General features: G+C 36.9%; 1 protein-coding gene across 3 annotated transcripts; it reads right to left on the minus strand.

Annotated features, from left to right (window-relative positions):
* Positions 1-21,744: 21,744 nt before the first annotated feature.
* Positions 21,745-85,226, minus strand: EDEM3 (ER degradation enhancing alpha-mannosidase like protein 3). 3 transcript variants are annotated; one of them, XM_001375647.4, is made up of 20 exons: positions 85,054-85,226; positions 80,573-80,618; positions 69,381-69,481; positions 67,923-67,962; positions 63,286-63,398; positions 61,961-62,114; positions 53,676-53,810; positions 51,159-51,264; positions 49,761-49,858; positions 47,312-47,437; positions 44,969-45,052; positions 42,627-42,710; positions 42,159-42,283; positions 39,464-39,629; positions 39,117-39,271; positions 38,144-38,297; positions 36,371-36,565; positions 31,759-31,924; positions 28,197-28,382; positions 21,745-25,703 (listed from the first exon to the last, which is right to left on the minus strand). In XM_001375647.4, exons 1-20 carry the CDS (start codon positions 85,224-85,226, stop codon positions 25,297-25,299), a joined length of 2,814 nt encoding a protein of 937 aa, XP_001375684.1. In that variant the 3' UTR covers positions 21,745-25,296. The 3 variants fall into 3 exon arrangements, with proteins under 3 accessions (XP_001375684.1, XP_007481018.1, XP_056671625.1); XM_007480956.3 differs by having other exon boundaries at positions 38,144-38,300; XM_056815647.1 differs by lacking the exons at positions 80,573-80,618; positions 85,054-85,226 and adding an exon at positions 71,481-71,718 and having other exon boundaries at positions 38,144-38,300.
* Positions 85,227-102,942: the final 17,716 nt, after the last annotated feature.

The following is a 102,942-nucleotide window of genomic DNA, read 5'->3' on the forward strand; positions in this document are numbered from 1 at the left end:
ACTAGATCAGTATCTTTGTCAAGAAATTCCCAAATGAACTCGAATACACTACTGGTAGAATTGTGAATTGATCCAACCATTCTGGAGGGCAATTTGGAATTATGCCCGAAGGGTTTTAAAAGACCGCCTTCCCTTTGATCCAGCCATAGCACTGCTGGGTTTGTACCCCCAAAGATAAAATAAAGAAAAAGTCTTGTACAAGCATATTGGAAAATGAAGGGATGCCCTTCATTTTGGGGAATGGCTAAACAAATTGTGGTATATGGTGGTGATGGAATACTATTGTACTAAAAGGAATAATAAACTGGAGGAATTCCATGTGAACTGGAGTGACCTCCAGGAATTGATGCAGAGAGAAAGGAGAACAACCAGGAGAACACTGTACACAGAGATGGATACACTGTGGCACAATCAAATGTAATGGACTTCTTTACCAGCAGTAATATAATGATCCAGGGCAATCAAGAGGAACTTATGAGAAAAAATGTTATCCATATCCAGAGAAAGAACTGTGGGAGCAGAAATGCAGAAGAAAAACAACTGCTTGATCATGTGGTTCGATGGGGATATGATAGGGTTTTGATGTTAAAAGATCACTCTATGACAAATATGAATAACATGGAAATAGGTTTTGAACACTGATACATGTTTAACCCAGTGAAATTGCTTGTCAGCTCTGGGAGGGGGGAGGGAAGAGGGGAGGGAAAGAATTTGAATCATGTAACCATGTAAAAATATCTTAAATAAATAAAATTTTTTAAATCCCCAAATGGACATTAATGTGTTGTTGGTAGAGTTGTAAACTGATCCAACCATTTTGGAGGGCAATTTGAAACTTTGCCCAAAAAGCCATACCTTTGAGCTGCTGTGTCTGTATCCCAAAGAGATAATTTTTAAATGGAGAAAATACCTACTTGCCCAAAAATATTTATCGCTGCTCTTTTTGTGAAGGAATGAGAAATTGAGGGGATGTCCATCAATTGGGGAATGGCTGAACAAACTGTGGTACATGTTGATGATGGAATACTATTGTGCTATAAGAAATAAACAAGATGATTTTAGAAAAAGCTGGAAAGATCTACATGAACTGATACAGAGAAAAATAAGTAGAACCAGGAGGACATTGTACACAGCAACAACAAAATTGTACAATGATCAACTGTGAAAACTTGGCTCCTCTCAGCAATGCAATGACCTAGGACAATTCTGAAGGACTTTATGATGAGAAATGATATCCACCTCCAGAGAAAGAACTGTTAAGAGTTGTGTGAATAGGGGGAAACTGAGTGACCCAGTGGATTAAGAGCCAGGCCTAGAGATGGGAGGTCCTAGGTTCAAATTTGGCCTTAGACACTTCCTAGCTTTGTGATTCTGGGCAAGTCACTTAACCTACATTACCTAACTCATCACTTTTCTGCCTTGGAACCAATACATAGTATTGATTCTAAGACGGGAGATAAGGGTTGTTTGTTTTTTTTAAGAGTTGTATGAATGCATATGAAAGCATACTAAAATCAGTGTATTTATGATTCTATTTGGGGGATTTGGTTTTATATAATTATTTTCTTGCAACAATGACCAACATGAAAGGGTTTTGCCTGATAATATTTGTATGGTCCAAATCAAATTTCTTACCATTTCTGAGAGGGAGGAGAAAAAAAAAGGGGGAGATGGCTTTGATCTTCTAATTTTGGGAAACGTGTTGACTATAATTAAATGTAATTGGAAAAAATATATTTTAATTAAAAAAAAAAGAAATCCCCAAATGAGGTCAGGAAGAGTCAGATATGACTGAAAAATGACTGAACAAATTAGACCAAAGTAAACTGAAACCAAAAAGGAGACGGCTCACAGTCACACTAGACTAATAAGTTACTACTACATTAATTTGAACTATTAAAAAAAACATGGCATATTCCAAAAAGCTTAGCACGGTTTCATGCTTGGCTTTTTGGGTGCCCTGTATAATAATAAAGATTAAGCAGCAGAAGTCTGGTTGAACATACACAATCAAATTCCCTTTTTTTAGGCTGTCACAAATATTTCACATGTCACTAGAGAATTATAAATTGTGCTCCATTTGCAGATTGGGTTCCTAAACACTTGTGATTTTCCCAAGGTCATAAACACATGAAGTGTTGGTATAGAGCTAGAACTCCCATGTCCTGGTTCCTCTTTCAATTTCTTTCCTCTCTGCTCCTCTGCACAAATTATTTAAGGACCATACCATTGGTAGAAACCTCAGTTCTCATCTTCTCCAACTGCTTATTTCCAGTAGTGAGAATACCATCAAGGGACACACTTCCATTCCACTGACTGCCTATAGGATGCTACTTCTCTGCCAAGAACTACCAGAACTTGTGAAATGAACCCATTTCCCAAGCCTTTGTGGCATATCTACCAGCTTGATGCTTCATTTCCTTCCCAACTATGCTTCTGATTTTCTAGACTTCAACAAAATTTCTTAGCTGCAGCCTCACCCTGGAACTTCCCTCCGTGCCTGAGACCTCCTCATGCTGGGACATTCATCTACCCTTGTAGCCCTCTCACCCTAGACAGTGATGACAAACCTTTTAGAGACTGAGTGCCCAAAATTCAACCTTCACACTGCACATGAGCTTCCCCCTTACACCAGTAAGGGAAGGGAGGAAGCACTCCCATTGGGCTTCTGGGTAGAAGGGTGAGTGAAGTGAGAAATATCCTTAGTCATGTGTGGAGAGGGGGAAGGGGCAGCTCCCTCCAGCATGCCTGCCATAGGTTCACCAACACAGCCCTAGAACATCTCTCCATTATGTTGGCTCTTTTCTCCCAGTGGCAAATTCCTCCCAGTGCCTCCATTTTGGGGAAGGATCTGGTCAACTCTCCCTTCCCCTCTCAGCTGGACATCTGACTTTCTGGACTTCAGTACTATGTGTCCCACCCTACTCCCCACTTGCAGTGCACCCCTTCTTTTCAGCTCCTTTTTGCCTTTGCCTTTCCCCATTAGAATGTAAGCTCTTTGAGGGCAAGAACTAGTTTTCTTTTTTGCTTGTATTTGTAGCTCCAGTGCTCAGTAGAGCCTGGCACATAGCAAGTACTTGATAAATGTTGGCAGCCTGCCTTGAACCCTAGACTAGGATTCTGAGTCACCTGGGCTAAGCCCAAGAATTGTATATTAAAAAATAGTCTGGTAACCTTTAACAGCTGCGATAGGCAGAATCACACATTCCTGTGTACTTCTGGTGTCCTTTATCACATCCCAGCCTGGAGGGAAAGTGATGCAATTTATGGGCTTGATTTTGTATTGAGGGGAGGCTCTCAAACAACATTTTGATATTTAAACAACTTCCAAATTGCACGTCATTAAATGTCTTTCCTCTTCTCTTCTTCTTTTTGCATTTTCAGCCACAGTATGGAGCAATTGACCTGTGCAGGGAATCCCATACTCTGTTTTGTGAGATGGGAAGATCTTGGTCTCCTTTCCAGAAAAAGCAAGAAAAGAACACAGTTGAGAGAGCAGCTCTCTGGGGCTTCAGGAAAAGTGGTTCCAGAGAGATTGTCTTAGTCACAGACTGCGGTGGGAAACACTGAGACTGTAAAACCGTTGGATTGGGTCATTCTGTGGGGAGCTGAGAGGGAGAGACAGAAATAGAGACAGAGACAGGCAGAGAGAGACGAGGAGAACTAAGAAATGTTTTCAATTCCAACTTACAGTATAATTTCACCATCTGCTGGAGAAAATATTCAAGATGATCCACAGTCAGGTTTCTATACCTTATATTGCTCCCTAACACTGTTCTGCCTTTAGCTACCTTACGAAGCTTCCTAGCAGGTGAATTCTTTGAAATCTGTTATTTCAGAAAGAGTGATTTAATACTACCTCCCAACCCTCCCGTATGCTTTTTCCCCAGTGTTGTTTTCTGTTTCTGGTTTTAAAATAATAAGAATAAAATAACAGCAGGATTGCTCCAAATTTAAAAGACTTCTTTCCTCTTCAGATTAGGATGATTTCATGAGGGATGAGGGGAAAGGGAATAAGCATTTCAATAGGTTCTACTACAAGCCAGGCACTGTGCCAAATACCTTATCCATATTACATCATTTTATCCTCACAACAACCCTGCAAAGTAGGTGCTATTATTATCCCTATTTTATTAACTAGGAGATTGAAACAAAAAGAGGTTAAGTGACTTGCCCAAGTTACATAGCTTGCAAATGTCCCAGTCAAATTTGAAGTTGGGTCTTCTCTGTATTCTAGACATCAAGCCACCAGTTTCCTCCAGCTTGGTGTTTCAGTATTTGACTGAAATTATAATAGAAGCACCGTTCATTCTATCTTCCCATTTTTCCTTTGGTTCTATAGACAGTGCATTCTTGGGCGTGACTTCTAAAGTGAATTATTAACCAGAATTCCATCCCTAGAGAGTTGTGACCCAAACCGTTTATCTGGAGTTCATCTGTACATTTGAAGTCATACATGCAAAAGCAAACAGACAGGCTAACTGACCTTTGAGTTTTCTGCCAAAGTTCTGATTCAAGGCTTGGGCATATAAGAAACCAGGTCTTAAAAACTGATCTCACACATTAAAAAGAGATGATGTTAGGTGGACTAGGTGTGGTGACCTTAGAAGAAGAGTCTAAGATACACCGTGGCACAATTGAATGTAGTGGACTTCTCTAGTAGCAGAAATGCAACAATCCAAGACAATCCAGAGGAACTTGTGAGAAAGAACACTATCCACATCCAGAGGAAGAACTGTGGGAATAGAAACACAGAAGAAAAACAACTGCTTGATCACATGGTTCGATGGGGATATGACTGGGGATGTAGACTCTAAATGATCACTCTAGTGCAATTATTAATAATGTGGAAATAGATCTTGGTCAATGAGTCGTGTAAAACCCAGTGGAATTGTGCCTAGGCTACAGGAGGGTTGGGGAGGGGAAGGAAAGAGTATGAATCCTGTAACCATGGGAAAATATTCTAAATTAATTAATTAAATAAAATTTTTCAAATAAGAAAAAAAGAAGAGTCTAAACAAGTTGTGGCATATGATTGTGATGGAATACTAGTTGTTTTAAGAAATGTGGAATGCTATAATATGAACAAGCAATTTTCAGATGAAGAAATCAAAGCTGTCAATAAACATATGAAAAAATGTTCTAAATCACTCTTGTTTAGAGAAATACAAATTAAAACAATGCCATGGTGCCACCTCACACCTATCAGATTGGCCAATATGAAAATAAAGGTAATTAATAAATGTTGGAGGGAATGTGGCAAAATTGGGATGCTAATGCATTGTGGGTGGAGTTGTGAACTGATTCAACCATTCTAGAGAACAATTTGGAACTATGCTCAAAGGGCTGTAAAACTGTGCATATCCTTCGACCCAGTAATATTACTGCCACTAAGTATGTATCTCAAAGAGATAAGAAAAAAAGGGAAAATGACCTACTGGTACAAAAATATTTATAGCAGCTTTTTTTGTGGTGGAATGAGAAATTGAGGGGATGTCCATCCATTGGGGAATGGCTGAACAAATTGTGGTACATGATGGTGATGGAATACTATTGTGCTATAAGGAATGATAAGCAGGATGATTTCAGAAAAAAATGGAAAGACCTATGTGAACTGATGCAGAGCAAAATAAGCAGAACCAGGAGAAAATATTGTACAGAGTAACTGCAATATTGTACGATGACCATCTGTGAAAACTTGGCTACTCTCAACAATTTGGGACAATCCTGACTTATGATGGGGAATGCTATCCACCTCCAGAGAAAGAACTTTTGGAGCTGTCTTTCCCATCAGTGTATCTTTGGTTTCATTTGGGGGTGTGGGTTATAATTGAGTTTGCTCTTACAACAATGACCAAAAGGGAAGTGTGTTTTGCATGACAATAAAAATAAAAATTTTCTAATTTTTTTTTAAATAAAAAGGAAGTGTGGAGCAGGAGAATTTTTAAAAAAAATGGAAAGATTTACATGAAATTATAAGGAACTAAAGGAACAGAACCAAGAGAATATTACATATAGCCACAGAAATATTATTTGAAGAATGACTTATGTATTTCCACCTCCAGAGAAAGAACTGATAAATAGAAAAAACTGACATAGTTTCATATATCCATATTCTTTCTGTTAAACAATGCCTTCTCTAATGCACAGAGAGGAGAGGAGGGAGACATCAGGTAATTTCAATGTAACAAACTAGTTGATTTTTATTTTTTTAAGGAAGAAGAGGTCCACCATATCTACTGAGCTTTTGAGCAGGACCAATAAACAAGAAGTTGAACAAACAGCAAATAGAGAAGTGGTCCTATGGGACAAGCCCCCTATCCAGATAATTCTCAGATCTAGAGATCCAGCCTTGATCTCTCTCCCAGGTTCCCATTCAGCACCACCGATTGCCTGTTGGATGTCCCAGAAACAAATTCATTCTCTTTCTAAACCCATCCCTTCTCTAAACTTCCCAGTCGCTCTGAAAGGCACAAATGTATTTCTAGTCCCCCAGATGCCCAGCCTTGGTGTCATCCTCAGTCCCCTCCTCTTACCCTGCCTATCTGGTCAGTTGCCATGTAGTATGGTTTCCATCTCTATAGCATCTCCCACTCCCATAAGTACGACCTTCTTCACTTTCTCATACAGATTTTTTTTTTAATTACTTTCTCTCTTAACAACTACTCTAAAATAGAAGGGCAAGGTTTAGGCAAAACTGGTTCACTGACTTGCCCAAGGTCACACCGTTAGGAAGGTTCTGAGGTCAAATTTGAACTCAGGACTTCCTGTCTCTGGGTCTGGCTCTCTCTCTCCCCTGAGCCACCCAGTTGTATTTTTATCCGGGTTCTTGTGAGAACTTAGTCCCTCCCTATCCCTATCCATCTTCTACAAGTTGCCAAAGTCATTAGCGGGGTGGCGGGGAGGAAGAAGAGATTGTGACTGTGACATGACCACGTCTTGCTCCAGACAGAGTTTCCTATGTGCATGGCTAGATGGCTGTTTGGGGTGTGGCAACGAACCAGAGAAATAAAGAACACGCCCTGCTGACAGGGACGGCCTGAGAGGTTTTACGACCTATTCACTGGGGGTTCCCCAAAGAGAGAGGGGCTGTGGGCAGGCTAAGTCGGGTGGAGTGGAAAGATATGGAAAGCCAAGCAGAGCCTCCGGGGGAGGGGCAAACAGCCCTGTTCCCAGCCTGAGGGTCAGAGAGAAAGAAAAGCACCACATGATGGCTGCCGAGGGCAATGCTTCCAGTGAGCTAGAGAAGTTCCCTTATTAGTTCGGTAACTGACTCGACCTGTTCGGATGCCGCTTCCAAGACATTGCTTTACATTTTATACCAGCATTTGGGGTACGGAGGCAACTTGCAGCTTGGGGGTTGGGGGAAGAGCGAAGAGGGGAGGGAGAGACAGAGAGACAGAAAGGCACAGAATGACAGAGAAACAGAGAGATAAAGACGGATAAGAGACAGAGACAGAAAGCGGGACAGAGAAATAGAGAGACAAAGACAGAGACACAGAGAGAGATACACCGAGACCGAGAAACAGAGGAAAACAGAAAAACACAGAGAGAGAGGCAGAGACAGAGACAGAGACAAAGACAAAGACAAAGACAGAGAGAAAAAGACAGACAGATGGACACTCAGAAAGAGAAACAGACTGAGAGACAGAGAGCTGGACAGAAAAACAGAGAGACAAAGACAGAGAGAGACACAGAGAGGGACAAAGACACAGAGACAGAGATAGAGATACAGAGAAACATAGACAGAAACAGACACAGAGAGACAGATGGACTGAGAAACAGAGAGAGAAAGACAAAAAGAAACAAAGAGACAGAGAGACAAAGACAGAGACACAGAGAGAAAGAGATGGACAGAGAAACAGAGACAAAGACAGAGACCCAGAAACAGAGACAGAGAAACAGACAGAAACAGAGGCATGACACACAGAGACAGAGAGATGGACAGAGAAACAAAGACAGAGAAAGACAGAAATAGAAACAAAGAGACAGACAGAAACACAGAGGCAGAGGCAGAAACACAGAAAGAGAAACAGAAAGACAGACAGAAACACACAGAGAAAGAAATATAGAAACAGAGAGATGAACAGAGAAACACTGAGAGGGAAGGGAGAGGGGGAGAGAGAGAGAGAGAGAGAGAGAGAGAGAGAGAGAGAGAGAGAGAGAGAGAGAGAGAGAGAGAGAGAGAGAGAGAGAGAGAGAGAGAGAGAGAGAGAGAGAGAGAGAGAGAGAGAGAGACAGAGACAGAGACAGAGACAGAGAGAGACAGAGAGAGAGACAGAGAGAGACAGAGAGAGAGACAGAGAGAGAGAGAGAGAGACAGAGAGAGAGAGCAGACAGGCAGAGAGAGAGACAGACAGAGACAGAGACAGACAGAGACAGAGACAGAGAGAAAGAGACAGAGAGAGAGAGAGAGACAGAGACAGCAGACAGGCAGAGAGAGACAGAGAGAGAGAGAGAGAGAGAGAGAGAGACAGAGAGAGAGAGAGAGAGAGAGAGAGAGAGAGAGAGAGACAGAGAGAGAGAGAGAGAGAGAGAGAGAGAGAGAGAGAGAGAGAGAGAGAGAGAAAATCAGGGCCAGTCAGATAAATTTATGAAAAAGGTGATGTTTGTCTTTGCTGTCCCCAGAAGAGGGAGGAAAAGGTGCCTCAGGCAAGGTTTGAAAAACATCCTCCCAGCCCAGAGTAGACTTTGAGCTTTCATTGTTAATGTTTTCAATCTGAAATGACATAATAATATCTTCAAGTTATGGAGAATAGCATTTTCTGGCATTCAAAGTATGTACGTTCATAGAAATAATGGTAGTAAGAACTGACATAGATGGATATATTAAATGCACATTTTATTATTATCACATATATAAAGTACATATTATTTCAGTTGAACCTCACAACACTGTGTGGTGTTCAGTACTCCGAAGCATTGTTATTCCATTTTACATATGGGGAAACAGGCTCAGATAGGTCAAATGACTTGCCTCTGTTCACTGTTATAGTGGGATTTGTTAGGGGAAAAAACAAGAAGGAAACATATAAAATTCAGGTTTATTTTTGGGAAGGTTGAGAGGGAAAGAAGGGTAAAAGGATAAGGAAAAATTATTCTAATTAATCCCCAAACCTAATTCCTATAAACCTATCTTAAACCTAATTTATCTAAGATAAAAACAGTTAAGTTTCCCCAACACAAATCTCACAAACGGAGTGCAATCTATGAGTCAGGATCTTCATAAGAAACTGTCCAAAGCAGGTCCAGTAGAGAAGTGGGTCTTTAGTCCTCTGTCCAGCTGCCAGCAGCCAGTCCAAGCAGAATCCCTCTCTCTTAATCTGGTATCACCCAAAAGGCCAGAAACCTGGTAGACAGATGGAAAAAAAACTTCCAATCTCCAAACCTTCTTCAGGAGAGAGTTTTTCTTCACTTGGAACCTTGGAATCTTCACCCAGATCTTGACCCAGGCTCCCATGGGACTCTCCATCACATGTCCCTGTCAATCATTTGGAAGTTCTTGCAAAGCTCTTTTGCATTCTTCCTTTTCCTATTACATCACCCAGCTGAACTCAGGTCACCCTAATCTCAAATTCAACAATGGAGCCTTCCTTTAGAGAACGTGGGTGCTTTCCACAAAAGGAAAACCTGTCACTGAGACTAGCTTAAGTGAGAAGCCTCCAACACTTAGCCCAGCAGGTCCTCAGACAAAAAAAAGAAAAATCATCAATTACCAGGCTTGTAGTCAATCATTAAACAAGCATATATTCAGTACCTACTATGTGCCAAGCACTATCCTAGGCGCTAGGATTGAAAAGAAAAATCAAACTGTTCCTGCCCTCAGTTTAAATTCTATTAAGAGACAACATGTACACCTACAAGTATATCCAAAATATATATAAAACCAAGTAAATTTCTTGGCAGGGATGACACCAGCAACTTGGAAGTCAAGAAAGGCTTCATGTAAAAGTCTTGAGCTTTTACTTGGGCTGAACTTTGAAGGAAACAAGGGATCGAGGTAGAGTTGAAGAGAGAGTACGTGTAGGATAGACAAGGCAAAAGCACTGAGATCAGAGATGGAACATTGTGTATAAGCAACAGCAAGAAGGCAAATTTGGTCATGTATAAATTGGATAATGTATAATAAAGCCAGAAATATCATTTGGAGTCACACTGTAGAGGGCATCAAATGCCAAACAGAAGTTGTCTTCCTCTCACTTGAGGTCTTTCACAATATTTAAAATGTTCAGAAATGACTAGCTCTTTTTTTAAACCCTTACCTTCCATTTTAGAATTAATACTGTGTATTGGTTCTAAGGCAGAAGAGCAGTAAGAGCACAACAATGGCGGTTAAGAGACTTGCCCAGACTCACAATAAGAAGTGTCCAAGGCCAGCTTTGAACCTAGGACTTCTAGTCTCTAGGCCTGGCTCTCAATTCACTAAGCCACCTAGTTGCCCAAATGACTGGCTCTTTTAAGAATTATTACTTGCAAGGAAAGATGTCAAGCAAATAAAAGGGAAGCTTATTTGTGAGTGGAGAAAGAAGTCAAGAGAATTTGGACTCTCTTCCTTAGGGGATGTGGAAGGAAATTCTTGGTTCTCTTTGTCTATTCTGAGTTTACACTTGTTAAAAGGGAATCCTTTATTCTCTTTGCCTAGTTGGAGTTTACACTTTGGTTAACAATAACTTAAGTACCCCTACTTAGTATCTCACTATATTATGAAGACTGGATTAACTCTCCTTTGTCTACCTTTTGATTGAATCAACACAAACTTGAATGAGGTGGAGGAGCTCATAAATCACTTATGAATTCACACCCTCAGAAAATCAATCAGCCAGGAAACCGTGAACCCTTTTGATGAGAATTCAACCTCCAGAAGGGGAGAAGTGGATCCCACAGACACTTCCCCCCCCCCTCCCCCGGGCAGTGCTTGGGCAACTTGGAACTGTGATTGGAATTTGTGAAGAGGGAAGGACATTAAGCCACTATAAAAGGCTCTGAATTTCTGGGACTGGAGAGTTCAACTTCAAAAAGGAAGTCAGCTTCAAGAAGAAGGTCCACTCAAGGAAAAAATTTGGCCTCAGGAGTCACCTTCAGCTCCAATCATTATCTTGACCTGCCTCTTGGAGGGAACTTGAGTGAGTGGATAGCTGACTTTCCCTTCCTGTCTTCTGGAGAGAGTTTAATTCCAGTCAAGGGTCAACAAGTCCTAGCTGAGTTGAGCGCCAGAACAATATTTAGATAGGCTAATGTTTTCTCTACCCTTTTGTATTTCTCTACTTTCACCCTTTCCACCTCTTTTGTAAATAAAAGCTATTAAAGGTCATTTTGACTTTGAACTATTATAATACTTTGAATTGGCAACCACCATTATTATTTATAATTTTCATATATTTTAGCCAAACCATTATAATTTAATTCCAACAGGGAGGATGTAGGAGTAGTTGAAATGTTCCCACTAAGACTGAAGAGAAAAGAGATCTAGAGATTTTAACAATTACCTGGTTAGTTGTTGTCCTTCACACTTGAAGATGACCAAAAGGATAACACTGGTGATGTCTTTTGACTTGTACACAAATTGTTATTTAAGTGAGGCAGAGCTGGACAAAGAGGTCAACCTCATTCTCCCTTTCAGGGTCATCAAAGTCCAGTGGAAAGACAAAGTTAAGATGAGTGGTGATGACTTGGAATGTGGTAGATAACCTTGGCCTTGTCAACATCTATTCAAGCTCTAAGCTCTAAGTGCTTAATGCCTGATTCTACCACCCTCATAGTCATTATGACAAATTGTTCTCATTCCCCCTTTCTGCTGGGAGAAGTGTTCACATGGTTGGGGTAGACATCCCAATACTCCCTAACTCATCAATGAGTTTGAGGCCTGTTGGTTACCTTTAACCTGCTTTAATCCACCTGTAAAACAGTTTACCAGGATGTCACTGCTGTACATGCTACATCTTCTTAGAGCCACAGATGAGAATTGGGTGGCAGGTGGCCAGCAAAGAGAGAAAGTAATCCTGAAAAGAGCTCCACAAGCCCTCACACCAGAGGTCTTCCCTGAACACCCTGTACATCCCAATAGTTACCTATTATCAAAATATATAATAATAATATGATAATAAATAATAATTACCTATAGACTAGGTGGCAAGGAACATCGAAATAGTGCAGTGGATAGAGCTCCTCTTCTTTATATCAACCCTGGTCTCAAATACATACTAGCTATGTGACTCTGGGCAAGTTATTTAACCCTCTTTGCCTCGATTTCTTCTCTGTAAAATCAGGCGGAGAAGGAAATGGCAAATCCCTCCAATGTTTTTGCCAAGAAAAGCCCAAATGAGGTCATACAGAGTTGGCCACAACTGAAAACAACTGAACAGCAAGCAACAAATAGTCTAGAATATAAGCTATGGAAGTCACAAGGTAAGAAAAATATAAGAAAAGCAGATTATTATTTGGATATAAAAGAGCTGCTCATGACTAAGTTAAAGGTAGAATATCCAATTAGAAGTTTATTAGAAATACCCAATAAGAAGCTTAGAATTATGTTCTAGGAAGCATTTAGTACTACTATACTTGTTAATAAAATGGCTATTGACATTGATTTTGTTGGCAGTTGGCCAAATTGTGGTATACAAATGTAATGTAATGCTATTATGCCATGACATGAAGAATATAAATAATTCAAATTTGGGAAGATTGGAATGAACTTTTCTGTAGAGTGAAGTAATCAGGACACCATACAAAAGAATGATAATGGTATAAACAAAAAACCTCCACTGATTTTCTAATCCCAGATTAGGGAATGACTAAGGACAAATGTTGGTTTTGTTGAACAAGAATTTGAGGTTGGAAAAAAAATAAACTTGAAGCCTGCAGGCTCTACTTAGCTGGCTGGAGATATGGAGGCAAGGCTTTCCTTTTGCGGGGGATTCATAACTAAGGCTGAAAAATTAAATCATAGTGATAATACGTTTATAACCTAGGGAATTGCTTGTTGGCTCCAGGAGTGGGGAGGGAAGAGGGGGGCAAAGAACATGAATCATGTAACCATGGAAAAATACTTTAAAAAAATAAATAAACAGAAAAAAAAGAAAATTAACTCACATACTCTTATGAGGAGGAAAGAAACAAGAGTTTTCCCATGGTCCAACAATAAGTATTTGAGAGTCTTGCATTTCTGGAAGAACAGAAGCTTAAGCTTTTGAACCCTAAACTACAAGAGAGCTAGAAATCATTCTTATAGGGAAAAGACAGCACCTCATCTGAGAATTCCAGCTAAAGTCAGTAGCTGGACACAAGTTGAAATTCAACCTTAGCCCCAGAGAAACTTCATTTGGCAGTAACTAAGCTCAGTTACATGATACCAGCAAGAAGGAACTCCCAGCAGACCCACGTGCCTGGCAGAGAAAGCATGTCCAGCAAGATTAGGAGTGGCCCCATACGGCATGAGGCAATCCCATCACCAAAATTCATGGGAAACCATATAGTGCTGGGGGAATGAGTTGCCCTTTTGCATGTATGCCTTGGTTATATGCATTCAACAAATGTGTGCCCCTCTTGTTCTCTATGTGTGGCCATTCTTTCTCTGGATGGTGTGTGGATTTGTGAGATAGGATGCCCCAGAGTGATGGTGGAGTTGGGGAAGAATGATCCATTGCTACATTTCTTATCATGCTATTTCATTAAATGCCTTTGTTCTAACTAATCATGTCCTCTGGACACTGGTTGGGGCTTCTGAGCTATGAGTTTGGGGGTTTGTTTGGTTTGGTTGGTTTTTGGTGGGCCAAAGTTGATTGATTTCAATACATTCAAACCAATAGAGTTTGTTGAACTTAGACTAACCTGTCTCAGGGCTCTACCTAGGAGAAGTTATTATCCCCAAACCTCTATCAACTGGCAACTGTGAGCTAAGTACTACAAGTATTTTCTCCTCTTTTACAGATTGGAAAAATGTATACTCAAGGACCTTAGGTCAGTCACATGGCCAAGGGTCAGAAGCAGAATTTAAACCCAGGGATTGAATGAGAACAATTTAAGCACTTAAACCCAGTTTTCTTTCCACTACAACTTGCTATATAAAATCCCACACTAGGGAGGAGATAGATCCATTTACAGATCAAAACTTTATTGGAATGTTCAGTTCTTTCTGACCACTGAAGTTTAGTTAGGACTTTGATGAACATTCAGAAGAAGGGGACCAAGTTGAAGAGACTCAACTGCATGCTATATAAAGACTGGTTAAAAGAACTGCATGTTTAACTTGGAGAGAGAAAGGGAAGGTGGAGAGAGAAGGACAATGGCTACCTTTGAGAAGTCCTCTGGAAGGGCTGATATGAAGAAAGGGTTTAGATTTGTTTTGTTTTTCTAGAGAGCAGAACCAGGAATATTGGCTGGAAGTTGTATTATAGCAGATTTAGGCTTCCTGGAAGGAAATAGTACTCTTTAAACATGGGTTCATCCTCCCCTAAAGTCTCCAATCAAAAGCTTAAAGATCACTTCTCAGGTATGTTGTAGAGATTCTTACTTTGGTGTGGGTTAGGTTATTCCTTCCAATTCTGAGATTCTGGGTTTTTTACTAGAATGGGCTTTTAATTTTTTTTTAATTATTTATTTTTAAATATTTTTCCATGCTTCCATGATTCATTTTCTTTCCCTTCCCTCCCCATTTCCAGAGTCAACAAGCAATTCCACTGGGTTGTACGAATGTTATCACTTGATACTGTGGACAAGAGAGAGATACAACATATCGCAAAGACTGGATTTTGCAGTGAAATCTCATGCAAGACAGAGATAGAACTTTGGCTGCCAAGGGGGGATGGGAGTGGAATCTCCAGCTAAGAAAAGCAAAGGAACAGTTAGGATATATACTCTTTTTCCTTCTGAACTGAGGAGGAAAAGAGAAAATCTCACTGTTCATATCCAGCTACAAATTCTTTGTTGGTCTTAAGAGATACAGATTAACCAACTTTATAGTTGATGGATAGAGATTTTTTCTCTTTGGGGAAGGCAAGAGCCTATTCATTAGAAGATTTCCTTCAAAAGCTATATCTCTGTTTCAAGAAAAATACATCAACCTGACTCCACAAAGATCCTAAAGTCTTCTGGGACTTGGTCCCTAGACCTGAGCTTCAACCTATTGAAGAAACTTTTGATGGAAAATAGATTAGGGATTTCCTGTTTCCCTCTTCCCTAACCAACCATTCCAGACCTATCAGCTAATAAATAGATCTTTTAACTTACTGAGGAACCAGACATCTTCTTCAGTGTACTAAGGGGATCATAGATAACAATCAGCCAAAGAAGAAAATAGTAACAGAGATTGAGGGGGATTTCCTCTTACCCTTCAGCTCTGGGTATAGATTAACTTCAACTTCTCTGAGACAGCTCTGCCTGGGAGGGAAGTGGTGTTTTCTCTTTATCTGTTCCCTCCCTCTCAGTTACCTGTCAAACTGTCTCCTGATCCCCTGCTAGTACAATACCTATTTCCATATTATAGAATGGGCTTTTTAACTTGAGGTCTCTGGTCCCCCAAGGAATACATGAATAGATTGTAAGGGGGTTAATAAACTTGGATAAGAAAAAAATGTATGTTGTTTTCATCAGCCTCTAACTGAAAACTAGCATTTCCTTCTAATATGAATTTTAAAAGTTAAAAAAACTTCTGAAAAGTTTATTGGGTTCACCAGACTTTCAGAAAGATCCATCACATACACACACACACACACACACACACACACACACACACACACACACACACAGAGAAATATTAAGAATTCCAGGACTAGATGACCTAAGGGCAGAAAAGATTTTCTCTCTGACATCCTGATTCTGTCATATGGGTGTGTAGTTAGGTATCCTAAGAAAGTAGAGGCAACTAAATGCTAGAGGCTTGACCTGGAATCAGAAGACCTGAAGTCATATTCAACTGCCTTACTAGTTATGTGGCCCTGGAAAAGTCACAACATCTGCTTGCCTCAGTTTACCCATTTGTAAAAATGGGGGTAACAATAGCACTTGTCTTGATGAAACAAGATATTTGTAAAATATTTTAAAAACCCAAAGTGTTCTATAAAACCTAGCTATTATTATTATTGTTATCAAAACAAATGTTCCCTGTGTAGGCCCCAGGGATTCCAATTTCATCAAAGGAACTATAATCTAATACATCTGAGAGAATTATGTTGATCAAAAGGACAGGTTTCCTATTGGCTTGTTAGGGAAAAACATTTTTTCATTTACATAGTACTCTGTGGCCAAAGATGCTCTCAAGGAGTCTTTGCCTCTAACCTCCTCTCTACATCCACACTGGACAATCATCAAATGAAATGATATTGCTTTATTTGTTTTTGTCTTATTTGCTGACATGGTACCATTTTATCAGGAAAGGTACCTTTATGACTCTCTCTCTCTCTCTCTCTCTCCCCCTCTCCCTCCCTCTCGCTCTCTTTCTCTCTTTCCCCTCACACAACCCCAGGCTGTTTAAAATTATTAAACTACTAATTTTAGGTTTTGGTTTTGGTTTGCTAGTGTCTGGCAAGAAGATTTAGGAGAAAAAGGAAATGCTTGTTAGCTTTTAAAAAAGAAAATTGTAAAAAAATTAATTTTTAATGAAAAATTGAATGATGGGGTCAGAGATTTCCTATGAAAACGGCATTTTGCAGTCTGCCTCTGCAGGTGCTGGGATTGCTGCTGGGTTCCAGCACTCAGGGCTGCATGCATCTTGTCCTCTGGCAGATTCCTCAAAGCACATGCCTTATAGACCATCATCTCCATCACTGCATTAAGAAGAGGGCAACAGGCGATATTGAGCTTTTCCACTTGGCAGGTCTAGGTTTAGGGTGTTAACTATGCTGAGGGACAGAGACAGGTGGCCTGATGCCATAGAATTTTGCTATTAATGCTTTTGCTCTGGGAAGGCAGGTTTCAATCTGTAACTATTCACAGATAAGGCCAAACCATGGAAATGGACCCAAGAGCTCCTTTGCTTCTTATTGCTCTCTGGAGGGCTGGTTTGGGAAAGATCATCATTCTCAACTTTTTCCTTCTGTTAGAAGACTACAGTTAGCACCTCCCACAGAGACTGTGACTGCTCTTTCTGCTACAAAAGGGTCTGATCATTAAAGAAGAGGCTCTTGATATTAGAACCCAACTAATAAATCTGGGGAGATTCTGGATCACTTGGTCTCTACTCTTCCTGCACATCTGGATGGGAACCTGGCAAGGCTATTGTGAAAAAACTATACCCAGACTCTAAATGAACACTCTAATGCAAATACCAACAACATGGAAATGGGTTTGAATCAAGAACACATGTGATACCCAGTGGAATTGCACGTGAGCTATGGGAGAGAGGGGGGGAGGGAAGAAAAGAAAATGATCTTTGTTTCCAATGAATAATGTTTGGAAATGACCAAATAAAAATTTAAAAAATAAAATAAAAATAAGGAAGATAAAAAACAAAACTATACTCAGCATGGGTGAAGAGCCCATTCTCTGGAGAGAGAGGTAGGATAGGGCAGGATGTACCTGAGGAGATGGAGAGGAAACATTTGGGCTTTTGTTCTTTTTAAAAGCTTCCCAGTCAACTCTCTTCATAGAAGTTCATTGATATTCATTGGTTAAGTGGATCTGATGCTCTAGTGACTAAATCTAACACTGAAGGGAGCCTAGCAGGTGGGGTTGGAGCCAATAGCATTAGAGAAGACACACTCCATCCCAAGATCCTCCGGAGACCCCTAGGAACCTGCAGGGCTCTGGGTCACCCCCAAGAATGGACTTCCTACAAAATCATGACACTTTATAGTCTAAAGAGCTGAGTTCTAGTCCTAATTCTTTTTTTTTTTAAACCCTTACCTTCAGTCTTGGAGTCAATACTGTGTATTGGCTCTAGTCCTAATTCTTGCCACTTACTGGCTTTCAGGCCTTAAGGAAGTTACTTTTCCTCTTTTATCTTTGGAATGAATGTTTACCCTAACTACCTCACTTGATTGTCATGAGGCTCTAATGAATGAGACAATGAACAGGAAAAGTGCTTCCTAAATATAAATTCAAAAAGTGTCAGTAAATATAAACTACTAGAGAAAATCAGTGAGCTTCTTAATTATCTCACAGTGAATTTTAGCCAAGGAATTTCCATTTTTAAAGGAAATGGGCTGGCCTCGGACACTTCCCAGCTATATGACCCTGGGCAAGTCACTTAACTCCCACTCCCTAGCCCTTCCTGCTCTTCTGCCTTAGAACCAATACACAGTATTGATTCTAAGAGAGAAGGTAAGAGTTTTTAAAAAATGAAATGGGACAAAATCAATGTAACTAGGGAAAACAGGGAAGGGCCTGGACATTTAACAGACATAACAGACATTTGCATTAAATGTCTGTTAAAGGTATAAAGAGAGTGAATATAAAACTATAAGACCAAGAGCCACTCTCCACAGGATAAATGGACAAAGGATATGAATAAACAATTCCCCAAAGACCTGCAAACCTTTTAATGCCCCAAGAGGTTGCTTCAATCACTGATAATAAGAGAAAAGCAAATAAGATGAACTCTGAAGTTTCACTTGACACCTAGCAAATTGGCAAAGGTGACAAAATACAGGAATAATCGATAGTCGAAGGAAGGGCTGGGGGAAGGCAGGCACACACAAATCTATTTTGGGTCGAACTGTGAAGTAGTGCATCCATTCAGGAAAACGATTTGGAATTATACTTAAAAAGTAACTAACATGTACCTGCCCTCTAACTCAGAAGTCTCTCTGTTGGACATACATTCCAAGGATGTCCAAAAAGAAAAGTCTCATTTGCACCAGAATATTTATCGCAAAATGTTTGTGGTAGCAAAGTGGATGCCTATGGAAGGGGGATGGCGAGGAATGACTAAATATAGTGTAGGATATGAATGAAGAATTCAAAAAAGCATTGACTTCTATGAACTGAAACAGTGAATTAAGCAGATCCAAGAAAAATGCTCTAAACAATGGCTCTGAATAGTGTAAAAGAAAAAACCAGGTTTGGCCCAAATGACAGAAGGTGAGAAAATTCACCTCTCCCTTCCTTGTAAGACATAAGAGGGATGTGGGGCATTTCATAGGTTAATTGATGGGTTGATTAATTCTGCTGAATCATTTTTTGCTCCTCTCTTTTTATATTTTTTGTTACAAGGATGATTTGTTGGGTAGGGGGAAAGGGAGGGATACAATCAGAAACAAAATATAAAACCAAAAGGAAAGAGAAGTTTTAAACGAAAATAAATTTCATATTGCTTAATTTTTTAAAGATTTAAATAACAGTAGAGGACAAGGCTTCCTCTTTTGCTTTCCTCCCACCTGGAAATCTTCTGCCATTTTGTTGTTCGCTAGATGTGACTCAAGTTAAAATAACCAGATTAGGATTTAAGTACTTTGATGAATCTGTGATCCCATGAACGCAGACACTTCCCCCAGTGGTACAGAATGCCCCCCCACCATCCATGCCCAACCAGTTCATACTGCTCTATTTCACATTCTTCCAAAAATCTTCCACATGATGGCAGTTGGATATAGATATACAGATCACTAGAAGGGCACCTAGGTTCATTTCTCTCTTCAGACATTTACTGTGTGATCCTGGGCAAGTCATTTAACCTGTCTGCCTCAGTTTCTTTAATTGCAAAACAAAAATATCACCTACCTCCTAAGATTTTTGATTCAAATTATATATCTATAAAGTACAGCACAGTGTCTGGCACATAGTAGGCACTTAATTTTCCCTTCCATTTGAACCCTGTTAGTACTCTCCACTTTGTATAGATATTAAGCCTGTAGACCTTACCATTACCCTTCACTCCCCACTACATGACTATCCACTTATTTTCTGGATAATTCATCTCCTCGGGTCACATCCAGTTGCACTGACTCCTTTGCCCAATTCTTCATGAGGAATATGTTGTATCCTATTTTTGCCCATTGTGTGCTTTGAATTAATGGAGTATATTTCAGACCTGCATGAAAGCATGTAAGTGGAAGATAATATGCTGAATTTGAAAGAAAACTGGAAGTCATTTACTTATAAAATGATTGAACTCACTTTGAGATGACCTCAAAGGAGCTCAGGAGTCATTTAGTCCAACAGGACTACATCTTTTTCTCCAGATTCGGCATGCCATCTTCTGAGCCCATCTGGTACTTCTTTCAAAGCTCCACTTAGGCACCATCAACTCCATAAAAGCTGCTCTGTTCTACCTTACTGTGTTCTCTCTCCTCCAATGTTCCTCAAGCACTTTGGTTCTCTTCTTTGGCCACATCACAATTTATCTAGGTAGACATGGCCACTTTAAATTCCTCAAGAACAGGGATGCATGGTGGGTGTTGGCTTCCCTTTTGGCACACTTGGCCCCCAGTCTAGTGTGTTGTACATATTGGAAAAACATACAGATTAAGGATTGAATTTGTGATCTCATAGGATTATAGGACTTGAGAGTTGGAAGGAGTTGGAAGTTGGGGACTCCCTGGTTCAATCTATACATGAAGGAATCACCAGTATAGCATCCCCCAAAGTAGCCAGCTAGTTGCTGTTTGAAGACCCCCAAGAATAAAGAACCACCACCTCAGACCAGCAGGCAGATCTTCCAGCAGTCTATATCGATAAGTCCAGGTAATGAAGGCCTGCACCATCAGTGCCCGTGTCAGAGGAGAAAAGGGGATGCATTTTTGCAAAGATGTTGCATATGGTGAAAATGTTTCAAAGGGAAAATCAACAGGGCATTCAGTAGCCCTTTGTTGGTGTCTCCCAAATTATCTCTTTCCCAACTTCTGAAAACATGAACATTTTGGGTGGATGACTTATTTTGTTAATTTTTCATAGTTAAACTTCCCTTCTACAGGAGATATTTTTATGAAGGGACAAGGACTGGGTGATCAGATTGGCAATGGGGGATGAGAGATAGTGAGGAACTGGGGAGCAATCTAAAGACCTCTACAGTAAGAGGGAAAGTAGGAGAGGGTAGAGAGTTTAGAAGGAAAAGGATCTAGCAAACGAGACTGAGAAGGAACAGCCAAATGGACAAGAGGCCCAAAGAAAATGGGGTTCTGAAAAACTAAAGAGGGTATCAAGGTGAAGAGGGGGATTGATAGTGTTGAAGGCTACGAAGAGATCAAGGAGAATAGGGCCTGGGAAAAGGCCACTGGAGTTGGCACCAGTTGTAGACTGCCTTCTCAAGGTGAGCCACAAGGGGAGTCAGAGGGGGCAATAGAGATAGAAGGTCAGGTGAGGGGTTTTTTAGGTTGGGGGAGCACAGGCATGTTTATAGAAGCATGCTGGGATGAAAACCAAGGGTCCATACCAGAAACATTTGTTAGATTTTCAAAAGAAACAGAATAACAAAGAACAGTGGAGTTAGGATACCGCAATTCTAGTCCTGGTTTTGTTACTAACTGTGTGATCCAGTGTGATCCAAGTCCTGGACTTAATCAGATAACACCTGATTTTTATTAACTACAGTGACAGCATTCTTCTGAAATCATAGACGTTATAGTAAAAACAGCCAAAGGGTGACCACTCTGAGAACTACAGTGCTAGGTGTCTAACCATATACTTAGCTGAGGTGGTAGAAATGCTTTTTTTGACTCTATATTTGGAGCTTAATTAACTCCACAGGAAGTTGTTTGAACTAATAAAGGAAATCGGATAGGAACAGCAGGAAAACCTCAAGCCAGTAGCAAATATATGGCAATTTTCTGCAAATGATACAAGATAATACCAAAAATTCAAAGGAAAGCTTGATTAGAATATTTACATATTTTATTAAATCTTTACAATCGGCAATTATAATCAAATACACAATTATATATACAAGGATTATATACATTTCTGCCCAGACTTTTACATCACAGTACACAGTTTTCCTTAGAAATATGGTATACATTTATCACCAAACAGTAAAATCCAACAGTAGTGTTACAGCACCTGTTAGTACAGACATCTTTTTTCATAAATTACATTTATAAGAAAATATACGGCTGTAAATTGGGCTTTTAAAAATGTCTTTTATAAAATCTGAACATACAATATTTCATTCACAGAATGTTTTTTTTTCTATGTTCTGACTGAAGCCTTGTGCATAAAACAAACTATTGGAATATTTACTAGGTTTATCATCCACCCCCACCCCCTAAATTATGAACAACATTTGACTAATGCTGAGCTTTCTGCTGAGTTGGACTTCATTGGGTTTGGCAGGAGAAAAAATGTCAATTGTAAAACAGTTACAAAATGATAAATAAAAGTAGACAATAAATATCTTTACGAGAATAAGAATTGACTGAAGTTAGAGAGTAATTTTAAAACTCTCCCATTTGAACTGATCCAATATTGTAAAGAAAATGTTACAATGATCGGTTCTGAGATAAGAACCAAATTGTCATTGGGAGCCTATTAAACATATATACCCAGCAAACCCTTCACTCAACCACATCTGATATATTACAATTCTTTTACACTTGGAAGCTTCAAGGAAAATATCCTGAAGATCGGTGCTAATGGTTCAGAGAACAGTTGTGAGCAGGCTAAGACTCTAGTTGTTTCCTTTCTCTTAGGTAAACGTTAGCTTTTGAAACTTGAAGATACCTGAATAAAACCCTCCCCTTTCATTTCCTGCCCTTTTCCTTCCCGTCTAACTTTAAATTTCAGGTTAAATCCTTGATTCCAGGTTTGTAAACATTGTGCAAATTCGGATTCCTGGTCAAACTACTTTTATGGCTCTGGTGATCACTTCAGCTCACTCTCCAGGCAGTCAACATTTAACTGAGGTAGACCAGATGTTTCTAAATTCAGGATTTTTAAAAAAAGTCTCCCAAATCCAGAGGAAACAATTAATATATACGAGTATGACCCCCAAACCTTACTTGATACTGCTAGGGTTTCTTCTTACTGAAATAAAAGACTACTTAGTGGCAGTATGTTGAATTTATTTAAATCCTAATGCTGGTAAATTATAGGCAATGACACAAGTGGGCTCCGGGAGGTGAACACTACCTTACTATCCTAGGGAAAAGTTTAAAGGTTGTCCTTGTTTCCAGGAGTCGGCCTAATCTGTCATGGTTTTTATTTGCTTTTAAATGACTCAAATCCCTAAGCCAGTGTACAAGTTCTTTCCAAGACTTTAAGTACAAGAAAGAGGTCCCCCTGGTGGCCGCCTTGGCTCCAGGCTCAGCCATGAAGCCCCATCACTCCTCGCTCACTGGCTTTGACTTTATTTTGTAAATCATTTACTTTGTTTTTCTAACTTGGAAAGCATAGACTCAGGAAGTAATGGCTCTAAGGTACAAAAATGAAAGCAATGCATATAAGGCTCCCATAACCAAAGTCTGGAAGACCAACTCCTCCCCCTCACCAAGTCCCAGCCCTGAAATCAAGGCAAGTCAAGTATTATTAAGCTTCAGCTAGTTTGGCAGTTTGGAAATCAATATTGACAGAGCACTTAGCCATCCTCCATTCTTCTGTGGTATGAAGCTTTAGCTTTGCATACCATACTTCACATGCAGAAAGACTACGGGGAAAAGCCTATTTTGGAGTAAGACTTAATTCAAGGCCAACCAAGATCTTATTTGCTAAAAATTTCTCTTTAAAGTAAATTCACATTAGATTCCATTTGCTCCTGCCTCAATTATGTTTACATAGAATTTTTTAAAAGCAATTACTTCCCCCATTACAAAAGAATACACCATTTATCTGGAATCTAAGTCACGCTGTACATGAATATACATAACTACAATGCCATACAGCTATTCCGATTAACAGCTGCGTATACCGTTAAAAGTTCACCAGTACCACAAAACTGTACATAAAGAAAGTCGTTTTGCCAAATGATAAAAGGCAGGTGCTGGGGGTGGGGTGGGGGTGGGAGTGTTGCAAGCCTTTCTCGTAAGCTTTTAGATTGATTCATAAATGTTTGGAAAAGAGTACAAAATGAAGCCATGATCTGCTGCTAAACAAGATGTCTACAGAAATCAAAAGTTAATTAACCAAACACTTAAAACTTGTTAAATGTAGACAGTATTAGATTGCCACAAAATAAAGTTTTCTCATTAAGCTACATGTTAGTTGCTATTGTATGAGTTTCTTCATAAATGACCACAGATAAATTTTCTGGTACCCACTCAAGGGAATATTTATAAGAAAAACATGATTCAACAGAAAAGGTGAATAGCCCTAATTGCAACTTTAGAAAGAAAAGCCTTCAAAAGAAAAAAAATACCAGTTATCCCTGGATTTATATATCACCACCATAGTTTTATCATGGCTCTAATAAGCTGGACAAATGGAACAAAATGGATTCAGTTGTTGGTGATACTGGCCTTATGGCTCAAATTGCATACTAAAAGTGTGAGATATTTATTATAAGGCTGATGATGTTTAGAGGTAACATCTTCAAGAGGAAATGAACTGAAAAAAAAAAAGACTTGTGGTCTAGTCTACAACAGAGAACAACACTAACATTCTAGTGTTACTGAGTAGTTATAGCTTTATAAGGTTTTTACCATGGCGGGCCCCAAAGGAAGTTTGTATTGCAAAACTGTATAATTTTTTTGGCCCTGTTTCCCAAGAGTATTAAGCAACCATTTTCCACAACACATTATAATGACCTTTTTTGCCTGGTCCCACTGATCAGCTTCCATGCAGAGAAATTCTCTGAGAAAGCACATTAGCTTCACCTTTGGTTTGTGTAAAAAGGGCAAGGTTAAGAAAAACCCAAATCACCTTGTTCATTTGTCAATAAAAGAAAAAAATGGATATAATGAGCAAAAATGTTCTTACTATAAACATATTTGCTTTGTAATGAACTACCAATTGTAGTGGTATACGTAAGGCAGCACAATCCTGAATGCTCACAGCACTTACCTGCCTTTGCTTTCAAAAGGCAACCTGATCTTGACCTCCCAAAGCTCTAGTGTCAGGAAGTGATGAGGGCTATTACACTAACCGAATGCATTCACGCTTCTCCCCTTCAGTGGCTGGGTCAACCCAATGCCCAGGAATGCCCATTACTTATTCCAAAATGAGAGATAGGCTATCACTGTGTTGCAAAGCTGCCATGTTTGGAAGGGAAAATAAACTCCCATTCTTTCTAATGGGAAAATGTTTTTAAACAAGGCCAATCCTAACATAGCATGCACTGGATTTCTAGGATCTTTAAATAATCCAGTCAGAACCTGGTTGCTCATCACCATATTTAACAACGCCCACAAGAGAGCCTTCCTCTGCATTAGGGTCTACCTTAACCAAAGTTCACTTTTTTTTCCTTTTTAAATACCCACCAGGAGATGTTTTTGTGAGTCATAGTTCATCCTTTTCCATCATTTCAAATGCTTCTATATCTTCATTCCAGTCTGCTAATATGGATTCCATAGGCTGGACTTTATTGTCCCAGCTTACATTAGGGCTAGACTCTTCCTCAGTTTTTGATTGTTCTTGAGGCTGGTTATCTAATTCTGTACATTCACTGTCATGGATTGTAGTCTCATGGTTTTCAGTAGGACAGGAATCTTCTTTGGAAGACAAAATGCTAGCACTGTCCACATCAGCAGGAGATACTGATTCTGGTTGAGAGATGGGAGAACTTTCTTCCACAGACTCCTGATTGACCACACTGAGGTCCTGAGAATCTGCTGTAGTCTTTTCCGATTTTTGATTCTCAGAATCGTTTTCAGAAGACTTTTGTTCCATGTTGTCTACTTCAAGATCTTTAAAAGAATGAAAAACAAGCTTCATGAGACTTACAAAGTACAAAATAATAATACTACTTTACACTGAACAACCCCTCAAAAGCGTACTAATTTTTCCTGTGCTAAAATTTTTTAAAAAGCCAAAAGGGCTCAGAATTGACTCAGGTCAACTCTGATACAAATTAATTAATAATGGAATCATTAAAACATTTCATATTTTCTAGCTAAGTTCACATCAAAAATTCATTACTTATAAAACTAAACAGGTCAACTAATGGATTAAAAAAGTTTTTTATGTTGATATTAGCAAAAAACCAGAAGGTAAAAAAACTGGTAAAAACATACAACACTCAACCCCATCCCCTCCAATAAGAAAATTTTGTCAAAACACTGCAACTAAGAGACCTAGATTATTAAGAAAATCTCAGAAAAAGAAAACAGTCACATTTATGACACTTGTGATGTGATTTTTTTTTAGTTAAAATTTCCATTATAATCCAGGTTTAATGAAATAATATTTAGGAAAGTTTAAGATCTCATAACTTTACTTTAAAGAGAAATAAAAGTGAGTATTTTTGAAGGGTCTTCTACATTCAAGAAAGGAAAGAGAAAAATCTATCCCTCGTAAGGCAGTTAACAGTATTATTATTGTTTGCTACATGGATAAATATTGAGCTATAATTATACTATACACTGCTGCTGATTCAATTTTGCAAATGTAGGTTCTAAAAAGGAAAGTAATACTTTAAAATAAAGATTTTCAGGAACAAAGTAATCTTAAGACTTAAAAAGCTATTTTACTATATAGGGAAGTATTGCTTCTTCCTGTTAATAAATAGATGTGCTCACATTAATCCTGAGACTATGAACACACTACACAGTCAATTCCAACAAAGATTCGTTACCAATCTTTCCCAAATCTGAAATCAGCATAACCTTTTGAAAAATCTATCAAATTGTAATGCTTAAAAAAAATTAACGTTCGTACATAAAAAATAAAATAGCATATACATTAGTGACTATTACACGGAAAGAGATTGATGAGAATATTAGTTGTATGTCGTTTTCATCTAGAAGCATATGTTGTTGGATAAGTAAAGTGTTGTTCCCAAATAAGGATGGAAAGTGACTGAAGTATACATAGCCAGATGTTATTATGGCATTTTAAGAATTTAAGTATTCAACTTGCATATGCGAACTTGAGGCTCATTCATTCATGATACTTACTGCTATCAAAAATGTAGTTTGGAAGCATTTTACCTTTAAATATCGTTGCTGAAATCCCAAGGGTAGCAGAAAGGGGAAGGGGAGAAAGAAAATGCATTAACTAGTCATAAGCAAGAATTAATTCACCTAAGTTTGAAGCGAATGAGTGAATGAAAAAAGGGGATAGATCCAAGTGATCCAAGATGTAAATCATTATCCTCTTATTAGCTTAGAAAACCACAGTCATGTTCATTCACTGTTATATATTAACTCTTGGACAATATCTGAATTGAAAAATCATTTAAGATTTCAACAGAAACAAATTTCTGACTAAGCCATGGCCAGATCACCATAGAGAATCTAGTTTAAGAAGGTCTCACCTGAAAAAACTACTCCATTTAAAAGCTCCATATGGGTATCTATCAAAGACTCTGGAGCAAAGGAACAATCACAGAAGTTGATAAATTATAATTCTTGGCTGGCTACAAGGAAGGGCAATAATCCCATTGGCCTCATGCTAAATCATCTTATTCCAAGAGCTATCTATACCAGTATCACAACAAATGCCCTGCCCACTTTTCCTGGATTTCCCCCTCTTATGGAAATGAGCAAACATTAGGGATGACATCAAATGATATTAAGATTTTTAATTTACAAAGCACTTTTATCTTCAGTGTTTTAAGATTTTTTAAAATGACTTTAGACTAAAATAAAGAGCTAAATATTCTCGGTGGCATTAAAGTATGCTTTGTTTTGGATTTTAGACAAACTATTTGTAGCTGCAGCCGTGTTCTTAAAGATTACTCTCGAGCCAAAGTTTAGCAACAGGGTGAGTGCTATGTTTCTATTATGAGAATCTATGATAATCATTTGATAAAATGGAGTCTTGTGAGAAGGAACAACTATCATACTGACTATCTAAAATTCATCCTGCTGGCAGAAAATTAAAGCACAAAAGAAGTCTGAATGAGAAGTAGATTCAGTAAAACTGGCCAAGGAGTATTCAAATGACTTTATTTCCCTGTGTTTACATCATAGTATCCCTCTTTTATGAGCACATATATATCAAAATATGAGACTAAAATAAAGCACTGATGAAGACTATAATTTATGTAATATCCCAAAAAAATCCAGTTAAAAAAACAGAAGGCAAAAAATCATATTTCATCTTATTTCAAGCACCAAGATATGAATACAGTTCTTAAAAATCTTAAAAATTGTATTCTGTAAAGAAAAATACTGCAACTTACTTTGTAATCAGAGTTAGAGTAGATCTGGATAATAAACTAATGATTTTTCCCTTACCTCGATCTTTTGCTTTATCAGAGAGAAGCACTTCTACCTCCTCATATTCCTTTATTGCATCCAAGATAATATTTCCTTCTTTGTTGAATAAGAATAGCATGGGGATTGTAATGTCATCTGTATTCTTTCCATCACCAGCCATCTGGAAAAGAGGGGCAGTATCGCTACTGCTCCCCTCATTGTCATCTATCCAACGATAAATACAGTAAACTTGAAACCACTTTTCCATGAGCATATTCCCACCATGACTTTTTGTCCTTTAATCTTGTATACACACCTGAATCATGCCGTTATGTCATAAAACATCATAACTGTTATCTTTAAATTGTCTGGGCACCAAGGTTCACTGACTTTCAATTTATTTTTTTCTGGTTTCCACTTTCATAAAGGACCGAGTAAAATGTTTCTGCTCCCCTCTACACAACCGTCAAAAGACTGACTGATAGTTTGATCACCATTTTAGAGAAAGGACAAGAGGGAAAAATCCAATGGCTGATTTTCACATTTCTCATAGCTGTCCTTCGAAGCCATCTACAACTTATTTTTCCCACATTCTAACTCCCCTGGACAACAGAAATACTCTGAAGCTAGGACACAAAAATGCTTTTCATTTCTTTCCTAACTCCTTGTAACAACTAATAAAGGATTACAGAGAACAAGTATGAAATGAAATAAACAATGAAACAAATGTTTTAGGATTAACTGTAACATAAAAGGGAAAACTTTGCTAAGTTTTAAAGTTTTTCTTAGGCAATGAAAGCAATTCTTTAAAAGAAATACTAGTATAAATACTTGATATTTGATAAGTCAGAATTAAGCAGTTTCATTTACATTGAATGTGTAAAATAAGCAAGAAATTAAATTCTCTGATGAAAATAGCTTCAGTGAGGAATAAACAAAGGGAAAAGAACATCAGATTAGGAATCAAGAAACCCAGAACGGAAAGACAGATCTGCAACTTTGTGTACCCTTGAAGTCAATTAAGTTGAGTCTCCCTCATCTTAAAAATGAGGGGATTGACCCAGAAGAACTCTAAGAGCTTTCCTTGTTCTCAGGGGCTATCACAATGAATAAGGAAGGTGGAACAAGCCAATATATGAAATTTCGAGGGAATACTTAGTAAACTAACTCACTTTTCCCACCCTTGAAATGAAGTCTTCAAATTTAATTCTGAAAAAAAAAATCCATTCATCCCGATTATGGATTTTTTAGTAAAGAAATGGATTTAAATGCTTTGTACATTTTTTTTTTAAGTTTGAATATGTACAAGAATGGCAATATTGAGAGTGGAAAGAAAGCAAATACTCTGTGAAAAATCAGACTTGTTAAAAACTAAGGACCATGATTGCTGAACCACTAAAAGGACTCTCTGAAGGACAATGGAAAATGAGAGAAATGCAAGTGTCTGCATTTTTTTTTTAAATGAAGAGAATGGATTTTGCAGAATTTGCCAGCTCTAGGTCAATGAACCTGACTCAGACTCCTGGGGCAAGTGAACACCAGAAAAGGTCAAAGTGATTCCAGAAACCCTCACAGCTTCATCTGAAATAGGGGGTTAACTGACTTCACTTTCTTTCCTGACCAGGTCACTGGACAGGGAAATCAGGGGATATATCAGATAGATATGGACTCAATCCCTCCTGTTATTCTTATAAATAGGACAAAAATCCAGAAGCATAGCTGGATATATATGGAAATGGTAAAATGGACTTGACTGAATCAAAAAGCAGTCAATTATCACCTACTCTCAATTAGAAGGAAGCTTTTAGTGGGGTGCCTCAGGGATCCGACAAAAATCCAGAAGCATAGCTGGATATATATGGAAATGGTAAAATGGACTTGACTGAATCAAAAAGCAGTCAATTATCACCTACTCTCAATTAGAAGGAAGCTTTTAGTGGGGTGCCTCAGGGATCTGTCCCAATCCTATCCTGTGAATACTTTTCATCAGTAACTTGGATAGGTATAAACATGGTCTGCTTATCAAATTTGCAGGTGCCTAGAAGAGACAGTTGACATGTTGGGAAGCAAAATCAGAAAGGCAGCAAGGAAAAGCTAGATCATTACTCTTTGAACTTGCTTTAGAGGGGATTCTTGTAAGATCCTATTCATGTACTCCTGCCTGCTATTCAAAGATGCCAACTGGGCTAACTGGATCCATTAAAATTGATGTTAGATAACTTGGCTTGGGCTCACAACACTGTAGAGCAACACTCTTGTTCTTCTGATTCTTCCTTGCACTTCTCCAAGTGGCTGTTTATCTGCTGTTCTTCCCTCCTTGAGCCACTTTCCCTTCCCTCTCTGCACATACTGAGACAATAGATTCCGTAGCTTTCCCTCTTTCTTTCCTAGTTTTTACTTCAAAATCTATCTACGTTATTCCATTTTCTGCCAAAGCCAGTCCCTCCCCTTTTATACATTGGCCCAACCTCCCTTCTCTTACAGAAGCTTGTTTCTTTCATCATTTTTCCACCCTTCAAACATCCAACCTCTTTTTAATGTCTGGGATCTTTCCTAGGCACATTCCTAGAGTCCCTCAATCCTTAAAAGCACAGTACTTAACCCTACTATCCCCTCAAACTATTGCTAAAAATATCTCTTCTCTTTTACAGAAAACTTACAACCCAGCCCCTCAAATGAAAACTTTTTTCCTGCTTACCAAACTTCAGGCATTCCCTCCCTACTCTTAAGTCTTTATGAGGACTAATTATGTGAAATTATTTAGGGGACTTGGATCCCATGCACCCTAGTGTCAAGACATAGGTGTCACAGTCACATGGCATGTCTAACATCCAGACTCCCTGGTTCCCCCCATCAGGGTAGGTGTCCCAAGATCAATGTGCCAGAGCCAATGCAACATTGCCACAAAGGGAGGAATGTGTAGGTTTTAAAACAAGTTCAGGAAGTGGAGACAGGCTTTCTCCTTATGGTTGTATCTGGCTTCCTGGGCTGGTGTTTTTCTCTCTGCTCCTGATCTCATTTGCCCATCTCTAGCAAGTAGCGGCCTGAGTCAACTAAATGAAGAATCAGATCTATCCCTAAAATCAGAAAGGCCAAGATCTCTCTTTCTACCTCTATCAATCTCTTTCTCTTTACTAATAAATGCTTATAAATCTGGTAATAAGCCTCCAGATTAATTTTATTTATAACATTATAAGGGCCCCTACAATCTGATTTGAACCTACATTTCCAGACTTAGTTCACACTACTCCTCTGGAAGCATTCTAGGTTCTTGGCTTTCTGGCTATTTCCAGAATGCAGTATCCCACAACCTTCCTATTATGGTGCTTAAGAATACTGAAGGTACCTGGACATAAAAAATATTCATTGTCAAAATGTTTGAAGATGTGCATTTCCCTTAATGACTGCTGCCTATTAAGAAAACAGCTGAGATATTTGTTCTAATGGACTACCAAGAGAAATTCCACTATAAAATCAACTTACAAAAAAAGGGGAAATTCAATTTACAGGCATGAAATTTTATTAAGGTTCGTAAGGGAAAAAAATTATTTAAAATTATGTACTTGACTATCTAGCAAAGTAATAGGGAAAAATTGCTTACCAATAACAATGCCACCAATTGCTCCAGCTTTTTGGATATTCCGAGCCTTTTCAGCAAACATGCACTGGCCTCTCTGCATCAAAGCAATTTTCCCCATTACTACTTCAGGGTTAGTAATCTCTGAACAGCCATTGTATGGTTTACTGCTTGCAACAAATCCTCTTGTCTATTGAAATATACAATGATTAGAAATAGAGTTAGAAACCAGAATTTTGATTCTCCAAACTAATCAAGAGTAATCATTAATACAATATTTGAGACTTCAAGAAAAGGATTTAATAAGAACTCATTTCATTTGCATATGTCATATCATATTTGCACATTTTAATCTAATTTTTGTTTCAAACATTTTGAACTACATTTTGTCATAAGGCCAAACTAGAAAAGATCTGGCTGTTTCAGGATACTTATTCCTATTACTTAATTGGTCTGAAAAACTGCCATCAATTCAGCATCTACTACATTACCCTATGCAGATTAGGTGTTCAACTGGAGTTTCTCCAGAAGAAGGCAACCATCTAACAAGAACTTTAAAAGTATATCATGAGAAAGGATACCTAAAAAGGCATTAGGATATTTAGCTTTGAAGATGAAATTATGGTGAGAGATATATTAGCTTGTCTTCAAATTTTTGAAAGCTACAATGTGGAAAAAAATGTTTTTTGTTGCTCTAGTAATGAGAACTAGAACTAAGATTAATATAAATTTAGTTGAAATTCTGCAGACTGAAATCAGTTTGTTTAATAAAAATTTAAAAATCTGTATTCTACCAAAAACACATGTTCCAAAGAAGATGGGCCTTGAGAAATTTTCAACTAGTTTTTAAGAAAACCAAAGTCAAACTCTAACTTAACTAGGAATGATTATTTTTTAAATATCTTATAAAGTCAAAGAATGTCAAATTCTTATTTTATAGAAGAAAAAAATGAAGACCAGCTAGCTACTTTGTATCAGCACAGTTAACACTTATTCCTGGTCTTTTGGTGCTCTCCATATATTTATCTTTAATAGTATCCCCACATACCGTCCCCCTCCCAACAAACCTACTGACTGTAATGCCTTTAATATACAGACAATATAAATGAAAGGCAAATAGTGTTCTATTAGCTATGTTGGACTACAGAAATAAAAGATGCTTTTATGGTAAGGATCCATTACGAATTCAAAAGACAAACAAAACATAATTCTGCAAACAGTTTGCTTTTTAGAAGTTAGCCTTTATAGGGCACTTGACTTCTTGTCACAAAATCCACTTTTCCTTTTTTTTTAAACCCTTACTATCGGGGTTAAATGACTTGTCTAGGATCACCCAGCTAGGAAATGTATGAAGTCACATTTGAACCCAGGACCTCCTGTCTCTAGGCCTGGCTCTCAATCCAATGAGCCACCCAGCTGCCCCCTTTTGCCTTAAATTTAAACAAGGTGATTTTCACAGCCCCAGATTCTTCCAAGTATTAAGACCTTTCACATCATGCAATTTATTTCCTACCTAATGCAAAAATCCATTCTGTGAAAATCAGTTCATTTGACATCTACTAAGTACCTTCTATGTAAATGGCTTGGTTCTAGGTTTACGCCAGTAACTATGCCAAGGATATATAGAAACTCTTTCCTACACAGAATACCAGAATAGTAGATAAAAGTGCTAGGCTGGGAGTCAAGATGATATGGGTTCAACTACAACTTCCTGGGATCTAGGAGGCCATGACCTAGTTTCTCAATAGATAATCTCCATATCCTTCATGCAACTTACTGATTAGTTACTAATAGAGATTTTTAAAAATTAAGTAACTTGCTCAGCATCATCTTACTGCTGGTGTAAACCTTAAAATTTCTTATACTTATAAATGTTGGAAATTTCACCATTGGGAAATTTCATACTTGAAAAATTTCCTATTGATAGTGGGTCTTGGCTATTGGAATGTGAACCCCATTGGCATGGGAGGTTCCTCCTCCTCCCTTCTTAAGATTACTTTAGGACAGAAACCTTTTGCTGAACAATGGAAAGGACTTTGACCTATGCTTAAGCATAGAACAGGAATTTCTTTGAGTCATGATTGATTTTAGAACTGATACAATGGAGATACTTGGAACGACAGAACCAAGTCTTGGAAATTGCAATCTCCACCCTACTCGGTCCTAACAGGATATAGGAAGGGCTGCAGCATAGATCAAAATTTAATTATTCCAATCTCTACCCTACTCAGGGTAACAGGATTTAGGAAGGGCTGTAGCAAAAGATCAAGATTTAATTATTTGAGAATATGACCTTCAACAGACATGTGCAAAGCCACAGACCTCTGGGCGGTCCTGGGTTAAGCTAGAGCCACCATTGGCACAGGGAAGACATGGACAGTGATTGGTAGATGTGAGAACTGAGGGGAGGGAACTTGGATGGTTTCCTTAAAGATAGAGGGGTCTGAGGACTGAGGGGTGGTTGGAGAGTTTTGGCTCTGAGTGGTTGGAGAGGTGCTCTGAGAAGCTTGCTCTGAAGGAAGCTGAAGGTGGGGGCCTCTGAGACTGTTTCTCCATTTTGGTCACGTGAGTAATAGGGACTGATCTCTTTTCTTTGCCCCAGCTATCTAAGGGCTTGGGCCTTTTGGCCCAGCCTAAACAGAAGGGGTATTTAAGCCCTATTCCCTTCTCTCCCCTTTCTCTCTCCCTCTCTCTATCTCTAATTCCTTTTTTTCCTCCTGTTTGTAATTAAACTCTATAAAAGGTTGACGGCTGACTTAAATGAATATATATCAGTCTTTTAAAGTGATTTCCTTGTCACACTGGTAAGGGTTAGAGAAAGAACCTGAACCCAGATCTTCTCAACTCTAAGCCTAGGTATCTATCAACTATATAAAAAATACAACAGGTTTGATAAATGGTTTTCAAAGCTCTGTTTAACTACCTAAGAGGCAGGGAACAGAAGAAACGGTACAGAATTTAGAGACAGAGCATCTTATCTTGGATTCTAACACAGACTTGTGCCTGACATTAGGCAATTTTTCCCACTTCAATAGGTTTCAATATTCCTCACCTTTCAAATGAAATGATGGATAAGATAGCTTCAAAGGTGTCTTCTTACCCTAATTCTAGAATCCTATAACCTACAACAGTGATTAGTTCATTACTTGATTGTGTGATTTACTTCTGAACCTTCACCATATCTAAAAGATTCTGAAGATCCTTTATAAAAAAGATTTTAACAAACTGAAATGATCAGCTTTAAGTCCCGAACTTAAGATCCAAAAAAGTAACTGCAAAGAAAGGGCATGTGGTTTAAGCATAGTACGTGCAATAATGGCTATGAGGTTATGGTTAATTAAATATCTGACATAAGCTTAATAAAATGTGGCTGCCAAAAAAGCAAACATAATCTTGACCTTCATGACTAGAAGGATGTTTTCACTGGTGAGATTAATATGTGGTAATGTGGGTGTCTGGTACAGGGTCACTAATGGCTACATTAGCCATATATTAACCTGATTCCATTCTTTGGAGTAACAGCACATTTGGAATCAGACACTTTATTACAGATGCCATATTTTAAGAACACTGGAATACATACAGAAGAAGACATCCAGAATAGTGAAGGAATTCCAAGCTATATCATGGTTAATGACTGAAGAAATTAAGGACATTGTTAGCATAAGAGAAAAAAAAAAACTCCTGAGGTGAGTTAGGAGAGAGGGAAGAGAGAAGAACATAACAGCTATTTTCCCATATCTGAAAGTTATTGCATATAAGAAAGATTTGTCTTTGTGTGGCTTCAGTAATAAACCAAAGGCAGAACTGAAGTTAATGCTTATTAAAGCAAGTATATATATGAAGAGAAATGAACAATTAACACATAAAGTACACCAAAGACACCTAAAATAAATAGATCATGCCTTTTTTCTTTATCTCTTTCACTGACAGGTGAAGCAGGCACTTCCCAGAGTAGGCACTGATAAATGTCTGCTGAACAAATAAATGATTTCAGCTGTTCAAAATGGAATGGGATGACTTGTTATATAATGAATTTGATGTTAACAGAAGTACTCATGAAAAACAGATAACTATGTTTCAGCATCACTGTAGAAGATTACATTATCTGATTCCTAAAAATTTTGTTGTTTGATCATTCTGCATATTTCATTAAATAAGTTTCTTTTAAAAACAATTACCTTTAGACAACCATAATTGTAGCAAACTTTTTGAATGTTACTATAACTTTATATAATCCCAAAAGCCTACCAAACCCAGGCACTTCATTCTTTAGAATATTAGGTACACCTTACCCACACCCCTCCCATAAGATTATTGGAGATCAAAGACTACTGACATTTACATATATCATCCAACAAAGAAGTTCAAACGCCTGAAATATAAGGATTTCTAACTTGGAAAGGCAGAACATTAAATTTTACGTAATTAATAATAAAAATTACACTGGTGATTTTTAAAAATTTAGCTTCCTCAGATTTAATTTTTCTTAGTATAGCATGCTCAAATTTGGGTTTATTAATATTTAATATTTCTGATAAATCAAAACTATTTTTAGAGAACAGACAAGTTGGGTTATATTTGAACAATCCTAAAGCATAAGATAGGCAAGAACATACACATGGCATACACATACCCCTGATTTGTGTTTGGACAGGTCCATTCCAAACTGTGCTGGCCCCGCGGTCAATACCACCCTTCCAAAAAATGGGTGGGAGACGATCTGAACAGCTCGGGGGGGCAACTGTTGTTCTTTCTGTTGCTGACTAGACAACTCAATCATCTCTTGCATAAATCGCAAACCATCTTCAGCATCAAGTGAGCTTGCAGCCTAAAATGGAAATCAAACATCTCTATTTGTCCCTCCATAAAATATCTTCATTTTTTTGTTGCTGATGAGTTACTTTTTAATAATTAACTCTATACTTCTTTCTACCTACTCCAAACATAAATGTATAGCCTCCCTAGTATTAAGAATTTTAAAAAAAATGCTTCTAGATATTGTATTTTCTAAAGTCTGACCAATCTCATTTTCTGGCAGTAGATATCAATAATGCCCAAAGGGATGCAGAATTCACTTCTGAATCACTCTTTATTAGTGACTGAGCATAATGATTTTCACAGGATCTTCTTTTTCTACTACTCTACTGATTATCCTAGTAGGGAGAAATATGAGCCATAAATGGAAGTCACGAAGAAGAAAACTTCGATATAAAATTAAAATGTCCTAAAATGAGGGTTATACTTTAAAAAAAAAAGCCTCCCAAAGGGAGTAAGAGGGGTAGAAAGTTACCCCTCTCCAGGTCTTCAGGCAAATTCAGGATGATCTTGTTAGAGATACTGGAATATATTGTTCAGGTACTAGTTGGATTAAATGGCCTCTGAAGTACTTTCCAACTCAGATTCTGTAAATGCTTCCCTTTAAGAATGAATCCACTAGGGGGCAGCTGGGTAGCTCAGTGGATTGAGAGCCAGGCCTAGAGATGGGAGGTCCTAGGTTCAAATCTGGCCTCAGACACTTCCCAGCTGTGTGACCCTGGGCAAGTCACTTGACCCCCATTGCCTAGCCCTTACCACTCTTCTGCCTTGGAGCCAATACACAGTATTGACTCCAAGACGGAAGGTAAGGGTTTTTAAAAAAAAAATTTAAAAAAAAAAGAATGAATCCACTAGGATAGTTAGGTGGTGGTTCACTGGATAGAGACAGACTTAGAAATGAGAGGTCCTGGCCTCAGATACTTCCTAGTTGTGTAACCCTGGGAAAGTCATTTAATCCTCACTGCCTAGCCCTTGCTGTTCTTCTGCCTTGGAACCAATACTTAGTAAAGGTTTAAAAAAAAAAAGGATGAATCCACTGTCTTCCCACATGAATCTTCTTTCCCAAGCTGACCCCCATAAAAAAGAAATACTCTAAATGCATAGTTTATTCAGATTAAACATATTAATAATGTAAATACTATAATTCAGTGGTTCACTTAAAAAATTCCTTATAAATGCAAACAGTTCTTTAATATAAAACACATTACTGAAAATATTTTAATTGATAAAATTAATGTAATTTTACAAAATAGGTATGACAGGTGAGCAGAAAATGCATGAAGAAGTTAATATTTCTGAAAATGTTGCAGTTAGATTAGTTGCTTTTTGTATATTGAATAATTTTTTTAAAACAAATTTTTAAAATGAAAAGTACAACATATTAATAAGCCAAATAATCACTCTGGGTCCCATTTTCTTAAATTTTCAAAGGAGACTGGATCAAGATTCTAATCCATTATATAAAATTTCATGATTCAAATTGAAGTTTTTAGGATTCCAAATATTTTATTTTAATTAATGCTAATAGGATACCCCCATCCCCAAAAAAAGGTATGGAAAAAAGTATATAAATAAAATAGCAGAGTCTCACCTGAATTGCATGTTGGACCAATTGCACTCTTCCATCTTTGAGATGAATCAAACTAACTCCCATCTTTTTTAAGATTTCCAAATGCTCAGGATTACTGGCCATGAAATCTCTGGCTCTCAGTGGGGGCTTAGGTCCACTTCCAAAACTCTCCTCTCTGCTAAGAACACAACAAATCAGTATTATAATTACCTATTAAAAATAATGAAAGGCAAACAATATGACCAAGAGCTCAATTCCCACATATATTTTCCTCTATATAGCTATAGCAGAACTTTTAAAATGAATAGTCTTGCTACTTGATTATTTACATGCCCAAGTTCTTTTATTAGCAAAATTGTTGGAAGGGACTAAATGAGTTGCCCAGTTTTTGTGTAGGGGATCTGATTTTTTTTTCTTTTCCTTCTAATTAGTAATAAGTATTCTCAGATTAAAATTGACAGGAATGGGCATAAAAAGATAGCTTCTTCCTCAGTTCTCAACAATTCTATTGTATTACAAAGCAAAACTGTTTAAAGTTGCTATGATTTCTTCAGTCCTATTTTGAAATATAAACTATGTGCATTTAGCTTCTTCCACAAAACTTTAAACTTGAAATCAAAGGTCTTGCCTTATTGATCTCTGCATCTCTCTGTTCCTAGAAAGCCATCCATAAATATTTCTTGAGTTGGTGAATGGACTTGACAAACTATCTTGCATGAAAGAGAGCTATGGAAAGTACAGTTCCATATTACTCAATAGCTCATAGTATTAGTTTTCCAATTAAAAATGAAAGCACCAACAAAAAGTTGCCTTCCATATATGCCTACAATAAATAAAATTTTTATATCACAAACAGAAATAGTTATCACAACTGTATATTTCCCATCAAGCCATTGTCATGCTGTTTTTCCTAAGTCCCCTACTAGTCATGACCAGCTCCTTTAATTATTCAAATTTTATACTAATTACTTAAATGAAAAACTATCCATCTTACACTCTGACAACACCTCTAGGACAGCTTTTATCCACCACATTTTTCAAGGGTTCACGAATACTCTGAGCATACATTGGATCATTTGGGAAGAGAATCTGAGTATTTGGACATGTCCAATCAAAGTTACTGTCATCCAGTTCTGTATATTCTGTTGTCTGTAAGAAAAAATATATGAAAAGAAAAGAAATTAATCAATTCATCATCACTTCCTAAGATAAAACTTTTAAAGAAACTCAAGTACCCTCAGACTATATCTAAGTGAGAAAAGAATAACCCCATTGAAGAGTTCTCCTTTTGGCTACAAGTACAAATGACAATAAAATATTTCATTCAGAAAGATAACTCACTGTGTTTTTCTTAGAGACTGTTTGATTTGTAGTAGAAAGCCAAAGAGGTAACAGATGGGCTTCTGTTGTAAAAATGTAATCTTCTATGTCAAAAATAATATCTTCCTTATCAGCAAACAGTAGGTAAAGATATTTAAACATTTCAGCCAAGAAGAAAGAGTCCATTCTAAAAATATCAAAGAGAAAATTTGAAAACCTCCAAATTTACTATCCTTACTATCCAATGCAAAGTCACTTTTTAACCACATATAACCCAATTTAAAAGTTCCAAGGGAATTCTTAAATAATTCTAATAATCCCACTGCTACATTCTTATCTCTACTTTGGTTTTTGTTTTTAGAACCTTACCTTCTGTCTTAGAATTGATACTAAGTATCCATTCCAACACAGAGGAGTAGTAAAGGCTAGGCAGTTGAGGTTAAATGATTTGCCCAGGGTTACACAGCTAGGAAGTGTCTAAGGCCAGATTTGTACTCATCAGCCCTGAACTCTACTCACTGAGCCCCCCGTCTGCCCTTCCAAATGAATCACAATGTGCCAAAGATGAGAGAAGATCAACTAGGACTCTCCTAGTCCAACTAAAGAGCTCAGGGCTAAGATTCAAATGCCTCCACTTTATCATGTCTACCAGATGGTAGACTGGTTAGTCACCCTATCTTTAGTCTCAGTGTACTCATGGCAAAGCAGAGATAATCTGACTTCTGCTAACTTGTCCATAGGATTACTTCCTCTGCAAATAACACCACTTATGTATACAGAACAACTAATAAAATATTCAACTCTTATTTCGAATGTCAGAAGAATATGCTGGTGGGTCAAAAATAAAACTGGGATAAAATTATAGTAAAACTTCATAAGGGAATAAGCTATTCCATAAAGGGAACAGCAACAAATTTCACTAACTTCTTAAAAAGGGGCAGTGTAATGTAAAGGGGAAAAAAGTTCTAGATTTGGAATCAGATGGCCAGAATTCCAAATCCCAGCTCTGACACATATTTGTGTTACTATAAGCAAGTCACTTGAATTTTCTAAGCCTCAAGTTCCTCATTTGTGAACTATCTAGATATTTCACAGTTGCTATGAGGAAAATGGCTTGGGAAAACTTAAAAGTATATTATACAAATGTAAATTAATAATAATGGTTTGATGGATTAAATAACAAATTATCCAAAGTATTCTTTTCAGTCTTGGGTACCATGTTTCATAAGCCATACTATAACCAGAAGGATGCCCAGGGTAGAGAGAGTTTGGTGAACTAAAAACATTCAGTTTGAAGGTGGAAAAAAATGAGGGAAACAACAGCAGCTCTCTTCAACTCTTTGTACAGCTGTTAAATGGAAAAGGGAACAGATTTATTCTGTTACTACTGGAGGAAAGTGTTTCCTAATAATTAGAGCAATCTAATAGTCAAGTGGATTTCCCTTAAAGAAGAGATCTTCCCATTCCTTAGAGCATCTGAACAAGAGCTAAATGAACACCTGCCAGGTTAGCTGTTAATGGATTCCTGAATAAGGTCCCAAGGTAGAGGAGATGACTTTTATTTAGCACTCCTCTCAAATCCAAATCATATGGCTCAATTATATCATCCTTTAAACAATTCCAGCATTGCTTCAATAGAATGTCTTGAGGGCAGTGGCCCTCCATATGCTCAGAATCCAGCACAGTGTCCAAGACCCAGAATAAATGTTGATTCAGTATGAGTGAAATGATGTACTCAAGGCCTGCTGAGCTACTATGGGTTGTTAGCCTCTTTAATTTATGACCTCAGGCTGTACTGCTGCTCTCATTCCTGCCTGGTTTGCCTCAATGTCAGGCTATAAACTCATTTTGTGCTGCTTTCTATGTACATGCCTCTGGTAGCCTTTTCTTATCCTCTTTACACTGCAAAATTAGATCCTCAGGCTTATAGATTTGTGCCTAAAAGAGTTCCAAAGTAAAGGCTTCTTCAGGGAGAGAATAATATACATCTCATGACCTTCAGTGTGCTGCTCAACAGTTTTTTTAACAGGCTAATTTTTGGCTTTTCAATTGTATTCTGACTACCCAAGTGAATTTTCATATATGAAACACTGCTGCAGAATTAGAATCTGAATTTAAGCACCAATGGCACTCAAGGCAAGTCACCTATCCAGGCCTGTTTCTCAATTTATCCCAATTCAAGATGATAATATTCATACTCTCTACCTCACAAATATGTTGTGAAAACAAAAACAAACACTTAGCAAACCTCAAATAGGTTAGCTATGTTAGCTATCATTACCACATATGAGTTTACCAAAATACATTTTTCCTCATTAAATGGCATTCCATTAGTGTCTAACAGAACAAAACTTCTCAGTAATGCTTTTTTCCCTTCTAACTAGCACTTATAGCTAAGTAGAAGGTGTTGAAACATAAAAGTTGTTTATCCTGCAATAAACTCATTGCTCTGAAAAACTGCCCAAATTCAAGTAATTTCTAAACAAGTATTTTGTTTCTAATCAGTAAAAGAATAGAATACATTCATTTCTAATACTCATTTTATAAGATTTAAACATTATTAAATTGTTTAAAACAGTATAAGACTGGTTTACAAATTATTTCCTCCAGCAAATTTTACTAATATGGTGGATTTATTTGAAGAGTAATGCAAGTTTTTTTTTTTAAGTTGTATAAACATAAACTTGAGGAAAAGTGAATACTAAGAGCATTTTACCTATCTTCATGACTTCCAGTACGAACATCCTTCATGGCAGCAAACCCACAAGGCACTCTAGCATACTTATTTAAATTTTCAATGAGTGTTTTCCCTACTTCAAGGTAATAAGGATCACCTGTAGCCTATTAAAAAGAAAAAAGAAAGATGAATAAAATATCCACATATTCACATTACATAGATTCTATTTCTAAAAATAAGTTAGAGAGAGGCTCAGTCAAACACATAAAGTTTACTACATTTCTTAAATTGTAAAACTAAATTATTCTCCTTTATACTATGGATGTATGGACAGAAAGAGGATGTCAACTATGATATCACTTAATAACATGTTAAATAGTTGCTACTGTGACACATTCAACAATTATATATTCGATAAGGATCTTGAAAATTCAACTGTTACTTTCAAATGACAAAACATACAGGAAGAAATGAGGACATGGAGGGAAAAGAAAAAAACTATCTTACTTTATATAAGAAGTAGGTACTTTCTGCAAATTCTGGCCGTAAGGGATGCTGAGCCCAGTGTACTCTGAAATCTGTAGTAAAAGCCTAAACAAAATGTTGAAATACCAGATAAAATTTAGATGTAGAAACTCACAATAAAAATAGCAAACAAAAGGTTTTGGAATAGCAGAAAATGCTACAGATGACACACAGTATTCAGCTAAAAAACATATGCATTATGTATTAAAAAAGGAAATAAACATTTCCTTTCAAAAAACTTGATCTTAACCAATTTAAATTTATAAGAATAAGATAAATGGTTAAAGATATATAAATAAGCTATTTTCAAAGGAAAAAAATCAGTCAACAGCTATATAAAAAATGTTCTAAATCACTAATTGCAAAACATAAATTAAAGCAACTATGAGGTTCTACCTCATATTGATCAGACTGGCAAAGACGACAAATATTGGAGGGGATGCAGGAAAGCAGATCCATGAGTGCACTGTTAGTAGAGCTGTGAATTGATATAATCCTACTGAAAGGCAAATCAGAACCATGTCCAAACTAATCTGTATATATACCGTTTGACCATGCTACCCTCTACTGGGCTTATACACCAAAGAGATAAAAGAGGAAAAAGGACTTGTTATGTATACAGAAATATTTACAAGTCTTTTGGTGATAGAAACTAGAAATCAAGGCAATATTCCAAATTGGGAAATGTCTAAATGAATTGTGACATGAATGTAATATTATTATGCTTTAAGAATTAAGGCAGTTTCAGAGGAATCCAGGGAGACCTCTATGAAATGATGCAGAGTAAAAAGGATCTCCTTGCTCACATAAGACATTTCATTCTCCTGACTTTGAGCAGTGTGAGTGAGATGTCTGTCCTCTTGACAGTGGTTGTTATTCCTTAGCTTAGGTGTTTTTAAAAATTCTTTTTAAATCAACACTTTGACATGAAGTAAGTATAGTTTTTGTTATCTTTGCTGTAGAATATTTGTTGCCTTTTGTTAATTAGTGAAAATAATAAAAGCTTGAAAGTGTGAGACTTCAAAAAAATCAAAAGCACCAGCTGCCTCCCATCTCCCTTATCTCCATGTCCCAGTATCCTTCAATTCTCAACTAAAGGCACACCTTTTACGAAAAGTCTTTCCCAGGCCTCCTTACTCTTAATGTCTTGCCCCTGAGACTCTCTAGCTGTCCTGTTTGTATATCCATGGTGTCTCTTCTATTCATTTGTGAGGTTCCTAAGAACAATTGGGTTTTTTCCCTTTCTTTATATCCTTGCCACTTGGCACATAAAAATCACTTAATAAATGTGCCTAAATGAACTAGGAGACCAATTCACATATACTCCAAGGGTCTCTGGAACTCTAATCAATAAAGTAATATTGAAGTCCAGAAGAAATAAGATACCACTTGACTCCTGTCAGAGAGGTGATGAATTTGAAATGTAATGAGACACATTTTCAGACATAGCCAACATAGTAATTTGTTTTGCCAGACTATCCATCTATTGTACTGAGGTCTTTATGTTAATATTTTTAAAACTTTTAATAAGGAGTAGTAATGGGTAGAATAGATTAGTAAAAGAAAAAAAATACGTATAGACAATTCTCTGGAAGTAAGAGGCACATAAAGGGAAATTTAAGAATTTAAAAACAAAGCACATCAATAGAATTTAATACTTTTTGCAACCAAAAAACAAATAAATAAAAGAAATATTTTTTGCCTTCACTGATTGTCATCAAACTTTTTATCAAGGGTTATATTCCCACAGATTTACATGAAATTCCAAAGAAAAAGTTACTTAAAATCTGTTCCACATAGGAACAGAGAAAATGGTAGGAATATCACAATGAAACCAATATCCTTTTAAGTTTCCCATAATTGAGAGTTTTGCACTCATAAGGATTAAAAAAAATCTAAGCTTTCACAAATATAGTGAATGAACAGCTTAAGTGCGTTGGAGAATCCCCTCTAAGCAGCTAATGAAATAGTTTCAAGACAACTCATATACATTTTTGAAATTTTGAATTCTACCTTTTATCAGAAGCTAAAAGGTGCTATCAGAAATTAGTTTGGTGGTAGCTTTAACCTAATCTACCACCAAGATCTAAGTAAACCTAGATACCTGAGAAGTCTGCTAAAATTTATAAAAATACTATGTGAAAAACCAATGGTTTCTCTCATCCAGAGGAATCCACCTATCAATAATGCATATTTGTGATTATGAAAAAGTGAAAAATACAAATTTAAATAGAAAAAGAATTATCTATATTTTCCCAAAACACCATGTTTGTTTGTTTTTTAATTAAGCAACTTATTATAATCTTTATTATTTTTTTACTTACCTCTGGAAGAAAATTGTGCTTTTTTATCACCTGATATAACATTTCATGAGTTTCAATAGCAGGTCTAATGTCCCCCTTTAAAACCTAGAATCGTGAAACAAAAATTAAACTAAATATGTAAATCATTTGGAGTTTTGTTTGTTTGTTTTTTTTAAACCCTTATCTTCCATCTTGGAATCATTACGGGGTATTGGTTCCAAGGCAGAAGAGTGGTAAGGGTTAGGCAATGGGAGTTAAGTGACTTGCCCAGGGTCACACAGCTAAGAAGTGTCTGAGGTCATATTTGAACCCAGGACCTCCCATTTCTGGGTCTGACTCTCAATCCACTGAGCTACCCAGCTGCCCCCTAGTTTGTTTTTAAAAAAAAACCTCTTACTTTCTGTCTTAGAATCAATACTATGTACTGGTTCTAAGGCAAAAGAATAGTAAAGACTAGGCAATGGATGTCAAGTAACATTTTAGTCCAGGACACAGCTAGGATGACCAAATTTGAACTCAGAACCTCCTGTCTCTGGGCCTGGCTCTCTATCCACTGGGCCTCCTAGCTGTCCCCTACCTAAATTATTTGTCATCAGTTTTATGCAGAACCGCAATTTTAAAAAAATGTAAATATGACCTTTTTTGCTCCTAGGCAGCTCCTAAACTATTTGCCCTTGTTTGTCACTTGATTTGATTCAGGCAGAGCTGTTGTTATCCTTGTCAGAGAAGATTTCAGACTACACCATTTACTTGATGATGATCTGTTCCAGATACCAGTAGAAATCAGCAACTAGCTAAAGGATGTATCCACCTAAAAGTCTCATGATCTAAAGTGGTCAGGTTAGTTCAGCTGCTTTAACAACAAGGTCATGTATTCAATCCCCTCAGGAGACAGTAGGACATAATAGAAAACTATATATCCACATAATACTGGATATGAAGAATCAGAAGACCTGGATTTGAAATACAGCTTACTGACTGGAAATTTGAGCAAATCATTTCATCTCTTTAATAAGATTGTTAAAATGATTCCTAAGTCTCTTTCAGTTCTAAATACTATGTTCATATAAAACCAAATCTGGTCTCCTGACACCTTCCTCCTTCCACCTTTCTTTCAATGGCATCATCATTCTCTCAACTCATTCATGAATAAAAACTTTTTTCTTCATCACCAAATCCAATAATTAAATATTGTCTATTCTTCCTTGAAAATTTCTCAAATCTGTCATATTTCTCCTTCATTCCTATTGGTAACATTCCAGGCCAACTCTACAGTATTCACCTCCTTAGAAGCCATAACTACTGAAGATCTGGCAAAAGAAATAACATTCCCAACCACAAAGTCCTTGGCATCATTACATGGTTTGACATCAAAACTGATATAAGGATACTAGAGAACATGAATTTGCCTCGATGCTGCATCCTAAGAACCAATGGGTCTTTCCCTTTAATTTGCAGTAGAAATTTCCTATATGTGTTTTCTCTATCTATTAGAATGTGAGCTCCTTGAGAACAGGAATATCCTGGTTTTTCTTATATTCCCAGGGCCTAGCACAGTTCTTTGCATATAGCAAGTATTGAATAAATGCTTTTTTTCACTCATTCATCCATACAGTCAAAGAAATGCTATTATCATTGCCCACACCTAATCCAACATAGGAATTCAATAGCTGGCACCTAGCTTTTGACCATGCTTCATTTACATTTCATTATTGTTTACATTAGGAAATAAGAACAGGACAGTTTTCAATGATTTTTGTTTTTCAAGGCTGTACACAAATATTAATTATAGTGGATACTCATTTTATGCACCCTCAATACATGCATATTGAAAACAGGCCTACTGAATTAGCAATCAAAAAAATAGAGGCAGAAAAATGCATAAAGTAAGAAAGTGTAACTACACGCTAAATCCATGCCATTTTCCCAAACAGCATAAAGCCTTGCAGCAGTTTGCCTAATCATGCTCATTTTCACTCTGAAAAGTATTCATGTGAGTCATAACATTGTTTTGCACCAAACATTAACTTCTGTATCAGCCTTTGTCTGGAGTTCTCACTTGTAACAAGTCCTGTTCACATTAGAGCAGTGCTTCTCTTTGTTTCATTAATGCTATTTAGTTATTAATAATGGCCCCAAAGAACAAGAGCGGTGATACTGGTAGCTCTGATAAGCCTAAGAAAAGTTGTAAAGTGCCTAGGTATGTTCATATAAGAAATACTTGAATAAAATGGGGATCCCTATTAAGTAAGATTTTCAACTTACACAAAGGGTCTTGGAACAGTTTAGTTGTACCACATGGTATTTTTCCTCACTTTAATGGTATGAGTTAATATTATTTTTAAATATTCCATTTCTCTTTACCTGCAGTCCTGGAAAGAAGGCAAGCAAAGAATCCATCCAAGTTCGAGCATTTAACATTGGTTTGTGGATGTGCACATCAAGCAGAAGAGGGGGCTGGCTAATGTACCTCATTATGGCATCATAGTGCTAAAGAAAGAGAAAAAAATACACATTTTATCATATCCGCATAGGAGAAAGAAGCATTCTTTCATTCAGGATAAAGAGCAATTCTATACAACTTGTTTATGCTCCCTGGATCCCAGGGAGTCCCAACTTCAGAGCGTCACCAGGAAAAGAGGATGAGGTCTGAGGATCTATGTTCAAAATCTGCCTCCAAGCTTGACTCCTGCAAAACCTAGGGTTGGATCTCTTTGGACAGTTAGACTAGATGGTCTCTGAGGTATGTCCTAGCCCTAAATTTATGATCCCATGACTATATCCTAAATGGCAAGAATATGTAAAGTTGAGTTAACTGCAGTATCTAAAATTTATATTAACCATTTTGACGGAAATCATCCCAAAATAAATTGCATCCTTCTATGCCTTCTTAAAGTGAAAATGCAAAACAAATTAACCTTTTCTTGATGACCTGGGTTTCAATATTATGAACATAAATTTTGTTATCACTGAAACAGGGATATATTCAGGACCCAATAAAGTACTTATATATTTGGGGTTCTTAATCTGAGGTCCATGAATATTAAAAAAAATAACTCTGAATAAATATTTCAATAATTGGCTTCCTTTGTGATTCTAAGTATTTTAATTTTATATTTAACAAGAAGATTCTGAGAAGGGGGTCCCCTCGTTTACCAGCATGCCAAAATGGTCCATGACACAAAAAGAGGCTTTCTTGCTCTGGATTGATCAATTCCTCTACTGGTCTCTAGGATGTTTTAGTGTTCTTTGGTCTCTTTGGAACAAGTCCTCTGTCTGACTGCCCAGATTCCGGACTACACTACCCATGTTAATACTTCTATTTCCTACTGCTCAGTCTTTCTGCTGGACCTGGTTCTCTTTCTTCTCCTTCCAATTCTCTTTGTTCTTCAGTTTCATTTTTACTAAAGCTTATATAAAAAAAAAAAGTCTCTAGGGTCACTGAGCCCTCTCAATGAGAGGCAGTATGTTGGGGTAGACAAAATAATGGGAAGAGTTAGGAAAGAGACAGGTAGGAAGACCTGCCCTCCCTCTGACACATCTTAGCTATGTGATCCTGAACAAATCACTCAACCAAAACAGTCACCTATCTATATCTATCAAGTCAGAGATGGATTGGAATCTAAGTAAGAGTTAATTAAATTGCCAGCGTGCCTCTGTAAATATATGTATATCTCCTCCTGGTATTATTGTCAGTTGAGTAAGTTTTGTTACTGTTGTTCATTAATGCCAGGATCATTTGAATTATAAGAAAATATTATTGATTTAGGAAAACATATTTACTACTTATTAAAAAAAAAGATTAGCTAGCTAGTTTGCCATTAAAAGCTTTAAAAACACCAAAACTTTAAATCAAATTTATAAACTATTACAAAACTATATAATGCACAGAAAAGTTTTTGGGGAATACTGCCAATAAATGACAACGGCTGCCCCTATAATATATAGCACCATGAAGCAAAATAGCCAAAAGTTCCAAGGGTTATAGTGTAAAATAGTGGTTAAGAGGGCAGTTTTAAAGAGTTATGGTACAGGGTACCAAGTGGTTCAGTGAACAGAGAGCCAGGCCTACAGACGAAAGGACCTGGGTTCAAATTTGCCCTAAAATAAAATCTAGCTGTGTAACCTGGGCAAGTCATTTAACCCCAAATGCCTAGCCTTTATCACTTTTCTGCCTTAAAACTGATACTTAGTATCAATTCTAAGACAAAAGGTAAGAGTTAAAAAAAAGTTAAGTTGAAAAATGTTATTCATCTCAAAATATTCTTTTCCTACAATCCAAGAGAAAGAAAAGTAGTAAGAGTGTCCCCTTGTTGTTATTAACAATTCTGACAAAAGGTCTAAAGTTTAAAAAAAACAAACTAAAACTACTGGTTAAAATTAATTTTCTGGAATATATTTCAATTATCTACAAAATATAAGTCCTACCATCACCATGTGTAATTTGAATTTGTTACCCTAAAAACTACGATCCCCACTCACTTCCTGTTGTTACATGCTGACATAGACAGGATATAAATTGTGTGGAATTCCATCTCTCACTCTTTCCTTCCTGTCGTGGCTTTGGTGGAATGGGTATTTTTGAGTAGGTAGAAAACTTAGTCATTTGGTTCTGTTTTGTCAGATGATAAACTTTATAAAAATACTACTTGAAGTATTGGACATTAATTTAACTCTTACACTGGGTTACCTGTGTCACACTTGTGTGAACAATTACCTGCCAAAATTTCATGAATAAAATTCTGTCCAAAACTGACAACTGATTTAATTTAAATCTAAAAATAATACAAATATAAAAGGTGAATAAACTTACTGTGTTAAATCTTTCCAGAAAACTGTCATCCCCAAGTAAGACATAGGCTTTTAATAAATATTCATAGTATGAATCAATTCCTGCTCCAACTCCACTGTCTACAAAAAAATAAATGCAAATAAGCCTATTCAAAACAACTGTCAGAAGTTATGTAAAGTGCAAATTAGGTTACTTGAGTATTTTACACAGGGCAAATGAGGATATTGGCATGTTAACAGAGAAAAGGGCATTGAATGTAAGCACATAAAAAATAATAGTTATATCAGCAAAATACTGGTTTTAGAGGTAATCTATGATGGCAGGAACCCATTGTAATTAATGAATGAATGTTTCTCTGATGACATTCAAATTGAGAGAGGAAAGATTTGTATTTACTGAGATTCCCTGAAAAGGGCTAACTTTGGCAGGGCACTAAGCCAAAGCACCACCAGAGGGCGCCTTTGTGCCTTTGCAAATGTCTATTTTTATGTTCCTTGGCCTTTGCTTTTGGATTTACCTAGTCCTCTAAAATCCATCCTGATCTTGTTCTTTAGCCTGAGTTTTTTTTTTTTAGATTAGACTAGTACTAATGGGAATGCCACTTATTAATCACAAATAGGATATACAAAGTAAAATGGAGTTTCAAACAGGATTTAACAGAGGTGCTCCTCTTTTCCCACCTTTCCCATATCTCCTTGACATGGTCAGAAAACGTTCCTTTCCTGAGGTGGCAATCACTGAGTCACCTTTTAATTTGATTAAAAGGAGTTTTTTCACCAAAGGATTTATTCATTAAATTGTCCCCGTAACACCCATGTTCTCTGCTATAGTCCCACTGGCTTACTCATTTACCAAAAAGGTCCATAATCATTCCTGTGTCTGGCCTTTCACATAAGAAGCTCTTGAATAAAGGTATGTGTTTTATCCTCAAGACCCTTTACATGAAGAGCAAGCTCAAGTTCCAACTCTGAAATACTCCAGCCCTTTCTAAGAACCCCAAGTCACACTACTGTTTATAACATTCATTTGGCTGGCTTGTCACTCCATTAGATTTTCAACCTCCTGAGAGCAGGAACTTTTGTGGATCCTTAACATCTACCACAATAGGCTACAAAATGCTTTAAAGATGCCACTGGTAAAAGCAGCAGCTGTAAGCTCTGACACGAAACAGGAATTCTAAATGAGCAAGACTGAGAGTGCTTTGGGAGGCAAATGGGGATGTAAAGACCAGTTACGATACTTGAATGAAACTCTAGTTATCTTGTGATTTCATAGACATTTCTATTGGTTCTAAAGTTGGCTAGATAATTAAAAAACAAACAGATGATGCCCAAGAGACTACAACGATTATACCATCATTTCCTAAAGCATTCTGAGGAGACAAAGAAGTTGTGATGAAAAAGACTGCAATTCCCATACCTTTGCGAACCCAGTCTCCGGTATGAATATTAATAGTCACTCCTACTAAATTACTGCTGCGCTGTCTTTTTTCCCAGAGAAAGTCAAGAGCTTTCCGTGCAGATTCCTAAAAATAAAATAAATACATATATGAATGTATTTAGCAATCTAGAAAATCACGTGGTGATATTTTCCTTAAAAAGAATTGAAAAGAGTACTAATAAAAAATTCTGTTCAAAAGACAAATCCACTACCATAGCCAATTAAATGGGACTAAATGACAGTAAGATTGTTTTAGAGAGATGGCAGTGGCTGGCAGTTCTGAAAATCTAGACTTCTAAGTTAACATATAATGTTAACATGTAATTTACATTACTTAAACTCAGGTTCATGCACAACAAAACAGGAAAAGTTATTTGTTTTATGTATAGGTTCACATGTTTATTATCTAATAATAGCTCTAAAGGACATGTCTAGAATCAGGAAGACTCATCTTCCTGAATTCAAATCTGGTCTCAGATACTTACTACCTATGTGACCCTGGGTAAGTCACTTAAACCTGTTTGCCTCAGTTTCCTAATCTGTAAAGTAAGCTGGAGAAGGAAATGATCAACCACTCCACAACTAAAAATGACTGAACAAAAAAATAATAACTTTAAAGTTTATGAAGCACTTTATCCCTTCTCTATCATTTGAATCTTAGTAACAACCTTTGAAGTAGGCACTACAGACATCCATAGCTACATTTTAGTGATTAAGGAATAGGCCAAGGATTTGACTTCCTGTGGTCTTGTGACAAGGAAGGTTGGAGGCTGTACTCCACTTAGTTCTCGGCATTTTCAGTCTTTTCTCTTGTTAAATGAAAGGCACTATAAAGATGAAAAGCACTTGAATAAGCTTCTTAAAATATTTTCCTCTACTCAAATGCAAAGCAAGTAACTTTTTAAAGATGCCATTTTATGGAGAAGCCTATTTTTTTTTAACCTTTACCTTCTGTCTTAGATCACTACTGTGTATTGGTTCTAAGGCAGAAGAGTGGTAAGGGGTAGGCAATAGGAGTTAAGTGACTTGCCCAGGGTTACACAGCTGGGAAGTATCTGAGGCCAGATGTGAACCTAGAACTTCCTGTCTCTAGACCAGGCTCTCAATCCACTGAGCTAACCAGCTGCCTCCAAGAAGCCTAATTTTTTATGTGGACAACCAAGTGAGGTCATCAAAGACAGAATCTTTCAATTGTCAAATATAAGGCATCCTGGATCCTACTAATCTCAATGGCAGACAATCTAGTTAACAGTGAACAAACGGATGAAACAGGCTTATGGGGGGCTTTGAGGGGAAATGCCTAGACTTTTTCTGGCTTTTACACACACTACATAACTTCATATATTTTTTACCCTTTTCTCTAAAAGTTATCCTGATTTCCTGGGCAAAGAGTCTACACAACTCTGAGTACATTTCACAGTTAAATCGAGTTTCTGAACTTCTAAAATGTCAATTTGTGTCTCACTTTCTTTTTTAAAATCTTTCCTTTTCTTACTAACAACTTTAAGGCCAAAGGGAAAGGGCTAGGCAAATGGGATTAAGGAACTAGCCCAGGGTCACACTGCTAGGAAAAGTAGTATCTGAGGGCAGATTTGAATTCAGGTCCTCCTGACTTGAGGCCTGGAACTCTATCCACAGTGTCACCCAGCTGACCCTCACTTCTACCCGATACAACATATACTGCCTTAATTTTCCTTGGTAGTATGTGTAATGGGCAAAAACCTAAAAAAGCATAGAACAACTTGCATTTATATGGTGTTTTAAAGGTAAATAATGCAAGTATTACCCCCATTTTACACATGAGAAAACTACAGAGTCTGGGACTGTAATCAGGGCCTGCATCTGAATTTCTTATCTCATTTGAAATCTTGCCCTCTTCTACAACACAAAACTGTCTCTCTATATTTGAAGAGGGAAGCTCTCCATGTTACTACTGTATCTCATTACTTGCGTAGGCAATTAAAAAGGGGTAAGTGATGGAAGGCACTATCAACTCTTTGCAATACTAAATCTTCCGATTAACAAGAAACAACCCTCCCTTTGGGTTAAACAAATTCTCTTATCAAGACTGTCAAATTAGAAATTCAAACCAATATTTAAAGTGCAAGATTTCTGTTGTGCTTTTAAATTTTTTTAGGGGGGTTAAGGAGCATTGAGGCCAAGAGAATAAAGCATAAGAACAATACTTTATATCTAACCTATGTAGAGATACCCTGCCATCGAGCTGGTAGTATTATCAAAGTTTAAAAATAAAACCTTACTTTAATATTATCTTCTAGATGAAGCAGAAGGTTACTTTTAATACAGTCATATCCTATTGGCTGGCAACATTCACTATACTCTTTAGCATTCTTATGTACAAATTCCATTGAGTAACAGAAACAAAATTAAACATGGCAGCATCCTAATTAGGAAACTTAAAGCAAAATAATGAAACGAAAACAGAAAGTTAGCTAAACCCAATACCCAAAATATCAAAGATAATGAAAAACAAACCTCAAATATTGATGTTCCTGTAAATCGACTTAGAGCAGCAAACTCAAGGATTAAGGTACCCGCACATGCAGTACAGGTATCAGTTTCTGTGCCCGTTCGAGCTTCTGGTTTTCTCATGCCAAATTTTAAGTTAATCTGAACAAAATGAAAAGATAAGCATCTTAGCAAAAAGAATACACACTAACTCAATGACAAATGATTACTCTATTTTTCATCATGACTTTATTAAAGTATGGAAATGCAATATAAAGTAAGTATAGGATGAAATGTAAAGAAATCACCTGAAACATCCCTACTGGATGGCATGCTACACACAAAATTCAGGGGCAGATAATTTTAATTCCTTCTTCAGCAATCTCAAAGTTCAACTAGATCATACATGTGATATGGAGAAAGGATCTTCTAGGAGAAATCTCAAAGGATGCATTGCTAAAAACTATTCAATACAGGCCTAGAAACCAGGTGGAACTAAGCCAGGTCTAAAAGTTTAAGAATAATGAAACTAGGGGAGAGCTGGGTGGCTCAGTGGATTGAGAACCAGGCCTAGAGACAAGAAGTCCTAAGTTTGAATCCGGCCTCAGACATTTCCCAGCTGTGTGTCCCTGGGCAAGTCACTTGACCCCCGTTGCCTAGCCCTTACCACTCTTCTGCCTTGGAACCAATACACAATATTGATTCTAAGATGGAAGGTAAGGGTTTAAAAAATTTTTTTAAATAATGAAACTAAAAATTCTTAGAACAGAAGAACAACAGAAATTCTTTAAACAGAAGTAACCAAATACTCTTTTCCTCTGATAGTGATTAAGTGGTAGGTTGAGATTTGAATAAACTTATTTCAGAAGTGTTCAAATAATCAATCTTCCTAGACCCTGTAAGAGCAGTATCAGCCTACTATATAACAGAAATAAAAAATATTTCAAGTTACAACAGTGTTGTAAGGATGATCCAAATATTCTAAGCAAAACCTCTTGTTTAACCAAAAGCCAAGTGACCAGAACTCTGAATTAAGAACCAGAATTTTGTAGCATTCCACTATTAGAAGAAGGAATACTATGTGAAAATAAGTTCAAATTAACGAACTTAAAAAGAAAAAAAATTCAATCAACTTCGGTTAGTGTATAATTAGAACCTGCTCCCCAGGACTCTAAATCACAGCTTCCCATGTTTCTTCTCATGTTATGTACTAACGTGGGGAGGATAAAGTTTGTGTGTTTTACTTATGTTTTTACTTTTTTACTATTTCTTCTACTTCAAATGATTATTAAAAAACTTTATAAAATATAATACTTGGAGTTATTGGATATTGATTTAAATCTTACAGTCGGGAGGAAGATCCAAGAGAACAGTTACAAATTATTTCCTGGTCACTCTTGGGGGGGGGTGCTTTCCCCCAACATTTTTAGACAAGACAGTGGCTGAAACTCCCAGGTGGGAAAAGCTTTGGTCACCCACAAAAGGCAGCTGGTACTACTCAAACCTTCAGGCTAACACCTAGCCTCCCTCTCACACTCAAACCAGTAAACACCTCACCACAAAGATCATAGGCTAACCATTTACACTTCTACTATCAAACGAATGGATGACCCTCAAGTAATATAAGATTTGCAATCACAAGAGAAAGCCACCACAGTCATGGTTACTAACATACCAAAACACATTTGTGCAAGTTAGAAAAAATTGCAAGGTGAATTTTTTGAACTAATCCTTAGCTAACCAATAAACTTAATTAGCAGAAATATGACATTTCCCCCAACATTCCAGTTAACAGAGATTTTTTTTTTACTATAATTAGTCATCTACTGAGTATTATAGAGGACACAAATGAAAGGCTAAGACATAGTCCTTGCCCTTGGGTAGCTCAAAAATTTAAAGCACACATACACACACACACAGAGCTAATTCTACAAGGCAAATAGCTAATGTACCAAAAGCAGGTTATAAATACTACTCTTTTCTAAAGCTTAGAGGAAGGAGGGCTCTCTCTGGGATGGGGGAATGAGGTGAGATGGGAAGGTGGGAAGAAGGGAGAAGGCTGGTTTGTATGTGAAACTATCTACAATATTAGATCATTAAAATGCTTGATACACAAGGGCAGCTGGGTGGCTCAGTGGATTGAGAGCCAGGCCTACAGACAGGAGGTCCTAGGTTCAAATCTGGCCTCAGACACTTCCCAGCTGTGTGACCCTGGACAAGTCACTTGACCCCCATTGCTTAGCACTTACCACTCTTCTGCCTTGGAACCAATACACAATATTGATTCTAAGATGGAAGGTAAGGGTTTAAAAAAAAAATGCTTGATACAAAAACAAGATGCATTTTTGACTCCAAGGAACACTCTGATTTTCACCTAAGAAAGCAGACAGACTAAATTGCCTGATTTGCTTGTTGGCTTCCTCTCACTTAACTTATAATCTAGAGGTCAGTACCTGTTCTCCTGACTAGGCCTCCAAGAATTAAAAATGGAGGAGACCCTGGCAATATCATCCATTTTTTTCTTGTCAAGATTAGAAACAAAGGGGCTTATTGCCCATCTTGCCCAAAAGGATCAAGCCAGAGGAGTAAGATCCTAGGTAGAAACAAATTGGAATGTGTCTCCTCTTGGCTTCAAAACTCTGAAAATCAAAAAGGAATCAAGAGGAAATATATTTCTTTATGGAACTATGAGTTTAAATGTAACTGGATCTCAAAAAAATAGGCTCTACTTAGTGGCACTCCAATACTTTCGTAAGTTATATGTCATAACTGAACTTTTGATAAGCCTTTATTTTGTAAAGAAAAAAAAATTACTTACACCACCTGCTATAGTAAAGCAACAGAGTAGTTAATTAGTTCTGAGGGGCCCCCATCACAAAATCCATGATTGCCACCACTTATAATCCCATCAATAAACTATGAGTCCTCCCCCCACAGCAAAATGGTGAAACCAACCTCTACCATGCAATAGCATTCCCATATTATAATTTATTATGAAGAAAAAGCATGATTTGCAAAAACATCAAATGAAATTTCCAAATGAGACTGATTAGACAATGTTCCATGTAGCAGAAGTTGTATTCAATGCATGTTAGAGTTCTTTTTCCTCAGCTCCTTTTTTGAATATGAGTGCTCTCTGTATCTGCTTGACCCACCAGAGGCCACTAAGTCCAGAAAATATAACTTTCTTTACTTTCCTATAATGTTGATGGTTTCTTCTGTTCTCAAATCTTTTCCTGCTTCTCATAAACTGGTAAAAACTAAGAGATGCTAGACTCCTTAAAATTCAGCAGCTTGGTAGCTCCATTTGTAACAAAAACTAAAAACATTTAAAAGTAGACTTAATTAGTAACATCAATACTGTCAGAATAAATTACACTTAAATATATGAAATAAGACAATTTTCTCAGCAAACCAAGTACATAAAAACCAAGTACATATTTTAGGAACATTTTTATGTTCCTAAAATAAGTGATCTAAGTATTCCCCACACCCCAGACCTTTCTCTCAGGTCTCAGAGATGAAGCTGTTCCTCTTTCTGGCCAAGGCTGACTCTTATACTTGGATCGTTGGTACTATCCCTTCCAACTAATTCCTAATCAACTGCTTTCCTCCAATGATCATCCCATCCCTCAGATCATCTTCAGTCCCTTCTTCTCTTCTGGTTCCTCCCTTACCTCCTATACTGAAATCTCCCCAAAACTAAAAATAAACAAAAGCAAGCCACTTTCCTTTGATCCTGGTAGCCTTCAAGCTTCATTCTCTCTTTATTTCTCTTCTCCTGCTAGGTTTCTAGAAAGTAGTTGACTACTTACTGCCTCTACACTCTCCTCAGCCTACAATGTGGCTTCTATCCCTACTACAATAATGAAACAGCTCTCTCTAAGGTCTGTAGTGACTTCCTAAATCTAATAATCTCAGTTCTTCTCTTCCCTTGGCCATTTTAACTATTTTACTGTGGTTGATCAGTTCCTCCTTCTCGACACTCTTCCTAGGTTTCTATGACACAGTTCACTCTTAGCTCTCCTCCTGCCTCATAAGAATAATCTTTTCCTCTCCCCACAAATTTCCAAGGTTCTGTCATGGCTCCTTTCTCTTCTCTCTTAGTCTTTCTTCCGGTGCAATCTAACCAAGTATCATGGACTTGACTATTATCTCTAGGCAGATGACTCTCAAATATTATTTCCATTCTTGACTTCACCTCCAACTATATATATATGATAGCACCAGATTTACCCATCTGAAGCTCAAACTCAGCAAGTGGATTCATTCTTTTCTCTATATAAACTGTCCCTTCTCCTAGCTCCTTCATTTCTGTTGATGGCACCACCATTCTTCCAGTCAACTAAGCTCCAAACCAAAGGTTCTTCATTCTCTCATGTCGTGGACTCCTTTGGCAGTTTAGTGAAACCTATGGACCCCTTCTTAGAATGTTACTGTCTATACTCATAATTGAATAAAATGCTAAATTTCAATAAGAGGCCTGTAAAAGTGAAGATGTAATTGTTTTCCAATCCAAATTCATGGACCTACTGAAATCTATCAGGTTAAGATTCCAGGTTAAAAATCTCTTACTCTAAGGGGGGGCAGCTAAATGGCCCAGTGGTGGATTGAGAGCCAGGCCCAGAGATGGAAGATCATAGGTTCAAAAATGGCCTCAAACACTTCCTAGCTACATGACCCTGGGCAAGTCACTTAACTTACCTAGCCCTTACCACTCTTCTATCTTGAAACCAAAACACAGTATTGATTCTAAGACAGAAAGTAAGGATTTTTTTTTTTAATGTTGAGAATCATTCTTGACTTTTTCTCTTTACTCATTTCCTATATTCAATCAATTGCCATGACTTATTGATTGTAGCTTCAAAATCTCTTGTGGACCACCTCACTTTCACCTACACTGTCATTCCCCATTCATTTAGGCTTATAGTCAAATGTCTAAACTACTATAATAGCTTCCTAATTGGTTTTCCTGGTTCTAGGCTCTCCCCTCCTCAATCAAGGGTTCACACCACTGCCAAGGTGTGATCAAATCCCCTCAGTTTCCTGATTTTAAAAACTCCTCCCACTGCCTACTTAATAAAACATAAACTCCTTCCTCTGGCATTCAAGCTCTTCAACTATCTCTCTCTATACCGACCTCTATCTTCCAGCAAATTGGACAATTAGCTATTTTCTGATATCATTCTTTCTTCTCTTACCTCTGTGTATATACTATAAAAATTTGATAATTAGGATGAATCTCCATCTTCATCTCTACCAGATGACAAGGCACTACACATATGCTACCATCTCCATTAAGCATCCTCTAAATTCCCTCAAGCATATAAATGACCCTTCTATATTAAATAGCTCAGGCCACTCTGACCACCGCTATGAATCAAATCATTTCATTTTAATTGTTATTTGTGCATATCTCAGCCCCTTAGCTAAACTATAAATTCCTTAAGAGCAAAGAACATTATTTTCATCCTTGAAAATCTAGTGCGTATCACAATGCCCTGTATCCACTTGACACATTGAATTTAAAAATATATATATTGCATATTTTAATTTTTCACCAAATTTTTATTTCAAAAAAATCCTCCATCTTTCTCTCCACTCCTACTGCCGCTGAGTTTCAAAATTCTTCAACTTCTCACTTTTGTTCAGAGACAACTTCACAGAGAAATGGGAATTGTGCTGGTTCTTCAAAGACAGAACTTGGATAGGTGATGAGGGTTGTTATGACTAGTGTGACCAAAGGCATAATGATGAACAAACAAAAGACATTCAGCAAGTAGACCAGCAAGGTTAGAGCAGAAAGTCTGTGGCAGAAAGGAACAAGAAACGGAAATATTTGGAGTGAAATCTGAGAGGTCTTTGGATGTCAGACTAAGTATTTTTTCTGTAGGCAAAGAAGAGCCACTGAAGATTTTTAATAGAGAACTAACACAATGAACACAGTTTTTTAGGAAGAATAATTTGACATTGCTAGTATTTTGAATGGATCTGAAAGGATAATCAAGAGTATGGCCATACATTTTTCACATGATGAAATCAAAACTATCAATAAGCACATGCAAGTGTTCTAAATCCCTCCTGATTAGAGAAATGTAAATTAAAATAACTCCAAGGTACCACCTCACACCTAGCAGATTGGCCAATATGACAGCAAAGGAAAGTGATAAATGTTGGAGGGAATGTGGCAAAATTGGGACACTAATACACTGCTGGTGGAATTGTGAATTGATCCAACCATTCTGGAGGGCAATTTAGAACTATGTCCAAAGGGCTTTAAATGAATGCCTGCCCTTTGATCCAGCCATATCATCACTGGGTTTGTACCCCAAAGAGATAAGGAAAAAGACTTGGGCAAAAGTATTTATAGCCACACTCTTTGAGGTGGCAAAAAAATTAGAAATGAGGGGGTGTCCATCAATTGGGGAATGGTTGAACAAAAATTATTGTATATGTTGGTGATGGAATATACTATTGTGCTGAAAGTAATAAAGAAATGGAGGAATTACATGTGAACAGGAATGATCTCCAGGAACTGATGCAGAGAAAAAGGAGCAAAACCAGAAGAACATTGTACACAGAGACTGATTATGGCACAATCCAATGTAATAGACTTTTCTACCAGTAGCAATGACCAAGGACAATCCAGAGGAACTTGTGAGAAAGAATGCTATTCATATCCAGAGAAAGAACTGTGGAACCAGAAATGCATTAAAAAAATATATGCTTGTTCACATAGTGCTATAGGGATGTGATTAGAGTTTTGATGTTAAAGGATCACTCTACTGCAAATATGAATAACTTACAATTATGTTTTGAACAATGATACATATATAACCCAGTGGAACTGCTTGTTGTCTTTGGTAGGGGGGAGGAGAAAGAGGATGAGGGAGGGGTTATGAATCATGTAACCATGAAAAAAATAAAAAATTTTTAATTAAAAACATTTTTTTTTAAAAAGTGTGGCCATAGCCGAAACATCAAGTGACAACTACCTAATTTAGTTGTGGGTACTGGGAAGAAAATAATGATTGCCTTTTATATAGCACTTTAAAATTTGTGAAGTAATTTATATACATTATCTGACTTAAGTCAGAAAACCACCCAGTGAGGTTAGGGAGTCAGATATTATGATTCCCTTTTTATAGATTAGGAAAATGGAACTTTGAAAAATTTAATGGCTTGCCTTTAGTCACTTAGCTATTAAGTGTCAGAGGTAGTATTTGAACTTAAGTCTTCCTTACAAAAAATCCAGCACTCTAGCCACTAGCCCAAAAGATAGCTTTGAGAGCCCCCAGGAAGTAAGACAAATAGACCTGAGTGATTAAATATGGGAAGGAGGAAGGAAAAGGATTAGGATGGGATAAAAATGACATTCAAGTTATAAGCCTAATTGTTGAAAAGGATGGTGGTCCCATTAATACTTAATTTTTAAAAGGCAAGGAAACAATCTCTTCCTCTTTACCGGCTCCTTCCCTTCTGCTTCAAGCAACAAAACCTCCAGTTGGCCCTGCTGCCAAAGACTTGTGTTTCTCAACTGTCCAAATTCTGAAATTAGTGATCTATCCAACTACAAACAAGTCTCTATCCTCCAGAATACTCACTTTCTCCTTAAGTTTCCACCACCATCTGGAGAGCCTGAAGAGTGGCATATAACAAACATATAAAAAGGCTCCTTTCCTCACCAACTTCTCTATGTAGCCTTGACATTAACTACTCTCCTTCCCAGGAATCCTCTAGTTCCTTGAGCCTTTTGAAGTTCCAATATTCTGATTCTTTTCCTACCTTTCTTGCTTTTCTGGCACTTCCTCCAATTTCCCCAAAGTAAAAACAACCTAGTCAAACAGTTCTGCCCTCCTATGTTCTCTTCCTCAAAAAGCACCACAAACATTTATAAATCCAAGAATTACTCTCACTGCAGGTGAGTCTCATATTTCGTTCCTCAGGCCTTCTCTCTACATCATCTTCCCCAGAAACTTCATCTGCTCTCATAACTTCAACTATCAAAAGATGATTCCCAAACCTATACCACCAGCTCTGATTTGTTTGCTAAGCTCTGGTGTTATATTTCCAACGGCCCATTGGAGAACATTCTAATCTGTTATATGATTTCACATGAAAGTTTCAGATTAAGTTAAAACCACCTACATGTAAACTGAGTGAAAAATGTCAATATAATTTCTAACATTAATACTCATTACAGCTCTCAGCACTATTTCTACATGAACTGAGGATACAAACTTATATGGTAACCCTTATAAGGTAGCAAAAGAAGTATATAATGACTATATTGCCCTTACAAAATAACTTACTCTTGGATAAGGAAGGCCACTAGTGGTATTGAAAGCAGGTAAAAGCTTGTAACCCAACTGCTTGGCCATCTGGAGAAGTTCATCATTGTACCACTGCATGTGTTCACCTTTCTCCTTCAGCATGATAGCCACTGAGTGTCCACCTAAAAGACCCCTGAAATTACGTACAAAAGACATTATCCACATTTCAGTAATATACTCTGAATCATAAAATCAATGAGTATCTTCATAAAACTGGAAGTATTTTTAAAAAGCTAACAAGAATAACCAGTTATAGAATAGGGAAGGAAAAAAATGAAACTTCAGTTGTCTAACTCACTCTAGTCACTTAATCACTTTGCACAGCAAATCACTGCTATTTCACATTCTGTAAGGCAGAACTGATAAGAAACATTTGTGACTTGTTTTAAAATTCTTACTTCAATGATTTCTTAAAAGATACAAAAACTAAGTACTTGGCACCTTAATTTTGACATTGTTTGTATTCTTATCAATCCTATAGCAAATCATAAGAGTAAGTTTAAAATTTGCCATTAACCAATAAATGATCTAAGGAGCTATGTGAATTTCTGTAATTAGGACAGTGAGAACTTTTGTTTTGAGCTGACTAGATTTCAGGTTAGAATCACTCTCTCTCAAGCAAAGAGACATAGATTACAACAGCAATCATCATTAACAAAATAATTAAAAGCAAATCGTGTTTTCTGGTTATTTCCTAACATATCTTCTAAGAAAATATATTTTAAATATATAACAAGAACACAATCCACTCAGCTGAGATATATACTTTTAAATTTTGTTTTTGTGGGTAGATTTTTCTACCAATAGAGGTCTATGGTCAGAAACTCATATAAGCTTAGGAATAAAATGGATATATATTTTAGAGTATTTTAGTTATAAAATGAATTTGTGGCATTTAAAGATCAAATATTATTTTCCCACTAAATTATATCTTACCCACACACTAAATGATTCACATTCAATCTTTAATATTGAATATAGTTATATTATAGCCTTTAATATTGGAATATAGTGTTCCTGATAACAATTTATGATAGTGATAATGTTCAACTCAACAAACTATCCTTCCCTCACAGTACACAAGTATGAAATTTTTTTCTTGTAAAATGTGGTTATTGTCACAAATCAAAGTCTTATTGCTCTTTGTGACTGCTCCAGTCTGAAATTGGACTGAAGCTTTTATAACTTAGAACAAAAAAGTAGTGTATTATTTTCTAACTATAAAAAGTTGAAAACCATTATTGTAATGTCCTAAGCTTTTCTGGTGCAAATTTACACCTTTAATGTATAATAAGTATACTTACCCAAGGACTCTGATGTTTGTTTCAAAAACTGATACAACTATGTCGTTATCCAAATTAACATCTCTTACAACTTTTCTCACAGCCTCTTCAAATTCTTTAGTTTTATTTAATACCTAGGAAAATAAATAATTTCTCAATTTGTGAATTAAAGCATTCAGAATAAGCTATTAAAAGCAAGTCAATGTGTAGCAGTTAACTGAAACAAGTTAATACAGAAGGAAACTAGAAATCCAACAATACAAAAACCATTAAGCATCTGTATGTAGTACATCAAAACCAGACTCTGAACGTGCGCTGACTTGCTCGGATTCCTTAGAAGAACACGAGGTAGGAGAGGCTAGGGTGAGATAGCATCTGAACAAAGTGGAGAACAAAAGCTCCTGGTAATACAATTTCTTTAGACTTAGACTGTCCAGAAACATTGAAGAATCATTAGAACATAAAGTTTACTATTCACAACTGTCTGAGAGATATTCAACACTTCTCTACCCCCCATTTTTTAACACGAAGCTTGCTCACTATATGCTTTATAAAAAAACAAGCCATTCTCTCATTCTCAGAAGAGAGGACCATCATCAACTTATATTTTAAATCTGGAGCTGAGGAAACATTTTGGCCCCTAATTGCTGGCCTGCTTGCCTTCATCTCACCTAGGCAATACAGGGTAAGAAATCTTGATTGGGATGAGTCCTCTTGGCTCAGTGTAAGTTTTTGAAATTATTATAGAAGGACTTCCTGATATTATAGAAGCTGCCTAGTTTTCTTCCACATTACTTTTCTGCACATTTAGAGTTTTGGTTCTAATTTTCTTAAAAAATATCTTTTTCTTAATTTTATATTTTGCTTTCTTAACCATTAATTCCTGTCAAGGCAATTTGATATAGGAGAAAATAGCATCAGTCTTTAAGTTAGACTACTTTGATCCAAGTCCAAACTTTTAACACTTACTGGCTATGTGACTCTGGGTAAGTCACCATCTCCCCTTAATCAGACTGAGCCAAAGTGTCTTTCTCTATGTTTTTTCTGCTTACCTCACAGAACCACTATGAGAGAAAACACTTAGACCCACTATAAAAATGTGAGGTACAATTAGTATTACTCTGATGCATCATTACAGAAAGGAAACCAACCTAAGTCTCAAAAAATTATGCCAGAAATGTACATTCCATTATATATGGAGCACAAATCCTACAAGGGGAAAAGAGCCCAGATCCAAGTCAGTCTCTCATATAAGGGCCTGATCACTGAGGATCATTAGTACAAGGTTAGCTACTAGATGAATATTTTCACTCTCAATAATACCTGAAAATGTACTAATGAACTGCAATTTATGCAGATGAGCATCTATACCAATAGCTGTGTAAATCCTTGCAGTATGAATTTTATTTTCATGCAGAAACTTTAAAATTTTAATTTTCCCAGAAAAAAAACTATAAAAGAGAGTGGCATCTTATGTAAATCCAGGAAAAAATCATAAATAAAATGAGCCACGCAAAGGAACTCAAATTAATAGTATTTTCAGACTTCTTAATATATTTGAAGGCTCTCAGCCTCAAAGACAGGATTCTCTTGGATTCTGCTGAAATAAAAGGCATATCAAAATAGACCTTTATTTTGGCTTATTTTAGTATGGGACCTTACTATTCTACTTCAGCCTTTTTTTAGACATTCATTCCCCAAAGTTATCTCCTCAGATTCTATCCCCTTTAGCCTATATTATCATGTTTTCAGTTCCCCTTTGAAAAGTTTTCTATAGGGTTAACATGACAAGAAAAAAAAAAAGTGGCCTCTTTTTAAGTCCAGAACACTTAAAATAAAATTTTCATACATAACAAAGTCAGACAAGTTCATCTTTAGGATAATATGAAAGATTTCACCTAGATCATAAGGAAAATCTTAAAAAGAAACTCCTTTTCTTTCCCACCTCACCTTCTCAATCTATTTTCAATCTGTTCATTCATGCTTCTCCCACTGCTCATTTCATAGTAACCTTCATAGAGTCTGAGTTTTAAAAACTATACTAGCTTAACTCCCACCAAAATCTACAAAAATCAACCAGTTAAAACAATGCACCAGAGTACATTTATAGATAAAACAAAGCATTACTAGTACTACTTAGTAAAAAATGAAATGACTAAAGTGAAAACAGTCAGATCGTGTATAGCTTCAAGGATGATAAACCCTACTCAGATAATTTTCTTCCAATAATTAATATGGCAGATAATAAAAAGATCACCAATTAAAGTCAAAGTCAAAGTCACTGACAAAGAAATGTCAGTGTTTACATTCAATCAAAATGTTATAAAATGAAATATTCCTTTAAAAATTAAACCACTTTACTCAAAAATAAACCACTACCACCACATGGTTAAAAGAGAGGCCTTCAATCCATTTCAGAGTCTTCAATTTTAAAACTATTTAAGGAAAAGAACACTCAAAAATGGAGTTAGAGCATTTAACAACCACGGAATGGTTTCCATTTTTTCTTAGGATAAAAATATGAGAAGATTCAAACCATAATTGAATGAAAATTTTTATAATAACTTTTATAATGATTTGAAAGATGTCATGTTGCTTGCTCTCTTAGACTTTCCCCCTGACACTGCTTGAAGATGGATTCAAAAAACTAGGTTTACTTGCTTTTATCCTGATTTTCTAAAGGCCACAAAGGTTTAAAATTTAAGGGAATTTTGGAGACCATTTAGTCAAAGCCCCTCATTTTACAAATGAGGAAGCTAAGTCAAAGTGGTAAAATGCCTAATACAATGTCATACATAGATAATTGTTATTCTGGAGTGCTTGCTACCACTGAGAATCAATAAATCTTGATTATTCAGTTTCTAGGAAGGCTCATGGGGGAATGAGGTGAAAGGGAAGCTTTTTAACAGAGAATGCAGGATGCCTCAAGGCTAGTCCTCCTTAAAGCACATCAGGATATGGAGAAGTTATGACTAGAGGGTCATAGAAAACAGACATATACAGCAGAGATGAGAATTTTACCAATATTCAGAGGAAAGATACACAAGACCAACTATCTCTAACCCCCACTGCAGATTCTACTCATCACAGTTTTATCAATGTTTGTTCTGTGCCAAGGGAGGATTTGTTCCAACTGTTTTTAAGAGGTGAATAACTCCTCTTCCTCCCAAGTGACAATTCATGTCTTTTGAGATATTCCTGGTACAACTCTCCTCCACAACAGAAGACAAAGGCTAATGAAACAAACAGGGAAAAGGGATTAATGCCCCTGTTTATACATTTTTTAAAACTTTTCAAATAAATTAGGCATCCAAAGACTTAATTGGACTAAAAAAGTTCTAGAATATGGCTCAGGAGAAGAAAGCAAAGATTTAATGAGTTAAAGAAACCCAACAGCAATCATTTCAACAGTCACCTAAAATTATTTTTTAAATCACTACATGGAATATTATCCCAAAATTTTAAAAAAATCTTTATTTAAAAATGATAAACTCTGAAATGAAATTTAACACAATTAGATCTTTAAATTTTCCCATTTTTATACAGGGCATCATCTAAGATATCAAATATCACTAACTGTGATATTTGATCATTTTGGCATGTGAAATTTAATCTTACTCCTTCCAATTATAAATCAAAGCTGAAAACAATTTTCATCTTGATCTTTCTTTTGAAAAGGGAGAGAATGTCAAAACAGGAGAGAAGAGAAACTTCTTACAATCAAGTTCAGAAAGACAAATAATGAAATTTGGAAATTTTTATTTTTGAAAGGATTTTAAGGAAAGATAATAAAATCAAAGAAAATACTAGAGTTCTCTCAGAAATGGAAATGGAAAATTTTCAAAATTCCATAAGATATATAACTGAAAATTTTTGTCATTTTCTCTAGCTCAAGAAAGCTAAACTTTTGCTTCTTAATTTTCTATCTAATTGTTAGTCAACAAAATTGTATCATGTTGCTAATAAATACCAAAAAATAAAAATTTGGTAGAAAGATAGCCAGTCTTAAACCCAGGTCTTCTTGACTCCCTAACACACATTGCTTTAGCTGATTTTGGAGAAATCAACTTTTCAGTGACCCAGGCAACTCTAAGACAATTGAGTAGAAGTTTCTTCACAGGGAATTTCCCTACAAAAATGAAATTATAGGTTTGGTTCAAAAGAAAAAATATTTATATATTTGAAAACGTATATTTGATTTAGAGGGGAGAAGAAAATGCATAAAAATATTATTTAAATAGATAATTTTGTCATTTTTTTTAACATCACTGGGATGAGTGACCTATGGGAGGTAAGGGGCTAAAATTATTTTCTTCTAGAAGGAACAAAAATCTGTGTTTCCTGACTACAGTAACACCATATGATTTCAATTAAATCATACACAAACCAAAGTAGCTGAATATCTCTATGATATGCTGAATAATTTCAGAGGACAGTATGGATTCATGATTATAATATATCTTACCCAATTATGGGGGCACTGGTATATAAGATTTATTTAGAAACAAAGGTCCAAAAGACTAAGTATGGAACTTAAAAGCTCAATCCTAAAGGCACCTGTTTCCTGATTATTTTATCATCTCTATCTTTATAATACTTTAATATGCATATATATGAAATTTATAGAATGAAAAAAATCCAAGAAGGATCAAACCTACCACAAGAGTGTCCAAAGTATCAATCAGTGTCAGGGAAAATCTAAGAAACAAGTATAACCAGATATAGAAAATTAGAATCCTGAATGTCTTATCCATATATAGTAGACTCTCTGTTATCTGGCATTCTATCTACCAGCACTCTCTCATAACCAGTACTTCTGCAGTCACCTATCACTCAATAACTGATGTTAATAAAAATGAGCCTGAATCAGTGTTAAGATCACAAAATGTTTTGAGAACGATTCAATTGTCAGTATAATATAAGTGCAAAATTACTCAGTTGTATCTAATTCTATGAATATTGGTTATCTATGTGAGTATAAAATAACTATTAACCAGAATATCTGATTAATTAGAACAGTCCATTCATGATCCAACTGAATAGAAGTTTATTTCATTTTTTTAACCAACTACATTTGACATATTTCAAATAGAAAATATTTTTGGTGAGTACTTTGTCCTCTAACAATTGTAGAATCAATTCAATTCTTGACAAACACGTCTAACTGTTCCTAGTAATAAAGAACAGACAAAAAGAGGCAAATATACAAAAAGCCTATCTACTTAACAAAAAACAAAGTACTCAAATAACGTCAACATTTAAGAAGCAAATACAAAAAGGTTCTGCAATTCACTTATAACATTCTAAAATACATTATAGAAAATTAAGTCCTAAGTATATTTTAAAATGTTAAATTAAGTACATATATTTCTAGAGACTCTGATTTTATATACTTAGTAAATTTATTCATTTTGAAAGACTTTGGCATTAATTTTATTCTCTATAGTTTCTTTTTTTCTACTGGAAAGATAAATTTAAAGTAGCAACCAATGCATTATCACAGTGTGCATGCATCCTCCAAGGGCTTACTTATTTGCCAGAGAACCCTTAAAAAAAGATAAGGAAAACTACCATTTCACTTCTGGAAAGCAAATGACGTAAATATAACAGCATCAATAATGCTTTACGACAACAATTTTAGTTTATAACAGGCTAAGAATAAAATAATTTGATTTATTAAAAGCACAATCATTTGGTAAAATGCTTGTGCAGTTTCCCAACCAGAATAACTATTAAAATTTGATTCTGAATTTGGTTCAAATCCATCTCATGGTTATATACATACTGTTTTCAAAGGCTGCTACTCAAACTATACATTTCTAATGAACAGTTATCTACACACATCAGAAGATCAAAATATAAACACAATTAAAGCTTGAATGTTTTTCCTAAAACATTGCCAAAAAAAAATATTACATACAGAAAATAATTTAAGGCTATTTTAAGTATATCTTCTATAACCTAAGAGTAATGCCTCTCTCTTTTCTCACCAGTCACAAAATTTACTCTTTCAAAATTTATCATTCATTAGCTATTCAAAATACTTATGAAGCCAAAAAAGTTCCTGCAAGTGGTCTAAACCTTTAGGTACAAATAAAACTTCTATAAATACTCACTTTCCTAATGCATCATCAACATCACCCCGACTTGGCTCCTGACCTCTAACTCGACCCCGGCAGGTTAAGGGCATCAGTTCATCAGCTGGGTAAGCGTGTTCCTGTAAGAAAAATCAACTGAGAGTTATTACTAATAAAACAAAGGCAAAGCACATGCCATTTAACTATTGTGGCCTATCTAATGTTTTAAGTACAATTAAACTGGAAAAATTTTGAGCTACTATTCTTACAATATAAGGAATCTGACTTGGGATCTTGGATATATAATATGGACATCCACCCTATCCATCCTGCTATCTACTCTGCTGATGCCCAAACTCCTCTCCTCCTAATAAAATCACATCCATATCAGACCACCAGAAAAATGTCCCCAGTCCTCATTGAGGTTCCTTTCACTTTGGAACTCTTGCCCTGAGCTAAATTATCTTGATCAGAGATTAAATTCAACCCATAAATTCAAAATCCATGCAAGTAAATTCAACTCCCCACTACATTCAACTGGTTTCTAAGACTATTAGACCATATTATTGTTTTAGGTCCTACTTGAGTTGGGCCATACTTCCTGTCAATTTTTTCCCCATTCCCCACTCTTTCTCTGAGCTCAGAAATCAATCAAATCAACACTACATATTACCCATACAATGATTGTTCTGTGTTCAACTCACTATCCCTAGAACTACTTAGTAACTGGCTTCATTACTCCCAGAAATGTGTTCATTGCATTAGAATGAAAATTCTCATATTGTCTCATTTTTGTATATATTCCCAGTTAGTTTAGCACCAAGCATGGCACATAATAAAGATTATTTTATTCTTTCATTAAATACCTCTTTCTCCCCAAAATAAGCCTTAAATTTCAGCTTTCAGGAAAAAGAAAAGGGGGGGGGGGAGAGAAGCAGTCTACTTCCTTTATATGACCTTTCTATTTCTTTTTACTTTCTTTCCCTATGATTATAGGAGTCTAAAGTCTAGTTTATGACAATAGCTGGAAAGACTACAGAGTCCCCACACATAGGGTCCCCACAGAAGTCAAATAGTGATGTCTCCTGTGTTACATATTATTGTATATAATCAGGAAGAATGAAATGGATTTTGACACCTTGGGGTACAATCACACCCCTATGGAGGAGCCAGAAGATGTGGCAGCCTGGGTATATTGATACCAGATGTTTTTTAGATCTTGATTTAAAAGACAGCTAACCTAACTACAAGAATAAAATCAATAATGGACAATACAAACATCAATAAAATAATTTTTGTGAGTGTACAGATTTGATAATAGACATGTTAGAATTCTGTGAATCAGAAAACCACAGAACATGAAGGCAATAACATATGGTACTCAATTTATACTCTGCCAATAAGTTTCACTTCAGACAATCTGAAATGTATAAAGATATACATCTATGGACTTTAAATCTTGGGAAAAGATCTTAGAACTGGGTCTAATCTCTTCCCTCATTTAAAGCTAAGGAAACTGAGGCTCAGCCAGGTCATAGCTGGAAGGAAATTTAGAGGTTATCAAGCCAAAACCTTATTTACAAAGAGCACAAAAAGAGAAGTGATCTACTCAAAGTTACCCACACTCCAAGCAGACAAGCTGAGAATCCAACTTAAACTTTCTTACTCTCAACCAGCATTCTTTCCACTGCATCCCTCAGTAATAACTTGCCTTAAAGTGGGGATTAAGTGGCTAATCTGAAGAAGGTCTCTTATTTTTTGAAAAAGCTGTCCACCATACAAGATGAGGCTTTAGAGTATTTTATATAAAGAAATAAGCATGTCCAACATGAAAAAGACTAAAAAGCAGTCCCTACTCTGATAACATTCAAATACCTAAAACATACTATTCTATGGCAAAGATACTAACCACTACCAATGGCTCATAGAGATCTAGAGGCCTTTCTCTACCAAGAAAACCTGATGATACCAAATAATCAGTTCAATGTTGCCAATCTGCTTTGTATATGAAGAATAGAAACAATGCAAAGTTCTTAGCATCATCTTCATAAAACCTGCAGTAGTGAGGAATAAGGGGTAATCAGAGAAGGGGTTTGTACCCTAGATCTGTGACTTCCAGGCTTATGGGACACAACTTACTGCTATCTTCCTGGACTTTATTTTTCTTCTCTTAGAATGAGGGAGTTGGACTAGATTAAAATTCCTTCCACCTCTTAAATCATCTATGTATTAAAATAGTAACCTCTTCATATAGTAAAACCTTCTCTGACCAGATCCCAACTGACTGGTATTTTCATCATGCAAGAAGTTGGGACTACAAAGATAAAATGACAGTTCCTGTTGTTCTATTAAGGAATTTTCTTATCCTAGAGCAAAAAAAAAATAACAAAAAGAAGTTAAATACTAAGTAAGAGCTGAGAATAGCAAAGAGACCTAAATAAAATGCTCTAAGAATATTTGAAGAGGAAAAGAATAGTCCTAATTGGGACAATTGGAAACCAGGTAAGTTTACTCAGTGAGGCACCAAACCCCAGCCTTAAAGAAAAACACCAATTATAAAAGTTAGAGATAAAAAGAGAACATGTTCCATATCCCAGGCAGCCTGTATAAATTCAGAAGTAGAAAATCACGTGATAGATGGCATGAGGTTTGACAGCTAATAGACTCATTTGGTTAAAATACAGAGAGAAAAAATATGTGTGAAATAAAGCTAGAAAAGCAACTATGAGCCAGATTATGGAAAACTTTAAATGCAAGGTGAAGGTAGTTTTTATCTTAGCTACAAAAGCCTATAAAGATTTTGGAGCACAAGAATGCCTTAAACAGGCCTGGGAAGTTTATATTCATAGCAGAATGAAGAACTCATTGAAAAAGGTGTAGAAATGTGTGAAAGGAACTAGAAGCAGGGAGATCATTTGGGAAACTTTTACAAGAGTCTAGAAATGAAGTGATAAAGACAGGCAATGGCCATGAGGGAAGAGAAGTGGAGAGTTGTGAGGCATTTTATGGAAGTAACATTTGCAGAACTTGCCAAATGACCAGGTTATGCAACATAAAGAAGAGGAGAATCAAAGATGACTCCAAGGTTCTGAACCAGAGTTATCAGGAACAACAAAAATGGAAAAGTTTAGAAATGTGTTAAGAAGGGTAAGTTCAATTTGGGACATGTTGAACTTGATGGCAGAGCTATCTATGCTGGGAATGACTTAAAGATCTGGGGTTTATCTGTTAAAAAAGTATAGTTAACAGCTTGAGAACACATTGGATTTAAGCACTTATACAAAGAGAAGTAAAGAGCGGCCCAAAACAGGGGAACTTAGGGAATGGGAAAAATGATAATAAACAGTAAGAGACTCAGAATGAACATTATGACAGGTAGGAAAAGAACCCAGGTTAGGGCAGGGCAGCATTATAGACACCCTGAAAGGAGACTATCCAAAAAGGAATCAATAATGTTGAAAGCTACACAAATGAGAACATGAGGACGAACTTAAAAAACCCCTAGATTCCTAGATTTAAAAAGTGAGTTCACTGATGTCCGTTGAGTAAGCAATTTCATTAGAGCTTATAGGGTTAAAATTCAGCAGGAATATGCTGAGGAGTAATTGTGGTCATGTCTATTTGAATTCATATTATTCAATGTTGTGATTATGTAAAATATGATTACTTCCAGCCTAACAGGATATATAGTACAAATCTGAATAATGAAATTTCTTATTTGCACTCATTTAGAGTTATCTATAGAGGTAGCGAGTTATCTGTAGAGGTAGCACATATATACTACTCTTTATAGGAATTTAGCAATAAAAAAGGATGAAGATATAGGGTAATAGCTAGAAAGGATGATGGAATTTATTTTTAAGGTTAAGAGAGACCTGAGTAAATTTGTAGGCAATGGGAAAGAAGACACTAGATAGGGATAGGCTAGAGAAAAAGAATGATCAATGGAAGCTCCTAAAGGCAACAGGAGAGTAAGAGATCAAGGATCAAGGATATGAGTAGAAGGGTTAAGACTTGACAAGAAAAGCTTCCTCATTCTCTGAGATTAGAGGGAAGCAAGAAAGAACAGGCAAAGATAGGTACAAAAGAAAGGAGACATAGAAATTTACAACTGTTTGTTGCTAAATTCTCCATAAAGTAGGAGTTAAGGTCATATGCTGATAGAGGATGGGGATAGAAGCAAAGTTAGAAAGTTAGAGAATGAAGAGGAGAGAAAGATTAGCAGTCACTTGGGGAAAACATACACAACCATAGATAAATAAAAGGTCAGTCCTATATAGGTATGGTTTGATAATGTAAATTTATGGAATACTCTAAACATTTCATGACTTCACTCAAAAGCATAAATAGCAGAAGAGAAAGGATTCAACCCATAACTAGTTGCTCAATTTAAGGCTATGAAACAAAGTAAAGCCTGAATAAGAAAGCTGGACTAGGAGAAAATCAAGGGCCTAAGAAGTCTAAAGGCCATAAAGTCAGAGAGAAAATAAACAAAAAGTTTAAGAGGAGAGATGCAATGGGGGAAACAGAAAGACAGGAGTTTTAATCAAAGAAAATTTCAGAATTCTATCTTGGAGATGAAACAGTTTGGGGTTATGGTTTGGTCTAAGGTCAAGGTTTTAAAGACTATAAAATAACGAAGTCACCACAGAGGTGAATGGAAGCTGAAGTAGAGAAGACTGTCCCAGATGCCGATCTTATTAGGGAAGGAAGGGAGAAAAAAGAATGTGAAGATCAATAGATGACACAAGAAGGATCTGGGCAGGGTGACATAAGCAAATGAAATTAAACTTGAGAAGTAGAGTGACTCCTGAATGCAGGAGGCAGTAGTTGGATTCCATCAGCACCTACTCCTGGCCTAAAGTGTTGAGGGGCATGGCAGAAGAAGCAACCAGCACAGATGAGGGTGCTAAGAGCTGCGTTGTCATCAAAGGAATAATGACACAATAATAGAATTATAAATCCTGAGTTATAAGAAGCTTTGGACCTTATTGGTCACCTCATCATATGCCTGTTTCATATAGGGAAAAATTTAACACATTGTATAAAGATTTTTATCTCAATATATATTTTTTAAATGTTCATTGTTTAAAAGGAAAAACCTGCTTATCTGATATTCCTTCCTTCCTTCCTTCCACATACCCTATAACTTAAGTTTTATTGCCTGAATTATCACTACATGCAGCTCCTAAAATGTACATAAGGTGCTGTGTAACCAGGCTCAGTCAACAAACATTTCCCAACTGTCTCTAGTATGAAGTCCCACGTAGGCCAGGCATTGAGAGAGGGACAAAGTTTAGATTAAGAAGGTATCCTACCCTAAGTTCACTTAGAACCCACATAACTTGATCAATTTGCATTTATTTTACTTACTACTTCCCATCACTCAAACTTTGATACCCATTGCTAAATTTGCTGGAAAATTTAAAGTTCTACAGTGAGCATCACTCTTCATTCTTTTATCTTCTTAAACTTTAACTATATATGTAACATTTGTAAAGAAGCTTTTTCAAAATATCAATGTACTTTGAAAGTTGCATATATCTTGTGAAAAAATGAAAAATTCAAATCCACAGTCCAATTCCACATTTACTAATCACCACTATATGCTGATATATATTACATAAGGCCTGGGGATACAAAGATTTTTAAAAAAAGAAACATTTCCTGCATTCAAGGGACTAACATTCTATAGGGAGAGAGGAGGGATACTACATATACAACAAAAATCAACAAAATTGAAAGAAAAAGAATAGATCAAAGTAACATTATTAATTAAGATAGACTCAGGAAATTAAAGAGTTTAAGAGGCTGCGCTTTAAAAATTATATTGTCATAGGAGAATGCTACAGAGGAGCATGTAAGAGATGTACAGAGAAAAGGCCAAAAGCCAGACACTGAGAGATTATATTGTAGCTATGGAGAATAACAACTACCTGAATTTCCACTAGAAATCTTTTTGACAAAAGCAAAGCAGCTGACTAATTCATAATTTGCTTTAACAACTTCATAGTATCACAGATTTCAGTGGGATGAGATCCTAAAAGTCAAATGATCCAACCCATGTTTGGACTACAAAAGAATCCTCTCCACAACATACTGAACAAGTAACTATCCAACCCCATGCAGCAAAGTCAGCTCCTACATCAGCTCCAAATATTCGAAAGTCCCTCCTTACATTAAACTCAAAACCCACACTTCCTGTAGCTTTTAATCCTCATAAATGTTATTTGTAAATAATTTCTTACAATCCATCCTGCTACAAAAAAAAAGAGAGGGAGGAACAACAAACAAGTATCAAAAAAGTAAATACTGAGTTCAAACTTTAGGATTAGCCAAGGAAGAAAAAACACCAATAATTTCAAATTAGCACAACCAAATGGCTAACTTCTGAATTTGCTGTTAAAAAAACACTGTCATGACCAAGAATAAGAGCATAATTTTTTCTTCAAGTAAGCTATACAAAGAAGTCTGTTTTGTTTGCTTTAATTCCACTGCATACGTGGCAATTCAACATCCTTATTAGGTTGCTAAACATTAGTCTATTTAATGTAATACTTCCTCCTAACCAAAGTATTCCTGTCTGAAAAAAATGAAAAGGTTATTTAATTTCATCATGATGCTATGTGAATAAAATGCATTAGTTTTCAGTCAGAAATAAAACAGCTGATTGAAGAGTTCTCCATAAAATCAGAAAGCACACATGGCTGATTGCAAGTAATAAATATAGTAGCTCCCACATTCATCTCTCAATCTACTGAGGGAAGGACATGGGATGGGACAGGATGAAAAGAAGGTAAGCAGCATGTTCTGTACCACTGATACCAGAATACAACCAATAGTTAGCTTTTTTTAATAAATACTGTACACCAAAAGCAGTTGAAAGTTCAAGAATTTATTCTATAATAAATAGAAAAAAATAGTTATCAAAAAATATAAAACCTATTTAACTTTTAATAACATTTTGAACTGTTTGTACTCATGCTACATGTAGTAGCTATTGTAATTTCTCCCTGCCCACAAGAACTTGAGGCATTTTAACAGCTTAATTAAATGTCTTAAAATAGCTGTTGCTACAGCCACATGGTATGATGGATAAAGAACCAGGCCTGAAGTTGGGGAGACCTGAGTTCAAGTTGGGACCCCTGACACTTATGAGCTATGAGAACCAGGGCAAATCATTTAACCCTGTTGCCTCAGTTTCCTCATCTATAAAATGAGTTGGAAAAAGGAAATGGCCAACCCCTCCAATATCTTTGCCAAGAAAATCTCAAATGAGATCAGGAAGAGTTAGACAACTGAAAGGCCAACCAATACCTTCAAATCCATAAAATGAAGTATTTTATCAGAGTTTAAAGGAGAGCTTACTCTACATGTTTTAGATTATTTCAGTATATCTTAAAATCCCTGAATTGTGCAGATGATAGAGGGAAAAAACCTTTTTCTCACAGTATAAAATAATTCCCTTCATTTCTTTAATTAAAGGATTAAAGACCAAATTTTCATGACAACATTGTGGCAAAAATTATCACAGGAGTGCTTTCTGCTAAACAAGTGCAAGAGATGAAAAAGGAAAGTTCAATATGCTATACCAGCAACATAAACCAGTTCATAAAAACATTTACCCAATCCAAAAATCCTTTCTGAAAAGATAACTTGCATATTAAGAAAATGTATTAAACTTCCATCCTAACAGAATAGAACTTAACTTTGTAAATATAAGGCTACCATAGGATGATATTATTTCTCCTGGCAAATATCTCCTTCTTCAAATATTTAACGCCCCCTCCTCCAAAGAGGTCTTCGTAAATTCCTTGTATACTTTTAAAAGGTTAATAGATTTTAGAAATTCAGACTTTAACAATAAACTATACTAAAGTTTAACACTTTATACAACTGTACACAGTGTATTTTAACTCTAATAACAAACATTTTTTAATGAGTTTTAGCAGCCAAAAAGATAAATCATGTTCCATGGCTAATGGAATTAAAGTATAAGAAAAGAAATCCAATAACCATTACAAAAAAGATAGTTTTTGTTTCTATCATATCTAGAATTCAAGTTATTTAAGTTTAAGAACTGTGTGAGGACTTAAAGAACTATATAGAACAAAATTTCCATTTAATTGTTAGTCAGTATATACTGAAAAACTCCTATAAAATGATGCTGTCCATTAATAATTATCACATATACTTTAACTCTGCATTAATCAGGTTTTTACACTATATAGATGGGGATCAATGGGGGGGGAGGGCCATTCTGGAAATATGATGACCCCAGAGTCCTTCCAAATATATATCTATATATCATAACTATTGATTTTAATAATTGGGTTAAATTGAAATCTAGTGCAATGTTTAAGGTAGAGAATCTTAAAACATGAAAGAGGATATTGTATAGTTTTAGATAGTCTGCCATCCAAGACTAATGTATTTTTTATTACTAGCTAACTATGAAAAGAAGTCAACTAAATATAGTCCTTTTATTTGATCCTTACAATAACCCTTTAAAACCAAGGCCATGATTATCCTCATTTTAAAACAGAATCTCAAAGATGTTAAGTATTGCCTAGGAGTACACAGCTAATAAGTACATGAAGGGGGCAGCTGTGAGACAGTGGCTCAGTGGATTGAGAATGGAGACTGGAGACAGAAAGTCTGGGATTCAAATCTAGACTCAGATACTTCCTAGATGTGTGTCTCTAGGGAAGTCAATTAACTCCAACTGCCTAGCCCTTACCTCTGCTCTGGAACCAATACTTAGTACTGGTTCTAAGACATAAGGCAAGGGTTTAAAATAAATAAGTATAAAGAAGTATTTAAACCCAATCTTCCGGTCTAGGAAGCTACAGATAGTCCTGGCTTCAAAGACAGGAAGGGTTAGGTTCAAATGTCACCTCAGGGTAGTAAGGAAATCCCAGGAGAAATCACTCAACTTTTTAGAACCTTAGGCTATTTGGAGTATAAACTTCAAGATTTAGCATTCAGCAAAGGCAAAAAAATAGTTTTGTCACCCAGGTCTCTATTCAAGTGAAATGCATCCTACTCTCCTTTCTTTTCCATCCTTTCCTCTTCCTCTCCAATCTTAGAAAAACAGAATAAATCAATGAAACAACCTAATATAATTGTTGCTTATTTAAATATTTCCAATAAAAATTTAAAATATTCAGGAAATTCTTTAAAATATACCATGACTCGATCTTAAAACTTACAATGCAGGTTAATATCTTCATTGTTTTTAAAGAACAAAGATCATTACCATGAACAGTTATTCGTGTGTTTAACCAATTAATCATGGAAGTGATTACTAAATTCAATGCTTACTTATCAAATAGCACTGTACTTACCACCATTTAAAAATTAATTAATAGCATTTATTTTATCCTCATTTACTAGAGAATATACCATCATTACCAATACTTTTTTTGCTTATTAATGTAACATAAAAATAGTCAGAAAATTCAATAGTTACTATTAAAGCAGGGGTTCTTAACCTGGAGTACAGGAACACTTTAAATATTCTGATAACCATATTACAACATCAGTGATTTTTCCTGTATTCCTAGGCATTTTGTTTTATGCATTTAAAAACATTATTCTGACTGGCAAAGACATCCATGACACCAAAAAAGGTAAAGTATCCTTCCAGTTTAACAAAGATCAGTTAAATATTACTTTGTTCTATAGGACAAATTGTTAACTATATTCAACAGTGGTACTTAGATATATGTTCTAGGAAAGCCTTGGCCTAAGTAGCCATACAAAATTTGACAAAGCACTTCACATTTCGCAGTATTCCTCAGTCTAGGGGAAAAAAATGTAAGAAACAAAACCTCTCCCTTAAAATCACTGTGGATTTGGCAGGGATAGGGAGGGGAAATGAATGACCATTCTAACTTTTTTGAACTGTAATTAGGTGCTGAAAGGTTCTTAAGTTATTTCATTTTGTTTGTTGAGATGTAATAACCTAAGTGAGAAAGTACCTGAACTGCCTATGTAGAGTTGTGACAAAACTAGAACACCTAGAACAGTGTCTAAGAGAATTAGAAAAGGCTTTAAATATTATCTAGTCCAATGCCCTCATTTTACAGATGAGGAAACTGAAGCTTAAAAAGGTTAATTTATCCAAACTCACACATGGAGTAAGCAACAATGGCAGGCTTTGGATAAAAGCCTATTTTGAAATCTAGTGCTATACTCTTGGCCAACCTAAATAATGAGCCACAGATTGCCTATGATGACTATAGGGGGAAATCAAAGATTGATGGGCTCAAGAAATTACTTTAAAGCTGTTCATTTTTAAAACATGCTCCTTCCTTGTCCCACTAAATGAAATTGTTCATTATCACACAGAAAAAAGATTTTGAGCATCAAATTTGTTTCCTCAGAGTTTATGATCTGGAGAGAAAAACAGGTGAAAAATACCAAAATATATATAAATATGTAGTCAGAAAACCTATATACATAAGAACATTCAAACAAATATACAATCATATTTTGGTTAATGTTGAGATGACAAAGGACCAAAAAGAAACAATTAAAATCTTCACTTCAAAACAAACCTAAAACAATTCCCTGACGGGGCAGCATGGCATCATGCCAAATTCTTTCCCCAAAAATATATACAACATACACATACACACACATAAATAAAAGATTATAACTGTAAAAGCAAATTAAGACCTTCACAATGCAAAGGATAATGCCTACTAGAAGTTCTCAAAGACAAATCTGGACAAGAGAGAATACCTCTTCCCAATTATATTAATATTGGCTTTGACTTTTTTTCAATCTCAAGATTTTTTTAATAAGTTAATGCAAGTTGTTGCCACTGAAGAAGAATATCACCTTCAGTCATCACTAACAAAACAAGCACATTTATAAAGATAATAAAAGGTTCCAGACTTCACTAATAATGATGATTTAGACAGAGGCTGAGCTAAAGTTTGACCAAATTAAGTTGGTTATCTATGGAGAAAAACATGTATTATTAAGCACTCAGAAATGTAATTTAGACAAAGTTCAATATTCAATTAGCTACAAATTATTCTTACCTCGTCAAAAAAATCCCTATACACTTCTAAGGAACACTTTGTTATTCTATCTTAAGTTACTCTGTATACATGAAAATAATAAAATTTCACTTTTTTAATGTTCTAAAATTTAGCTTTATCACTAACTTTTAAACAGCTTATATTTGTGAAATATACAAAAACAAGTATTTCACTTACCATATAATTACCATAAGCATGATCAAACATTTCCAGCACTTGATTCCTATTTAAAAAAACACAAAATGAAGGGGAATGGTAAGTAACCAGTTTAGCATTCATTTTATATCCTTCAGAAAGTTACCAAAAATTATACTGTTACCCCATAAACAAAATAGAATTTTAATTTAGCTATAAGGGAAATAAACAAACAGACAAAAGACAGGCAGTATTTTGCTGCAGTCAAATCACCAACAGTCCAGCAAAATCTTGATTTGTTTCTGGGAATATATTTCATAGAGGCACAGCATATTGGTGACCAAAGGAAATTAACAATCAATTAGCTCAGTTTTTCTAAATGTATGTTTTGCTCAACTCTGGTGTTTCACACAATGTGGGTAGAGAAGATGGAAGAAAATATTGATCCTGCTGACTTATAAAATTATACTCATATGTGAAATACATTCTCTTGGATTTCTGCTTTTCCCTTTCCTCCCATTAATCCAAGGATATTCCATTCTCCCAGATAGGCATGTATGTGTTCTGTCAAAATATTTAAAAAACCTAAATATGTTCTGTGGTTCAACTGGTTTGGGAAACTGAGACCCAGAAGTGTTAAATGGTTTATACAAATGCTCACCCTTCCTGACTCAATAATACATGACACTTCAGATCACCTTCTCCTTCAAGATACTCTCCTTCAAAGTTTTCACATTGTTTTCTCTTGGGTCTCTTTATGTTCAACTTCTTAGTTCCCTTTGAAGTTTATGTTATGGTTGAAGATATGCCAGTCACTAATCATGAATGTACCACAAAACTTGGTCCTAGGCCTTCTTTCCCCATACCACCTAAATTGGTGATCTCATCAGCTGCCAAGAGTTCAACTACCATCTTTATGCAAATGGTTCCCAGATCTTATCCAGCCCTAGTCTCTCTCCTGAGCTCCAGGCCCATATCACCAACTGTCATTTGGGCATCTCAAAAATTCTATAGGAATCCCAAACTCAAAATTCACAAAACAAAACTTATGTTATCTTTTCCCCTAAATCTTTGCCTCTTCTCAACTTTCCTAACTAATACTGTTGCACTATTCTATTCTATTCACCCCTCATTCATCCTCAACCCCTCATTCTCTCAAAACATATCCAATCTGTTGCCAAATCTTGTTACTTCTACCTTCTTTTCTAGTTGTCTCTTCTCCACTTCGACAACCACAACCCTAGTTCACACCCTCTCATGATTTCGTGCTTAGTGTATTTCAATACCTTCTTGCTGGTCCTTCCTACACTGTCTTTCTCCTCACTCTAATCCATCCTCCATTTAAGTTGCCATGTTATTTTTTAAACATAGATATGACCACTTTGAACCTCCCTGTTTCCCTCAAGGAGCTCCAATGGTTCCCTATTATCCTCCAGGATCAAATATATACTCCTTTGACATTTAAAGTTCTCCATATCTTTAGCCTTCACGTTCATTCACAAACTCAACATTCTAGCAACACTACCCTAATTGCAACACCTTAAATGAAATACTGTCTCCTAGCCTCTCTCCTGAGTCACTTCTCAAAACTTGGAGTGCTCTACTCCTTCAGATGAATCTTTTATATTTCCAGGCTTCAAGAATCAGCTCAAATCACACCTACTCCAGAAGACTAAACCCAGTCCCCTTGGACATTAAGCACCTTCCCCTCTCAGAATGTGTTCTAGCTACTCTGTATAAACTCTGCCATTTACTAGTTTCCATGATATTCTCTCCCATTAGAATAAAAGTATGTTGAAGGCAAGTCCTTTTTTTTTTGGTCTCTCTTGGTAACCCACTGCTCAGCACAGTAGCAGAACACTAATCACTTAATACTTATTGACTAGACACCCCTAGATAACATTTCTAGTTAAAATGACCAACTTCAAAGGTATTCAGAATAACTGATGGAAAGGGCCAGATAGATTTTTTTTCTTTATGTTGTACTGACATCAAATTAAGTTCCCACTGCAGATAGTTAATTGTAATGATAAAACTGGCAGACAGATTAGGCTAGAATGACCAACATAATCATTTTTTTAATCTTCAAAATTGAACAACTTAATCCTGATTTGACAAAAAGTTAAACAAAAGAAATATTAATATTTATCAAGTATTTCCTGATACTGGAAAAAAAATCCCACTGATACTTTGGGATCATTCATAAATTTCGTGGTTAGTTTGTTTACTAGAAAATGGATGCCCTTTAAAATTAAGTATTTTAGATATCCTCTTTTATAATCCCTTATTATACTATTGGCCTAGGATTACTAATTTACAAGAACCTTAGATACTATATTCCTTGTAATCACTGACACCAAGAAAGGAATATAGAAACTCCTTTTTATAGAAATACAATCAACATGAAAAAACATTGCTAGAAATTTATCAACAAATATAAATTCCAGTAATTTGTAATAGGCAGTATTTAATAACCTCAAGCTTCTACCTGAAACAAAAGACTTATCTTTATAATAAAATATCACATTCTCTAAAGAATTCAAGTTAAAGGTCACCCAAAAGGCAAGAGAAAGATGGTGGCCATGAGTAAATTGCAAAATACCTCTAAGGAAGAAATGTGCCAGAGAACCAACAATAAAGGATGTCAACAGAAAAATAAAGAAAAAGGTGGAACTATCACACAGTAAATGTGAGGGATATGAATGATAACTAATAGACAACTGCACAATATGGAAGACCTAGATAAAGTCTCCAACCTCCCTGTAGAGCATTTACAGCAAAATAAGGACAAAAGTCATAGTGAATGAGGAAAGGTTTGGTTGCTGCCTTTTTGGGGGGGAAGATGGATAAGGGGTGAAAGAAAGGAAAGATCACAAATTCAATGAAGTATCAAAATTCATAACATTCATACAATTTTAGAGCTGGCATAGACTTTTCTATTTTCAGAAACTCTCAGATCAGTGATTCAATATGATCATATGATCATAGATTTAGAGCTGAAAGGTTTCTTAAAGGTCATCTAGTCAAATTCCCTCATTTTACAAATAAGGAGAAGTGACCAGAGGAGTTTAATGACTTTCAAAGCCATGCAGGGACTAAGTGACTGAGATAGGATTTGATCCCAGGTCCTTTAACTCTCAAAACTGCTTTTTCCACAGCTGTCTCCCAAGGTCAGACAGCTAATCATTATTAAAGCCAGGGCTAGACCTCAGGTACCCTAACTTGTAAGCCAATAACTTTCCCAATATGCATGTAAATTTAAAATTTTTAAATCATTTTCATAAATGAACTTTCTCTGTAGGTACATCACTTGCCAAATTCACTATAGAAATAAGGAGGATTTACACTTCCATTAAAGGCAATGAAAAGTTGACATCAACACAGGTGTGTTCCAAGAAGTTGATATATAAAGAAATGAATAATTGTATTTAATACAGCAACTGCTGGAAGCAATGTTCAAGATGATTCATCTCTTTATCATCTGGACTTAAGATGAACATTTTTCTCTTGAAATACCATATTGGAGTACATGCAGGATTATTAGTATTTAAAGAAATAAAACAAACTGAGCCTGGGATTAGTTCGGTTTCCTGAAAATCCCCAAAGGAGTTATGCAATCATATATTTGTATGCTACATAGGACAGGCAGTCTAAATTAACAGTTTAACACTAAGCAGATATAACTTGGATTCTTAAGTAATTACAAAACTTGAGGTGAAACAAGAAAAAATGTTTAGTTTAACACTGACAAGTACTTCTGGTCTGAACGATTCCACGGGAACAACCATCAGACCAAAAAATTTTAAAAGAAAAAAACGTATATAAATATTTCTGAACTGGAAACCGTACTTGCAGAAAGGATACAAAGTGACCCAATAAAAGTCTAGCTGGTCAACCTTTAACATGTACATATCAAAGGTAGGAGACAAATAATCTCTATCCATTACAAGCAATGGGGTCGTCAGGCTTCCAAACTTCCCATCAACTGCTGGATGTAGAGAAAACTGTACTTAGCGACTATGGTTTACAGGGGAATAATTTTGCAAGGCTTATGACTGGAGAAGAAGGGGATAACTATAAAGTTGCTGGCGAAGGGAAGGCTACTCCAGTCAGAGGATTTGGCATTTTTCGCTAGTAATACAATAACTAAACGGATGGAGGATTTGAGCAGTGAGGAGCATCTGCAGCACTCTTACCCTATAACAGGTGTGAACTGGATTTCTCTACCTGAGGATGAGCAACACTTAGCACCTTAAACATTTCTGACCGGAAGAGCGCTCGCTCTGAAGAAAAAGGCAGCTGGTCGCAGGCTCCAAGTGGGGACCCGCTCCGCTTCTCGTCCCTGGGGAGCACCCCCACCCCACTGCTCTCCAGGAATCCCCGCGGTCGCCCAGCCCGTCACCGTTTCCTTCAAATCTCCATAAGCCAGCGGGCCCTAGCGATGCACCCGGGCCCGCCACGACCCCAAGGGGTCCCAGGGGCTCCCGTGGACGGTGTTCACGGACCCCGGGGTGGAGCCTTACCCAAGCCTCTGCTTCTCCTCCTTACTCATGGGCGCGGCCCCGGTCGCCAGCACGGAGGCAGAGGAGACCAGGCACAGAGCCGCCGTGGCCACCAGGCTCCATCCCGCCCGCCAGGAGGCAGGGGACCCGCAGCCCGTACCGCCGCCTTCGCCACCGCCGCCGGCTCCGCTCATGGCCCGGCCGGCCGGTCCCGCGCACGCGCAGCAACTACACCCGGCCGGAGGGACACATCGCCAGGCAGGGGGTGGGGGAAGACCTGGGAGAGCCGGGCCTTGAAGTAGCCGGGAAGGGGGGATGCAGAGAAAACCGGGCGTGCGCCGGACACCAAACTGTTTCCCAAAGCCAGCGGAGCCGGTCGCCCAGCGCCAGCGCCGCCGCCCTCCACTCTCAACAGCCCCAGGAACCCCTCCCCCAGCTTTCCGGTGGCGTAGTCTAGGAAACCGCCTTCCCCAACGCTACTTCCGGGTGGGGCCCCATGACGCTAAGCGTAGGGGCCAATGGAGACCCGGCACGAAAGGGGGCAGGAGGAATACCGGCTTCTGCAGGCGCTAGTGAAACGTGGACAAAAGGCGGGTTCGGGGAGGGGCTTCCCCTTTTCAGCCAGACTAAATCTGCAAACTAGGGGCTGATGTCGCAAAAATATATGCGTGAGAACCACAAATCCCAATATGCATTTCTTCCTTCCTCCCTCCCTTCCCCCTTTTGCTCCTGTTGGGGGAACAGCTTGGCAATATCTCTAGCAGCGGTGGTGCGTGTGGTACTCTGGGTTATGTAGTTTGGTCGTGGGGGCACTGTCAAGTCAGCCAACATCTGTTGTGTCAGCCTTCTCCGCTGTCACCTACTGAGCCGCGGGGAGCGCTGGAGTTCTGGGCGTCATTTGTTTTTCTTTACCCCGTGACTCTAACGAGTCACTAATTCACTCAGCAAATATTTGAGTATCTCTGAGTCAAATGGAGTTGCAATAAAGTAAAAAACATGTCCTTTGCCCTGAAGGTGCTTACAATCTAGTAGAGCAAGCAAAAAATAATAAGCACAAGAAAAGTTTAGCAGTAGCTGAGGAATTAAATAAGTAAGTTCCAATCCCCTCTCTGCAGTTTAATGGCTCTGTGATTTTGGGTAGGTTAATTTCTCACTCTAGGTCTCCGTTTCTTTCATTAGTCAAATGAGGGGTTTGAAGTAAATTACCTCTAAAATCCCTAGTATCTCTAAATCTTTCATTCTAATAGCCCCAGGAATTAAATAGATGATATCTAAGATCCACTCAATTGTAAAATGATGGGACTTTAGATGTGTGTATTTTATGATTTCACATATACAATATGTAATATATATGTAATTGTACGTTTATATTAAGGGATAAATTTCTATTTATAATTTTATTTATACATGCTACATATAATGTCATATATAATACATGTGTTTTATGTATATTTATTTGTGTATTTATTTGGCAGAGTGTACTGTAGGTTTAAGGGGAAAGATTTTATATCTATTTTTCTTACTCTGCTTTTTTATTAAATGACTTAATTATGACATTAAAAAATTAAAAAATTAAAAATAAATAAAAATAAAGGACCTAGGGAGTGAATTGGGGAGTGCTCCCAGGTAACACCCTTATCTTTGTAAACATAAAGTATGCACTCAAATCCTAGGGGGCTGAGAGTTTTTTTGGTTGGTTGGTTGGTTGGGTTTTTTTTGTATTTGGTATATCCTTAAAGAAAGCTAATTGAATTACATTGGATAACAATATCTTTCTCTAATTAAGATGTGACTAGAATAACTAATGGCATTCCTATTCCGTGTTTAGAGGCCTGGCAACTCTAGATTATCTTTGGTAAAGTTAAAGATTGAAGTGACCAAATAAGCACCTAAGAGTTGGGGTTTGCTGGGGATACAAGTTTTCCAGTGAAGAAGGTAAAATCAGATCTAGTCTTTCAGTATTTTAAAAATAGAGGAATGGAAAACTAGCTAATGACTTTCAACTTTACTGAAATACAATCAGCTCAATTATTTGTGGCCAGATAATCCAGTTAGTGAATTAACTGTCTCTAATAGTGAAGATTCTCGACCTTCCTGTTTCATGCCACTAAATGATAGCAGTACTGACCATTTTTTTTAATTCCCTTTTTTTTTGGGGGGGTGGGGGAATAAGCAATACAATAATAGAATATAAAAAGCCGAAATTTTTAAATTGTGGGAAATATTGTTCCATTTGGTTTCATGATTCAGTATCTTCTTTTTAGAAATTATAAGAGCAATATGGAACCATGCCCCAAAAGCCATAAAACTATACATATCCTTTGACCCAACAATACCTCTACTGAATCTATAACCCAAAGAGATCAGAGATAAGAGGGAAAGATCTACCTATACAAAAATATTTTTGGCAGCAATTTTTGTAGTGGCAAAGAATTGGAAACTGAAGGGATGTCCATCAATTGAGGAATAGCTGAAAAAGTGGTATTTGATTGTAATGGAATACTTTTGGGCTATAAGAAATAACAAACAAGATAATTACAGGAAACCTAGTGAGACCTATCTATGTAAAGTGATGCAAAGTAAAGTGAAGAGAACAGTACACTGTATACAGTAATAGAAATATTGTATGATGATCAATTGTGTAGGACTAGTTATCAGCAAAGCAAATTTCCAAGAAATCCATAAGGGATTCGTGATGAAAAATGCTACCCATAGCCCAAGAAGGAACTGTTGGAGTCTTATTGCAGATCAAAACATTCCATCTTCCACTTTATTTCCTTCATGAGATTTTTTTATTGAATGTGTGATATGTGTCTTTGGTCACAACATGGGGAATATGGAAATATATATTGCATGAAAGCATTGGTATAATCAATATTAGACTACCACTTAAAGGTAGCACAGTCATTCAGCTCATTGAATAGAGTTATGACACTAAGGTCAGGATTAGAGGATGAAGCCCTTCAAAGTCTAGGTGAGGGGGAAGGGAACAAGTATTTATTAAAGCTTACTTTGTGCAGGAATGATGCTAAGCACTTTACAAAAATTCCATTTGGTCCTCACAAAAATCTGGAAGGTGGGTGCTATTAGTAGCTTCTTTTACAGATGATGACACTGAGTCAGACAGTGATTTGCCCAAGGTCATAGAGCCAATCAGTATCTGAGATTGGATTTGAACTTAGGTCTTTCTTATTCCATTTTTATTATTCCATGGCCATCACTCTATCCACTACATCACTTAGCACCTAGCTGCCTTAGAAGTCAGATTGCAAATTCAGAGAATACTGAGAAAGTGAAAGCAGATAGTATGGATGCCTTTCTAAAAGAATTTAGAAATACATGGGGTATTTAGAGAGGACTAGCTCCTCTGATGTAGGAGTTGCTGAGCCCTTTTCAGAGGTGCTTATCCACCTTTGGTGTCCACCTAGCACTCAGCTCTCAGCTGTGACTCCATGAAGCAATAGCATGCTCAGTGGCCTCATCCTGGCAAAACCATCTCAGCAGATGGACTAAAACAAGTTGAGGATAATTGACAGGTTTCAAACCTGTCAGTGAGTTGGAGGGATGTCTATCCCAAGCATCTGAAGACTTCTCCTGGTCCAGGAATGGGTAGATGAGAACAATTTGTTCCAACAGCTATAAAGACAACTGAAGCAGGCACTGTGGAACCCTCAGAGCTTGGTCAGACATCAGTAATACCAAGGTCATCCATTGTAGCCTGTTAAATTTAAATTGTGGTTGGACTCTGAATATATATATTAGGTGGTCACCAGGGATCTAATTCTAAATCCAAAATGAATTTACTAAAGTAAATGGAATTTATGGTAGTTTATTTACAATAGAAGGAAGATACTAAGGAATGAGAGAGAGAGAGAGAAAAAAAAAATCTGGCTTCTTCTGATACCAGTTAGAATTTCTAAGCCCCAGCCAGGGGAAGAGAGTCTCAAGAAGTTGGGCCTTTCCTGGAGACTCCACACCTCCAGAAAGACTGGGTTACTAAGTCAGCTTTTCACTCACCAATGGTAATAGTCTAAAAGAAGTCTGGGTGTCTGTATTCCATGGACATATTGCTTCTCCAAGTCAGTGCCTGAATGTCCAAGCGAAACTCTGAATCTCCAAATGTCCATCTTCCTTCAGTTCTGAGTGACTGATCCTTCACTCCAAGCCCGGGGTGACTCTGTCCCAACTCATCTGAGTGGCTGAATATGACTCCCTCATCCAGCTTTTTCCCCTCTATTTAAAGACCTTTTTCTCTTGTGTCACCTCCTCTAAATTTTCATGTCTACCAATCACAGCAGATGATTTTCTCCAGGACTGCCCATTCTTTAGTTCTCACCTTCTTTGGTTAGATTATATCTTTTTGGGTTACTTAACACCTCTTTATAGTTCACCTTTTGTAGTTACTTAACACCTTTTTGTAGTTAAGATCTAAAAGCAGATTGTAGCTTAAAATTCTAGCTTCACTATAAAGTAAGAGCCAAGTACCTTCATTGTTACAATAAGAAGATTACAATTTTATCTTCACAATCAAGAAAGAGCTAAGTATCTTCATTGTTACAATCAGGAGATAGCTAAATCCAATCTTCACAATCCCAAACAATTGCCAGTCATCTTGACTTTTGTCTTTTCACTGGACTTAGTTGACTCTGGAAGAGAGTGGGGCTGATGACTTGTCCTCACTGAAGTCAGTACTATTATATTAGTAGCTTCTTTTACAGATGATGATACTGAGTCAGACAGTGATTTTCCCAGGGTCATAGAGCCAATCAGCATAAGCCAAGACATCACCTCATGATATTATTAGTCCTCTTCTAAAAGAAGAATGAACAAAGAAGTTGCAAAGAAAGGTTACATAGTTTAAGAGTAAGCAGGGATGACAGAATTGAGTGAGGGACTTTTTTTTTTATTTGGAGACATTTGAGATTGTACGGTCACTACATAGGGAGAGATTGGGGTTGATAATATTGTTAATCTCATGGAGAGGTTGGAAAGGGACAGTTTTGGCTTTGGTATGGGAAAGGGCATCTTCTAAGAAAATAATACAGAGGGAGAAAGTGAGAGAAGATGTTAGAACCAGATAAGATGAAGAGGAGCTGTTTGTGAATTGACTTAATTATTTGAGGCAAGGTCCTTGACTAGGATGAGGTAAAAGAAGGATGGAAAAATTAAAAAGGGATAAGATTTAGAAGGTATCTTCACTGTATGAAGTGGGATAGTAACTTGATTATGAAGGAATAGAATATTTGCTTTTCTGGCAGCAAAGGACTAGTTGAAATAATATCAGCTAGGTTTTAAAGTAGAAAGAGTGCCAAGCCTGGAGTCAGGAAAACTCAATTTGCTGAGTTCAAATCTAGCCTCAGATTTATTAGCTAACCTAAACCTAACTCTGTTTAATCACTTAACCCTATTTACCTCCGTTTTCTTATTTGTAAAATGATCTGGAAAAGGAAAAGGCAAACCACTCCAGTATCTCTACCAAGAAAACCCCAAAGTGGGTCATGAAGAATTAGAAATTACTGAAAAACTACTAAACAACAACAAAATTTGAAGCAGATAATGAAGAGATAATGATGAGGACTGAGAATAAGGTTTGGGAATCATAAGACACAGGGAAAGATGGACTGAGAAAAGATTATAATTACAATAAAGGAGGACTTTCAAAGTTGTTTCTTATCACATTATAATTGTGCCCATAACAAAAATTGTTCATGGTGTAGATGGTCAGTGTCTCCCATCTTTATTGTCTTCTTTTTTTAATTGTTCCCTGTGTTTTTGTGATATTATCCATTTGGTTTATCTGTTTGTATGCTCAGATTTTTATCTAGGTTTTCTCTCTTGAACCTTTTAGCTTCTCTCCTATATTCCCTATTGCTGGCATCTAGGTTCTCCCTTCTCTCTTTGGCTGTTATAGAGACCTCCAAGTCTAGAGCAATGGAAAGATACTACTCCCAGTCTTCTAAAATTATGGGTTATAGGAGATAGCCAGCCTAGCCCAATTGCTGCCTTTTGAGTCAAATCTGCCAAGGAAAGGACTCATTCTAATTCGACTCCCCATGCTCTTTCCCCTTTAATCTGTACCTCTGAGTGCAGCCTGTACCTTCAACCAGTATCTCCCCTTCCTACTTCATCCAATTAGTCATTATCTCTTTCCTAATGATGGAAGAATAGAATAAGTGTCTACCATCTTTCTATAAAATTACAGGCACTTAAAACTGAATCACTGCCATGGGATGAACAAGCAGGGATCTCACATCTGGACCCTGAATCACAAGGTTGTCTTTGCTTGTCCTCAGTGTATGAACTGGAGGTGCCAAGCAAGAGGGCTAAGTGTTAAAGTTCTCTGATGTTGTAGCATAAGATTTTTACCAGATTTAGGGGTTCTATCTTCTTATGTTGTAGATTCAACTGTACTTACTTTTTAATTTAGATACAGTTCCTTTTCAGAAGTTTCCAGACTGTTGTAGGTTGGGCGGGGGGGGGGGGGGGGGGGGGGTATAGCCCTTTTTATCATCTTGCTTGTCATGCCTTTAAAAGACCATCTTTTTTTAAATCTCATTAAGTTTAATTAATTAATTAATTTTGAATATTTTCCCATGGTTACATGATTCATGTTCTTTCCCTTCCCTCCTCCCAACCCCCTCCCATAGCTAAAGAGCAATTCCATTGGGTTTTACATGTGTCATTGATCAAGACCCATTTCCATATTATTAATATTTGCATTAAGGTGATTTTTAGAGTCTTTGTCCCCAATTATAGCCCCATCTACCCATGTGAAAAAGCAGTTGTTTTTCTTCTGTGTTTCTACTAGTTCTTTCTCTGGATGTGGATAGTGTTCTTTCTCATAAGTCCCTCTGAATTGTCCTGGATTATTGCATTTCTGCTAGTAGAGAAGTCCATTACATTTGATTGTGCCACAGTGTATTCGTCTCTATGTACAATGTTCTCCTGGTTCTGCTCCTTTAACTCTGCATCAATTCCCAGAGGTTGTTCCAGTTCACATGGAATTCCTCCAGTTCATTATTACTTTCAGCACAATGGTATTCTGTAACCAGCATATACCACAATTTTTTCAGCCATTCCCCAATTGAAGGGCATCCCCATATTTTCCAATTTTTTGCCACCACAAAGAACACAGATATGAATATTTTTGTACAAATCTTTTTCCTTATTATCTCTTTGGGGTATAAACTCAGCAGTGGTATGGCTGGATCATAGTGCAGGCAGTCTTTAAAAGCCCATCTTTTGGGGGCAGCTGGGTAGCTCAGTGGATTCAGAGTCAGGCCAAGAGATAGGAGAGGTCCTAGGTTCAAATCTAGCCTCAGACACTTCCTAACTGTGTGACCCTGGGCAAGTCACTTGACCCCCATTGCCTAGCCCTTACCACTCTTCTGCCTTGGAGCCAATACACAGTACTGACTCCAAGGCAGAAGGTAAGGGTTTAAAATTTTTTAAAAAGCCCTTCTTTTTACATCACTATTCTTCTAATAGTTTTGTGTGCCTGAAGGGTATGAAATAACACAGTCTCCATAAAACTGAGGTTGAAGATAACCAACAGGAAAATGAGGAGGTACATACATCATGGGAATAAGCAGGCTACAAGGCATTACATAAGAAATTACACAGGGATTTACAAAGATGTAAAGTAGGTTACCAAATGAATGTATGATGGGTAAGGGGATGGGAAGTATTACAGACAAAAGAGTGGTTGCCATAAACTGTGACCACGAAAATATGGGTTTCAAGACTGTGAATTGCCCAAACTGTCAAGATAATTTTTAGTGTCTTGATTTTATATCAAAAATAAGTGGTCACCATGGGAAAAATTTCCAAATATGAAATACCCAAGTCAGCTGGGTTTTCTGGAGATTTTAGTTAATACAAATGAAGAAATTAAAGAAAGGGAAAGAGGCAGAGTAAGAGGAAATAATAGGAAATGGCCTAGGTCATTGGCCTAGGCCTGAGCTTTAAGAGAGACTAGTCAGTCCTTAATCACTCACCACAAGGTCATTCCAAGCAAAACTCTAGTGTTCAGAGAGACCCTCCAGTTCAGCTCCTGAGCTCAACTAAGTTCAGCCACCAAGAGAGAGACCCTCCAATTGAGCTTCCTAAGCTGAACCAAGTCCAAAGGCCTCTGACCTCCTTTTAAAGAGAATTTTCTCCTATGTCACCTCCCCTAAGTTTTCACATCTACCAATCACAGTAGATGTTTTTCAAAGGACAGACCATTCTTAATTCACATCTTGTTATCACCTTCTCTGGGTAGACTAAAACTTCTGAGTATTTCACATCTCTGTGCTAAGCTTGTCCTTTTAGTGATTAATTTGACCTTCATAGGTACTTAGCACCCTTTTGTATTAGATCTAAAAATAGATCTAGCTTAAGGATTTGGCCTCACTATAAGTATGGGTTGGGGACTTTTTTCATTGGTCAGTAAGGAGTTTTACAACTTTATCTTCCCTTAAGGTATGCCTAAATATGGGTGGAGTAAGGTTAAGTTCTCAATACATTCCTGACCAACTACCTGCATTGTTTAAAATGGGGAATAGCTAAATCAAATCTTCTGAAGTAGAGTCTGAGAAATTTTAAGATTCACAGAAGGAGAAGATGGGAAAGTCATACAGAGAGAAGAAAAGTCTCACTCCACACATAAAATCCCAACATCTCTCATTTGAACTCAAAAATTGGGCCTGAAGAGGGATAACTGCTAACCTTAGGCTCTGGCATAAACCTGTGGAAATTTACTACTGATCCAAGCCCTAAACTGTGTCTTTCCCAAGAAAAATCAGTTCTTATAACTAATAAAATTTTAAATAAACCCTTACCTTCTCTCTTAGAATCAATACTAAGTACCAGTTCCAAAGCAGAAGAGTGGTAAGGGCTATATAATTTAGGTTAAGTGTCTTGCCCAGGGTCACACAGCTAGGAAGTATCTAAAGCCACATTTGAACCCAGGACCTCCCATCTTTAGGCTTGGCTTTCAATCCACTGAGTCACCTAACTGTTCCTTTTTAATTAACTTTTAACAAAAGCATTTACTAAGCTAACATAGTAACAAGAGTTGACACAAGTTGACATTCCCCCTAAAGCCAGGAGGCATACTCACACAAATATCCATAACATACAAGAGAAGGGTGGGATCAAACTTAAAGAGTGGTGGTAGAAAGGCATGTGTTGAGAATGCATGTGTGGCAAAGAGTAACTCACTATACTTGGGCCTGGAGGTTCTTTCTTCCTTTATAGAGTCCTCACTTTTGTGCTGGTCAGATCACTCGAGTTCTACCCCTTTCTTAAGCCCTTAGCCAGTATTTCTCTCCACCATGAGTGAGTCACAGTTTCTGAAGCTTCCTCTTCTCTCTGCATCCCTGTCTATCCTCAGTGTGTCCCTCTGCTCCTAGTTGAATGAATCATCTCTAATAGCTCTAAAGACTTGACTGATAGAGGGAATGGGGTGAGGGGCAACACAGAGCAAAGAGAAAGTTTCTCCTTATCTCTTACTGCCCTCTGGTACAAATGAAGGGGTCTTCCACAAAACTCCACTCCTCTAGAGGGTTTAGTCCCTCTTTCGCTCTCTAAGACAACTTAACCAGGGCACAGAATTATTTTGTCAAAAACTAAAGGAAATGGGAGGTTAGGAACTGAATCTTTGATATCATTTAGTATAGGGAATTCCCAGCCTTCTATCAATGCAAGTCAGCACCTTTCCTGCAATTAATTCTCTTAGAGATTGAGATGTTATGTGACTTGCCCCAATTTGTCAGAGGTAGAACTTGAGCTGAATTCTTTCAGGCTTCATGGCTAACTTTCTATCTACTATGGTCACACTGGCTCTCAAATAAGATATTTCAAGATAATTAAGCTAGAGGCAATTTTAGACATCATGTAGTCCAAATCTTTCATAAGAAAAAGGAGGAAATGGAGGCCCCCAGAGGCCAAACAACATCCTCAAGAATCTATGCTTTCATTATGACCCTCATCTTTAATATTCACACACATTTTCCACTACTTTGGTAAGAAGAAATAATTCTACTAATTTCAGATATCCATGTTAATGAGGATGAGAAAAAACCTCAGGCAGAGTTCTCAAAACAAAAAATACAGTGCCTAATTCTGAAACACACCTGATATTTCTCCCTATTCAAATCTGGCTTTGTATTTCTGGCCTCTCTTTAGCCACAGAAACTCCCATTAATACTCCCACACTCTCCAACCCCCCCCCCCTCAACAATATCATGTTTTCTAAGCCTTCTTCTTCCTATCTCAATGTTCACAAACCCTGAAATTGAAACTGACATGGCCAAACTCCAACATCTGGCAAGCCCAGATGTATCCTTTGCATTGAAATAAATGCTAAAAGTTACCACGAAATTAAATATTTCCTGGCTTTCTTCCCCAGGTTAAGGCATAAAGAATAGTCTATTGTTTCTATTTTTCATCCAAATGAATTGAAAGTTCTTACAAGCTCTACTTTTAGAATTCAAGGGTTTGGTTGTTGGGGATGGGGTGTGGAGAGGAAGGGGTGAAGTTACTTCATGGATAAAAGGCAGAATGAACTGATATTTTTTCCCTTATATACCAGTCTCACTTTTGTTTTATGAAATCCAAAAACTCTGTCCTTGTATATATGAGGGCACTTTCAAGACAGAAAGATGTTATTTTAGATGTCACTACCTCCTCAAGTAGGCTGAGCATTTTTGTTGGTACCAATCAATGAGACAATGAATCTCCCAGTAACTGGAGTACGGAGATACTCTGCTCCTAAGCCAGTACCAAAGATGAATATTCTTTATGGAACCAATCCTTAGATAAAACTATGAAAAAATACAAAGTTTGTCTTTTTTTTTAATCTTTGTCACTAACCATTAAGTGCCTCTCTCTCACACTCTAAATAGAAGCTCTCCCTTATAACAAAAAAATAAAATTAAGCAACACAAATTAATAAACTGGGCATGTCTGGAAATGTTTCATTTTCTACCTCTTCTCTATCATCTCTCAGTCAGGAGGTTGGAGACATATTTTATTAATGGTTTTATGAAGTAGAAGTCTTTCAAACCTTTACAATGGTGATGTTATCATATAAATCATCCTCTTGGTTCTGCTCATTTTGCTCTATCTCAGAATCAGTTTATACAGTTCTTCCCAGGTTTCTCAGAAACATCTCCTTCATCATTTCTTACAGCAAAGTATTCCTTATAACCATACAGATAATTTGTTCAGACATACCCTAACTGATGAGCACACATTTTGTTTCCAACTTCAGGATAATGAAAAGCACACATATATTCATGTTTATGTGTGTGCGTGTGTATATATACACACATATATATGACATATGGATCCACTCACTCTCTCTTTGAATTCCTTAAGGAATATATCTAGTAGTAGTAAAACATCTAATTATGATCATAATTACATTGCTTAAAGCCTAAGAACAAATATAATGTCCTTTTAGGTTCATGTAGTTCTCTTCTCTGCTGCATTAAGGAGTTTATATTAAATGGAAAAGAGTATTATCACAATCACTCCAAGCCCATAATTAGGAAAGTCCAAATATTTAGGTAGTGGTTTGGCTTTTTCCCTTAATTTAATTTTTATTTATCTTTAGCTAACCCCTGGTTGCTTTGTGATTAGGGTACAATTTAGGTTACAAGAAACATTTGGGTAAAGAAGCAATAGAGCATAACACTGTTTCTATTAATAGGAAAGCACCAGGAGAAGAAGGTACAGGAAATAAAAAAAGCTTTGCTTAGAATTTCTCTTAGTCCTTGAGAAGATGTGTATAGCTCATGGCATTAGTTTTAAAGTACATTTAGAGCTAATGGCTCTCTATGATCTCCCCCTTCTCTGCCACAAGTCAGTCCTACTTTCTTTTCCCCATTTTATTAGGTGGTCCTATGCTGGCCATTCTTTCTGATTTAGTTCTTTATGTTCTCATTCCTTCCTCTCTGATGCCATATGCTGGATATCTCTCCAAGTGGTTCAGAAGTGGCTTCTAAAATATATAGACTCCTTAAGGTTAACCAACATTTTCACCCACTTCACTTGGGACAGATTTCTTGTCCAACCTAAGTAAAAGGTAATGTTAAGACCTTGTTTTCAATTAGTTCTGATTGGTTGATTCAATTTACAATTACTTATAAGTGGGGGAAGGATAATCAACTGACAGCACCTTTACAGCTGAATTGTTTTGTCAAAGAACACAAAAATTTATTTTCTGTATTTCCTTATTTCCCCCCTTTTTGAAACTGCTTACTCACTTTCATGGCCCCCTTAGAACACTCAGTACAATGCCAAATAACCCCTTTAAAAGTGACTGAAGAAAAGAATTCCTTAAAAAGCATGATTGACCAAATTGGGGGGAAGCAGAGGAAATACAAAAGCTCACTAAAGAAAATAATTCCCTAAAAATTAGAATTAAGTAAGTAGAAGCTAATGACTCCATGAGAAATCACAAGAAACAATAAAACAAGTCAAAAGAATGAAGAAAGTAAAAGAAAATTTGAAATATCTCATTGGAGAAACAACTGACCTGGAAAAGAGGTTGAAGAGAGATAATTTATGAATTATTGAGCTAGTTGAAAACCATGATCAGAGAAAGAACTATATTTCCAGAAATTTTCAAGGAAAACTGCTCCATTATCTTAAATCCAGAGAATGAAATAGAAATTGATATAATCTACTGACCATCTCCAAAAGATCCCCAAATGAAAACTCTCAGCAATATTATGGCCAAATTCTAGAGTTCCAAAGTAAAAAAGAAAATACTTCAAGGAACTAGAAAGAAAGGATTCAAATACTGTGGAGTCAAATTCAGATTCCTGCAATTTAGCAGCTTCCACTATTAAAGGAGAGGACGGTTTAGCATATCATATTCCAGAAGACAATGGATCTAGGATTACAACCAAGAATAATCTACCCAGCAAAACTGAATGCAATCCTTTGCAGGGGGTGGGTAGATATTTAATGAAATAGAAGAATTTTAAGCACTGTTGATGAAAATATCAAAACTGAATAGAAATTTTAATATGAAATTCAACATGACTCAACATAAAGTAAAATTCAAACATTATACTCAAGAGAAGCATAAAAATGTAAAATAAAAGGATAATCATAAGGGACTCAATCAATTAAATTATTTGCATTTATGTATGGGAAGATGGCACATACAACTCCTTAGAACTTTATTATGGCAGTTAAAAGGAGTTAACATAGACAGGTCATATGTGTGAGTTGATTATGTTTGAATGATATCCCAAATAAGTGAATGGAGAAGGGAGAGGTAGGATAGAGAAATTTTTCTCATATAAAAGAAGTGCACAAGGAAGAGCTTTTACAATGGAGGGGGAACTGAAGGGTGGGCAATGCTTGAACCTCACTCTCACTAGAGTTGGCACAGAGGGAAAAAAAAGATATGCATACTCTGTTGTGTATAGATATAACTTACCCAGTAGGGAAATAGGAAGAGAAGGAGATAATAGAAAGGTGGGATAGTAAAAGGGAGGTCAGATTAAGGGAGGCAGTGGTCAGAAGCAAAACAGAGTTTTGAGGAAAGGTTGGAAAAAAAGTGGGAGAGAGATAGGAAGAAACAAAAGAAAATGGGGTGGAGGAAAATAGTATTAATATAAATGAGATGAGCTCATTCATAAGACAGAAGCAAATAGCAAAATGGATTAGAAACCAGAATTCAACAATATTTTGTTTATAAGAGACACACTTGAACCAGAAAGACACGAAGAATTAAAACAAAGGGATGGAACAGAATCTAATACATACCTCAGCTGAAATAAAAAAGGCAGGGGATGATCTCAGACAAAGCAAAAGCAAAAATAGACCTAATTAAAAGAGATAAACAGAGAAACATTTTTCCAGTTCATTGGCCCTTCTCAGAAAATCTAGTCTTATTAATCAGTCAATCAGCATGCATTTAATAAATTAAATTGTTTGCATTTCTATGAGAAGATGGCACATGTAACTCCTAAGAATTTTCTCATTATTAGAGCAGTTAAGAAAAGTTTACACAAACAGAAGCCCTGAAGATGAAATAAAGACAGTCTCTGTCCTTAAGGAGCTCACATTCTAATGTGCAAAAACACATAAAAGAGAGCTGAAAAGTGGTGGGGTGGAAGGGGAATGGGTAAATAAGATGAAGGGAAATAGTAGAGAAAGTCCTATGAGGATGAGTCTGCAGAGCAGCCTGGAGAAGGAAGAAAAACATCTTTAGCCTGGGGCTCCCCTTATATAGAAAGTTCTGGGATGAACTAGTGAGGTCATGGTGTAGAGAATACTTCCAGTATTAGATGTATTATCAGATATCCCCTCGAGGATAATTTATCAGAGGAAATTCACAAGAATCTCTACACAGAAAAAAAGTTATTTACAAGTTAAGGAACAAGTTAAGGGTAGGAGGGAGGGGGCAGTTCACTTAGGTGATTCACTGGGTGGAGAGCCAGGGGGCTGGAGATGGGAGGTCCTGGGTTTCAAATATGATCTCAGACACTTTTTTTTTAAACTGTGTGACTCTGGGCAAGTCACTTAACCCCAACTGCCTATCCTTACTGCTTTTCTGCCTCAGAACAGATACTTTTATCGATTCTAAAACAAAAGGTTGTTAGATTTAAATTCGTTTTGAGCATTAAATAGTTGTAGATAAGAGAGTGGGAGCCATAAACTGTAATAATTAAAATGTTTGGGAGCAAGGGAAATATATAACAATTATGACCGCTGAAATATGTTTTCTACTGTGTCTTGGTTTTATATAAATATAAGATGGTCACCAGGGAATATATTCCCAATTTATGAATATGCCCAAGCCAACTGGGTTTTATAGAGAAATTTAATTTATAATACACCGATTAATCAATAGAAAAAGAGAGAAAGTAAGAAAGGAATAAGAATGAAGGGCCTCAAGCCAATAAGGCCTAGACCTCAGTCCTAAGAGATAAATCAGTCAGTTGGTTTTATCACTCACCCAAGATCTCTCTAGGTAAGGCTTCTCATGCCAACCTCAGGCTCCACCTTCAAGAGAGCCTCCCTTCAAGAAATGTTTTCAGAGAATTCTCCTCCTGACTCCTCCTGAGTTCTCCTTCCACAGCCTCCTTCAAGACCTCTCCAGGAGCTCTCCCTCCAGGATCTCTCTCCTCTCAGACCTCCTTCAGAGCATCAACCCCTCAGACCTCCTTCAGAGCAAACCTCCCTCTCAGACCTCCTTCAGAGCAAAACCTTTCAGAGCAAAACCTCCTCCTCCTGTCCTCAGACCCCGCTATCTTTAAGCAAACAATCTAAGTCCCCTCCCCTCAGTTCTCACATCTACCAATCACTGTCGATGTCTCCCCTGTGCCATTGGTGGCTCTAGCTTAACTCAGGACCACCCAGAGGTCTGTCTCCTTTGCACATGTCTGTTGAAGGTCATATTCTCAAATAATTAAATCTTGATCTTTGCTGGAGCCCTTCCTAAATCTTGTTACTCTGAGTAGGGTGGAGATTGTAGTTTCCAAGACCTGGTTCTGTCATTCCAAGTATCTCTATTGTATCAATTCTAAAATCAATCATGACTCAAAGAACTTCCTGTTCTATGCTTAAGCATAGGTCAAAGCCCTTTCCATTGTTTAGCAAAAGGTTTCTGTCCTAAAGTAGTCTTAAGTAGGGAGGAGAAGGATCCTCCCATGCCAAGGAGTTTCATATTCCAATAGAGTTCTTACTATCAGTAGGAAATTTTTTCAAGTATGAAATTTCCCAATGGGGAAATTTCCAACATTCATAAGTCTAAGAAATTTTAAGGTTTACAAGGTAAGGGTTAAAAAAAAAAGATAAGAGAAACAGGAGCCCATAGAAAGTAATGATACCTTTCATGCTCTCAGTGACTATCTGCTGCCCTACCAAAGAATAGCCAGGAGCACTTGGGTTTTGGTTACCATTGGGTGCTCCCTTCTATAGCTGTACTCTGTTACTTATTTTACAAGTGTAAAATTGAGATTTGAACTCTGGACTTCAATCCCCACAAGTCCTTGCTCCACTTCCCCAAAATGCTTTGTAATCTCACGGAATTCTGAGGTGGGCGAGATCGAGAAGGTACTTAAGCTGATTGCAAAGGCTTTTGAGGTCTCTTTTTGGACTTCTGTTTTGGATCAGACATGGCTCTTTCCATAATGTAGTTGAGGTTTTGTCTAGGCCTCTGGCCTAGGCATGTTTTCCTTATCCTGTATTTTCTTTAATCCTTAATCCTTAATAAACCTCAAAAAAATATAATACTCCTTGCAGAGAGAAACTAATTTCTACCTGCCTCAGTCTCCCCTAAATTTTAACTATTACACAAGGTCATTGGTTTCCAGTTGCTCAATTCTGGTCCTTAGGTCCTGGTTTTCTGTTATAATCTTTTGTTTTTCTGCTTTAACCTTTTGGTATTCAGCTATGATTTCTTCATTTTTTTAACCATTTCCCACTTCTCTTTCCAGAAGGCTTCCATCTTTTTGATAAGCTCCATTTGATGTTCTTCCAGGTCTTGTGGACAATTTCCATTTTTGTTTTGTTTTGTTTTGTTTTTTGGGTTTTGCCTTTGAGTTTCGTCCAGTATTTCTTCTGTAGCCTGGGTTTTTCCTCTGTAAAAATTCTCGAGGGTCACAGCCTTCTTTTTAGTTTTTTTGGAAGGATTTTGAGGCTCCTGTGAATGATTAGCCATTTTTCTGGATGTTTTCCCTTCCCTCTTTAGTCAGAAATCTGAGTCAGCTGGTCAGGTTCTCTGTGTATGGAGTTAAAGATCAAAGATTTTGCCTGGGGCAGGCACTTGATTCTCAGCAGTCCTTTGCAGCTCTTTTCAGTGCCACTCTCCCAGGGGCACTCAGGGTCTGCTCTCTCCTGCCCGCCTGGGTTTCTGGTCTAGCTGCTTTCAGGGGTAAGTCCCCGGGGGGTCCTAATCAGCTTCCAAGGACCCTGAAGTGCCCCCTGCTCATTCCAGAAGCACTCCTCATTCACTCCCTGGCTCTGGGCACCTAAGGTCTGCATTCTCTCCTGCGCTGAGGTTTTCCACCTAGATGCCTTCAGGGGTGGGTTCCCTGCTGTCCTAGTCAGCTCCCAAGGACCCAGAGGTGCCCCCTACTCACTTCAGAGGCACCCATTGCTCGTTCGACTTGGTGTGCGCTAGCTCTGGCTCTGTAGGTGGGGGTAGAGGAAGATGGATCGGCTCGCATTTGGGTGGAAGCCCTTTTGCCCTCTTATAGCCTGGAAAAGCCCCAATCCCACGCACCTTCAATGCTGCACCCCACTTTACAGCTCCTCCACTCCTCTGAAAATGACTCTTAAGGTCTTTTGGGGTAGTCCTTGTTGGTGTGTGCTGGGGAGAGTAAGTAAGCCGAGTTTAGATTGCTGTCATGCTTACCCGGAAGTGCCTAGGGTTCTCTGTTACTTATTTTAGCAGTTCTCACCTTCTACAATTCCCTCACACTATACTGGAACAGTGTTCCTCTCCCCTACCCTCTTTCGCTGTGCTCCCAGTCCAGTTATAAGTACTAAACCTCTGAAGATGTCATTCAAAGGGGCTGATGGTACAGGGATAGAATGGAATCAGGGGCAACAGGGACCCATTTTCTTCTCCATCTCATCTTACATAAAAGGAAACTGAGGCAAACAGGTTTAAGTGACTTTCCCAGGGTCACCAGCTGAATAAGTGTCTGAGGACAGATTTGAACTGAGGAAGACAAGTCTTCTTGAATTCAGGCCTGGCACTCTTTCCACTATGCCACTTAGAGTGAATGGTAGAATGTTATAAAAATTACTGATTGAATTCCAAGAAAAACATGTCCCTTAACAGCTAGTGAAGTGCATCTCCCTCTGAGTGAATGACCTATAGTGATCCTCTCTCCTTCTTATGCGAGATGCCTTATTTGGCTGTGGCTATCCAACAAATCTAAAGAAAATCTA

The sequence above is a fragment of the Monodelphis domestica genome, chromosome 2 (genome assembly GCF_027887165.1).
Source record: "Monodelphis domestica isolate mMonDom1 chromosome 2, mMonDom1.pri, whole genome shotgun sequence".
Taxonomy (NCBI): Eukaryota; Metazoa; Chordata; class Mammalia; order Didelphimorphia; family Didelphidae; genus Monodelphis; species Monodelphis domestica.

Coding starts and splice junctions, on each gene's coding strand:
- EDEM3 (XM_007480956.3), bottom strand. CDS start 85,226: ATGAGCGGAGCCGGCGGCGGTGGCGAAGGCGGCGGTACGGGCTGCGGG. Junction 80,619..85,053: donor GAGGAGAAGCAGAGGCTTGG/GTAAGGCTCCAC, acceptor TTTTTTAAATAG/GAATCAAGTGCTGGAAATGT. Junction 25,704..28,196: donor TGATAAAGCAAAAGATCGAG/GTAAGGGAAAAA, acceptor ATTCTTTTAAAG/ATCTTGAAGTAGACAACATG.